General features: G+C 42.8%; 11 protein-coding genes, 2 non-coding genes and 1 pseudogene across 19 annotated transcripts in view; 9 read left to right on the forward strand and 5 right to left on the reverse strand.

Moving 5' to 3' along the window:
- Positions 1-1,301: 1,301 nt before the first annotated feature.
- Positions 1,302-13,635, forward strand: LOC114800806 (von Willebrand factor A domain-containing protein 1-like). Of its 2 annotated transcripts, XR_003751436.1 has the most exons (7): positions 1,302-1,415; positions 5,179-5,733; positions 6,766-7,041; positions 7,875-8,150; positions 9,919-10,176; positions 11,487-12,017; positions 13,371-13,635. XR_003751436.1 is itself a non-coding variant. In XM_028998614.1 (6 exons), the coding sequence occupies exons 1-6, from the start codon at positions 1,355-1,357 to the stop codon at positions 11,498-11,500; spliced, it is 1,440 nt and encodes a 479-aa protein (XP_028854447.1). In that variant the 5' UTR covers positions 1,302-1,354; the 3' UTR covers positions 11,501-12,058. The 2 variants fall into 2 exon arrangements, 1 of the variants encoding a protein (XP_028854447.1); XM_028998614.1 differs by lacking the exon at positions 13,371-13,635 and having other exon boundaries at positions 11,487-12,058.
- Positions 13,636-22,185: 8,550 nt separating this feature from the next.
- Positions 22,186-26,320, reverse strand: LOC114801204 (proline-rich transmembrane protein 3). The gene is made up of 4 exons (XM_028999226.1): positions 26,011-26,320; positions 24,660-25,400; positions 24,144-24,188; positions 22,186-24,043 (listed from the first exon to the last, which is right to left on the reverse strand). The coding sequence occupies exons 2-4, from the start codon at positions 25,369-25,371 to the stop codon at positions 22,440-22,442; spliced, it is 2,361 nt and encodes a 786-aa protein (XP_028855059.1). The 5' UTR covers positions 25,372-25,400; positions 26,011-26,320; the 3' UTR covers positions 22,186-22,439.
- A 1,361-nt stretch (positions 26,321-27,681) lies between these two features.
- Positions 27,682-35,879, forward strand: qrich1 (glutamine-rich 1). Of its 2 annotated transcripts, none has more exons than XM_028999377.1 (12): positions 27,682-28,106; positions 29,068-29,344; positions 29,579-29,659; positions 29,847-29,987; positions 30,780-31,520; positions 31,665-31,824; positions 31,967-32,121; positions 32,248-32,362; positions 32,753-32,861; positions 34,746-34,897; positions 34,995-35,085; positions 35,555-35,879. In XM_028999377.1, exons 2-12 carry the CDS (start codon positions 29,096-29,098, stop codon positions 35,742-35,744), a joined length of 2,184 nt encoding a protein of 727 aa, XP_028855210.1. In that variant the 5' UTR covers positions 27,682-28,106; positions 29,068-29,095; the 3' UTR covers positions 35,745-35,879. The 2 variants fall into 2 exon arrangements, with proteins under 2 accessions (XP_028855210.1, XP_028855211.1); XM_028999378.1 differs by having other exon boundaries at positions 29,579-29,653.
- Positions 35,880-37,026: 1,147 nt separating this feature from the next.
- rpusd4 (RNA pseudouridine synthase D4) lies at positions 37,027-39,812 on the reverse strand. 3 transcript variants are annotated; one of them, XM_028999381.1, is made up of 8 exons: positions 39,545-39,812; positions 38,915-39,111; positions 38,638-38,803; positions 38,355-38,559; positions 38,175-38,268; positions 37,780-37,930; positions 37,592-37,689; positions 37,027-37,508 (listed from the first exon to the last, which is right to left on the reverse strand). In XM_028999381.1, the coding sequence occupies exons 2-8, from the start codon at positions 39,002-39,004 to the stop codon at positions 37,302-37,304; spliced, it is 1,011 nt and encodes a 336-aa protein (XP_028855214.1). In that variant the 5' UTR covers positions 39,005-39,111; positions 39,545-39,812; the 3' UTR covers positions 37,027-37,301. The 3 variants fall into 3 exon arrangements, with proteins under 3 accessions (XP_028855214.1, XP_028855212.1, XP_028855213.1); XM_028999379.1 differs by lacking the exon at positions 38,915-39,111; XM_028999380.1 differs by having other exon boundaries at positions 38,915-39,812.
- A 1,156-nt stretch (positions 39,813-40,968) lies between these two features.
- On the forward strand, positions 40,969-47,257 carry twf2b (twinfilin actin-binding protein 2b). Its single transcript, XM_028999346.1, has 11 exons — positions 40,969-41,144; positions 42,055-42,135; positions 42,505-42,683; positions 43,377-43,472; positions 43,860-43,964; positions 44,071-44,085; positions 44,202-44,243; positions 44,467-44,586; positions 45,156-45,306; positions 46,721-46,842; positions 46,925-47,257. The coding sequence occupies exons 1-11, from the start codon at positions 41,120-41,122 to the stop codon at positions 47,090-47,092; spliced, it is 1,104 nt and encodes a 367-aa protein (XP_028855179.1). The 5' UTR covers positions 40,969-41,119; the 3' UTR covers positions 47,093-47,257.
- Positions 47,258-47,742: 485 nt separating this feature from the next.
- LOC114801266 (cytokine-inducible SH2-containing protein-like) lies at positions 47,743-51,750 on the forward strand. The gene is made up of 3 exons (XM_028999347.1): positions 47,743-48,477; positions 49,282-49,481; positions 51,036-51,750. The coding sequence occupies exons 1-3, from the start codon at positions 48,458-48,460 to the stop codon at positions 51,509-51,511; spliced, it is 696 nt and encodes a 231-aa protein (XP_028855180.1). The 5' UTR covers positions 47,743-48,457; the 3' UTR covers positions 51,512-51,750.
- Positions 51,751-55,751: 4,001 nt separating this feature from the next.
- LOC114801267 (rho-related GTP-binding protein RhoA-B-like) lies at positions 55,752-58,839 on the forward strand. 2 transcript variants are annotated; one of them, XM_028999349.1, is made up of 5 exons: positions 55,752-55,993; positions 56,675-56,832; positions 57,459-57,579; positions 57,687-57,817; positions 58,002-58,839. In XM_028999349.1, the coding sequence occupies exons 2-5, from the start codon at positions 56,677-56,679 to the stop codon at positions 58,173-58,175; spliced, it is 582 nt and encodes a 193-aa protein (XP_028855182.1). In that variant the 5' UTR covers positions 55,752-55,993; positions 56,675-56,676; the 3' UTR covers positions 58,176-58,839. The 2 variants fall into 2 exon arrangements, with proteins under 2 accessions (XP_028855182.1, XP_028855181.1); XM_028999348.1 differs by lacking the exon at positions 55,752-55,993 and adding an exon at positions 56,060-56,188.
- Positions 58,840-59,421: 582 nt separating this feature from the next.
- Positions 59,422-63,110, reverse strand: LOC114801083 (transmembrane protein 43-like). Its single transcript, XM_028999043.1, has 12 exons — positions 62,919-63,110; positions 62,674-62,823; positions 62,345-62,479; positions 62,130-62,224; positions 61,964-62,013; positions 61,354-61,423; positions 61,198-61,268; positions 60,991-61,112; positions 60,695-60,769; positions 60,508-60,609; positions 60,018-60,135; positions 59,422-59,854 (listed from the first exon to the last, which is right to left on the reverse strand). Exons 1-12 carry the CDS (start codon positions 62,922-62,924, stop codon positions 59,652-59,654), a joined length of 1,197 nt encoding a protein of 398 aa, XP_028854876.1. The 5' UTR covers positions 62,925-63,110; the 3' UTR covers positions 59,422-59,651.
- Positions 63,111-63,844: 734 nt separating this feature from the next.
- On the forward strand, positions 63,845-67,986 carry LOC114800284 (zinc finger protein 664-like). Of its 2 annotated transcripts, XM_028997451.1 has the most exons (3): positions 63,845-64,304; positions 66,467-66,535; positions 66,656-67,986. In XM_028997451.1, exons 1-3 carry the CDS (start codon positions 64,151-64,153, stop codon positions 67,747-67,749), a joined length of 1,317 nt encoding a protein of 438 aa, XP_028853284.1. In that variant the 5' UTR covers positions 63,845-64,150; the 3' UTR covers positions 67,750-67,986. The 2 variants fall into 2 exon arrangements, with proteins under 2 accessions (XP_028853284.1, XP_028853285.1); XM_028997452.1 differs by lacking the exon at positions 66,467-66,535.
- A 2,168-nt stretch (positions 67,987-70,154) lies between these two features.
- Positions 70,155-70,261, forward strand: LOC114801523 (U6 spliceosomal RNA). Its single transcript, XR_003751560.1, has one exon. It is a non-coding gene; the product is annotated as a U6 spliceosomal RNA (small nuclear RNA).
- Positions 70,262-72,886: 2,625 nt separating this feature from the next.
- Positions 72,887-72,993, reverse strand: LOC114801524 (U6 spliceosomal RNA). Its single transcript, XR_003751561.1, has one exon. It is a non-coding gene; the product is annotated as a U6 spliceosomal RNA (small nuclear RNA).
- A 12,242-nt stretch (positions 72,994-85,235) lies between these two features.
- On the forward strand, positions 85,236-90,684 carry LOC114800288 (uncharacterized). Its single transcript, XM_028997457.1, has 4 exons — positions 85,236-85,661; positions 86,748-86,858; positions 87,323-87,557; positions 89,675-90,684. Exons 2-4 carry the CDS (start codon positions 86,763-86,765, stop codon positions 90,328-90,330), a joined length of 987 nt encoding a protein of 328 aa, XP_028853290.1. The 5' UTR covers positions 85,236-85,661; positions 86,748-86,762; the 3' UTR covers positions 90,331-90,684.
- A 10,665-nt stretch (positions 90,685-101,349) lies between these two features.
- Positions 101,350-124,777, forward strand: LOC114800294 (sodium-coupled neutral amino acid transporter 3-like; annotated as a pseudogene).
- Positions 124,778-132,586: 7,809 nt separating this feature from the next.
- Positions 132,587-133,129, reverse strand: part of LOC114800948 (cadherin EGF LAG seven-pass G-type receptor 2-like) — a 1,305-nt gene continuing 762 nt past the window's right edge. Inside the window, exon 2 of the mRNA XM_028998878.1 lies at positions 132,587-132,706. Within this exon, the coding sequence (XP_028854711.1) occupies positions 132,587-132,706 (120 nt within the window). The remainder of the gene's footprint in view (positions 132,707-133,129) is intronic.

The following is a 133,129-nucleotide window of genomic DNA, read 5'->3' on the forward strand; positions in this document are numbered from 1 at the left end:
CTGATGAACAAGTGAACCACACCCCTTGACACATCATTTCTACCTTATTAGGTTAAATTCAGTGAAATTTGGCTTTGTGCCTTATTCACTTTTCAAAAGAAAGATTACACCAGTTTACACTTTTGCATTTGGTGGAAAGACACACAAGAACACTTGTGAAAATCATTGCCCAATATGTGCAGGCAGCCACCTGAGCTGAACCCAGCCTGAACCCAGTCATGCCATCATGTCCACCTCTCCATACCTCCAGTCCCATTATCGCCACAAAGCGTGGAAAAATGTCACTATTAAAATTCCATTTTGCTGTGGGGAGTACTGGTCATACAGTCAGATGGCTAAATTTCATAAACTGGATCCCTCGTTCACATGCCGCACTAACCAGGTTAATCTGGGTCAGCAGCTAGCAGACTAAAGGATACGGATTTATACTAATCTTATACAGGTTTAAGGTGACTGTATTTGTTATTGACTGTAGGTAGCCGGCGTCTGACATGCATGTCTGAATGAAATATGGTTTTTCTGAGTTCACCACTCTCATGTGCACTTTGAAAGGCCCACCACATCAAAGACAACATAGATGAAAGCTGCAAAGAGGTTTAAGTGTCCATTTCCGTTCATAATTCCCATTTTCTTATATTAGGAAAAGTCATGTGAGTCTTCTGAACAAAACAGAAAATATCATATAATGTAATATATTTCGAATCCAAGTACTCACAGGTGCACACAGAGACACACACACACACACACACACACACACACACACACACTCACACACACCTTCAAAAGCTGAGTGTATTCGGAAGTTATGACCAGCAGGGATATGTACAAAAAAAATACAAATATATATACACACACACACACTTTCAGTGACTATTAAGTCCCTAATGTGACATAAGCTGACACTGCTGCCTCTGGCTGCTTATGCTGTCCTGTATAACATTTTGCAATCAATAAACCTGATAATTAGAAATCAATGACTATAAATCGATGATTATAAAAATACACACATGTATCGGTTTTAACATGATTTCACCAAGAAATGTAACCATGTACAATGCCTGTATTTTAAAGGATCAGATATTTTCAGAGAAATACACCCAAACCTGAACAAGTTCCAGCATTTTTATAACATTTAGCAATCATTCTACATTCAGTCCCAACGCTATCACTGTGCTGACTTGGTTGATTTGTCGTAGGGGTGAAAAATAAAACAGGCCCAGCCCCAGACGTGGTGACGCATGAATTGCCTGCTTGCCTGGGGTGGGTGGAGGCAGGCAGGCAGGCAGGCAGGCAGAGGGAGAATCAGGTCTGGGAGGGGAGCGGCGTTCCACAGCGTGGCGGGCGGCGTGTTAGGATGCGGGGGACCGGCGTCACCTTGACCTTCACCTGCCTGCTGCTCGGCACTTGCGGTGCAGGTGAGTCACCTTGTCCGGGGAAGATATGACCCTAAACCTGCAGGGAAGCATTAATAACTAGTTTTGGAATTTGCAGAAGAATCTTGTGGGTTGGAAATAAGAATTTTGCTGTTTTGCGTCTCACTGTCTACATTCAGTAAATGTACTGATTCATACATAACGAACTAAACCATGAGTAAAAATAACAGTTAATGTTAAAAGTACTCTCAACGGCTCCATATATCTAGTAGATATTAATGAAGTATATCCCATACATATAATGATTTACTGATAAATGCTAATATTTTCAGTAGTAATTTTTAATGATTAAAAGACCTTACGGTGTGTGTGTGTGTGTGTGTGTGTGTGTGTGTGTGTAAGGACTAGTTATAGTAATGGGGGTGCTCAAATGGAGTCTTTCTGTATTGGATGTGGCCTAATTGGTCTACGCCACCAAAGTCACCTTATTTAGACCTTCCTTTCATAAAAAATGGATTCAGCTTTGCATGGTCTTGCATGCCTAAAAAAAATAGTGTGTCGTCATCCTCGTCCTTTGGCTGCTCGCGTCAGGGGTCACCACAGTGGACCAGCCGGTCTGGTTGTGCGCATAATCGATTTAGAAGAAGTTTTGCGCCGGATGCCCTTCCTGACCCAACCTCCATTTACCTGGACTCCGGACTGACACCTAGAAATACACGGTCACATGCGTCCCCAGTGGCTGCGTTAAGAAGTTATCGTGTGTATCTTCCTTATTTACAGATAAATATATAATTTTTGTGTTTTTGGACAGGCTTGAAATTAAATGTTTTCATCTAAAAGATTTATTTGCTTATCCGTTTTGTTCTCCTTCTGGAATTTTGTGGCTGGAGGTATTTGTCAGCTAATATAATCTTTGTTCTTTTTTTCTTACTGAAGCCAGATAAGATGACAGAGTGGATCTGCACATGGTACATGATGGTACACGTTTTTTTTTTTTAACAAAGTGGTGGAGGTGATCAAGGCTTTAATTTAGTTTTCGTAATAAGAGAAAAGCCAATGTAAAACTTTCCAAACTTTCCAACTGTGGAATGCCTTGAAGGGACGGAATCACACCTTTCCTGCGATTGCAGTGCTGCCAACGATCCACCCTCCCCTTTCATGCTTTGTCACGTGTTATTATTGCATTCGTGCCTTTTATTTTATTCATTTTATGTCTGTTTAGGGGCACTGACTGATGTTGCACTCTCCCTCCTTCCCACTTTCCTCTGTCTACCTCTTACTCATTTTCAATACATCCAGAAACCACCTCAGGCTGTTCTTTAAATGGGAATCGAGAGTGTGTGTATGTGTGCTTGTGTGTGTGTCTGTGTATGTGTATGTGTGTGAGACAGAGATAGAGTGAGAGGCGGGTGGGGTAATGACAATAGCAAAGACACTACAGAGTAAGAGAAAGAAAGGAAGTAGAAAGGAACATAAGCAGCTTGTTTGCTGGTATAGAGCATTTGTGTGTACTGTGGTGTACTGTGTGTAGTTTTACATGAGGGGCCGTTTAGGAAATATTTCAGACTTTTGTTACACAAACACATGTGAAACACACACATTCACATATGAAACTGATAAGCATGCATTTATACTACTGAAAACTCGCACACACACATATGAAACACTCACACAGATACATGTGAAATGGACACAGACACACACACACACACACACACACACATATGTATATATATATATATATATATATGTATATGTGTGTGTGTGTGTGTGTGTGTGTGTGTGTGTATATATATATATGTATATATATGTTTACATGAAACACTCAGACAGAAACAGATGAAATAGACCATTATGTAACAAACAAATGGCTTCAGCATTAAACTTAAATGGTGTGTTAAATGCCAATATAGCATTAGTGACGCTTTTCACATGTTCGTGTGAAATGCATACACATTTAACAAACAAATACAAAATGTATAAATACATTATAATTTTTCTTAGTCTAGCACCCAACACTCTCCGAGCATGTTCTTCAATGACAAGTCTAAGCCTTATCAGGGCTCTTAGTTTGTATACTTGATATTCTATAGAAATCGAACGAGAATTGCTGGTGTCTTCCCATTGTAAGTCGCTTTGGATAAAAGCGTCTGCCAAATAAAGTAAAGTAAAGTAAAGTAAAGTAACATGTGAAAAGCTTTACTAATGCTAAATGGGTGTTTAAAATACCGTTTAAGTTTAATTTTAATTTTTGTTCATTACATAAGAGTCTATTTCACGTGGATCTGTGTGACCGTTTCATATATGTGTGTGTGAGTTTTCAATAGTATAAATTCATGCTTATCAGTTTCATATGTGAATGTGTGTGTGTTTGAAATATTTCAAAAGTCTGAAATATTTCCTAAACAGCCCCTCATAGTTTTACTCCTTTTACCTGATCAGAAAGTGGGAAGGAAAGTGCTGGCTAATTAGCCACTGTTCTGCAATGTTCTTTTTTTAGTGGGTTATTATTAAGTCCAAGAATATGCACTTTACCAGTTATCAGTGAACCTGTCCACATTTTGTTTAGCTCAGTGAAATTATGAAAATACCCGCTGCTTTTTTGTGTCTTTATGCAGTTAGTGTGATAACTCATTAAAATGCAATTATGTGCAGAGCTATATGAACAAGGGTGTCATTTTGGGTGGAATTATATCCATTTATACCGCTGCATCTTAACAAAACACCCAAGAATCTGTTTGTTTTAAAAGTAGATGCACTGGTAAGGATCAGACTGACATTCTGAGCACGGCTATGAAGCCATTCTAATACTGACACCCTGCTGTACGTGTACCTGGGAGGGGACAATCACCTCCCTGTACACTTGGCCTTGATCCAGGATACCAAACCTTCAACTTGAGCATGACATTAAAGACTCAGGCTCATTACATCAATCAGGATTTGGTTCTGAAAAGTAGTGCCGGCTGAATACTGACTTATCTGCATAATTGATTTGGCAAAAGTTTTACATCGTATACTTTTCCTGATACCGGATACTCAGGCCTGGGACCAGGACAATGTCACATGTATCCCCTTTGGCTGAGGTAATGACAGAATACTGAGTAAATTGCCACAAATATATTCAGTAATGTATTCTGCTACAATACATAAAATGCCATGCTTTCAGAATACTTTTAAGAATACACATACAATAGTGTTTTAATTTAATATTTTAATTTAATATTGCTGTATCATTATATGCTCATTATTCCTTTGCAGTACTGAGCAATATATATTGATATGAATGTTACATATTATGTAACAAGTCATATTTGAGTGCATGAAATATATGTGTTTACTAATTTAAAAAATACTGCTTATTTAGTATGCTGCTTTGTAAAATGTAACAAGGACAGAAGACATGGACTGAAAACGTTCTCATTATTCAGGGTCATATGCAGTTTACCAGCTTTACAGCCCCAGCAATTAACTCTGCCCACCTCCATCAGTGGAAAGTGGATTTTAATGGCAACCTCTCAATTTTCACCCATAACACAATAAATTGAGATGCTTGTTGTAAAACAGAATAATGTTCAGCAGCAGTAATAGACACCAGTGTTAGATCATGTTGACGGTGGGTGAAATCCTGCTTTCTGGGGTTCCCTTCTCTTTTGATCGTAGCCCCTGTCTGGTCTGAGCCTTTCATGACATTCTCATAGAGGGGATTGCGGAGTGAAAGTGCTCCCTGTAATTTCACCACTTGATATATGATGCACAGGTAGTTTTTTTTTTATGTTGTTCCGTGCCTCCTTCCCATCTGTTGCAGGGCTGGACTGCTGTGAGGGGGACATTCTCCTTCTGTTGGACTCCTCTGGCAGCGTCTTGGCCTATGAGTTCTCCCGCATGCTGGACTTCTTGTCTCAATTGCTCCGACCATTCCAGTTAGGACGGGGCCAGGTGCGAGTGGGGCTGGTGCAGGTGGGAACTGAACCAAAGCTTGAATTTGGGCTGGATGACCACACCTCCCAAACAAGCCTTCAAAGAGCACTGCATAATATCCAGCAACTCCAAGGCGACACCAACACAGAAAGGGCCCTGGCCCTGGCCCAGAGCCTGCTGGGAATGCCTCCTGGGGAATACGGCGTGGCGCAACGGCCCAGGGTGCTGCTGTGGCTGACGGACGCCCTGGAACCAGGAGAGGTAGAAGGACCAATGGAAGAACTGCGTCACGCAGGCATCTTTGTGCTCGCCGTCTCTACACGGCCCAGTAACTATCTTGTCCTGCGGAGGGCAGTGAGCCCACCTATCGAGGCCCATCTGCACTTTGTGGATGTGGATGACATAGACATCATCACCGAGGACTTGAGGGCTGCCATCATTGGTGAGGGCCAAACTGAGAATTGTTAAGAGTCAGAGAGACAAATGGAGCCATGACTAAAACATAATTATTTTTGTACAAAGAAAAGAACAGTAGGGTGAAGAGAAAAGACTGGCTGGCATGCTGAGATCATTTAATGAAAAAAAATATTTGGAGTTATGGAGAGAATTAATTTCCTGTTTCTCTGCACTTCTGTTCAGCGCCCTATAAAAACTCTACAGAAGAGCTCGCACTCGCACAGAGAAAAGACATAGCAACCGTTGCTACTGCTGTGTTAGGCAAGCATGCAGTTTTGCAATCATGAACCAGATGAAGTCAGTAAATTTAGGATTTATGCCTTCATGCACAGATTTAAAAATTTCCCTGGCGACTGTCACCACATTAAAATGTAAGATAATAAATTGTGCTTTCTGTTCCGGTGGCTTAGTTGTATTCAGTGCATCTGCCTGATCAACACTGACTGGCCTATCCAGTCTACAAATGTGCAGACATCCTCCCAAGCACAGACACACAGACATCGAATTCACCAAATGATGCATTCCAGATTGAGGCAAACACTACAGATTAGGTACTGATAAGCATTCATCTGTTAATCAGTTGTTATATCTGCTGTAGTTATAGGTATTTGTTAATTTGAATAGAATTTGTCATATAATTATAATATAAATTATTAGTTAGAGTTTTTGTTAGAGTTTTTTCATCTGGAATAACAGCATGTTTATGAAAAAAGAATTTCCTCTGGGATTAAAAAAAAAAAAAAAACTTATTATCTTATCTTAATACTAATGCCTGAATATGCTTTTTTTATTTGGCAAAATAAAATACTATTACAGTACAGTAAGCAGAAGGCCAACTGAATCAAATGCATGGAGCACATTTTCACTGTCTAAATGCAAGATGTAAATGTAAGATACTGTAATACAATAATGCCTCCCGAACAACGTTTTATGATATCTGATGAAGCAGTTTTAAAATGTGATATGAAAAAAGCCATTTAAACTTCTCAGAATGTTCCTTATTTCTTTCTTGTTGAAGATCTGATCCGAGCAGAGAGGCTGCAGGTTCGAGAGGTGACTTCCAACAGCGCAGAGCTACAATGGCGGCCAGTGCTGAGCAGTGGGACAATAATTTATGACCTGCGCTACGGTCCCACAGGGAGCAACCAGATCTTCAGACAGACCTTGCAAGGAGACTCTAGCTGGGTGAAGCTAACAACACTACAGCCCCAAACCCACTACCATGTCACGCTCACACCTGAGAGCAACCTGGAGCCCCTGAAGCCTCTCATAGTCAGTTTCACTACACTATCTGGTGAGCCTCTCGGGAGGGTGAATGACGTAGGGTGAGCGGACAGAATTCACAGGGCACAAATCAACTGAACAAGGTTAAGAATCAATTTGTTGACTTTAAACGTTTTTTTTTGCCGTGAAACTATACAGGGTTTAGTCATGCTGACTGCTAGTGGTGGCCTAGCAGTTAAGGCCCCGTAATCAGAAGGTTGTAGGTTCGAATCCCAATCTGCAAAGGTGCCACTGAGCACAGCACCGTCCCCACACACTTCTCCCCAGGCACCTGTCACGGCTGCCCACTGCTCACTAAAGGTGATGGTTAGAAGCAGAGGACACATTTTGTTGTGTCACCGTGTGCTGTGCTGCAGTGTTTCACAATGACAATCACATCACTGTTATGTTAACCCAGGCCTTGACCAATAAGGTTGTATGGTATGGTTGTATGCTTGACTGCGGATATGATATGTAATTTATCCATCACTCTTGGTGAGCAGTGGGCAGCCATGACAGGCGCCTGGGCAGCAGTGTGTGGGGACGGTGCTTTACTCAGTGGTACTTCAGTGGCACCTTGTATTTAAACCAGCAGCCTTCTGATTTCGGGTCCGTTTCCTTATCCAGGGTTAATCAGCCATTTTTTCTCAATACCATTTTTTTCAGCTATAGGACTTACTTAGTACTAATTATATATTTTTCTGAAGAACTAATTAAGTTCCTGGGTAGGAAACCATTACATATTTTGACAGTTCCCCCAAAATCTTGGTATGATTGCTGTAAGCCAAATAGCAGGAACTATTATATAGATTTTTATAGATTTTTAGATTTTTTTGTCCTCACCCACTTGTCCTCTCCTATTAGAGGTTCTGAGTCCAGCTGTTGTCACAGTGTCTGAGTCGGGGACAGACAGTGTTCGTGTGAGCTGGGGTCCACAGCAGCCTGGCCAGGTACAGCAGTATACCGTGGAATACAGTGCCATTCCCATGGGTCAGGTCCAGACTGTCACTCTAAATGGGAACTGGGATTCCACAGTGTTGAGACACCTTCAAGTGAACACACAGTACTTGGTGACAGTCAGTGCGCTGCACTCTTCTGGTCAGAAGAAGGCAATATCTGTTAAAGCCTGTCCTCAGAACAGTGAGTAAGAGTCATTTTTTGTGTTTCTAATGCAATGTCTTCCAACCATGTTCTGTATTCCATAGTTCCGCCAGAATTCTGTTTCAACTGCAAATCCGTCATCAATCCAGTCCCAGCAGTGATATCCACTGACTATCAACAATTGATAACATGTTGTCTTATCATAAGACTGTGAGAATGGGCAAAACAGTACAACAGAAGGGTCTTCACTCTGGTGAAAAACCATATATATACCCATACAATTTGGGATGTTCCTTAAATGTGAATAAAATCTACACTTCAAGACTTTCAAATTACATAAACCAATATTTAATTCAAAATTCGAACACATTTATAAGAAGAGATGTTGTCGTCGTTGATATATTTTTTGTTTAATGATGTGTCAAATGTTCTCTATAGGTGAAAGTCTGGATCTGCAGGCAGGCATTTCAGGCCAATAGCCTGAATAGTCCAGAGAAAATCACATGAATATCAACAAGATTGTCACTTTCCCACTTTGAAATGGTCCATTTCAAATGATTCTGGACTATGTTCAAATGTGGCTTACTTTTTGTGTCCACAATATTTTCTTAAAATACCTGAATGAGCTGCTTGTTTATAGTAGATCCAATCCATGATCCTGTAGAAGAATGATCCATGTTTACCTAATTCGTCACAGGAATGTCAGGGAGTGGTTTGTTTCGACAGTTCTTCTCTTCTTAGGAATTTGTCTCCTCGCTGAAATGATTAAGTCATGCAATAGGCACAACAGATCCAAATTCAGCATTTACTGCTGCCTGGAGGTTAATTTTGTGAGCCCTTTTACTGCCAAGGAAAATCTTTCCATCTGAGTCAAAGCCACAGGTGAGGCGGAAAGGTATCCTCAGTAAGTATTAACTTTAACAAAGTAAATACTGCGTACAGTACACACGTGAAATCACAGTAGCGTTTAGCAGTTGAATTTGAAGTCAGTGAGAAGTAAGGCAGAGTTTCACAGCCCCGCTACAGAAGTAACCCCGGCCTCAATACATAATGAGTTTGAATGTCAACCATGACATTCCCACTGGGCTTACCCGGACTGTGTTAGCTTTCTTGGACTGGATCCTATGCAGAAAACACTGTATGCATTACATCAGGATTACATCCTCGAGTACCAGCCGCCATAAAGCTTTCAGTTTAGTACGTCCTTCTCCCTCACTCACTTTTCATTATACTTCATCACGATCCTGACTTTTTGGGACACTCCGGTTCCCTGGTATGGGCAGGAGTGCCATGTTCACTTTGCGTGTCCCTAGTTTCCTGAGTGTGTACACTAAGTATATGTTTAGTATCATTTTTCTGTCCTGTCCCCAGTCATTTTGTATTTTACCGTGACCATGTGACTTTGGTCACTGCTGCTGCTGATTCCTGACACCGCTTCTTCCTTCCCGGGACATCCTGGGACAGTCATGGTTGCACCGGCCGTCATTCACACACCACTCACTCACAAACCCGTAACTATGGACAATGTAGTGTTGCCAGTTCACTTGCATGACTTGGGAGGGCAGAAAAGAACCGGAGAACCTAGAGGAAACCTGTGCCAACATGCAAATGCCGCAGTCAGGCATGTGACCATACTATGTGCCACATCCCACACTATTCTTAATGGCCTAAAAATGAATGAGTATAGTTGAAACTATATAGTTTAAGCTGTTATATTAATAGATATTAATAACAATTATATGGGCAGATTTGACATCTGACATTTGACATCTGACTGTCAGTTGTGTTTTATTTTCATTCCCCTCAGTTCTCCCTGCCTTGGAAGACCTCCAGTTGATCCCAGTGCACTGGGACTCCGTAAAAGTCCAGTGGAGGGGAAATGGTGAGGGTCTGCAGGGATACTGGGTTAACTGGAAACCCGAAAAGGAATCCTATTCTTCTTCCAAATACCTGCCTCTGGGCTCTGAATCCACGGTCCTCTCTCACCTTTCGGGCTCCACCAGGGTTTGTGTGTCACCTGTGTACAACGCAACCCGTGGCCACGGTCTCTGCTGCACACACACAGGTCAGACACACGCAATATGTGTCACCATGGCAATATGGCAATCAGAAACCGATCAGTCACAACATTAAAAAACTAGTGGCCGATATTCTGTAGGACTCGTGCCAGCAATTACAGCTCTTCAGCTACACAGCACTTAATGCAGAAACCTGTGATGCAGGTTTAACAGACCCGATGGACAAGCATTGTATGGAATCAGATTTGGTCCAACATTATTCAACAACATTGCAACATGTTGCACCCTCCAAGAGACAACTTCGTCCTCCTTTGTTTTCTTTCTGCCGTTGGGCGTTGGAGTTGACATGCATTATGCAGCAGTATTAACATGCACATTCGCACTACACAGATTTCGGATTGACTCTCAACTCGAGCTCATTCAACTTCATCGTGTGAACTCTGGTAACGTCACATGCGTGTCGAGTATAACTGCTTAGCAGTAACACTTCTGGGCAATCTATCAACTGCACATACAATCTTACATAACAAAAAGGACACTATGGAACTGAAATACACCCCATGCAGACATTTTATATATTAAACTGTGAAATCTGGATCGCAACAATTACACAGAAATAAAACGCTGGAAAAAAAATATATATATATATTACTGATGGAGAAAAAACATGAGGCAAAAGTCCATACCCAAAATGCATTGATGCATTTAGTCCTATAGACTGCCATAGACATTTAAGCGACATCTAGTGTTTATATCTATGGTTTGCGATGCCTGGTTGATCCATAAATTACGTTGCATTATGTTGCTAGCGTATTCTAGCATATCACATCAGTGTCAACAAATTTGCTAAATACTTTTTTAATCGTGCAATGGATGGACAAGGAAAACTTCTTATTGTCTTTATCCCCAAAATTCTCGCTTCTGGAGATGTCACTCAAATATTTGCCACGCAATGATGGAAATCCCTGCCCACAAGAGGTTTGTGTCGAAACTCAACCTGTCAGTAATTTGGCACAAATCTGTTTCCATAGCCTTGACTCTCCATGAGTATCTGTGTACCTTGGGGGTCATTTTAATGATCAATGGTCCTACCTTGGACTAGTTGTCTGGCTTTCTACCATCCCACTTCTTTGTCATTGAAATAATCAATGTGGTTTTAATGTTGTGACTGATCTGATTATTTAACATCTTAAAGGTGTAAATGTTACAATTTTGTTGACTTTCTTAATATCTTATTTAACATGGTTTTCCTTAGTTTTCATCACTGGCATTGACGTATTGTAAATCTGTATAGTTTATGTTATCGTAATGTTCTCTCTCTCACTTCCTTTCTTTCTCTATCCTGTTCCATCTGCAGCCTGGAGGCAGTAGTGGTGAAGCACATCCTGTGAAATCGTTTTGGTGTGCGGCATGTCATAAACATTAAAAAGTCACGAAACAGCACTCACTGCTTTACAGTCATTCACCGTGGTCTGAAATGGAGAGTTAATGAGAGCAGCTGAAAAGAAAACATCGTGCCCGACAACACTAGTCAGCCTCTGTGAAAAACACCATGGAAACAAAGAACGGGAAGTGGCTGTAACAGTTTACTCTGGTCTCCTTGCATCTACAGTGGAACCCTTACAGATGGTCTACAGTGTGGTGGCCTGTCTGTTATCAAATCAGTCAAAAAGGGGACATATCACCCCAGTGTCCATAGGCCTCCACTGGCTGCTAGTGTTGTATTTCATCAACGAAGATGAGACAAGACACAACGTTGGTCATGTGACAATAACTGTAACAAAATACTTGTAGTGATTTAGCAGATGTCTGGGAGAAAATGACAAAGTGACTCTTTGGATCCACCTCCATGTCTGGAATGGATGTCGAGTATTATTGAGTCTATAAGGTAACAATATAATAATAAGATAACTTTGTTTTAATTGAAATGGGTTTGACTAAAATATAGTTTTTTGTCTTTTCTACTAGTTACTTGAACTATATTGACTGGGTTAAATAGAATTGTATTACAAAAAATATAGAAACTAAAATATGATTTTCATTGACTAAAACTAGAGTGAAATAGTTATGGATAATTCTGATTAAAATAAAACTGAAAGGCTCAGACTTTTAGTCTACTGAAAATTGAATAGACTAAAATTAGTCTGAATTTAACTCTTAGTCTGGAGTATTGAAACCACACCTTTTCCACCTTTTATTCTAAGACAGTGACAGTAGCATGGCAGATCCACTCCGGATTCTGTTCAAAAAAAGATTCAGGTAGTCAGCTGACCTCAATCTTTGGGGACAGAATGTCACTGAACCTCGACCTGAACCAACTGCAGCAACCCTAGATCATAGCACAGTAGGAACTTGGCATGATGGCAGCATCACATCATGTGTCTCTCTTCTTACCCTAATGTCCCCGTCACTCTGGCACAGACTCAATTTGGACTCGTCAGACCACATGAACCTCTTCCACTTGCTCCAAGGCCCATGGTTATGCTACCTAGCAAATGTTTTTTTTCGAATAAGCCTCACTCTTAAAGCTACACAGCTGTTTAGTCCAAATCCCATGAGTTCCCTTCACACTGTGTATGTGGATATGCATAGCCGTGAGTCCAGCTTTAGATTTTTTACGATTTTGATTTCACCAAAAATATCAGTGCTCGCTGATCATGATCATTCAAGATTTTTTCCCAACCACTTCAACCAAGAAAATCTTTGATTAACTATGATTAATTGATTAAATCTTTTGAATAATTATTAACATCTTTTCTACTAACACAGGATCTGTGTCTAGTTTTTAAGGAAATGAGAAGCAGTTAACTTGTTACCATCTGAAAGATAATCATCCATGCAGTAATTATCCAATGGGAGACTCCTGCCTATTTTTGGACATGTAGTGTATTATAGTGGTGTGTGTTTTTGTTCTTGCTTGCATAGTGTGCCACCCAGTGGTCATTAGATCACACTAGCTTCAGATGTTTCATGATGATTCCCTTTCTCAACATTAATAAAAAGTGTGAAAACATTGAAATTTAAACCAACAATTACTATCAAGCTACATTTGAGTGTAAGAGGCTTACATGGTTCATTATTATTTCATTGTGTGTAAAATTAAAGATTTTTTTTTTCTCTAGTCACTGTGGAGTAATGCATATTCAGATCCAAACGTCTTTAGATCATCTCAGCTGGTTATTTGCACTTTGCAAACAAATGTATTCAGTTATTTGATCTATATATATTAATGTTATTGCAGTAACAGACAACTGAAGACATCCAAAGTACGCCGGATGCCCTACTTGACACAACCCTCCCCCTTTACCCAAGCTTGGGACCAGCACCAAGACGTACGCTGTGATGTACATCCCCAGTGGACACCACAGAGAACACCCTCTATGTTCAATTCAATAATCTATTAATATCAGGCCCTGTGTACGTTAATCATCTTCTCTACCCATTCCGAAAAGTGTATGTCAGAAGCCTATTCCATCCATCAAATAATGGAATTAGTCCAAATCAAATACTGGAATTAGTCCAATGATCATGCAAAGATAATCCACAAGGATAGATGAGGCATGAGGTTGACTCTTGGGCCTCCTTGACTCACCAAGGCCGGATCGACGTCACCCAGTAGAAGGGAGCAAGCACAACACTGGCCTGGCCTGTCCATGCCAGAACCTTCAAACAACATGCCTGTCTCTGCCCCTTTCCTTGGGCTGGGTGTCAGAGGTCTGTGCTGCAGAGTCTGATGACATCAGCACATCAAATATCAGATCATATTTGACCTCAGATCATATTTGACCAACCGATATCAGTTTGTGGACATCAATGGTGTTTCGTCTTCACATAGTAAAGTAGAGTTTGGTGTTCCACAAGGTTCTGTCCTAGGTCCGTTACTTTTTTCTCTATACATGTTACCTTTAGGCAACGTCATCCGCAAACACGGTATTAGCTTTCATTGCTACGCTGACGACACACAGCTGTATCTGTCAGCAATGCCAGATCAGAGGCAGCAGCTGAACAAAATAGAGAATTGTCTGAAGGACATTAGACAGTGGATGCTCACCAACTTTCTCCTGCTAAACCCTGACAAGACAGAAGCGCTCGTAATCGGGCCTCAAGCAGCCAGGCATAAACTGGCTGACTACACAATAACCCTGGATAGCCTTTCTATCTCACCGAGTATTGAAGTGAAGGATCTAGGTGTCATCATTGATGCAGGTCTCTCATTCAGTTCGCACGTAGATAATGTCACTAGAATAGCATTCTTTCACCTTAGAAATATTGCGAAAATAAGAAATATCATTTCAATGCATGATGCAGAAAAGTTGGTCCATGCATTTATTACATCAAGGTTAGATTACTGCAATGCATTATTGTCTGGATGCTCTAGTAGGTGCATGAGTAAACTCCAGCTAGTACAGAATGCTGCAGCCAGAGTTCTAACCAGAACCAGGAAATTTGACCACATCACCCCAGTCTTACAATCACTGCACTGGTTACCCATCAAATTTAGGATTGACTACAAAATCCTACTTTTAACCTATAAAGCTCTACATGGTCTCGCCCCACAGTACCTGAGTGAACTTTTGGTTCCTTACGAACCGCCACGCCCCCTTCGATCAATGGGTGTGGGGTCACTACTGGTACCAAAGGTGCAGAAGGTCACAGCTGGGAGCAGATCCTTCTCCTATAGAGCTCCGCAGTTGTGGAACAGCTTGCCTGTCAGTGTCCGGGATTCAGACACAGTCCTCAGTGTTTAAATCCAATCTCAAAACCTATCTGTTTTCTCTGGCTTTTTGCTAAAGTCCTAGACCCTCATTTCACTTGATTTTGACGCAGTGTCAATTATAAAGTCCAGTTTATCACAGAGTCCCCCTGTTAGACACAGACAAAGTTAAATTCACCAGTTAGGCTGTCCTAGTTAGGGTACCGGGCCACTGTAGCACCAATATACCACTATTACCACATATTTCAGTATCGGTCGTACAGTGCAACCGTCTGCCGCTGCTTCTGTTTGTTTTTCTCCGAGACACGGAATCAAGCGCCCAGACTACTGGCAGACCCCAGTGATCAGACCAGCAAATAAATCCTGGTTCCTGACAAGTGCTAAACAAGGACATACCATGAAACAAACCAGAGGGTCACCACAGCCACCACCACCATTACAACTACAGCTTCAGGGATCTTCAAATGGACCAGTAACATCATTACGGACACGTAATCTAGACCATGACACTGAATACATCCTGGACTTCTCCAACCCTACAACTGTAGGACTCATTATATCATATCCAACCCTGCACTGACACCAACTGCAGGTTCACTCTACCCTGGAAGGGGGTCCCTCTCTATCAGTCCTTCCCAACGTCTCTTCCTTTCTTTTTTACTCTCTCCTAGACTTTTTTTGTGTGGAGTTTTTCCTGTGTGCAGAAGGGTCAAGTGTGGGGGTGTCCACTGCAGGGCCTGTCAAAGCCCATTGAGACGCACAGTGTGTGATCATGGGCTATATAAGAAATAAATGTTGTTGTTGTTATCTTCAGGGTACTGCCGCCTGTCTTCAATCACACACAGTCATATGTCGGGGGTCTGCTCCTGAGTCCATTCCATGGGGACGTGGAAATCTTCTTTTTGAGGCTGTCACGATCCGGTCCGAAATGGGGGTTACTCCGGCCCGGGATCCGGTTGTTGTCCTGTGTAATGTTCCCTAATCGTTTTCACCTGTGTTAATTGTATAAAGCTGCCCTGTTCGTTTCTGTTCGCTGTCAGGTCTTTAAAGTTATGTTCCGTGTTCACCAGTGTCTACGTCTTGGATGTCTCCCCTGTCCTGTGATTCACCGTTAACCCCCTGTTTCGTGATGTCAGGTGAACGCGTCCTTCATTCCTCGTCATTCCTCGTCACTCTTCGTCCTCCTCTCCGTTCACCCGCCGCGTCATGCCCACATGGACGTGACAGAGGCATGATGTGTTTCACGGGTCTTGCAGGCCAGGCCAGGAGCAGTCAGCTTCCACCCTTTCAGCTGCTTCTACGAGTTCCTGGAGCGTCCTGGGCACCACGTGTCCCACTACGATCTGAACTGCATTTGGTAGGGCCCATGATGGACAAAGCCAGTGACTGGTCAGCTGAAAGAATTGGGCTGCTTGGGCGTGGTGAGGTTCAGCTGGGGTGTGTTCCCAGCTGCAGTGCTCCTGGGTGGCCTGTCCTCAGGTCAGCCCAGGTCAGCTGGTATGAGGTTAGGAAGGAAACAAGGATGTCAGCCCACTTGGATGTGTGGAGGTAGGAGGAAATGTTGGGCTGAACAAGTCTCCACATTGTCCTCAGCCATCAGATTTGTGGAGGCACCATATGATCTTACAAAAGGCTCAACTGGTGGCCAGTTCGCACATACAGAAGAAATTGTAGCATGTGAAGGTTAAAGGAACATATCCAGTTCCTCTCAATCTTTTACTGCTGTTATGCACTGCAGATGATGAGATTTGCAAAGCCTTTGTAATTTGACATTGAGGAACACACTCGTCCACACATTGGAGAGCTTCAGCTCATCTTCACTTCATATGCTATACATGTGTTATAAATATTTGGGGTGTGAGTGTATCGTTGTATTTTGTGTTATGTGTTATTGTGAAAAAGTATATAACAGCCCTTTCGGGAACTTTTACAAATCTTTATACTCACCACAGATTAACCCATCTAAAGATGAAATTGATCAGTTTTGATCGAAGGGAGGCACTCATTAACATAAATTTGGTTTTCGACACCCTTTCATTAACTGGTTATAAATATTAAATAGTTCCCAAACATCATGTGTCAGGACATGTGACCAAACATCTTCCAGCTTCAGTCTCAAGAGGGGCACCGGGCAGGGACGTCCACTCTCCCCCTCACTGTTTGCAATTTTTATTAATCTGCTAGCAGCAGCAATTTGACAGACTTTAGCAATTAAAGACATTAAATGCAGGAATATGGAATATACAGTTGGCCTTTATAGGGGTGATGTGTTACCTTTTCTCCAGCAGTCACAAACTAGTCTCACTGAGGTAATAACATTAAAAAGCTCTTTCTCAAGAATATCAAACTATTCGATAAACTACAGTTTCACCGGATCCGGAGTTCGGACCGGAGTTTCATGTTCGTGCTGTGTAATGTTCCCTGATCGTGTTCACCTGTTGTCTATTTATATAATTGTATAAAACTATCCTGTTCGTGTCTGTTCGTCGTCAGGTCACTGCGTGTTCATGTTCCCTTGTCTCGTGTGTAGTCTGTATTAAACCCCTGTCCTGTGAAGTCGTGCGAATGCGTTTTCCTTCATCGCCATGTCCAGCCCATCGTGACAGAATGACCCGACCATGTGGACGCAGCTGATCGACGCCCCGCTGAGATCCAGGGAGCCGTGTTTGGTCGGGAGGACGTCTGCTCCACAGTTCCATGTCTAAGGTTCCATGTATGGACGTCCCCCGACGCCACCGTCTCGTCCGGATTCCAGCGATGCACCTCCGGTAAACGGCAGTTCCCTGCCATGATCCAGGTCATGTTTAATCGGTTCCCCAAGCGTGACAGACTCTCGGCGGCCTATGAAAGCTACCGTGGGGTCGAGAGGATCTGTCACGCGGTCCATGTACCCCCTGGCGATTCCGGAGGCGGGGAGTATCGACGAATTCGTCGATGGCCACGAAACCTACCGTGGGGTCGAGGAGAGCGGTCGCGCAGTTCAGGTGCTCCCGGCGTTAACCGAGACGAGGAGGCCAGCGGATTTTCCAGCGGGGCATGCCAGAGACTGACCGGAGTGACTGGTGCCTGTAGACAGGATGCCGGACCCCCACGGACAAGCCGTGCTGCAGGACAGCCGCCACTCGTCCTTATGGACCCCCCCCTTTCATGGACCGTTTTGTGGGGCAGCTCCGGAGGTTGTGCCTTTGAGGGGGGGTACTGTCATGATCCGGACCGGCAGGGTTTACTCTGGATCCGGAGTTCGAACCAGAGTTTCATGTTAGTCTCGTTTAATGTTCCCTGATCGTGTTCAACTGGTGTATATTTATATAATTGTATAAAACTATCCTGTTCGTGTCTGTTCGCCGTTGGGTCATTGTGCGTGTTCATGTTCCCTTGTCTCGTGCAGTCTGTATTAAACCCCTGTCGTGCGAAGTTGTGCGTATGCGTCCTCCTTCATCGCCATGTCCAGCCCAACGTGACAACTGCTCACACAGTCAAGATGACACACCAGATGGGGGTCTTGGTTTTGTCCTGCTTGGGGCATCTGGGGTTCACTGTGGTCCAGGCTGGGATGGGGCTCTTGAAGGGGGGGTTGCACCAGTGGTTGCATGCTGCGCTGCTGCCATAACTCCACATGTGGCCTTTACTGTATATGGAATGAGATTTGTGCACATGATTAACTGCATGATTAACCAATTGTAAACATTGATTAGATACGGATTATGATGTGATCCATATGAGATGGATAATAGCTGATGCTGCTCTGTGTGTTCTTGAAGCCCACGTATCTCACATAGAGTTCCGAAGAACGTAGCTGTCACTCAAATGCCTGCTGGCCAATGGGGCGATGCCCCGCCCACACAAGAGAATTGTGCCAAAGGTATAACCGTATTCTAGCAATTGAAACCGCATTTTAGCAACTGAAACACCAGCAGTGAAACTGTAACAACAACCAACTTAACTGAAAGTCTCAGAAGCGAAAATGAAAAAAACAGAGATGTAAGCAAAATACCTGTCCACACAGGCGTACGTATATTGAGGCATTGATAATTGTAATCGAATTGTGAGACCAGTGAAGGTTCACACCTCTAACGCATATGAAAAATATCAGTGATATATTTAATGAAGGACAGGTTTAAAGTGTAATGGCTGCCAGTACCGGAGCCGTTGGAAAAGAAGACTGATTGTAACTACAGATTTTAAGTCGCTCTGGATAAGGGCGTCTGATAAATGGCATAAATGTAAAGAGGAGGTGCGGCTGGGGACTTGTTTATTATATCAGCAGCTTTGCATATCAGCAAATTTTTTTTGTTCTGTCAAAAAAAACTCTCATCTTCATGAGATAAAGGTTACGTCCAACATATTTTAATTAATTGCCTATATTGTTATCTAGACACTGGGTTTAAATCTGTACGATACAGACTCTCTGCAACACTTTCCTCCATAGACATATTCTCCATTTTCACTTCCTGCCCTCCATTAGAAACCAGACCTATTACATACAAATCCTACAAAAAATTACCATAAACTCCAGACTGTACAGTGCACCCATATATAATCTGCTCCTACTCATTTTTTAAAGAAAAAAGAAATTGTACATACATAAGCTGCATTTACAAGCTGCAGGTGGTCAATAACATGAGCTATTAACAGAGCAAGATGTTACAAAGGTTTTTTTATGGTACTAAAACAGTACTAAAGTACTCTTTGCAATAGCTTCGTTCCACAGGCCATCAGACACCTGAACACTCAGAAACCTTCCCCTCTGGTCTGACACACACACACTACCTCTGTTATATTGAATAATATTATATGTCTGCAATAATGTCTATTAATGCATCGTACGACTTTGCACACCAATACGATAGTTGTTTTCAGCCGGTGAGACATGAGGCGTGTGCTGGGCTGCTATCCATGTTCTCAGTTGGGGTGTTCCTCCAGTGCAGAATAGCTTTCCAGGGATAACCACCATCATGCGCAGCTTTGCACAGAAGCATCTTTACATTTTTAACTGCTGACTCCACCTTGCCTTTGGCCTCAGGGTGCCGTGGAGAGTAGGTCATGTGCTCGAACCCCCAATCGGAAGCGCAACGTGTGAACTGCATGGTAAACTGTGGACCAAACTGTGGAGCAACGCTTGATGACCGTCTCACTCATTAGGTCGGGGAGGAGCTCATTCTCCCAGAAGTCTGAGTAATGGTCCTCTATGAGTAAATAGTCCTTCTGCCTGTGGCTGAACAGATCCATGCTCAGAATTTGCCATGGCCTGGTGGGCAGGTCGTGTGAAAGCTTGGTCTCTTTTTTCTGTTTGTGAGCATATTCATTGCATGTACCTGCCTGCACGTTGGGCCAGTAAAGTGTCTCTCGCACTGGATTTCAGTGATTGCAGACATTCATCTTGGTCAGTGTGTTGCTTTAGTTGTTCCAGGCGCTTGTCGCTCACATTCAGGTAGGCCGCCTGATTGACATACCTGCTCCTGTTGCAGCGAGCAAATAGCATGTCTCCCAAACGTCGTTCAACCACCTGTGCATTCGGCGAAGGTGATGCCCAGACACTCCTTCTCAATCTGTGCATCGTTTTTTTTGCTGTTGTAAGAGCTCTTGAAGCAAATGCGACTGGCTGGCCCTCCTGCATAAGGCAGCATCCGAGGCCAGTCTGACTGGCATCGTTTTGGACTGTAATTGGCTTAGTCACATCATAATACCTCAGGATGGGCATATTTGTCACCAAATATCAGCTCGTGAACCGCCGCCTCATGTTTGGGTGGCCGGTGCCAGGGAGTGTCCTTGTCCAGCAGACTGCAAAATGGCTCACAGACACTTGACAGATGTGGCATGAATTTGGCTAGATAGTTTGCAAATCCGACACCTTTGGCATCTGTTGGGTTGGGCATGTCCATGATGGCCCTCACCTTCTCTGGGTCGGGCTTCAGCCCAGCAGCAGAGAGGATATGACAATGAAATTGGACCTCACTGACTATAAACTGCAGCTTCTTCAGGCCCAGCCATAACTTGACCTCACTGCAGCGCTCCATCAGTGCCAAGAGCTTGGCATCATGGTCTCGCTCAGCCTCTTTGTCTGTATCTCCACAGCCTACTACCGGGGTGTCATCGGCAATAGGCTCAATGCCATTCATTCCTGCAAGGCGTTTGTGTTGCTTTCTCTGATACACCTCGGGTGCTACTGACACACCGAATGGCACCACCGAGTGGCACCTTGAGCCACCGTTTCCTCCAGAGTGGGCACAATGTAGTGAGAGTGTTTCAGAATTTAGGATCAATGCATGTTCAAGAATTTAGGATCAATGCATATCCTCATCTTTCCAGAAATTTTAACTATCACCATGTTACTTATCTAATCTGTGACCGGGGCTATGTGCCCGTCAGCCTCGTGCTTGTCCAGCTGAGCCTTGACAGCCACTTTCATGGCAACAGGAACATTGCATGGGGCACACTGGACTGGAGTAATGGTGGGGTCCAGGTCAAAGTGGACATCTCCTGGTACGCATTCCACCGGTGAGTTGAGCTGATTCTTGGTTAGAGGCAGCTGGAACCTGACAGCAGAGGAAGCTGGCTTGTCTTCATTATCTCAAAGGAGATCTTATACCTTAGGCCTCTTACAGTGTATTCTGTCTCAAAAGTGCCCATGGAGCCCAGCACTTCCTCAGAGTACAGCTTCAGTCTAGTATTACTGGGAAAGAGCCATGCATTCGGGTCCAACCTATTCTTGTCATGAAGGCCCATCACATTGCATGTGGCTCCGGTGTCTGACTGGCATTTCTGTGGCTTTTTGGGGAATTTCAGAGTTACAAACCATTTAGTTCCTTTTGCATTTACTGTACAAATTGTTTCATGCACGTAAATATCTACATCATTGGTCTGCTCAGAGTGTTGTGTTGCATTTTCTAAACAGTTTACTTTCCAGTCTTGGTTTGCGGGGAGGTGGCCGTCTCCATTGCCCTTATCCATATGTCCATCATTTTCGCAGAGCGGCACACTTCAATTGCAGTGGCTAGGAATACCTTAGTGAGCAGTAGGCAGCCCGGGGAGCAGTGTGTGGGGACGGTGCTTTTCCTTAGTGGCACCTCAGTGGTACCTTGGCAGATTGGGATTCAAACTGGCAACCTTCTGATTACAGGGCTGCTTCCTTAACCGCTAGACCACCTTTGCCCCATTAAGTTATTTTTTTGGGGGGTTGGAAGTTGACTCAATGCCAACTACTGGACTTTTGCGTATTATTTTCTCATGCCGAAATATGATAAATCACGAAAGAGGTGAAACATTTGACAAATTAGACAAATTATTTATATATTCATTTATTCTGTACATAACAGCACCACCAGTTACCATCTATAATCTATTTCTCGTGATCTGGATCATTTTAATTACTTTTATTTGGGAACTGGGAACATTTCAGTATAAATAAAGCACACACACGTACACAAAATTACACTTTGAAATATTTTTAAATTAAAGTGTCCTATGGGTAATGGTGAAGCACCCAGATGGTTATGGGATATTACAACCTCGTGATGAATCAAGCAACTTCAGTTCAGGCAATATAACTTGCTTCACTTTTAATATTCTGTGAACCTCTGAAGATTAATTTTAAAACTAGAAGTTGGTGATGTCATCAGTACTTACCAAACTGCTCCAGTCATCATCAGCATTGATGACTGTTTCCTTGACAGTCTCTGGGTTTCTGTTGGCTTCCTCCAACTGAGGTTTCAAGTTTGGTCCAGGCAGACTGGAGTGGGTATCAAGCACCAGAGGCTTTGAGTGTTGCACTCTGTCCTCCAAGCAGTAATGGGGTACACTGCTTGCATCTAGAGCCCATCTGTATGCAATGTGTGGAGGGGTGTTTGTGTTGGTAACATTTATTCTCTGTGGTGCGGTTGAGCTTTCATTCTGTGCAGCAGGTGGAGGTGTGAAGATGCTGCCCACCCCCAGTATGTCATCATGATGAAGGGCTTTGTCAATGCTGCCACTGAGGTCAATGGGTGAAGGTGGAGAAAGGTCAAACTCAATAAGGGAGATGATGCACTCTTGCTCACACCAGTCAGGACCACGTGACCACAATGGGATCTCTTCCAGTTCACAGATGGTGCTACTTACAGATTTGCCAGCAAGGTTGTCTGTGCCTCTGTCTTTGAGAACCTGTGTTGTAGATTCATCAGGGTTATGGATCATGGCCCTAGGGATGTCATCTCTGGCACATTGGTTCCAGGCCCAGTGGTTGGTCATGAACTCTGCCCAGTTTCTGCTCTCTGCTGTCTTCCAAGGACCCACTGGTAATCTCTGCAGCACCCTCTCCCACCAAGATGTTAACTTCCAAATTCTTTCCCTTCCTAATTGATGTCCTCTGGGACTCCAGAACACTCTGGATGCCAGCACCAGCATGGAGAAGCTCCATGCTAGTTCCAGCAGCCGTGCCCAGAACTGGCCCAGCCACCAGCCCCATGCAAAGCGCCTCCAGTCCCCCAGCAACCCGTAGAGCCAGAGCAGTGCATGCATCTGTAGGGCACAGCACAGCACACCAAAGATGGAGCACAAAGTAAACACGCGTCTTGCTTGGTTCTCTGTGCAATGCGTTGCACCCCACTGAGGAACGATTGTCCCAAATGAATGGAGGGGGCTGAGCAACTGGAAAAGAAGTCCCAGACAGAGAGGCAGGCCCCAGCACACTGAGACGGTTTGCAGCATTAGTGGTAGAGCTGGGGACGACACCTGGGCAACCATGTCAGAAACAAAAAGGAGGCTGCAGTGTATCATTGCCAGTCCTCCAGCCACATGGGGGTGCTGCAATACGGGGGGCAGAAAGTTGAGCCTATGTCCACGCAAAACCACTATTGATAAAATAGCCTGAGTCCACAGCAGAAGAGGAAGTGGCAAGTTGTAGATGGCAGTGAGGGCAGGGCGTGGTAATATGTGTCGTGTCCCATAAGGGTCAATCAGAAAGTGTGTGCATCTCAGCAGACCTGCCAGCAGCAGGAAACCATTGGCCTGTGGGAGAACCTCTTTGTAAGGACGGAGCAGACTCGTCCCCCATACCATCCCCCAAAAGGCTCCTCCAACTAACACCAGAAAGAGGACAGCAGAGCTGTAGACATGCAGCTCCCAAGTGAATGCCAGCGTGCGACTCAGATCCTCCCACTGCAGCTTGGTACCACTCAAACCCTTTGGGAGCAAACAAGGGCCCAAACCCAAAAGACACTGGCCTGAAGAGAGACATTGAGGGAAGAAAACAGGGAGCATATCAGTGGTAATAAGTCTGCAATGCTGTCACCATTGTCATTACTTTTTATTATTTGCCATTACTTCTTGTAGCCTCCGATGGTGCAGTCACGTTAGTAGACTCTTCTCCTGAAGGAAAAAAGAAAATATTTTTAAGAGATGGTAAGTGATGGTGAAGGGTGGAAGCAACGAATAACAACAACTCCAGTTGTTTTTAAGCATTTAAGAGTGTATTTTAAGTCTGAAATTAAAGGAAGTAATCTACTTCACAACTTTTCAAACTACATTTGGTTACTGAGTACAGATGGAATCAATAATCAGACCAATAAAATAAATAAAACTGATTTAGTGGTTTGTATACATGGTTTTGCTAGTTTGGTCCATTCATATATTTGATATAAGTGGAAACGTAATTTGTTTTTCTAGATCTACCATTTGATTAAACAGTTATTGAATTATAAATAAGTTTTATTGGGTAACTAGTGACTAGTATCAGTTACTTTTAGTTTTTAACACCAGTACTTATGCTGGCAATGTAACAATACTTGTATTTTAGTACAACTATCCAGTACTATTTCTGATAACCAACATTTGTTTTACCTGGCTTGACCGTGATTTGCTGAGTAACCATCTGCAGCATGCTGCTGTTCTGGGAGTCATGTGACCTTGAGGGAAATCTTGGATTAGCTGTCGGAGTCATATGTTCTTTCTCATAAGCAACAGTCCTCAGTGAACCATCAGCAATAGCAAGTTTTTTGAAAACCTCTTCTGTTCTAGAGTACTGATCAGCATCCTCAGCCACGCCATCATGGACGTCTGTTGATTCTGTGGATTTATTTCCTTCAGTGTCAGTGTCAAGTGCTGATGTTAGGCCAGAGGTGGCTTGAGTGACATCTGTGAAATGCAACCCGTCTGATTGGGATTCATTGAGAGGGCTGTCACCATCCCAGAGCTGTGTCAGTCTGTGTGGCAGTAGGGGCGGAGGTGGAACCAGAGACCACGCCTCTTTTCGGTGTCTCCTCTCCTCGGCCTCTTGCATTAACAACTTCTCCTCAAGTAGGCTAACAGAGAGCATGCGTCCTTGATCTTCATGCTCTAGAAGTCCACTCGCATCACCAGATGCTTCTGAAGCATCCAAATGTTGGTAGGATAGGAGCAGAGGTGAGATTAAGGGACCCGACCTGTTCTGCTCTGCAAAACTTGTCATGCTCAACTCAGTCTTCAGTTTTGGAGATGCTGAATTAGTTATTGCTGTGCAGGGTGAGTAATAAAGCATGGAAAGTGCACATAGTATCAAGAGCAACGGTGCCATAGTTCCTTCTCCTCGTCTTCCTTCAATTACTGCAATATGACAAAAGATTAATGAAGTACCTCGGTTAAAACAATACTATTCAGAAATTAATATTTCATCTGGAGTATTCCTAACACACATGTGAGGTGTTTAAGCAAATGTAGAAATTACCACCTTAGATTTGATCCTTCTTTTTTCATCCTTTTTAAAAAAAGATTATTATGGATTTAACTATAGTGTATTTTAGGTGATGGTGCAAAATATCAAAGGTTATCCAGTCAGATAATAAGGAATAAAAATAACTGTAGCTGATAAAAATGTATGCAGCTGGCTTAGCATTCGGATATGGCTAATGGTGTTTAGCAGAACTCCAGCACCAGTCCTTATCATGTCAGAAAGTTATCTAATTTAACTTCTCACAACAAAAACAAATGAACCTAATAGCGACCTATTTGATCAAACTGACATATTGAAAGCACTTTTGTTATAGGAGCTATTTGAATTTGAACAAGAGTAAGACAAGGTTGCTTGCAAGGCTTGCAATGATCGAGTGATGGCCAGAAGGGTTGAATAGCCCAACTAGGTCTGTTTAGGGTATTTTTGTATTACCATAATACAATCATTTCTAACAAATTTGAGAAAGCACTATTTAGCACTCACCTTAGACAGTTTAACCCAATGCTCACTTCTTTTCATCCAGCAAATCAATTCATGTGGGACACGATCCTCACTCACCCAGTTCCTCCGTCTGAGTCACTTAATCATTTTGGTGATGCTAAGAGACCTTTTCCTCAGCTGACGTCAGTCAGCCGGCTGTTTTGCTGGCAGCATTTCAAGTTTCTCATTCCTGATGGAGACGGCTTCATCTGTCAGCTGCAGCATGTGAGACTCCGCGGTTATTCTTATTTTTTACCGTCATGAACGCCACTTGGAGAAATCATCATCTGGCATAGAGAACAGCGTTCAAAGAGAATGCTGAACTCTTTTATTTCTGACCAGAAGGAGGTCTCGGGGTTACATGCAGTCTCTGCACAGCTGTGTGCTGGTAATCTTATCAGTCTAAAGGATTTGTCTAAGTTGATTAGGCAGCAAAAAGTCAGCAGTGCACAGGAGGAGAGAACACACACACACACACACACACAAGTACGACCCATATTTTTTTTACGCGGTGGTCTATTCAGTCAACAGCCCTCCTATATCCCCCAGCATCTATTGCCAATAATATGATTTATAGTGACAAACAAACTAGTGACATATTGTCCCAGTTGCCTCCCTCAAACTGTTAACTTCACGTCTTAGCAGATGCATAATGGCTGCTAACTCGACAGATATTTTTTATATTAACAAGGCTGCTGCTATGAAAACAAACATGAGTGATGAATGAATAATGCAAGTGACAATGCAATAGAAACGCGTTGCCTGCTCTTGTCAGTGTTTGGACATTGTGTGTCGACCGCGAACAACGCTTTGCGACACGTGCCGTGCTCAATCCCTTTAAGTTTTAGACTATAACAATATTTTGCACGGGAACGTGGAAATTGCGATTTTTCCTCACCCGTATTTCCGAACGGGTCAGCGGAGGGTTAAGGGAGACGGCGTGGGAATTAACTGCTTGCCTGCCGTCCTTTGCGACACTGGCACGGCACGATTGGGATTTCAGCGGGTCCACCTTAAGAGTGCAGCGAGGCCGCATGCTACAGGACGCACGGGGGGGAGGCCCGCACAAGCACATGCCTCGCTCTTTAAGGCGGACTGAAACAAATAAAGTCTCGTTAAAGGTGTACGCACCCTGCGTCCAACTAGCGCTGAAATGCAACGTCGTTAACTTAGTTGTCTCACTCTATATTACGGCTTAACCAAAGAACGTTCACGTGTAAAGATGTTAGGATTTTGATTTTTTTTTTTCTTCTCGTAAACGTTTTCCAGACTTGTTTCTACGCATAACGCTAATGATCAACCGTTTAGTGAAACACTGCGTGTGACGCAGGCACGCACGTTTGTTCTGAGCGGCGCAGGCTGGATACGCGTAACATATTGATCGTGTTTGGGTGTGTGTCGAAAGCTTCGACATGCATTAGTTTGTGCAAATATGATAAATTACTTTATTTACTTTTTTACGTAAGGCTGCGATGCTCCTAGCTGAGTGCATCGGGAGTATCGGGTCGTGTTGCCAAGATTGCCTATTTCTATCGATTTATATATTTTCGTTTCATAAAGTCTTTTTTTTTATATTGTCAGTCGTAATCCTCTGTAGTTTATTAGGCTTATATAACAATTATTGTTTATTCCTGAAAACTAAAAAATATTTAGACTAAAAAGTGAGAATGTCAAGCCAGAGGAGTTGTTTTGTTGAACCTCGATCGGTCGGCAATTACGTTATTTTATTATATAAGGTTTTATTCGAGTCGACAGGAAATCCTCCACACATTTAGGATTTGACGTCTGTCTCTTCAGACATGTCCCTCTCATTGTTGCTTGTGAGCGACCTGGCAACTGAGCGATCTGCTCTGGAAACGGCTGCGCGGCGAAGCTCGACCTGAAGGGGGCGCTGCATTCGCTGCTCTCCGCTCTCACACGGCCTTCGCCAACCAGGACAGTCCGAGGACGTGTGCTGTCACACCGGGCCTCGTTCGCCAGCATTAAAGTGTTTATTTTATTTGCTTTTTTTTCTTTTATTATCATTTCTATGTGCTAAACACAAACCCGCTGCGCACTGGGCCAGCGAGCAACTGGACGCTTTCACATTAAGCACTACGGTAGGGTCACTTCTTATGCGCGCCTTGCAAGCAAAGTGCTCTAACCGCGGGGAAATAAACCCACGTCACTCCGTTTGTTTGTTTGGTGGGGAAAATGGCACAAAAAATCGAATTGGTTTGCCCGCTGGTGCGCGGTCCCGGGTAACCGGTGCCGATGACATGTGGACGGCGGGCAATAAGCAGGACTTTGGTGGGGGTTTTATTTTTGAACGCGGTGTTTTGGCGGAACTGCGCTCCGGGTTTTATTTAAGGTAGCATTGGGAGGATACCGCGTTAGCCGCTACGCTAGCCCTGCTAGCTATGAAAAAAGCGCTTTCGTTCCAGAAAACATGATTAGACCAGCAGGATACACAACAGTGGCCATATTTTAAAGGACAATTCACAATAACCATATATACGCACGAGTTTGTGTGCAGTTTTATCAATATACATTTATATCTATTCGTAATGGCTTTTGTGTACTGCAGCATGCTAGCTTGCTAACCAGTGTTAAAGCGGCAGTTAGCATTAGCCAGCCCATTTTTGGTTATTTTTCATAGTGCCTGGTTAGCGCTCGAGTTGCCAAGCAATCGTTGAGCGATTGCTAGAAGGGTTGAATAGCTTAATGCATTCTGTGATTATTATTTCTCGAGTCCCATTTGTAGCATGCGTTCTTGTGCCAATGTATGTCTATAGTCACAGTTTCTTTAGTCCTACAGGTCGGGTCCCCTGGTGCGCTTTTCTTTCCTGGCAGGCTGCTTGATCTACAGACGTGCCATTCATTTCATGCATAGCGTCTGGTGCTAATTTACAGAAATTGCATTATTGTTCATGTGGAGATAACTAATTCTTAAGGCCCTTTCAATATAAAACTGCCCTGTATATAATTACATATAATATGTCTTTTGTGAAGGGTCGTCAATTTAAGTAATTGCTATTAAATAATGTACTTCAAGCAAATGTTGTGCTTTCTCATTTGCAGGCTCCATCGGAGGGCGGCCTGAGGTGTCATGAACGAGCCAATTGAGGGCACCGCAGTCTCATTTGATGAGTTTGTGCGGCAGAAGGCGCGCACCGTGCCCCAGCACCAAATGAAGGAGTTTCTGGAGTCTCTGGCTAATAAAGGCCACGAGGTTCTACAAGAATTCAGCCAGCAGGGTGGTGGCACCACAGCCACAATGGTCTACCAGCAGGGCACCAACTGCATCTACACTGACAGCACCGAGGTGGCGGGGTCACTGCTGGAGCTAGCTTGTCCGGTAAAGTTCTTTTGCGATCATTGTACATGCAGATATGCTTGGGGTTCTCTGATTACTGAGACACAGCACAGCACACAGTGACACATCAAAATGTGTCCTCTGCTTTTAACCATCACCCTTAGCGAGGAGTGGGCAGCCATGACAGGTGCCCGGGGAGCAGAGTGTGTTTTTCAGTAATGCAGTAGCAGTAATGTTTTTCAAAAATGAACTGTTTTCCTTTCTTTCAATGACTAGGTGCAGGTGACATCCGCGCAAATTTCACCACAACAGCTGGCAGCAGCTGTACACCAGACTGATCAGCCAATACAGGTGCAGGTGAGTCATTCCAGTGAAGAAGTGCATTTTACCAATTTCTTTGGACACATTTTAATGGCTTTGACATTGGCAGGTCTTTTGCAGTACTGTTATCTTTTTACAGCTATGTTTCACTACTTCAGCACTAGTAAATAATGGGAATAATTAACACATTGACCCCTCCCTCTCTCCATTGCTTGCTGTGAAGGTGCAGATACAGGGGGAACAAGGTCAGACAGTGGGTCAGGTGCTTCAGGTGTCACCGTCCCAGCAGCAGCAGCTGCAGGGTGTCACCACGACAGCACAGCTGGTGCAACAGGGTGAACTCACTGAAGAGCAGCATCAACAGGTCATTACCCCTGCTACAAAATGACAACACATTTAAGATATTTTAACAGGCTACGTTATAGGTCTGTGTGTTGCAGATGGTTTAGTTCAGATTATTAATTATAGTGACCCAACACAACTGTAGAAGTTACTTTTTTGTTTTTTCTGGTATACTGACTTTACAATCAATAAAGTGATTGTACAAAACTAGTTGGTTGTCAGTCAGTGTTACAGATGCATTCAGGTAGACATGTTATTCATAGCTTGAAGTACAACTTAGCACCACCCTAATTACATGAACGTGCATGCAAATGTTAACTTGACACATTCTACTGGTACGTCTGCAGCATACAGACACAATAACATCAACAAAAGAATCATGCAAGAAGTTCTTTTGTAGCACATCATTACTATGCACAGTGTGGAATTATGTTGCTGTGCAGAGGGTGGCAGACCTGCTTTTTGTTTGTTTGTTTGTTTTGTTTTTGGTGGTTTACAAATATATAAATATTACAAATTTTGTATGGGAATCAAAACTATTTTAATGATTATGGAAGCACTTCCATGATGGAAGTAAATTTACATGGGTTGGCTGTTGCCCATGCAAATTTATATTGTATTACGTGCATTTACTACTTTAGGCAACACACAGGAGGTGGCGTGCATTAACCATACGTAACTGTGAAAACGACATTGAAATTTACCCATAATTCACTGTTCTCGAAGTTGAGTTTGATTGAAGTGCAGAAAAGCCTGTAGGTGTGAGCGCGGCCTTACACACGTTCACTTTCTTACTCTGTCCTGTGTCTATCAGATTCAGGCCCAGTTGGTAGCAGCAGTGGCCAGTGGGCAGTCGATTCAGATCCAGACAGTAGAGGCCCTGTCCCCAGGCCAGCAGGTGGAGCAGGGCTCTCCACGAGAGGATGGGGAGAGGAGGCAGGGAGGCAGTACTCCTGCCGTGTTGCAGCCAGCAAAGAAGCGGAAGGTGGACGTTCCAATCGCCGTGTCCTACTCCCTGCCCCAGGGCCAACAGCTGGCCACGGTGCTGGCCATCCCCCAGGGTCAGGGTCAGCAGAGCTATCTGTCCCTGAGGCCAGAGCTGCTGACTGTGGACAGCACTCATCTTTACAGCACCACGGGTACCATCACTGGTCCAGGGGGAGAGACCTGGACCATCCCAGTGTACCAGGCACCCCAACAGCAGGGCGTGGCCCACATCGCCATCCCACAGGAGGCCTACAGCGCTGCCGTGCAAGTACAGGCTGCTCCCACCCAAGGCGATAAGGATAAGGACAAGATGGCTGCTGATGTCGCAGCATCGGGGGGAACGTCAACAATGGTAGCCGCGGCTGCTGCTGCTACGGGCGTCACTACACAGGCAGAGGTGGTGCAGACGCTGTTCCCTGCACAGTTCATGAATGGGAATATCCACATCCCAGTGGCTGTGCAGACGGTGGATGGGACTTATCAGGGGACGACACAGGCGCTGCACATCTGGGACCCACAGCAGCATGGGCAGGGTTCTGAAGTACAGGGGCAGCAACTTCATCTTCAGGTCAGTGTGGAAAGGGCCGTTAGATTCAGAATGTTGGGAAGCGGGAGGGCTAGCGTTACGCTCCCCAAATGTAATCGTTCAGTCGCAGGCAATAAAGTAGATATTATAGAGAAATTAATTTCTGTCTGTGGTGTGTGTGTGTAGGCTCAGGTGGAGACTGAGCCCCAGGTTGAGCCCCCTACTGAAATTCTTCTACCCACCACGCTGAAGCCAGAGGAGGGCCTGGAAGTCTGGCGTGTCTGGGTCCTCCGTAAAAATGCAGAGATGGATAAAGATGAGCAGAACAAACTGGCACCTATTGGACGTAAGTTGTATTTTGTCAGGACAATTGAGATGTTTCAGTTTCTGATGTGAACGTTTTGGCTTATTTAGATTTTGAGATGATCAGGTTTTTTATGCAGCTTTAGGTACAGGATTTGTGTTACTCAGTCTGTAATATCGTGCAGGTCGCCAGCCATTGCGCTTCCAGGAGGACCTGGTGTCAAGTGCCGTTGCAGAGCTGAACCTGGCTCTGTCCCTGATGACACAGGAGGCCCGCGGCCTGCAGGGGGAGACGATTGAAGCTGACGCACTGTACTACGTCTTCCTTTGTTTACAGAAGGTGAGTAGAGTTGAACCTCTCAAAAACAGCGTTTTACATATAATCCAACTTAAAAGCTTATGCTGACCATGGCAACCTTCAGTTGTCTCGCGTGTTCATTTTCCCTTTTTTCCTGCTCTCTGTCAGTATCTGTGTGAGAACGGACGAGTGGATGATATTTTCTCCGATCCTTATTACGCCCGCTTCTCTCAGAGTCTACACAAAGTGTTGGAAGAGTGGAGGCCAAACATACACCCACTGGGTAATAGTTTACACTTTTTTTTTTTTTTTTTAAACAAGCACATTATGTAAAGCAGCCAAAATACAGGTCAGCAATGGTGCAAAAGCCCTATTTGATCATTTTTTAGGTGATTCAGGGTCTTGGCTATGTTTTAATGATTGGTTCTTATTTTATGGTGTGATGAATGGTTGATAAAGATTGATTGGTGTTTATCTAGGGTGGTAGTAACCTAGTTGTTAACACACTCGCCTATGAACCAGAAGACCCAGGTTCAAATCCCACTTGTGTCCCTGAGCAAGACACTTAACCCTAAGTTGATCCAGGGGGACTATCCCTGTAACTACTGATTGTAAGTCACTCTGGATAAGGGCGTCTGATAAATGCTTTAAATGTAAAATGTATCTCTCCTAGGTTATATCATCCCCAGTCATGTGACAGAAGAGATGCTGTGGGAATGCAAGCAGCTGGGTGCCCACTCACCTTCCACACTCCTCTTTACTTTGATGTTTTTTAACACCAAGTGAGTTTCTTTCTTACGCACGCCACTCAAAGTGTCCAGTGATCATTTGTATTCCATTATATATCCTGATGGACATCTTAGGAATTTGGGCTTGAACAAAAACTGTTTTGCTGGGTCCTTTCCTTCCCTTCATCACTTTTCATATGTAGAAACAGTGTTGCGTATGTCAGTATTAGAATAAATCTTTCATAAACTCTACATTGTGAAGAAGCTCTGCTCCTACTCTGCTGTTTTTGCCAGCTTTGAGGCTGTAGCTTTATCCTCTTTACAGGAGAGTGGGAAAACTTGCAGGACACAAGTGATTAACAAAGATGCTGTCCATCCACGACTGTTATAAGAGGTTTTTCACACTCTGGGGCCTTGTGTTAAAAAAAAAAACCCTCTTTTGACGGACAGTTGTGACTCATTACAGGCCTATCTCTAAATTGCCTTATCTCTAAAGTAGTTTGAAAAAATAGTTTATAATGAGCTGATTGCCTTTCTCTAACAGAGAAATATTTTAGAAATTTGTCAATCTGGTTTTAGGTCTTTTACACAGCTCTGAATCAGCGCTTTTAAAAGTTAACAATTTATTTTTAGCCACTCTTTCTGGAGACTGATATTTTTGTACTATTAGATTTGAATGTGGCTTTGATACAGTGGATCATGCTATTTTAATTTTGTGTTTGGAGCAGTGGGTGGGCATCAGGGCTATAGCCCTAGAGTGGTTAAAGTCTTATTCAAAGGATCAAACTTTTAGTGTCAACCTGGGTGACCATGTGTCTTCCTCTGCTGTCCTTCTGTATGGTGTCCCCCAGGGCTCAGTTTTAATTCCGTTACTTATTCTGTTATTTTTTTTGTTTTCTACTCCCGCTTGTCTATACTTAGGAAGCATGGTATAGCGTTCCACTGCTGTGTGGGTGACTGCCAGATCTATGTCCCTTTAAAACCAAAAATTCTGTCTTGAAGGGTCTGCAGCTGTCCTATAACTTCTTAAAATGTAATGATGATAAAACAGAAGTAATGGTCTTTGGGTATTCCACTGAGACCTGCAACCTACAGTTAGGCTCTTAAGCTCAATATATTAGGCCTACAGTCACAGTGGATACTGACCAGTTGAGTAAACCCAAGCCAATTATTTCTAAAAAGCACTTTGAGACTGTAATCCATGCTTTTATTACTACCCATATCAATTTCTGCAATGCACTTTACATTGGGGTTGGTGCATCCTATATCACCCAGCTTCAAGGGGAGCAAAATGCTGCTGCGCGTCTTTTAATTGGCACACAAAAAAACATGACCATATCTTACCAGATTTATCCACGCTTCATTGGTTACCTGTTCATTTTAGGATTCATTTAAAAATGGAATGGTCTTGCCCTTTAGTGTGCCAAATCCTGAGCATAAAAAAACCATAGAGGGGACCACGACAATGCAATGCAGCTCCAAGACTGTGGAATGACATGCTTCCTCACACTCATCCCATCTCTTCTCTTTTACTTTAGACTAACTCTAAGATGTTGACTTTAAATTATTTTTATGTGATATGTATTTTTCTCTCTTTTTCAGTGTTCTGTACAGCACTTTGTGTCCTAGGACTGAATGTGCTTTATAAGATAGATTTGGTTGGTTGGAAGCACTAATGCATAGAAGACTAGCTGGTCATCTGCCATGTGATAAAAGGAAAAAACATGTTTTAATGTACTGCATGTAGTGACCCACGCATTTCAAACCAACTGCCAATGCCCAGTGCTACATTATAATGTGGGGTCAAGTATCTGCCTATATAGTCATTAGTAGGCATATGTATGCAAGTAGGAATGGTCTAAAATGAATCGCCAATTTCATAATAATGTCAGATCAGAAGAATTGCATAGTTCTAATGTGCCATTGCAATTCTCATAGGTATTTCCATCTAACGACAGTGGAGCAGCACATGAAGGTAGCTTTTTCTAAAGTGCTAAGGCACACCAAGAAAAACCCTTCCAACCCTAAGGACAAAAGCACCAGCATACGCTACCTGAAGGGTGCTGGGCCACACCATATTGGACAGAAGGGTAAGAAAACAGAGTTGTATTAGCTATAACAGCTGAAGCTGCTGTAAAGTTTGAATGCTATAAGTTGAATGTGGCTTATTCTGCCTTGGTGCTATAGTGACAGATGACATGTATGTGGAGCAGTCAGAAGACCCAGAGAACCCGCTGCGCTGTCCCATCAAACTGTATGACTTTTACCTCTTCAAATGGTAAGTGTCTCTGGGTGAAAACACTTGGTTAATCATCACAATTAGAATAAAGCAAGTGCTTTAAACAGTATCTTTATAATTTAAATAAATGACAGAGATTGTATTTGTCATTTGTTATACACAACAAGCACAGCACAGGGTGACACAACAAAATGTGTCCTCTCCCCATTTATACCTAATGTAAGTGATTATGGGCTATATAAGAAATAAATCATGATGATAATTTAACATTCACCCTTGGTGAGCAGCAGGCAGCCAGGAAAGGTGCCCGGGGAGCAGTGTGTGGGTACTGTACCCTGACCAATGGTATACCAGTGGCACCTTGGCGGTTTGGGATTTGAACCAGTAAACCTTCGGTTACGTGTCCGCTTCCTTACCCACTAAGCCACCACTGATTAATCTATACTTGGAATAGAGTAATTTGTGATGAAGCGTTTTTCTTCCTCTGCCCTTCCACTTCTTCTCTTAGTCCACAGTGTGCAAAAGGCCGCAACGACACCTACTACCTGACTCCTGAACCGGTGGTAGCTCCCAACAGCCCCATATGGTACTCGACACACCCAATCCCAAGTGAGCAGCTAGAACGGATGCTCACACGCATCATCATGGTGCGAGAGATCCAGGAGGCTGTTGCCTTGGCATCCGCCAATGTACACTGAAGAAGTGAGAGAGACAGTGAGCGTGTGGTTCTGTTCACCCTGTTCATTTCAGAGGAAACAAAGCCTCTGATTCACTGGCACCGTGTCTGGGGCTCATGGCATTTCCCATAGCAGGACTGAACATGCTGGCCTTTTTTTTTTTTTTTTTTTTTTTTTAATAAAAAAAAAAAAAAAATGTATCTATAATATACATACACAGATATGTTTCTCTGTTAAATTACCTGAGGAAATTTGCAGCATTGTGCACCAAAACTGTTTGTGAGGGACTTGCTACTGCTTGTTGTATATTGTACCTAGCCTGCAGTTACACCAACCTTGCTAACTTTTATTCAAGGCCAAATTTTGTTTCTCTCGTGAAATGGCAAATCTGACAGTTATGTGAATACATTATGATTTCTTCTCCTTCAAATCCCTTTCTACATCAAACTGCTAATGGAAGTGTGACCTTAACAGACGAACACATATACCAGGCTAATCAACCCAGATCTTAGACACCTTCAGAACAAATCAGTTTACTGTTGCAAGACTGCTGGTAAATGGGCCTTCTGGAGTATAGTATGATTTTTTTTTTATTTTTTATATGGGCCACTGTAATCTCATGTATGAATGGTCGTGTTGGAGGTCATGTGTGTAAAGACCATGTTTTGAAAGAAGAAGAAAAAAAAACATGCCTTTTGTACAGTCACCTGTGTATAATGCTGTGTAGTGTGCCTTCATTTGCTGAAAACTATTTTGTGTACTGTAAGGGTGCTTCTCTACAAATATGTCAGCACACCAGTGCAGTTGGGTTTTGTACAAACTTCACTGTGTTCTGAATATTTAGGCCATGCTGAACACCGCCTCGTGGCCATTTCTGAATTTAGTATAGTAAAAGCCGTCTCCCGTTTATGCACACGCAAGTTTTAACAATACCTAGCTTCTAGACTGCTTCTTAGATTGCCATTCAGACAGACTTGGCATTGGTTATTGATATAAACCAGCTTTTTTTTTATTCTTTTTTTAGTATTACATATGTAATAGTACATAGTGTATTATAAGGTAGTATCAGTAGATTTGGCGGCCTGATCGCAAACATTCCAACTGTCACGCGATCAAGGCGGTTTCATATATAAAGCATAGAGCTTTTCACATCAATCTCTTGTGGCCTGTTAAAGGTAAAAGGTCCAGACTAAATATAAAGTCACACATCTTGGGCACCTTATTTAAATGCTCTTACTCTTGTAGAAAATCGAATAAATATAATATGAAGGGTGACTTTTCAGAGTCATCCTATGGACTACAGTTTTATATTCACTCCACAATATTGAACTTTATTTTTTCTGCTCCGCTGTTACATTTATACCAGTTTCTATGCCAGCAACCACATAACCACGTCAAATTACATCTACATTCTCCAAAGCTGAGCCAGCCTCATACCTCATATACATTAATGAAGTCACACAACTCAGAAAAGCTGGTTATTCCTTAACCACTGGCCAATTGTCAGTCAATGGTGAAGAGCATGTTGGTCTGTTCTTCAGACCCACCATCCCCACCAGCTGCCATTACGGTGTCTCCTCAGAGTTCTTGGGGTTTCTCTGGAAAGGTAATCTGTAGCCTCTTAACAGTGCTTGTGAAGAACTTTGGCAAAAAGCAAGACACTGTGATGTCACCATGACCTTTGAACTGTGGCAGGGTCAGCTGACGAGCGTGTAGGTGGAGAGGGAGGTGCCGTACTTTGTTCTGTTCCAATCCCAGCTTCTTCAGGATGCCCTCTGGTAATTTCTGGGGCCAGAAATTTTTTTAATGACATTTAAATGGAAGAAACTGTGCAGTATGTTATGTTTTATAAAGGTAGTAACATGTACCTGGGGTGCAAGCTTGTTCCAGTGGGCATACTTATGGTCCCCAAGAATCGGGCAAGACAGACCATATGCCATGTGGACTCTTAACTGGTGCTTCACAACTAATAACAAAAATGAAGATTTTAACGTTGCTTTACCAGGGCAAGATATTCACCCAAACCCAAGTGTAAACCATTTCCAAAGGCGAATACCTGTAACTGGCTGGAGCTCCACCAGGCTGCAGCCTTGACCGTTGTCCAGCACCCTGTACCGTGTCACTGCCCTGGCGGCTTGCCGCTGACCTCGCACTCGTGTCAAGCCCTCTCCAGAGTCGCTCACCCTGAACACGGGGCTCAGTGACATCTGTTGGGGAAGAAAAGGAGCCACGTGTGTGTGCCCTGGAACTCAGCAAGGCAGTTTTAACAAGCAATAGTGGCTAAACACCATGAAGTAACAGCAATACGTTATGCATACATAATCGGAACAGCAGCTTGGAGATAAATTCAAATACAGAATTCTTTAGGTGAAGTAGAATAAAATCCGGCAAATAAGTCAGCATAAATTTAGCTGATTGACCCTACTTTTCTAAATATAAGACTTTATTCACCTTAAAATGGGGCTGTGGCCCAGCAACATGTCTCTCTACGACGGGGATATCAACAACACCCTCAGCAGGCACGGGAGCACCAACAGTAACCGCCCTGTTGAGGACCGGACGAATGCGACGGATCACTGTGCGGCACGTTTTAAACGTTGAACGAGCGACTCAAAAAGAGCTTCGACATACCAGAACTTCCTCTCCACTTGGTGTGTCTGAAACAACGTGCGAATATGTTCCGCTGTCTCCTCATTCCGGGCCAGCAGCAGAACCCCCGTGGTCTCCTTGTCCAATCCATGGCAGAGGTGCAGCTGAGAACCGGCGGTCAAGCCATCCATCATTTTGGCAAGGACTGGCAGCACGCTTTTGATGCTGTTTGTGGTTCCTGGTCCATCTAACAAGGACAGTTCAATGTTTAATGCCAGTAAAATAATAAGTGTTCTACGGAAAAAAAATAATAGGGGAAACCCACCTTCCACGGGCACCCCAAATGGTTTGTTAATTGCGATAAAGTCCTGGTTTTGGAACAGCAGACCTCTGTGCAAAGACTTGGCCAGGACGTTCGGATGCACCTTTTGTAGCAGCTGGCTGAACTGCTTGAGCTCGGCCACCCTCCGCTGCAGTCGTGTGACAGGTGGCTTCCGAAGAACCGAGGAGAGGAGGGACACAAACCTCAGTCAAGTCAGCAGTCACCTCTCTACATTTAAATGTACAGCATTTATCAGACGTCCTTATCCAGACTGACTTACAATCAGTAGTGACGGGGACAGTCCCCCCTGGAGCAACTTAGGGTTAAGTGTCTTGCTCAGGGGGGTTTGAACCTGGGTCTTCTGGTTCATAGGTGAGTGTGTTAGCCACTAGGTTACTACCACCACCTCTCTATTCGACACATCTTCGCTGGATTTTCTCCCACCAAGAGATGTCTGCCTTCATGCATGTCTGTGTACTTACACACACAAACACACACACACGTTGGCTTTTCGATTGCTGAAGCCGATAAATTGTGAAAAATGTAAAATAACAGTTGTAATGCGACGTCTCAAAATAAAAGTTCCAAGTGGAAAGACAGGGAATGATTTAAATGACATTAATACAGCGGGCTCCATTTACACGTGTAAATTCACAGACATCATGCACTTCCACACTTGTAAAAAGTATTATTTCGCATTTTCACCATTTATCGGCTGCAGCAATTCAAAAACCAACACACACACACACACACACACACACACACACGACTTTGTGACACTTCTAGGTTTGTGTTTAACGAGTAAGAGAAAGTGTGGCGACGTTCTATGAATTCAGAGCTCCCTGCTGACACAAGCCCAGTCTTCAGAGCCCGTACTCAGAAGCCACGTCGCTATTTACTGCGGACCGACCTGGTCTTCAGCGCGCTTCGCCTTTTCGCGGTGCAGCCTGCGGGCGAGGTCGGCCGCCCTCAAGCCTGTTCTGTGTCCCGGAGCTGAAGCGCCGCTGTCCGTGTCGGGGACCTGGGGACGCGCGCCGGTTGACATCCGGACGAGCGGCAGGGATTTGGTCCAACGCGACATGCAGACGCAGCTCCGGGCGGTGCTTAAACACCCCCAGGATATAATTTCCCTCATTTTTCAGTGGTCGTGGGACAAAAAAAATGCCCGGAACATTACGGCGCCCATACGTCTCATGCACTTCCGGATCACAGAAGTTTATAAAATATATTAAAATAAGAGTTGATGGCTTCATGAATTTCGCCATACATTCCTGGCGCATATCAAAAGAGGGGAAAAAAAACTAATCTACAATTAAATTCTGTAAAACCGAGCGATGTTTTTCACCACGATTAGGCGACTTTTATTCTATTGTACTTCCGGCTGCTGATGCATGTGACAGCGTCTCCAATCTTGGTTTGGAGAGCAGCTGCTGGTCACCTGTTCATCTAACAAAACGTATTATAGTATTCAACTAATGTATCTGACAAATGCCAAGCCTAGTCTTCTTTTAGGTCTGAAAATTAAATCCCAATTAACTTTTTTCCTAATTTGTCATTTCAAGGAGAGTTAAAAATTGCAGAGTTGACTCTTTATAGTAACAACATTTTTTGTGTTATGTCGTGCATCACTCATAGCAGCGACCAGCGAACTGTCCCCTCATTTGCCCACTCTGCATGTCGGGGACTGTCCCATCTAAGCCGTTCACTGTTTGCAAGAAGCACAGAACCGAGGACACTTGATCTGCACCGACCGCCACGTTAATGTCTGACATGAGCTCGCATATATCAAACACATCTGTAGATTTAAACTGTAGATTTAAGTGTCCGGAGTTTACTAGGACGCTCGTAGAGCAGGCAGGTGGGGGTTGTGCTGATTAATAATGGAAGGCCTGGAGGTTTGTGGACTCACAGGGGAGTGAATTATGAATGAACCCTTTGCCAGCATTCTCATCAAAGCGAGAGCATGCGCCACCATACACATATACACTTATGGAGGCAAAATTTCTATTTCTCGTTGTTTAGAATTTTCTCCTGTTTAATGTAAGCAAATTTTGTAAGCGAATGCATGCAGCCTTGTCCATAAAAAGTGCAACGACTCAGTAGGCCAGGGCCACAGCCAGAACCGCGCCTTTGCCATTAATGGTTGTATTGTGCTGTCGGGACATTTTCATTCGAGTTGAGTGGTCTTGTTGGAGCCAGTCGGTGTCACGAAACGACGTTTCACGACGATCGCATGTCGCTCGATGACCAACGCCATTAAAAAAAAAAAGTTTTCGTCAGGAGCCCGACACGGGTCGGCTCGCCGCCAGGTTATGGCCATCGATATGCGAAGAATTTCAGATCGGCGGCGACGCCGCGTATCCGCTGACGGGCGCAATATTACACATCTTCCTCAGTTCCGCAGATCGGGTTTCGGCCGTCAGGAATCCCCCACGTTCGGCCCGCGGCCGGTGTCACAGGTGCGGAGGACAGAGCTGCGGTCACCATGTCTCACCAAACCGGCATCCACTGTAAGCGTTTTTTTTTTATTATTATTATATATTATATCTTGTTTATATTAAATAATGTCGTTTCTTTCGTCTTGTGATACGCAGGAAAGCTGCGTTGCACCGCGTAACGTAGAACTGTCAGATGCCACATGTGACTGCTTTACATAATAATTTATATTCAGAGATGCATGATGCGCAATATTGCCATTGGAGTCTTAATAAAACGCCTCAAATGTCAGCATACAGGGCGACCTGGGGTCTGAGGTCATTTTAGTTGGATATTATTCAGCTTGGATATTATTATCGTTACTTTATTGTTAAAGTGTGTGTTGTGAATTAAATAATTCGTATTCGGTTTAATAATGGGCTGCTGAATTCCACCAGAAGAGTTTGTAACAGGAGATAAGGGCGGAAGCAGTTCCTCACCTGCCGCTCCTGCACCTGCATTATTTATGGGTTCAGAATGTTTGGTTGGCCAAGTTAAGGCAGAAGTCTCTTCATTCGGCCACATAAACGATGGAACCCATGGTGTTCTGCGGCCCTGGAGGCGAGCATGACTTTTTTTTTCAGAGGTTAAAGGCTCAGGCCTAGCTAGAGTACATATATATTCTGTCATGCCTGCTACAGGCAAATTTGAAAAGTACGAAGTGACATTGGATATTCTTCACACGAAGAATCATCTTGTCATAAAACCAGGGCAGGGGGTTCAGTCCTGACCCAAGTTCATTCACTAGAAAAAGTGGCTGAGTGACGGAACCTGAAACAGTTATATACCCCTATCTCTGTCACCACAGCCATGTGGATATCAGATTCTCTCGCTGAGGAGTCTTATGTCCACGTCAGTGTTCTCCATATCTCCCCCTCTTTCTCGTCTTGATTTCTTCAGTGTCTCTGAGATGATCCTGACCTGTCATTTGTCTTGATTATGTAGCATCAGCCGACCTAAGGGCATTCCTTGTCAAAGCCAGAGGAGGGCCAACAGTTAGACTCATTAAAATTGTTATTAAGAACGGTGAGTAAGTAAATGTTTCAAATCAGTAATTTATATGAGATGTGGGGTACATTTTTTACTCATTTTCACAGTGTTTTACATGTTTTACATAACTTAAAGTTTATTACATTGAGTATGATACTCAAAGTATGGATGTATGTATGGAACCCAATATATAGCGGTAAAATGATGGTATCATTTATTATGTGTGTGTTGTGAGATTTAAATATAGATGTTTGATTCATTATAATATATTATATTTGGTAATATATTAATATTAATATATGGGTAAATTGTGTTAATATGAGTGTAATTTCTGTAAAATTCAATTTTCTTTAGGGTATATGTTGTATAATGGGTGTGTGACATGTCATGTGCTATGTTATTCAGAACAGCTGGTGCTGGGGGCGTACAGAGAGCCGTCTCAGAGTTGGGACCGCGACTATGACCACTTTCTGCTGCCACTGCTGGACGCCCTGGAGCCCTGCTACATCCTGTATCGTCTGGATTCCCAGAATGCACATGGCTATGAGTGGATCTTCATTTCATGGTCACCTGACCAGTCGCCTGTAAGCACAGCCAAAGCAATCTCTGTGTCCTTCTATCTCTGTCTTACACATACACACACGAACACTGTTCCAACTTTAGGCACATTGTACCCATGTACAACGTAAAATGTGCTTGCTGTATAAATAATATATTGCATATATAAATAATATGTATATGATCATTTTATTGTTTAATCCAGTCAATTTTAGACCTGAAGGACCATACATTGATCAAACCGAGGCTCAGTTCCCTTGCTTTCAATTTGAGGAATATTAATTTGTGCATACTATAGTTGGTTTGACACTGCCTGATCTCTTTCTTTAAAAGATTACCAGATTTATTTGACTTCTTATGTGGTAAAATATACATTAAATAAACAAAATCGATATTCCTGAAAACAAGCCTTGTATTGCGTGACCTGAGATGGTGTTAAATTAGTTCCACTGCCTCAAGGAAATAATTGGATGATTTTCCCTGTAAATATTTTGCACAGCATGCAGCAGTTTATGGACGGTCCCTTAATCATTACCAAGACCCACATTCTGATGTCGGAAACACCAAATCACAATCTTTTCTGTTGTAAAGTTTATAACGTTTGGTTTGCTGCAGATGGATGTTCAAATCATCTGTCCAGCTGGAAGGTGCCTTAACCGCTGATGTTAGTCCAACACTGAAAGTCATAGCTTCTGAAAGCCCCTTGTCTACCTCTCCAGGTGAGGATGAAGATGGTGTATGCTGCCACACGGGCTACACTTAAGAAGGAGTTTGGTGGAGCTCATCTGAAGGATGAAATCTTTGGAACTGTGGAGGTGGGTCAGACCACTTCGGCCAAAGATCCTTGAGTTGACATACCTAAAATCTGCATTTTCAGACTTGTTGCATGATTGCCCTGATGCTCGAGCCCTTATGAAATTAGCGCAATATAATTTAACAGTGGTTTCTTCAATCAAATTAAGACCACAGGTAGAAATTAGGAATGAGTGTGAGTTTATGTCTCACAGAAATATTGGACATTTTGTATGACTGGCATGTGTTATTATATGACATCTACACACATCTCCTCCTATTCTGAGCAGTAATACTATAAATTAATGGCAGATATTCTTAGGACGTTGTGTTTGGCTATTGGAGCCATATGTGTCATCACAGGCAACTCATGTATGTATGATGGCTTCAATGGGCTCTGTTGCCTGCAGGAGGACCTGTGCTTCCAGGGCTACCTGAGGCACATGTCATCATGCTCCTCTCCAGCCCCACTGACTGCAGCCGAGCAGGAGCTTCACCAGATCAAGCTTACGGAGGTGAGCCGGGCACGCTTAAACGCAACACTGAACTGCACCCATAACCTAGAAATCAAGTCACACTGATGTATGGCCTGTGCATTTGTTCCTATTGCACTTCACACAGGACAAGGTAGCAAGGGTAAGTGATGGAACATGTTGATGAGTTCGATTTCTTCGTAATTAAGCAACTGTATAGGAATATGATTGGATTGGACTGTGCTAAATGCATGCATCTGTGATTTCACATTAACACAGGATGAACGTAGACGAGTAGCCACTCCTACAGGGCGACCAAAGGTAAATGTCTCAGCATCGTCACCTGGACTCCAGGATGTGGAAACATTCCAACACTATAACATAACCCTTTTACTGCTTTGCCCTTTCTCTGATCTAATTTCGGGTAGAATAATATACAGGTGGCCAGGTGACTGTTATATGCTTTATATTTCATGTCATATGGTCCGACTGTACAGTTGTATGACAACGTGTATATATGTCAGGTGTGTGCTGCCTCCTGCAGGTGAAGACAGAGATCAGCGTGGGGAACCGGGCACTGCAGGGACTGGCCTTCCCACTGCAGGACGAGGCCAAGAGGGCGCTGCAGCAGCTCAAACAGAAGCGTGTCAACTACGTCCAACTTGTGAGTCAGACCCCTGGCTAGACACTGGACACTCGTATCTGTCTGAGTTTGCAAAAAACATTTTATTGCAGAAATTATATGCACAGGTATTCTGTATCAAGCAAGATGTTACAGAAATACACTCTTTTAAATTTTGTATTTCATTATGACTGTTTAGAAGATATCCTTCTTCTTAAGGCAGTATATCATACATCATAATAGGTCATGTATAGGCAATGAGCAAACAAATTTTACATGGAAAGGGATTTACCTCGATGTTTTATATACATCATTTACTCAAAATGCAATTTCTTGGTGATCTTCTTTCTTTGAGTGCTCCCATTAGGAGTCGCAACCAGATTGGTTGTCTGCAAGACTGAAATTGCAAAGGCTTTGTGATCAATGCACTAATGTGTCTCCAATATGCATTAAATCAAGATTAACCAAATAAACAATTCAGTAATCTAGCTCAAACTCTAATTCATTGCACCAGAGTCAATAGAAAATGACAGAGTTGTACTAATCAATCTTTTTGTTTTGTCATGCTTGCCTATAAACTGAGGACAGGTTGGGTTTTTTTCTTCTTCCAGAAAGTGAATGTTGAGAAAGAAACTATCGAATTGGTGCACACCAATCCCACCGAGACGCGTGAACTGCCCTGCCGTATTCCCACAGACAGCCCACGTTACCACTTCTTCCTTTACAAATACTCCCACCAGGGACAGCCGGTGGAGGCTGTGGGTCAGTAGTGCTGCACCACGTACACCTTCTCTCTGCATTTCCTCGACTGTCCACTAGGTGTCAGTGTGAATTCAGCGGTCTGGGAAACAGCACAGGCTTGCAGGTCTAGGGAATCATATTTGTCCCAAAGTTATTGAGCGAAACATTTCCAACATTCCGCAAAAACTGAACCCTGAAAGAAAAAATTCTTATGCAATTTTACTGTGAAAAGTAACATTTCATTTATGTAATCATGTAAACATTTGTTTTAATCTTTTTAACCAAATAAGATTTTTTGCTTACAACTCTTTTACTCTCTTCTACTCTCTTACGGTGATCCCTTTCTCCAGTTTTGGTGCTTCCTGTCATTTGCCAGCAATGTTTGAGTGACAGTAATTTTTTGCTTTCAGTGATGCAGGTCAAAACTAATCTAATTTACAACAGGCAATAAATTAATTAGCTAATCACACATGATAAATGAGAAATTGTTGGATGGGGACCAAGAACCAGACTAAGTATAAACTTATTATCATGTTATTATTAATTATGACAAAGAAGTGAGCATCATGTAGGCTATTGAGCATATAATACAGCATACTGAACAAAACAATCATTGACTGTTAGAAAGAGCCAATAAAACTATTCCTCAGATTAATGATTCAGCAGTGACATAATGCAAAAACAAGATGCAGTTTGATTAAGTTTTATTAGCCGTCCTGTGTTTGGATTGAAATGATCATGATGTAGATCATATATCTCCAAACAGCAAATTACATTTTAGTTGGGCAGTGGTGGCACCCCATTAAATGTAATTTCCGATTACCATACCCGTACTCAGAAGGTTACCTGTTCGAATCCCCTCTGAGCAAAGAACTATCCCCACACATTGCTCCCCGGGTGCTGCGCTGCATGTTTTCACAATTACAATCACTTTCACTCATTAAGACTGATTCCGTAATTATGATTGTTATGTAATGTGCGTTGCTGCCCCCACCCTAACTATGCTATTTATTATAAATGTATATTATACATTTATATAATATACATTTTGAGCTCAGGAATAAACAGAAATAAACATAATAAAATGTAACATGACTGCAGCTTGGTATTCAGACAAATCCGCATTTCTATAGCAGCAGACAGCCAACAGCAGTACTTTCAATCTAGCTGAGTCATCTTGCACAAAAGTGCATGCATCAGCCATGAGAAGCAGTTTTCCAGGAAATGGACACAATTCATGCAGAAAAGCCTACAGTTGAAGAGATTTTACTAGAGGTGGAAGTCAATGACTAGACATGGCCCTTTGCAACAAAAAACTGCATGCTATTCATTGAAATTATCTTTAACATTTATCTAAATGTCTTGTATTATTATAAAAAAAAAAATTGGGGGGTGGATGGCACTGATTTAACTCTCCTCATGCTTTCTTCTTCAGTGTTCATATATTCCATGCCAGGGCACAGTTGTAGCATTAAGGAGCGGATGTTGTACTCCAGCTGTCGAAACAGACTCTTGGACGAAGTGGAAAGAGACTACCATCTGGAGATTGCCAAGAAGGTGAAGCTCAGAAGAAATGATAGATAACTGTCAGGAAGATGTTCAGGGATGTATTTAATGAAGTGTGTGTGTTTGTATACAGATGGAGATTGACAGCGGGGAAGGTCTGACGGAGGAGTTTCTTTACGAGGAGGTCCACCCCAAGCAGTCATCCCTGAAGCAGGCTTTTGCCAAGCCTCGCGGCCCGGCCGGAAAGAGGGGCAACAAGCGCCTCATCAAGGGGGCAGGAGAGAATGGGGAGGATAACTAAATGGGTCCATCGACACGCCCCACCCACTGAATTTCTTGCTGCTTTCCCTACCAACATGTTCATCCTCTTCTCTCTGTTATCTCTAAAGCTTTTCTATTTGCTGGAACCCTAGTACATTTTCAGTACAGTTTATTCAGTTACACATTTTTTCAAGGAACAAATAATTATCACAAAATAAAATATTTTCTGTACATTTAAACAATACTTGGTGTGCAGCCTCTGCATTATATTTGATGCATGATTTAACATCGATTCAACAACATTTAATAGCACATAATAGACACAGTGTCAATCAAACAGGACAGCAGGTCAAATGGTGCAAATTACATCATTCTATCTTTTTTTTTAATAATATGTCAATTTTTCCTGCCACTGGCAGCGTACCACAAGTCTATGTGTTATTAATTATGAATCAAAAACGTCCACTTTAAAGCGTTACACTGCTAGCTGGATTGGTACAAGGTCAGACGTGTCTAAAAAATGTTCCATTCCTAGTACAGTATTGGTAGATTCCTAGCTAGTTTGTTTTGCTGGAACGTTCTCTCGCGAGATCTGGCAACCCCGGCGGGGCGGCTTTATGAGGTGCTGCGCACACGGGTCAGTCTGAGACGCCGCTGCGGCTTTCCTGGAAAGAGTCGTACTAGGAAAGCCATCCACTCCGCATTACTGGCAAAACCCGCCGGGCCGCATCACACCACGTCACACGGCAAAGGCGCAGCAAGCACGGCCTGGCTGGCTGGTGGTGTTGCCAGGTTCGCTCAAAATAAGGCAAGTGGGGAGAGTAATATGAAGAATGGAAGGAACAAACCAAAAAATAGATAGGGAAAGTTGTGGAGTGTCACTGTAAGTCCATCGATAGAAGGTAAGTGGAAGACGGGGAATATGTGTGGACCACATTCCCACGATAAGCAGCGTGACGCCGACCCGTTCCGGCCGGTGAAACGTCCCGCACTTATTTCGGGCCGCTTTTCCGCGCCGCACCTGGCAACACCGGCCCCACCAATCACGAGGCGAGCGGCGGCGTGAGCCGGCTCGGTTCTGCGAAGCGCTGCGCGCAGATGCGGCTTCTGGTGGCTCAGCGCGCCGCAACACAAAGCCGTTCCGGGAAGGCGATTCCTAGAAGCCCAGCGGCGCCTCGCCTCGCCTTTTTCACGCCGCTGTCACCACTGCAGTCCGACCAGCCAACGGATCCCCTCGGGTCTCTTTTTTTTATTTTTTGTTCTTTATTCTTGGAAGCGTTTCTCAGTAATAAGCCAGCTTTATTGCGCCCTCCCGACCTGTTATATTCCCAGTTGCGGTGACCAGATCTTACGGGCCGAATTTAGTGAAAGTAAAAGTGCTCCTGCTGGTTTCGGACTCTACGTGATGATTTTGTGCATACGAAGGTAGGCTCGCCCAACAGCGACGCGTTTATTACAGAACATAATAATTAAAGAAAATATCTGTTGTCTGCATTTCGGTGTCCATGAAAGGCTTTGTTCGCGATGCACGACTTCTCTCGACCAACTCCGGTCTTTTACAGCCTACTGACACGACGCCAACTTTCTGCCGTTTTTATTCGCTCTTACAATGGCTGCACCTTAATCTGAACCAAATGGAACTTTAGTTGTTCTCTGTCTTGGCTTAAGGTTTTATTTCAGAAAGCCCCTACTAGTGTGGCTGAAGTACATCTTAGTTTTAACCATTTGCACGAGGATACGTGCATAAAACTGGAATAGTCCCTTCATCAAATAAATTGATGGTTCTTTCAATATTTTAGGGTGTGTGTGTGTATATATAATATATAAATAATATTTTAAAAATAATATAAATATAATATAGAATCTATTAAAAAATACAAGATGTGAATCTGGACTAAGTGAATAATCCAGGACAATATTACAGAAAACATAGAAAAAGCCTTCACACAGATAAAAGGATAAAATGGCGACATTGCAGCAGACATCGTATGTGGTTTATTTTTAACAAGCAGCTGAGCTAAGATAGGCTGTTTCCCAATTTGATGGCTATTTATACCAGATAATATGAATATAGATATAATCAAACAATTTTAAGAACTACATTTCAATATTTTGGCTTCTGCCATTATATTATTTATAGTGTAAATTGCACTATAAATAATATGCTCATGCCAGGTCAGTTTTTTAATTTTTTTAGATAGGATTAACGAACACCCTCTCTTTTATTAGGGTTGTGTTGCCATCTTCAGCGATGGTTGCCAGGGAAATGAATTTGCCGAGTGATGGGGATGGCAGGGAACCGATGGAGTCAGATCCGGGCCACCTTCGCCCCAGCTTTCCATGCAGCTCCCATGACTACCCAATGCTGTGGGACCCCACAAAGGACCTTTGCTGCCTCAGAAGCACTTTCCACCACCTACATACCTCAGGTAAACCATATTTCTTCCCACATCAAGACAACCGTACCAGCCCTTCAGATCCAGTCTGGTATTACGCAGAGTGACTGCAAGAGACCAAAAATTTCCCTGTTAAAATGTAACTGTTAATTCTTCTGTAATAATCTAGTTAATCTAGTTATAGAGCAAAACAGCACCACTGTTGTTTTATAGCCACTTCTAAAATAGATATTCTGATGTCATGAAGCTCAGATACATTGAAGAAAAGCTCCTGCTAAAATACTATAATGCATATTATATAATGTTATATAATAATGCATATTAATAATACTCTTTTAAGATTGCAAAATGTTGGAGCCAGGAAAAGCATATTTGATTATGAATATGTACGGTTTATTCAATATTACTATTAAGATCATTGCATATATGGGTGGTAGTAGCCTAGTGGGTAACACACTCGCCTATGAACCAGAAGATCCAGGTTCAAATCCCACTTACTACCATTGTGTCCCTGAGCAAGACACTTAACCCTAAGTTGCTCCAGGGGGACTGTCCCTGTAACTACTGATTGTAAGTCGCTCTGGATAAGGGCGTCCGATAAATGCTGTAAATGTAAATATATTTATTTATTTTGTCGATTACATTAATTTTCTTGGTGGTATGGAGTTGTGAGTCTGGATTTGACTCTGCTGACTGCAGCACCTGACTTGCTGGGTTTAACTTTAGCGCAGACTCATTTCCAGGAAGTAAGGCATGCAGACTTGCAGTTTTTGACCGTGACAGGAGCTACTTAGGAAAGTTCAACTCAGGAAACAAGGAAACTGGTGGAAAACGCACTAGGCATTCTATATCATAAGGTAGGAACAGCTCCTTACTGCATTCAAGGACTCCTCCAAATAAATCTATTCCACTGGCTTTTTATTAAGGACAAGAGCGCCTGAGTGCATCAGCCAAGGACGTCCTAAAGGACGCAATTACAACAAAATACACTTTGACATAAATGACCAGGAATTGATCACAAGAATAGGGGGTTGGGGTTTATGAGTGGGATACAGTTACTGTTAGATTTACATCATGTGCATATTGTATAATCTATTTGCAAATGTTGCACTTAATTACTTCAATTTCTCTCAGGCTAATTAATCCCTAATGTATTGTTCCTTTAAAATATAGTACCGAACGTAGTGATGACCTTGGCTGACATTAAAACAACTTCTTGTTGGTTTTAACTCCAAACTGAGATGTGATTAATAGAAACACACCATGTCATAAAAAAACACGTGTTTATCTGTGCTGTAGAAGAACCATTTGAGGAGTGGGCTATGGTCAGTGATCAACCTTGGCTAATAATGGCTCTTTTTTTTTTACTTTGTGAACATATATATGGCTGTGATATAGCAGCTAAACCTTGAGGTCGTATATGAGTGAGATAAGAGATAAGAAGCTCTTTACTGACCTTCTTCTGCCTGCACTTCCGTCCCTGGAAATGGTTTGAGATAACAGACATATCATTCGAGAAGTGTACATCGCTGCTCTTTAATCAGCAAAGTAAACTGCATAATAAAATAGTGATTCGTGCTGTTGCAGGTTGGTACTGGGGGGGCATTTCAGCAGCCGAAGCCAAGGACCTTCTCATACATGCATCAGAGGGCACGTTTCTGGTGCGGGACAGCAGCCACCCGCTCTTCATGCTCACCCTCTCCGTGAAGACGCAGCGCGGCCCCACCAACGTGCGCATCGAATACAGCCGGGGCCAGTTCCGCCTGGACTCCAGCTCCCCAGAGCTGCCACGCCTGATGTCCTTCCCAGACATACCCAGCCTGGTGCACCACTATGTCAGCTCCAGTCAGGCAGGGGAGGAGGCGAAACCAGGGACGGCGGTGCCGCCCAAGGACAACGTGGTGCTGCTGAAGCTCAGACGGCCGTTCCGCCAGCCCGAGGCTTTTCCTTCACTCCAACACCTCACTCGCCTCACCATCAACAGGCATGCGGTCAGCCTGGACCAGCTGCCTCTTCCTGGCCCGCTGCGGCGCTTCCTCCAGGAATACCCCTTCCAGGTCTAATGAGCTCTTGTTCTTGACCTGACCTGACCTGACCAGGCGAGGCATGGGCCACCGAGACTCATGTGTCGGGCAAGTTCAGGTAAAGATGTGACTCAGTTCTCCTCAGGCTTGTGCCATGGACATAAATGCTCTCGTCGTATTTTTTTAATAAAGATTATTTTTATATAAAAATATGCACATCAAAAAAATTAACATTAATACGAGTTCCCCGAGCCTGTCCGTGGTCCTGCAGTGGCGATGGTGTAAAGAGTGCTTTGGTCATTCTGCTTCACCGTTCAGAGAGGAGGGGACTCGTCATAAGGGGAAAGGTTACCTCCCGAGAATTTCCCGCCCCTCCCCTAAAAAAGGAACTCCACCAACCATCATGGCTTCCAAACGTGTGAAGCATTGCAGTTGCTCTGTGATTGGATGTAAAAATGAGCATAAATGTATTTTTTTAGTTCCGTCACGCGAGACTCCAGAACCAGTGAATTCATTACATTTTTTTCTGGAAAAACGCCGACACGACCTCCTGTCATGTCAAACATGTTGAATGGTGTTGATGACATAATTTCCGCGAAAGCCCCCCCGAACTTCTACAGGCCGCTCTCCTCCTCATTAGCATTTAAAGGTACAGACACTGATACGGTGGGTCCTGGGAAATCTCATTCTGGGACTGGATCAAAGGCTGAACTTCAGAAAGAGACTTCAGATACAGTATTAGGGGACCAACAAGACCGATATAAAAGCAAAAAAAGGGGACCTTGATGTGTCATGTTGTGACTGCTCGATATTTTTATAATGATAACCCATTTAAAAATGTTATCTAGCTGGTAATTTGCTTCCTGGGAGCGTCCACTGATCTGTTTTTTTCTTAATATTAAAAAGTACAAGTCACTGGTTCGTTAATCTGTCGAGATCCATTGTAGCTGGTTGGGAGCTGCCACGGATCAGTTTTTCTGGGCAAATTTGATCCACAATACTGAGCCATGATGACTATTTCAGGGAAACCCAACTGCCGGACTAATCCTCTCTCTGAGAAATGGTGCTCTGGACATAATGCTGAAGCGGACTTCCGTGAAGACGTGAGCAAGCTCCCAGGAAAGCCTCTTATCGTGATTAGACCCTCGCTATTTATACACAAGCAGAGGACGAGGTATACGCTGTAAAACACACATGCGACCAAGCTTGCCTTCTATTTTCGGTCAGAGAGTCATAGCTGTGAGTGTTTGCTCACCATCAAATACTTGAATTAAGTATATGATGGTCTTAATTTCATTAACATGTTGTATTAAAGCCTGATCAGCTCTTGTGGGGTTTTGTCAAACATTTTCATAAATAAAAAATAGGAACCTCATATTGGCATTTTTACATAATGGCATTTAGGCGACATCTTACTCAACAAATAGTACACGTGAAATTCATAAAATGCCATGGCATACACAGCTTTAAACATTTGACCATTTCAAAAACAGCTTAAATCAAATTTAAGTGTCACACTTTTTTTCCCAACTCAATGTAATATTTTAAGTCCTATAAAATCCTTCAGCACTTGAAAGCCTGTGTGCTGTAAAATTCTGTATTACAGAAAATCAGATGGAGATTTTGAACAATTGCATAATACACTTCTCAAATGTGCACAATGTACACTTCTCAAAATGTTAATTTGCTCAGATGCTGTGGGGTGACTGGCTCATTCTGCACAGAAGACCTGTAAAAAGCCACGGCTATTTTGGGGGCAAGAGCTTGTGCGGCTACACCCAAGAAGAAGATAAAATGAACAGCTGATTAGGCAGAAAATAGTCACAACGAACCTTAACGAAAAGCCACATTAACTCTAGGTGCTACGTGAGGGAGTGGAATGGTTATTGGGATTCATACCGCTGATCTTATTAATCCATTTAAACTATGCTTCCAATAATATTATTGTTGAAACTACACTGCCCCCTTGTGTGTTGAAATAGGAATGAGAAAAGCGGAATACCAGTAGAGACTATTTCAATGTGAATCTGTGTCTATATTTGGTGAAATATAAAAGCTTAGATCCACATTCAGTCTGGGAGAATTTCGCCCACGATCTTGTAGAAATGATGGGATTGTTCTTCTCTGGCACATCCCAAAGATTCTCTGTGCAGTTTGGGTCTGGACTCTGTGGGGAAATGATGCCTTGTGGTCCCCGAACCCCTCTTTCACAATTTGAGTCCAGCATTGCCATCTTGGAATGTGCCTGTGTAGCAGTTCTTCTTCTGCGTTGTGTATTTTTATTTTGCTCCTCGAACAGCAAATTATGAGATGACACCAAGAGATTGCTTAACCGTGTGTATTTCTCTGCAAAAAAGCAAAGTCGCATCAGAATATCGCGTCACAGCATTGCGTCTCTCTCTACAATATACAGTATTATAAGAACATGCACACACAGAATATTCCTAATATGTACATCATTTATAATTAAAATAACATTCTGCGCACCAACCCCACGTACCTCTTACAGAATGGAGAATGGAACCTGGTCCCCGACTAGGTCCCACTAACCCAAGGGAACGGCCGCTACCATACAAATCGCATAACTTTTCACAGTAACCATGAATTAAACAAACAGAAAACACTAACACCCTTAGATATTCCACAATTAATGAAACACCCAGGTAGTCACTAGAATTTCCTTACCCTCACCAAAATACAGGTAACCAAAATAAAAGTCTTTAGAAAATATAGAAATAAAAGCACACATTAAAAGAAATACACTTATAAATCTAGTGTAACCACATCACTTCACCACCCCTATACCATCAGGGAAGAAGAAATTCCTGGTCTTTTAGTAGATCCATGTAGTCAGCTGACCTAATTCTTGTGGGACACACAGTGCATTGAGAATTACCCCAGTACAATCACAGAATTCTAGAATTGTTTGCAAATTTATTAAAAAAGAAAAACTGATATATCACATGGACACAAGCATCATGATGTGGGGTGTTTTCCAGCTGCAGGCACTGGGTGACCGGTCGTAAGATAAATGAGTGGTCAGGATCTCTGACTGGGCTTCCAACACAACAACGACCCTAATAGCACAGCCAAAACAACACAGGAGTGGCTTAGGAACAACTGACTTAAACCCAACTGAACATCTCTGGAGAGAACTAAAAATGGCTGTACACCCACGTTCCCCATCAAACCTGACAGGGCTGGGGAGGACAGTAGAGTGGCACAAAATCATGAAGACTCATGGCTGTTTTTATTTTGGACATATAGCAGATTTATGAGGAATGATTTATGAATGAACAATTTTAGCATAAACTTACAACATGACAAATGGTTGCAAAATTAAAGGAGTCTGAATGCACTGCAACGTTGCTAAACCTCGACCTGGCCAACTGCAGCGACCTCAGATCATAGCACCGCCCCCAAAAGCTTGAATGGTAGGAACACCCTGATGCCCCCAAATCTGGACACATCAGACAACATGACCTTCTTTCATTGGTCCAGAGACCAATCTTAATGCTCCCTAGCAAGCTGAAGCCTTTATTTTAATTAGCCTCAACGATCAATTCTCTGTCTTGGAGACTAGGTGGTGGAATGAACTTCCACTAGATGCTTTAAACAGCTGAGTCACTAAAGATCTTCATCAGGAAATAATTAGATTAAAAAGGCCTCTTATGAATATTTCATAAAGGGGTCTGAGTTATTAAACTAATGCATTGCATGTGTGGAAATGAAGTTGAAGTTTATTGTCATTTCAGCAACATACATGTGAGCATAGTGAGATGAAACGTTTCTCTGGAGGCCGTTGCTGCGTGTAACATTTTACCCTTGTGCCCTCTTTGAGAATGTTTTTACTCTCATCCATACCTGGGTATGCAGTTTGGCCAAAAATGTACATACATCAAAGTTTTTTCAGATTTTTTCAAAAAACATCAAACATTCAGTCATTTTCAGGATTTAACCCTTTAAATGTCAGTTTAATCCTTTGGTGATTCACATTATATAAAAAAAGAATATTTTTTTCATCTAATAAATAATTGGGAGCTGAGGCAATGGTTATGAGTTGAGTCTTGGTCATGACAAAGATCAGCAACAAAACAGGATTTTATGCGTGTACATTTCTGAGTACCTGAGTATAGTCCTGAGGAACAGGGCACAGGGGATAAACTATTAAACAGTTTGCTAGATAAAATGCCAAATGCTCGTACTGTCACTGTTTTTTTTTGCACGAAACACTTCAGTGATCGTTCATTAAAACCCAACTAAAAGCCCTGATATAGCAAGTCGGGCCATTTCTCCTGCCTGGAAACGGCCCTGGACCCGCTGGAATAACTCGGAGACGTCGGCGCGATCGGTCCGTTTCGTCCGCATAAAGCGTGTCGGGAGCGGGCGCAGCAGAAGCCCCAGCCCCCATCACCCCTCCTTCACGCCAGGGCGCCGCGTCTCCTGCCGCAGACAGCCGAGTGCCCGCCAGCCAGCCGACCGACCGACCGACCACCGACCCGACCCGGCCGCCGACTGCTGGTAAGCGTGCTCGCTTCGTCGGGCGCTTCGGTGGGCGCCTGTTAATCGGAACCGGGCGTGAGAAGCGACGGTTCGGGGCTGCGCCTTCTTTTTCACCACTTCCGCCTTGCGCGATGCTAGCCGGCTATGGAACTAGCAAGCTAACGCAGCGAATAGGCGCTACTTTTCAACCGAGTTCTGTTGCATCTCGCCGAGGTTCGTTTTCGCCCCCTGAGCTCGTTAAGGTGAAGAAAACGACGACGCCACCGTTTTGTTGTAAAATATCTGGTCGCTGTCGGCGTGTTGGCCCGCGTTCTCGGTATTCACCCCGCTAGCCCGTTCGCGCACAGGCTAACAGCTGAATTTTGAACCGGAGGCCGAGGTGGCCGAACACAGATTTTTTTTTACAAGAAATTCCACTGCGGAATTTTTATATTCCCGAGCAGCTAATTCGGCCCGGTCACGGCATGTTAAAGATTGTACAACGAATCCCTGCAAGTATCACCTTGCAAAACGAAACGGGGTGGAACGTTTCTGAAATGTGTGTGTATATATATAATTTTTTTTTTTTTAAATCCGCCCGTAAATTTAGACGACACCGGTACTCGGTCCACCGTAACAACAGAACACTTCGGTGGCCGCATGCGTCCGCGTCCCACTCCCCCCTCCTTCATCGCCGCTTTGCTTGTTTCGCATGTGCAGACATGGCGGCTATTCGCAAGAAGCTCGTAATAGTCGGGGACGGGGCGTGCGGGAAGACGTGTCTGCTCATCGTGTTCAGCAAGGACCAGTTCCCCGAGGTCTACGTCCCCACCGTCTTCGAGAACTACGTCGCCGACATCGAAGTTGACAATAAACAGGTGAGCGACCGCCCGCGGTCCTGCGTTTCGACCCATTGTTCTTGAGCCGGCCTGTTACTGTACAACTTATCTAGTATCTGGGTAACGTAGAACAACCTATATGTTGCTGTAGCCATTTACTGTTTGTAAAAAATAAATAAATAATATAATGCTGACAGTTTAATTGCATCTCTATATCAGTCTGTAAAACCTCAAATGTTCTACATATTTAATACTGTTCTGAATAAACAAGTTATAATGTCACAACTACACATTAAGAATGCGTTCATGGCGCATGAGATGTGCAATGTGCGTTTTTCTGTCTACACTTGAAATCACCTGCCCTCATATCAGAATATGAATATTGGCCAAGTAAGTGCAAGCACATACAAGGAATTTGATTCCGGTAGATGGTGTCTCTCAAGTAGAGTAGAAGAAAACAACAATGTGTAGGAATGTGTGTGAGTGTTATTTGTACAAGAAGTAGAATGTCTATTCTGTTTATACATATATATACTGAATATAGCACTTAAATGTCAGCGTGAGCGACAAATAAATGTTGAGAATCCGTCCCGCTGCATGTAAGTAGAGGAGGATGTTAAAGTGTGAACGTATTTAACCATCCGAGCTTGTAACTGCCGTGGCAGGTGGAGTTGGCTTTGTGGGACACAGCTGGCCAGGAGGATTACGATCGGCTCCGACCCCTCTCTTACCCCGACACCGACGTTATCCTCATGTGCTTTTCTATTGATAGCCCCGACAGTCTGGGTGAGGACTGGCTCGCTGACACACAAAAATCAGTGTAAATCTGCAGCAGCGGTGTTGTTAAATTGACACCCCCACCCCTTTTTTTTTTTTTTTTTCACGCGGTCCAGAAAACATCCCGGAGAAGTGGACACCTGAGGTTAAACACTTCTGCCCCAATGTTCCCATAATTCTTGTGGGCAACAAGAAGGACCTTCGAAATGACGAGCATACACGGCGTGAGCTCGCTAAGATGAAACAGGTTTGTACACGTAAACGCCAGTTCTCTTTCCTTGCTGGCGTATCCTTCCTCAAGTTGTCATTAAGCAAGTAATTGAATTAAAAAGTGCTACAAGTGCTAAATTAACATTGCAATATGTACAAGAAATAAACGGTCAGCCCTAGATATTTATTTTATAGATTTCTTTCTGCTTTCCCAAATGCAGGAGCCTGTAAAGCCAGAGGAGGGTCGGGACATGGCCAATCGCATTTGTGCTTTCGGCTACATGGAGTGCTCCGCCAAGACCAAGGATGGCGTGCGGGAGGTTTTTGAGATGGCCACCAGGGCAGCGCTGCAGGCGAGAAGGAGCAAGAAGAGCAATAAATGCCTCCTGCTTTAAACAGTGGACTCATTCCTGGCAAATCACATCAGTGCGGCGATACGCCCCCCCTGCCTGGAAAGACTGTGCTCACCATTTTTTAAAATTTATTATTATTAATGGTGTAGACGCTTGTTATTTAGTCTGTATTTTTAAAGGAAACATTTAGGCCAACGACTAGTTCTGTAAGGGTTGTCAGTATTTAATGAGGGGAATGGTTGGGCCAACACTTTTAGTCCTGGCAGGCCAGTCTCCTGCAGAGAGTTGGAGTTCTTCCAGTTCCACCTAATCTGATTGGCTGTAGCCAGGGGGGCGCCAAACTCTGCATGTGTCTGGCACGCCAGGGCTGGACGTGTGTCCACCTGTTTATTTGCTTCTTTTTTTTTTTTTTTTTTTTTGTATTCTTGTCTAGCCAGTCACCATGGTGTTCCTTCAGGCCATGGAAGGCATACTATACGAGCTTCAGTCCGCATTAAGGCTCAGGCTAAGCGGTCCGTACACTGTGACACAACCCCAAACCTTACCGTTCTTGTGGATGTCAGAATATGCAATTTACAGCTGGAAAATAATCAGGACCAACATGCTTTACAAGTGCACACACAGGGACAAGACTTGAAGATTTGTTTTGCTTTAAAACAGATAGAAGCATTTTTGGTACCTTTGTGTATTAAAAACTTTCTAAGAAGCTGTTCTTGCCTTTTTTTTTTTTTTTACAACAAACCAACCCGAATCAATTAAGTCAATAAATTCCTTAAAGTACTTAAAAATATGTATTTCAGGAAAGGTCAACAAATGAGTGACATGTTGGCTAATGCGGAGACACCAGGGGAACCTTAAACCAAGTTTAAGCTGCATATGTGGATGGTGGGACTAGGTATTATATCAGTCTGACAATTCACACATGAACAGCCTACGAAGAGGGTGACCATGTGGGGGAGGGCACTTCAAGCTACTTGCACTACCAATGAGGTGAATACCAACATCTTGCACTACCTCTCAAAAATGTAGTCTACTCTTTTTTTTTTTTTTTTTTAGCTTATACTTACATAGAGACGCGTTAAGATGCTTCACACGAACATGAGTGAAATGCATAATTAGCAGAATATGCAGCAATACCCCCCCCCGATGTGGATGTGGTGGCCACCCACAACAAGAGGTTCAATATTTGTATTTTTACTTAATTAACCTGGACTTTCCTCATCCATGAGGACATGGATCAGGTTTTGGCATGATACAAAGCACTTTCACAAACATTATTATGTAACAGTTCGTTATGAAAATAAATATATTTGGCATTCTTTTTGGCAGTACAATTCAAACCATGACTGAGGTTTGTCTTCATTCAAATGCAGATGGCTTGCGTGCTTTTGGAGACACTAGATGTTTTTGGAGCAGGATTTAGACGACAAAAGCAGCACACCTCATTCCATAATTGATCGATTCCTGCATGTGATAGAACCTGGAACCGACACTCCCACAAGTCTGTGAAGGCGGTAGTCATTGGTGTTTCTTGGTTGGGGCTCTGGAGCGTGCAACAACAATTGGGACGAGCGCCAGTGCAGACAGAAAAACGGCCATCAGGGGGCGATAGTACAGCCACCCCGCACTGATTGTCAACAAGGACAGGGAGCAGGAGACACTGAGAGAAAAGATCTTCAGCCCCAAAGAGACGAGCTCCCTCAGCACTGGAACCCAGTCCACTAAAAGCAAAATAATGTAATGTTAATTTTTTTTTCCCCACAGTTTTGTTGAGCAGGTTTGTGCTTACTACACATAGGCAATGTCCAAATATTTTGTCTGACTATGATTAGGATTATTTCCCTGTGCCTAGTGACATGAGCTGATGACGGAGGTGTGTAATACCCAGCGTGTAGAGAATCTGTGTAGTCAGGCTGATACCCAGGAACATGAGAGCCCAGCCTCCAGCCCTCAGAGCCCACGTCCTCATGTTGTTGTACTCGTGTTCATGTGCAAACACTTCCTGCAGGAACAGCACAGGGCCAAATGAGGGCCTGCCCATCAACAATTTAATTATGGGGTTCAGATCTCAGCAATCTCACAATTTTCTTTTTTTTTTGTCACATACAGTCATATGTATGATATGCAGTGAAATGCTTTAGCGACTGCTACAGACCACAGTATTGCAAATATTGCAAGTATACATAACCAAATATTACACAATATTACATATATTATGTATTTAACATAAAACATAAAATATGTGTAACAGGGTGGAGGTGTGCAAATGAATGAAGTCAAAGTATAAAGTAAAAAAGTAAAAACAATTGAGTTCAGAGTGACTGAAAGTGAAAAATCTCTCTCTCTCTCTCATGCACACACACGCTAAACTGACCTCAGCACTGAGCTCCTCTGTATAGAGAATCTCCAGGGTGTCTCCAGACTTGGTTTTGAAAGCCCTTAGCTGGTCTCCTCTCTGCATGGCAACCACACTGGCCTAAAAATGTTCCACGTCCAATGAAAACAACAAAACTCACATAAATACTCAAAAAATCTCAGACCAGTGTCCTCAGTACACTCACAGCCTGGGCACGTCCCGGCCAACTGCCTTCGCCACTGAGCCCAGCATAGGTGAACCGTACACGCACATCTCCCACCTGCACGTTCAGAGAGAGTCACAGTTAGCGCAACATTACTATATCTCTTAAACCATCACAATGTGAACTGAATGTAGTCTAATCCAAAAGGGTTAGTAACTATAATTCCTATATTGTTTTGTTGTGATGGTAGACCTATAATTCTACAGATGAATAAGGTCTGTTTCACGTGGCTTTATAATATTTATTCAGGTGGCTTTTGTGTTTGAGAAGTTGCTCACCTGAGGGCTTCGTGGGTTTGGCGTGTGGTAGAAGTAATCCTCATCCACAGTGAGGAACGGGTCGGTCCAAGGCAGGCCCTTTAGGCTCAGAGTCTGAAAATTATTTATCTGATCCACCAGTCCTGAAAAGTAGCAGAACGTTCACAACAGGCCCCATGATCTGGTCCACAGCAAACATTTTCTCCATAGCAATGCATTTTCTCTTACCTTTGGACAACACAAATGGCCCAATATAGACTTCCGGCGCCACCACAGTCACAGCCTCAACCGCCATTGCACTACAATGCCAAACATATTCAAGTTATGAGTACAGAAACCATTAGTGAGCTTAACTGATGTGTCTTGATGTTGTAAATGGAATACCTAGGATTCATGTGGCCAATTTCTTTGTCAAAGTGTCTGCTGTTTATGACCTCTGACCTCCATTCTGTATCTGTAAGGGGGGGAAAAGCCGGACTTAAAGTCTAGAATCTTGACTAAAGTGAATAACATGCATAGTTTAAATAAAACATAACCTGTAACTGAAAGTGAAGTGATTGTCATTGTGAAACAAATGCAGGACAGCACAAGGTGACAGTGCTTTTAACCATCATTCTTGATGAGCAGTGGGCAGCCACGAGCAGGACGGTGTTATAATCAAGGGGACCTCATTGGCAGCAAACTGATTATGGGGCCGCTCACCAGATGAATAAGGTTAAATGGTTAAATACAGAGGACACGTTTAACTACATTTACATTTACAGCATTTATCAGACGCCCTTATCCAGAGCGACTTACAGTAGTTACAGGGACAGTCTCCCTGGAGCAATTTATGGTTAAGTGTCTTGCTCAGGGACACAATGGTAGTAAGTGGGATTCGAACCCGGGTCTTCTGGTTCATAGGCGAGTGTGTTACCCACTAGGCTACTACCACCCACATGCGATGTGTGCTGTGGTGTGTCACATGTGACAATCAGGAAAAGAAGGCACTTACTATAGGTGTAAGTGGTCTCAGATTTCTTCTCGCCATTCTCTTCATAATCCCTACAGGGTTAAAACACGGTATAATGATGGTGAACTTCAAAGGGTGCATAATTCACAAGCTGTTTTCAATCATGAAAGCAGTATTCCTGCCTCAACACACCTCAAATTTGACAAACCTGCTCTCCTGAGACTCCACCCACTGATACATCTCCACTTCCCTCTTCAGCTTCACCGTGTGCACGGCCACTTTGTAATTGGGGTCGTACAGAGGCTGGATAGGGAAGGACATGAGGGCATGCTGACTGACAGGAATAAAATAAAACTTGCATCCAAACACTACCCTGAGAGTGTTTAAGAGAAAAGCACGCTGGTGGTGGTGCAGTTGCTTCACCTGAGCAGTGTGCAGTGGTGCAGACAGGTGGACCAGGCGATGGTCGTTTTGGAGCTCCGGGCCGGAGAAGCTGTTCAGGGAAACCACCTGAGCAAGACCCTCGTCCAGGGAAGCAGCGGTACGTAAAGCTCGGCCCTAGGTAACGGGAATCCAGAGTTTACTCCTCATTAGAAAAGGTTACCACGTAGCTGGACAAGACACTGTAGCCCAGTGGTGCTGGTCATGGCTCGTCGTATTCGGAAGATGGACCAAGGCTTCATCGAACATTTAGTCAGAGATGGTCAGAAACTAACAAATGGAGGACTTGTCTGGCCGCGTTTTACATTCACCTCGTTGGTGAAGAGCACGTAGAAGGAAAGCGCGAACAGGCCCAGGCCGACTACCATGCCGCCGGTGGTCTCGCTCAGGCGCTCCAGAAAGCCGGGCTTCTCCCGGCTGCTCACCCGAGAGTGCCGGTGACCGGAGTCCGCGTTGGAGAACTGCAAAACGATACAACAGACGCTCGTGACTTAACGTGAACACGGTGCTTTTAACGCTAAAACGAGTTTTGTCCTCTACATCCGGAGTATCCTACCGACATGCTTCAGCCCCGCGCCCGGAAGTAAAGAGCTAGCCGAAACCGAACGCCGAACAGGCGGCTGCTTTATCCCTCCTGCTCTGCGGCCTCTTGCCGTCACGAAAACCGTGGGCGCCACGGCATTATTTTCAGTGGTGGACGCGTATCACGTGAACCCACACCCTATTACGGCGTGGTTCGGCGGGGGGGTCAGACGCACGCGCATGCGCGAATCAAACCCGCGCGATGAGGTCATGTGACAATGCAACGTTTACTTGGCGTGTTGGTAATGTAATGTAGCTACGACGCTGTAAGCTTGTTAGGTTCCTGACGTTTGCGGAATGTGGTCTCCATGCTAATTAAGAATCTTTGTGACATTACACCGCAAACTTTAAAATATTACATGAATGCATTAAGAACTGTATATGGTCTACTTCCTCATGGTTCACATCCAGCGGGTCTGAAGTTGAAGTGATTGTCGTTGTGAAACACTGCAGCACAGCACACGGTGCACACAACGAAATGTGTTAACACATTAGCCTGGGTGAGCAGTGGGCAGCAATGATATGGTGTATATATTTTAAAGTAAAGTGTAGTGATTGTCACATGTGATACACAGCAGCACAGCATACGGTGAACACAGTGAAATTTGTCCTCTGCATTTAACCCACCACCCTGAGTGAGCAGTGGTCACCATGCCCAGGTGGTCACCATGCCTGAATATTGTTGTGTTGTGAAACTGTGTTGGCCCAGTTTCACGTCTCATGGTGTGTAAGGTCAATGGTGAAGAATTCAGAACACCATTATATTCCTGTGGATGGACTGTAGATTACAATCCCTGAAACTGTTTTATTGACGTCCAGTAGATGGCGGTATGCGCTTTGGCGACATCGCTATACCCCTGAAAAGGAAGGTGAAGATAAATAGAAGAAGAAGGCAGTGAAGTCACTTCCCCTGTAGGGGTGATTATGTGCTCCATCTCTGGTTTTCTGTTGCTGTCTGTCCTTATTTCGTGATGAGATTTTTTATGGATGACGCATCGTTTAAACCAACAGAAGGACATAAAAGTAGTAAGACGGAACCCAGTTGCAGGGATTTGATTAGAACTCGAGTCTCTGATGCGTCACTCCCCATAAAACGGAGTGAACCTGTTCAGATCCTCCACAATCAACACACACTAAATCCTGCGAGGCTGTTACCCGAGCGCCCTGGCCAATGAAGCGGCCTTGTGTCGTTTTGTTACTCTTAAGATGGATCCCTGCCTGTCACCGTTACCTGCTGACGTGAGGAATGCTGAACTGGATATTTCATCAGACACCGGCTCACCTCTGGATTGTGCTGGGAAAACGCTGGAAGCAACAGGAGAAGATGAGAAGACTGATTTCGATACATTTCTGTCTTCGGGTGAGTAGTGAGTGAAATGCTGTAACAACGAGTTAAAGTAGGGCCGCGCGGTATAAACGGTGGCCCATGGCAGAGATATCCAGTGACTAAGTCGCGTCACCTGCGCGAAACCACGCCCACTCACAACACGAACCACGCCCACTTACAATATGAGCCCCGCCTGCTTTCAGTACGAACCACACCCACCTGCAGTATGAATTTAAAGGTTTCTATATATACTGCATACCCAATAAATAAAATAAAGCAAGTCAGCTCCGTGTTTACGAACCAGGAAATGACCAGGGACTGTCCTAGCCCGTTTTGTTCCCTGTTCCCTTTTGTTCATTGTGATTTTAAAAATCACCAATATTAGAGGGACTGCAAGATAAAATAAGAAGCATAGTGTTATTTAAATATTTTCTGACAATATATTTTATGTAAACTATACAGTTGAATACAGAAAGTCCAAAAATTTGAAATTGCTTGCATTTTACAAATACCTGGTATTTCACTGTCTTGGGTGTGACAGTATACTTTCAGAATTGCCCAGATATAGTTTTATCTGGTATATGGTTATGCTATATGTTAATGGATCTGTAAAATTGGAAACAACGTTTCTCTGGAACCAGGTTCTACATTTAAACACATTTACATACTGACATGAATTGCACATGTATGACATTGACAAACTGGGGTACATAAAATGCAAACATGGGACAGGCAGAGCAAGAATAACATTTAGGGCAAAAAAGCATGTGGCGCTTAACTAGAGAAACAAATAATGAAGGTGCACAGTAGAAATAATGCAAAAATGTAATAGTGGGGCAGTGATGAACTAGCAGTTAAGGAAGCGGCCCCGTAATCAGAAGGTTGCGGGTTCAAATCCCAAGGTGCCACTGAGCAAAGCACCATCCCCACACACTGCTCCCCGGGTGCCTGTCATGGCTGCTCACTGCTCACAAAGGGTGATGGTTAAATACAGAGGACACATTTTGTTGTGTCACCGTGTGCTGTGCTGCAGGGTTTCACAATGTCAATCACTTCACTTTCGCTTTCAATAGATAATATTTTCTAAACATATGAGGTAGAGTTTGTGTCTCAGTCCAGAGAGGAAAGTCCCTGAGTGTTCAGGTGTCTGAATGCCTGTGGGATGGCAGTGAGGGCCCGAATGCTTCATTACCTTTTCCCAGATGGTAGGAGTTTGAAGAGTGCATGTGAAGGACGTGTAGAGTCCTTCACAATGCTGGTGGCTTTGTTTTGTCTGTTATGGAGGGAAGAGAGACTCCGATGATCTTCTCATATGTCCTCACTATCCACTGTAGGGTCGGATGGGTGGGGGGAGATGGGCATTCCTCTGCAGGAAGTAGAGACGCTGATCTTGGCTGATGAGCTGGTGTTGAGAGTCCAGGAGAGGTTCTCCTCTAGATGAACACAGAGTATCTATCTCCACACAAGATTTGTGGATGTTCAGTGGACAGTGGTCCCTCCATTGTCTTCTGAAGTCAACAATCATCTTCTTCATTTTGTCCACGTTCAGAAATAGATTGATGACCTTATATCAGTCTGTCAGTCGTTGCACCTCCTCCCTGTACACTGACTCATCTTTCTTGCTGATGAGACCCATCATGGTCGTGTCATGGGTAAAGTTGATGATGTGGTTGGAGGTGTGCTTTGCTGCACAGTCGTGGGTCAACAGGGTTAACAGCACTGGACTGAGCACACTGCCCTGAGGAACTCCAGTGCTCAGTGTGGTGGTGCTGGAGATGATGTTCCCGATCCGGACAGACTGAGGTCTCTCAGTCAGGAAATCCAAGATCCAGTTGCAGAGGGAGGTTCTCAGGCCCAGCAGGCTCAGCTTCTCGACCAGGTGCTGAGGAAGGATGGTGTTGAATGCTGAACTGAAGTCTGTGAACAGCATTCGTGTGTATGAGTCTTTAACACATTTCAATTACAAATTCAAAGAAGTTGTAGAAAGGTAGAAAAGGTACTATAAGTCTCAATTATTATCTATATTTTTTTTGATTCAGGGTGTTTATGTCAATGAAGTTGTATAGTAGAGCCATCAAGCTGAGTTTTATTTCCATACAAACAAACCTGGATTTTTGATGTTGCCATTGAGATAAATGGGTAACTGGAAGTGGCTGTCTTTGCCCTTTCTTTCTTTCTTTCAATTTTTTTTACAGAATCAGACAAATTCTCTCTTCAAAGACTGTGTTGCCGGCCAAACATTCTACTTAGTATTGGGCATAAATGTATGTAATACATTATTATTTGGTAATTATTTGGTAACCAATGTTGTATACAACTCTGGATATGTGATTTTAATCTGACGTGTTAACATGTGAACTTTGTTATGTGTCTCTTCTTTACAGCGCTTGATCAAAACGTTCTCAAAGTAAGAACAAAAAAGCGAACCGAAGAGGAACTGAACCCAAGGAAACCCAAGCCTCACCGCTGTTCTCAGTGCAGTATGACCTTTTTATATGCATCAAAACTTAAAAGACACCAGAGGATACATAGTGGAGAGAAGCCCCACCAGTGCGTTCAGTGTGGGAGGAAGTTTTCAACTGGATCCATCCTTAAAATACACCTGAGGACACACACAGGAGAGAAGCCGTACCGGTGTGCTCAGTGCGGGATGAGCTTTTTATATACATCACAGCTTAATAAACACCAGCGGATGCATACTGGAGAGACGCCCCACCAGTGTCTCCAGTGTGGGAGGACATTTTCAACTGGATCCAGCCTTAAAATCCACCTGAGGACACACACAGGAGAGAAGCCGTACCGGTGTGCTCAGTGCGGTTTGAGCTTTTTATACACGTCACAGCTTAAAAGACACCAGCGGATGCATACTGGAGAGATGCCCCACCAGTGTGTCCAGTGTGGGAGGAGGTTCTCGACTGGATATAACCTTAAAATCCACCTGAGGACACACACAGGAGAGAAGCCGTACCGGTGCGCTCAGTGCGGGATGGACCTGTCGACCGGATCCGGCCTTAAAAAACACCTGAGGACGCACACCGGAGAGAAGCCCTACCAGTGCCTACAGTGTGGGATGAGCTTTTCACACGCATCAAACCTTCAAATACACCGGAGGATACACAGCGGCGAGAAACCCTACAAGTGTGAAGAGTGCGGCCTCAGCTTTTCGCACGGATCACATCTAAAAACACACCGCAGTATACACACTGGGGAGAAACCACACCAATGTGCAAGCTGCGGGAGACGTTTTTTACGAGCGTCAGCTCTTAAAGTACACCAGAGGATCCATACGGGAGAGAAGCCCTATCAATGTTTACATTGTTCAAAAACCTTTTCACACGCTTCATACTTCAAAAAACACCAGATAAGACATGCTGGAGAGAAGCCATACGTTTGCAGTCTTTGCTCTAAAAGTTTTGCAACACTTAATGAACACAACAGACATCAAACTGTACACGCTGAAGTAAATCCTGGGGAGTAGCTTGGTGTAACGGCGTTATGTAATTGAACTACAAATAAAATTGTCATGATCTGGTTGTGGGTGGGCAGCTCCACGCTTTGGATTGGAGTTTCATGTTGTCGATGTTTCCTGATTTCCTAACTCCTGTTTTTGAATATAAATGTACAGTACATCATAGTATATCATCATCATAGTTTTGATGTAAATGTACATCAAAACTATGAATGAACACATGTGGAGTTATATACTTAACAAAAAGTGGAGACCTGACCTCCACAGTCACCGGACCTGAACCCAATCCAGATGGTTTGGGGTGAGCTGGACCCCAACAAGTGCTAAACACCTCTGGGAACTCCTTCAAGACTGTTGGAAAAGCATTTCAGGTGACGACCTCTTGAAGATCATCAAGAGAATGGCAAGAGTGTACAAAGCAGTAATCAGAGCAAAGAAACTGGAATATAAAACATGTTTTCAGTTATTTCACCTTTTTTTGTTAAGTACATAACTCCACAACGTAAATGGTCATAAAAATAAAGAAAACACACTGAATGAGAAGGTGTGTCCAAACTTTTGGCCTGTACTATATGCCCGCTGTCATGTCCTCTTTGGGTCATTGGTCGTTTTCCCTGTTTCTGTACCTGCCTTGTGTTGTATTAAATCCCCTTTTTGTCAGTCGCACATCACACATTGTGAGTTCCGTGCCACTGCAACAAAAACTTTATTTTAATGTGTTACGTTACTGTAGGAAACGCTTTAATTAAATTACAGTTATTGAAAGATTAATGATCACCATTTTAGTTCAATTTTAATTTTGTATTAAAAACCTTGTCAAAATGTGGGTGGTAGTAGCCTAGTGGGTAACACACTCGCCTATGAACCAGAAGACCCGGGTTCGAATCCCACTTGCTACTGTCCCTGAGCAAGACACTTAACCCTAAGTTGCTCCAGGGGGGGACTGTCCCTGTAACTACTGATTGTAAGTCATTAGGGCTGCAACTATCAAATATTTTTGGAATAGAGTATTCTGTCTTTTTTTTCATCGATTAATCAAATAATCGGATAAAATCATACTTTTGCGTTTTTAAACAACTATCAGTAGTGTGTTATGCAACAAAAAATCCTCTTAAAATGAGCAAGCAATTGGCTGTTACTCCTCACAAATTTCTCCAACAGTAAGACTCGCATCAAACCGGTTTTTAGCCTGCTCATCTCTCAGCTGGATTCTCAGAGACAGCCTGAACTCGGCCACTGCGTCCTCACAGACTTCGTAGCCATAAGAGGCGGTGTGGAGCAGCTCGAGACAAGACCTACAGACCAGGTCACAATTGTTTAAGAATTTGTTGTGAATGTAGTATATGATGCTTCAGGTTTGTTTTGTCATTCACCTTTAACCATAACTTCGTCTGTGTATTACAGGTTCGTTGGACCCCAGAGGTGCTGGGAGAGTTCTGCGCTGGACGTTCCCGAGGAGCAGCCTGTGACAGGGTTGAGAAGACTTCCAACCCAACCTTCCTCTGCCCCTGTTACTTTAGTCCTCTGTTCCATCCCAGCAGCAGCACTCCAAGGCAGCAACCATCCCTCTGATTCTGCGGCTTAGCTGCCTTGTCTTCCTGGACAACAGCACATTCCCAGGACATCATGCTGGTCACACCTTCAGGGTTCACTGCTGATTATTGTTTTTATTTAGTTGATCAAATCTTACATTTTTGTATTTGCCACAAGGGGCGCCAATCTTCATGTTACAGCTGCCCAAACATTTTCCATATTATCGCTTAACTTGAATAAATACACATGTGCTTTCTTTCTACGAGTTATCTGGCGATCCCTACGTCATGATCTGCATGAACCAAGTATAAAACGGAAGGGATAGAATTTCTATCATGTTTTCACACTGATGTGAAATGACTACTGAACCCCATAAACCATTAGCATATTAGCATTCTTTTGCTAAAGCACAGAGTTTTAAGCCTGTAATATTTTCCAAGATATAGACTAAGAGCAGCTAGTAACGCATCATCATCATCATCATCATCTCCGTCGTCTTCTCTCTTTTAGTGAGTTTTGTCTCATCTGGACACTAAGAGCCAGCTTTTTGCTGGAAAAAGCTTTACAGGAAGTGGAATGTGGGGGACGAGGGGGGTCTACAAGGCTGCCCAATCAGAGTGTTTAAAGCATTTCCCATGGTGCCCTGCTCAGCGCACACGTCTGTACAGCAGTGAGTGTTAATGTTAATATTGCGCGTATATACAGCTCATTACAGCCCTGTAATAAAATATATATTTAAAATGTTTATGTAACAGGTTACAAGACCTTTAAAACGTATGATAGAAGAAACAGCATTGAAAACGAACGCACAGTCCCAACCGTCCTTGTGACAGATTACCCAGCAGCCTCGGTTAAATACCGCTGCGTTTCTGAGTGTAGACGTGCTTGCTTCGGCAGCACATATACTAAAATTGGAACGATACAGAGAAGATTAGCATGGCCCCTGCGCAAGGATGACACGCAAATTCGTGAAGCGTTCCATATTTTCTTTGCTCACGAGGGACACTAAAATGTCACAATTCTTTCTTAAAAAACACCTTTAGATACAGTTATTTAGAAACAGCACAAACTAATTCCACAGCTTGTACAATAACATTTACACACATCCATGCACATTGTTGTTTTGTTTTTTTTGTTGTTTTTCTACTCTACTTGAGAGACACCATTTACCGGAATCAAATTCCTTGTATGTGCTTGCTCTGACTTGGCCAATAAATACGATTCTGATTCTGAATCTGATTCTAGTGGAGTAAAAAAAGTGCTTGTCGCAGAGCGATCGTACGTGCTGTTACCTTTTAAGAAACAGCGCCATCCAGTGGTGACATAAAAAATTGGCAGGTATTTGGAGCGGTGTTGGAGTTTTAAACGTTAAACTTCTTGTCTAGCTGCTCAAATTTAGCTCCTGAATACTTTCAAAGAGGACCATATAAACGTTTGACGCGTGAAATGCACATGGCGTAAAATGTTGCTGAAATGGATTTGGATATTTATTCAGCTTGGCTAAAATTTTGTTCAGGTAGGTGAAACAAGAATCCTGTAGGAAACTTCCAAAATCACCACGTTTGTAGCCGGTACTTGAAATATTGCCTGCAGGACACTGTTCAAAAATGCTGGCCAGTTATAAAATCAAGATTCAAGATTCAACATTGGTTTATTGTCAGTACAACAATATACACAGTATGCCATGTATTGAAATAATGTTTCACACAGACCCCCCATAGTGCAATCATAAAAGATGGATATTATACAAGACAAGACAAACATTCAAAATGTGTAAGAATGTGAAAAAACCAGGAGCATAAGGCTGGAAGTATAATGTTGTTGAGTTTATCAGTGTTCTGGTGATGGCGGTGCATTGAGAGCTCTGACTGTTTGGGGTGAAGACGTTCTAGCAGTGTCTGGCAGTTACAGTTCTGATGCTGCAGAACCATCTGCCAGACAGTAGGAGGGAGAAGCGGGCATGTGAGGGGTGGTGAGAGTCCTTCATTATGTTCCGAGCTGGACAGATGAGGTGTTTCTCGTAGAGCTGGGAGATGGTGGAAGTGGAACCCCGATGATGTGCTCTGCTGTCTTCACTATCCGCTGCTCAGCGACAGTGCAGTTCCCGTCCCAGTCAGTGATGTAGCAGCAGAGAACATCTCAATGGTCCCTTGGGAGAATGATGTGAGGATGGGAGGAGGGAGGTTTGCCTTCTTCAGCTTCGTGAGGAAGTGCAGACTTTTCTGGGCTTTCTTGGTGGTGGAGGTGGTGTTGAGGTTCCAGGAGAAATTGGCATATTTTATGTTTACATTACTTTTAAATGCCAGACATTTCTGGAATTTCTGAAAGTTCATGCATATTGATAGCGACTGCTAGATGCCTGCAAAGTGAATAAAATATTCTGGAAACTAGAGCAAGCAGACACAAGCATGCACATTGGGACATTAGCATGTACATCCGGAGAGAACGTGTGTACGTGTGGATCACTGCGTGCTTACGTCACAAAATAAGCCAGATTTCATTACGGCCAGGGTTTTATTTAATTTCTCAAGCGCCGAAGTTATGATAACTTTGAAAACTGATAACTGTGTTATCGCTTAACTGCATCATGGCAGAGGGAGAGTGGCCCAAAAGATCTAAAATGCATTTCATTTACATTTACAGCATTTACCAGACGCCCTTATCCAGAGCGTCTTACAATCAGTAGTTACAGGGACAGTCCCCCCCTGGAGCAACTTAGGGTTAAGTGTCTTGCTCAGGGACACAATGGTAGTAAGTGGGATTTGAACCCGGGTCTTCTGGTTCATAGGTGAGTGTGTTACCCACTAGGCTACTATCACCCTTTTTTCACAAAATCATTCAGTTTTTATCAAATTGTTCGAGCTGGGAAAAAATATATTTATGTAAAATATATGTTGAATTGTTTTTCTATATGACCCAGCCCTAACTTTAGGTCAATCTGATACAGTCTTGGAGGTTAACATTAAAAACTGCAAACTCAGTTTTGTCTCTTACCACATGGTGGCGCCACACATCATCATCATCATCATCATCTTCATCATCCATACAGACTATCTGGATAAAAACCGTTTTAAATGATTGCACCGTGCTTCTTTTTGGCCCACACTCCTGCCGCTTGACCCCTGGCGATACCAAGCAGAGTAAATTAGCATAAACTCATGTACAGGACACAGAATTAGCAAACACAGACATGTTCTAAATCTAACTCAAGACTGTGACGTACACTTAACGGGCCTCATTTATTAATCCCCGCAAATAATCGGGTGTGATTCATGAAACGGGGGAACCTGCGCCGACCTGTGCGTACAGCCGCAGCCCATGAGGCACCTGAAGGTGGCAAAGATGCTCCGAAGAGAAGATTTCTTCTAATATTACTATTGCGCTGAAAACACAAAAATAACAAAGGTGTTAATTTATTCAGGTGCAGATGAATAAAATGGTGCTGCTGAGCGAAATAAAACAGGCTGATAAATTATGTTCATGGAAGCAGATATGAACAACATATTGTGTCCAAAAAGGCCTTTAACACAACGCAACTTTTAGGTGCAACGTGAGACAAATAAGGTGTTTTTTAAGAGAGAATTGTGACATTTTAGTGTCCCTCGTGAGCAAAGAAAATATGGAACGCTTCACGAATTTGCGTGTCATCCTTGCGCAGGGGCCATGCTAATCTTCTCTGTATCGTTCCAATTTTAGTATATGTGCTGCCGAAGCAAGCACGTCTACACTCAGAAACGCAGCGGTATTTAACCGAGGCTGCTGGGTAATCTGTCACAAGGACGGTTGGGACTGTGCGTTCGTTTTCAATGCTGTTTCTTCTATCATACGTTTTAAAGGTCTTGTAACCTGTTACATAAACATTTTAAATATATATTTTATTACAGGGCTGTAATGAGCTGTATATACGCGCAATATTAACATTAACACTCACTGCTGTACAGACGTGTGCGCTGAGCAGGGCACCATGGGAAATGCTTTAAACACTCTGATTGGGCAGCCTTGTAGACCCCCCTCGTCCCCCACATTCCACTTCCTGTAAAGCTTTTTCCAGCAAAAAGCTGGCTCTTAGTGTCCAGATGAGACAAAACTCACTAAAAGAGAGAAGACGACGGAGATGATGATGATGATGATGATGCGTTACTAGCTGCTCTTAGTCTATATCTTGGAAAATATTACAGGCTTAAAACTCTGTGCTTTAGCAAAAGAATGCTAATATGCTAATGGTTTATGGGGTTCAGTAGTCATTTCACATCAGTGTGAAAACATGATAGAAATTCTATCCCTTCCGTTTTATACTTGGTTCATGCAGATCATGACGTAGGGATCGCCAGATAACTCGTAGAAAGAAAGCACATGTGTATTTATTCAAGTTAAGCGATAATATGGAAAATGTTTGGGCAGCTGTAACATGAAGATTGGCGCCCCTTGTGGCAAATACAAAAATGTAAGATTTGATCAACTAAATAAAAACAATAATCAGCAGTGAACCCTGAAGGTGTGACCAGCATGATGTCCTGGGAATGTGCTGTTGTCCAGGAAGACAAGGCAGCTAAGCCGCAGAATCAGAGGGATGGTTGCTGCCTTGGAGTGCTGCTGCTGGGATGGAACAGAGGACTAAAGTAACAGGGGCAGAGGAAGGTTGGGTTGGAAGTCTTCTCAACCCTGGCACAGGCTGCTCCTCGGGAACGTCCAGCGCAGAACTCTCCCAGCACCTCTGGGGTCCAACGAACCTGTAATACACAGACGTAATAGTCAGTCCAGGTCTGACCTGTAATAGTCAGACCTGATGTGTCAGCTGGATCACCTGACCAGGGCGTCCAGCCTGGTGGGGTCTTCCACATCGTCCACGATATTGTACTCATCCACCTTCTCGAATTGATGCTGGCAGCGTAACCCAGAGACCTGTATGCTCGAACAGGTACTCCACCGCGATGAGCTCTTCTCTGACACATAAAAAACAGAAAGCTGTGCATTAGCAGTAGAATTAAAGCACTTTTAATGTCAGTACAGCAGCCTCGGTTCAATACCTGAAACATGGCAGCTGTTTATTGCTGTCTTGGTTCCAGTAGTCCCTGGACTGGTCCTCAGAGACGGTGAGGACACCGATGAGGACCTGCTCATGTTCGTACTCGTGTACTGACATTGGTGGCCGTGACCAAAATACCTGGACAAAATTAGGTTTTTATTGTTTGTGTGTGAATTTACTTCACGGGAGGAGCATAACCTATTCACCTGCCTTTTTAAATTTCGTTTTTTTCTGTTCCCAAAATCACCTTCGAGCGGGATCCATAGATGCTGGTCTTGTACTCTTACAGCCGCTTCAGGATAGGTGCCAGACAGATGATGGAATGGGCCGCAGGTGAAGGTGGGACCTGCTTCCACATGACCAGGTACTGTATTGCTCTCTATGTCCAGGCATCTGAGTGCTGCTCCCACAGGGTGTTGTGCATCTATAGCAGGGGTGGGCAAACTTTTTAGCTCAGGCGCCACATTGACTGTGCCAAGTTTGACAGACGGGCCAGGCCAGCATCAGATGCATACATATCAGACATAAACAGAAAAGGCATTACAGTGTTTGATATTTACATTCAGTTCCAGTGAAATGTAAATGTTGCTGATCACCCTTCACTTTGGAGAAAGGCTTGCTAGACTAAGAAGGAAAGGAAAGCAGCTCATGTTCTCTGTTCTTCAGCCAACAAGAATCCATCAGCGTAGCAAGGCCTATTAAATAATTATGTTTAAAAACTTTCTTATGAGGTGCACCCCTCCTACCCCCGCTACTACTACTACCCCATGGCCAATAATTTCAGGTTCACAAGGTGTTTCTAGAGGTTGGGGAATGGGTCCTGACTGTTGTTTGCACTTATGCACCAAAAAACAGCTCAGAGTACCCAGCCTTTTTGGAGTCCCTGGGACAAGTGCTAGATAGTGCTCCGACTGGGGACTCCATTGTCCTGCTGGGGGACTTCAACACTCACGTGGGCAATGACAGCATGACCTGGAGGGGCGTGATTGGGAGGAACGGCCTGCCAGATCTGAACTCGAGTGGTGTTTCGTTATTGGACTTCTGTGCAAGCCGCAGTTTGGCAATAATGAACATCATGTTCGAACATAAGGATGCCCATCGGTACACTTGGTACCTAGGCAGACTACATCACAGGTCAATGATTGACTTTGTAGTCGTATCATCTGACCTGTGACCATATGTTTTGGACACTCGGGTGAAGAGAGGAGTGGAGCTGTCAACTGATCACCACCTGGTCGTGAGTTGGATCAGATGGCAGGGGAAGATGCCACGTAGACCTGGCAGACCCAAACGTATAGTGAGGGTCTGCTGGGAACATCTGGCAGGAGAACCTGTCAAGATGGTCTTCAATTCCCACCTCTGGCAGAGCTTTAACCACATCCCAAGAGCAGTGGGGGACATTGAGTCCGAATGGACCTTTTTTTCAATTGTTGAGGCGGCTGTTGCTAGCTGTGGTCGCAAGGTGGCCGGTGCCAGTTGTGGCGGTAACCCCTGTACCTGCTGGTGGATACCAGAGGTAAGGGGAGCCATCAGGCTGAAGAAGGAGGCCTACATGGTATGGCTGGTCTGTAGGTCTCCAGACAGGCAGCAGACAGGTACCGGACAGCCAAGCGGGATGCAGCAGTGGCAGTTGCATGGGAGGAGGTTGGTGAGGGCATGGAGAAAGACTATCGATCGGCTCCAAAGAGGTTCTGGCAAACCATCCAATGCCTCAGGAGAGGAAGGCAGCAACTCACTCACACTGTTTACAGTGGGGATGGGTATCTGCTGATGGGCGACGGAAGGAATACTTTGAGGAGCTCCTCAATCCCACCAACGCACATTCCAAGGAGGAATCAGAGCTGTGAAGTGAAGTGATTGAGCACACAGTGAAATTTGTCCTCTGCATTTAACCCATCACCCTGAGTGAGCAGTGGGCAGCCATGACAGGCACCTGGGGAGCAGTGTGTGGGGGACGGTGCTTTGATCCACCACTGCCAGGCCACCACTGCCAGCTGGAATATGGACTGTAAAATCTCATGGGCAGAAGTTGCTGAGGTAGTCATCCAGCTACAAAGCAGTGGAGCCCCGGGGGTGTATGAGATCCGTCCTGGGTAGGGGTGTTGAAATGAATCGTATAATCGATGCATCACGGTACACACATTGCATCGATGCAGTGCAGAACATAATCGATCCCATCATAATGACGTTGCTTTGGGATTTTCTGACGGCGGCATAAATGTTCTCGTTAAAAAAGTAGTGCCGGTAGTGACTGTGGCGGCCTGATCTACAGATTCTCGCATGACAAACAGAACCCCAGCGGCCGCGTTTTCTTTCTGCCACTTCGACACACACACACACACACACACACACACATGAAGCGGGAACGGAGGAGAAATGGACCCTCCTCTGAGTGTCCAGAGATCTACGACACGACATTTAGGAAAACACGCAGATTGTGTACTGTGTACTGTGTGGGACTGTGTACACACAGTACCAAAGTCGTAAATAATAGTCGTGTGAAATGGGATGTTTAGTTTAATTCAGTTGAATTTGAAAAAAAGGAATTCTGTACAGGGAGTGCAGAATTATTAGGCAAGTTGTATTTTTGAGGAATAATTTTATTATTGAACAACAACCATGTTCTCAATGAACCCAAAAAACTAATTAATATCAAAGCTGAATGTTTTTGCAAGTAGTTTTTAGTTTGTTTTTATTTTTAGCTATTTTAGGGGGATATCTGTGTGTGTAGGTGACTATTACTGTGCCTAATTATTAACAAATATATGCCCATTTCAATTATTTATTTTTACCAGTGAAACCAATATAATATCTCCACATTAACAAATATACATTTCTGACATTCAAAAACAAAACAAAAACAAATCAGCGACCAATATAGCCACTGTTCTTTACAAGGACACTCAAAAGCCTGCCATCCATGGATTCTGTCAGTGTTTTGATCTGTTCACCATCAACATTGCGTGCAGCAGCAACCACAGCCTCCCAGACACTGTTCAGAGAGGTGTCCTGTTTTCCCTCCTTGTAAATCTCACATTTGATGATGGACCACAGGTTCTCAATGGGGTTCAGATCAGGTGAACAAGGAGGCCATGTCATTAGTTTTTCTTCTTTTATACCCTTTCTTGCCAGCCACGCTGTGGAGTACTTGGACGCGTGTGATGGAGCATTGTCCTGCATGAAAATCATGTTTTTCTTGAAGGATGCAGACTTCTTTCTTTTCCACTGCTTGAAGAAGGTGTCTTCCAGAAACTGGCAGTAGGACTGGGAGTTGAGCTTGACTCCATCCTCAACCCGAAAAGGTACCATGTTTGATGATACCAGCCCAAACCAGTACTCCACCTCCACCTTACTGGCGTCTGAGTTGGACTGGATCTCTCTGCCCTTTACCAATCCAGCCACGGGCCCATCAAGACTCACTCTCATTTCATCAGTCTTGAGATGTTTCTTGGCCCAGTCTTGACGTTTCAGCTTGTGTGTCTTGTTCAGTGGTGGTAGTCTTTCAGCCTTTCTTACCTTGGCCATGTCTCTGAGTATTGCACACCTTGTGCTTTTGGGCACTCCAGTGGTGTTGCAGCTCTGAAATATGGCCAACCTGGTGGCAAGTGGCATCTTGGCAGCTGCACGCTTGACTTTTCTCAGTTCATGGGCAGTTATTTTGCGCCTAGGTTTTTCCACACGCTTCTTGCGACCCTGTTGACTATTTTGGATGAAACGCTTGATTGTTCAATGATCACGCTTCAGAAGCTGCATCCCTCTGCAAGATATCTCACTATTTTTGACTTTTCTGAGCCTGTCAAGTCCTTCTTTTGACCCATTTTGCCAAAGGAAAGGAAGTTGCCTAATAATTATGCACACCTGATATAGGGTGTTGATGTCATTAGACAACACCCCTTCTCATTACAGAGATGCACATCACCTAATATGCTTAATTGGTAGTAGGCTTTCGAGCCTATACAGCTTGGAGTAAGACAACATGCATGAAGAGGATGATGTGGACAAAATACTCATTTGCCTAATAATTCTGCACTCCCTGTAAAGAATACGGTTTAAAATATCTCCCTCTGAGGGACTCACTAAACTGCTCCAGGCGATTCATATTCACCTGCATGTTTTTGGCGGTGGAGGAATTAACCGTCCGATTCACTGACTCGGGTTTGGAGCGTTAGTTTGAATGGGTGGTAGCGGGTAACACACTCGCATATGAACCAGAAGCCGTCGTACCGGGAGAGGACACTGGATACGTTTGGTCGGTGAGGGAGAGACTGGCGGGGAATAAGGACAGGGAGGAAGCAGTGGATGTGCTGCTGCGCAGCGGGGAGTGAGTTCGGGATCTGTGGGAAGTACCGGGGCAGAGGAGAACCGGAAGACAGCGGGTTTCAGGATGATCCGGGAGCGTGGACTGGACGGGAGGACGTATTGGTCTGCAGGACTCACGTCTTAACCGAAGGATCAGGCAGGCTCAAGGTCAGGGGCAGGCAGAGGTCGTGGCCAGGAAGTTCCAGGGGTTCTTTCGTGGTTTCAAGGGGGTCAGGCAATTCTCGAAGTCGGGGGCAGGTGACTTTCGTATTTCATGGATGCATCGCGATGCATCGATATTGAGGCACTGATAATCGTAATCAAATCGAATCGTGAGACCAGTGAAGGTTCACGCCTCTAATCCTGGCTATCTCATGGCTATGGATGTTGTAGGGCTGTCATGGTTGATACATCTCTGCAACATTGTGTGGGCAGATTGTGGTTTTCATCCTGGCCGTGGATCTGTGGACCAGCTCTTTACCCTTGCTGGGGTAATGGAGGTGACATGGGAGTTTACCCAACCAATCCACATGTGTTTTGTGGATTTGGAGAAGGCTTATGACCATGTCCCCAGGGGCACCCTATGGGAGACGCTCCAGGAGTATGGGGTGGATGGCCTTTTGTTAAGGGCCATTCATTCCCTGTACCAGAGGAGCGTGAGCTTGGTCTGCATAGCCGGTAGTAAGTCGGACCTGTTCCCGATGAGAGTTGGACTCCACCAGAGCTGGCCTCCATCATCAGTTCTATTCATAACCTATAAGGACAGAAATTGTAGGCGCAGCCGTGGTGTGGAGGGTGTCGAGTTTGGTGGCAGGAGAATCTCGTCTCTAATTTTTGCAGATGATGTGGTCCTCCTAGCTTCATCAGGCTCTGACCTTCAGCTCTTGCTGGATAGGTTCACAGCCAAGTGTGAAGCGGCTGGGATGATGATCAGCACCTCCAAATCTGAGACCATGGTTCTTGACCGGAAAATGGTGTCTTGCCTTGGGTCTTGGGTCGGGAGAGAGGTCCTGCCTCAATTGGAGGAGTTTAAGTATCTCAGGGTCTTGTTTATGAGTGAGGGAAGAAGGGAGCAGGAAATCAACGGATTGGGGCAGCGTCTGCAGTGATGAGGACGCTAAACCAATCTGTCGTGGTGTAGAGGGAGCTGAGCCAGAAAGCAAGGCTCTCGGTTTACCTCAACAATAACCGAAAGAACGAGATTGCGGATACAAGTGGCCAAAATGAGTTTCCTCCGTAGGATGGCCAGCCACAGCTTTAGAGATAGGGTGAGGAGCTCGGACATTCGGGAGGGACTCCCGAGTAGAACCGCTGCTCCTCCACATCGAGAGGAACCAGTTGAGGTGGTTCGGGCATCTGGTTAGGATGCCTCCTGGATGCCTCCCTGTTTCAGGCATGTCCTACCTGCAGAAGGCCCCTGGGTCGACCCAGGACACGCTGGAGAAATTATATCTCCAGTCTGGTCTGGGAATGCCATGGGGTCCTGCCGGAGGAGCTGGTGGAGGTGGCTGGGGAGAGGGCTGTCTGGGATTCCCTACTTGGGATGCTGCCCTCGTGACCAGGACCTGGATAAGCAGAGGAAGACAAGACCAGACCAGACCAATTAACGTTACACAAGCCGGTCAGAATCAACTAAAGGGCCGTACAAAGACCAGGTCTGCTCTATCTAGATAAACATGCTCTGCATGGTACTTCACTGTCGCAAACCAGGTATTTCACCTGCTACGGGCCAGAAAGTTGCCAGTTCAAATCCCGATCCGCTGAGGTGCCACTGAGCAAAGAACCATCCCCATACACTGCTCATCGTTGCCACATTGGAGGTATCAGCTCTGCTCTGATTGAGTGGAAAGGACAGCTCTGCAAAGTATATGAAGCGCCTGGCTAAGAAGAACACCAGCTCTTCACTGAACACAAGTGAGGAGATGCTCCAAGAGACTCAGAACCTGTGGCAGCATCAAGGTTACGTTCACTACCCTGCCACCAGCAGAAATTAACCCTCCCACCAGGAGTCCCCCAGTGCCAGAATCATCTCTGACAAAAGACGATGTAGAGAGGATGGTGAAGGAAATTGTGGAGAAGCAGAAGGCACTAAAACAACAAAAAAAGTCCACAAGGAATTGTCTTGCATGTTGCCAGCCGAACTCCCGCTTCCTTGGCTCCAACATTCGTTTTTTAATCAGTCAGCGGAAGTTTATCAGTAGCGTTTTTGTCCCTGGAACCTCCACATGCTCGCATGTGCGCTTAACCCAGACTGTTCATTATCATTGTTATATTTAAAGATAAAAAATTCTTATCAAAAAAGTGTTTGTATTACTTTTACAAATAGTCAACTACATTTTTCAAACAAATCTAAATGGACATATTTCAAATAATGTTTTGCTGAGAACTCCACTTAGCTGGGTTTGTGTGAACGTTCTTGCACTTTTTGTGTTCTGCAGATCTCAGCAGAGTCTACAAGTTGTCGGATAGGGTCTTTTTTTTTAGAACTAAAGTTTTGATTTATTAACTGAGATGTGTTCCTGGTCATGTAACATAGAAGACACAGTGGTGGCAGTGGTGGCCTTGCAGTCAAGGAAGCGGCCCGTCACCAGAAGGTTGCCGGTTCGAGTCCTGATCTGCCACTGAGTAAAGTACTGTCCCCACACTCTGCTCCCCAGGCGCCTGTCATGGTGCCCACTACTCACCAAGAGTGATGGTTAAAAGCAGAGGACACATTATGGTGTGTCACCATGTGCTGTGCTGTGGTGCACAATTACAATCATTTCACAAAACAAACCCAATGTTATAACGTTCTATGAATAGGAGTGAGAAACATTGTTTCATTCCTCATTATGCACACACCAGGCTTGCTAGTTAGAGGTTAGATATATCATAAAGTAGTCCTGCTTTCCCAAGGACTCTGAGTTTTTAATCCAGCATAACCTCACAGGACACAGTCTCCCTCATTAAAGTTCTCCAATCCTGTAATGCTGGACCCATAGGTGATTTCCAGTGCCTCAATATAATTCTTGCAGCTGAGCATCAAGACTGAATATTTATCTTTTGGCAGTTTCGGTATTTCTGACAGAAACGTGGAGACACTGGCTGGGTCTCCCCCACCCATGTATTGCTATTAATCAATCCAATCTTGAAAAACCTACATGGGGTCCAAGAGTATCGATGCACAATTCTATGTTGAATAAATTAACTTTTGACTTCCTTCATATATTTGCCATTATCCCTCACGATCTTTACCCAAGTGTCTTTATCGAATTCCCAATTTAGGTCTCTTTGCCAGACTATTCTCATGTTGTCACATGTGCTGCTGACTAGTGCTGCTGACTACTTTGAGTTATTGTAAAATATTCATGCCTTATGATTAGATGCGTTTTGAAAGTAATCAACAACTAAATAACCTTGTTGAGTTAATTGAAATGTTATAGTTATAAAGTGTCTGATCTGTAAATATTTCCAAATGTCTCAATTTTCTTTCAAATTGTAACTCTAACTTGGTGAATGATTTAAAAATGGCACCTTTATAAAGATCGCTTTTGGAATGAAATCCATTCATCGTTTTGGATTCTACATGTTCGTCAGATGGGACAACGTTGTGGACGAGGAAGCTGGAATTCTTGTGCATGATGAGTTGACAGTACCCTGTGAAGTATGTTCTGTCTGCATAAGCACACTGAACACATCTCATTGTGAACATTAGACTGACAGACATGTCAGTAACGGTGTCTCTAATTAGACGTTGACAGTGTTACTGTCCACCACCTCCATTGAGTGTGTGTGGATGTTGTAGCTGAGCGAAGTGTGGTAACCGCTGTGTTGGCTTGTTGACATCCTTGTGTTACTAGCAGATGACACACTCACATGCGCAGAAGCTGAACCAGTGACTGGTGGTCAGGTAATCTAACGTGGATCCTTCTCTTTCTCTCCTTCTACAGCTCGCTGTCCAGTCTTCAGGGCCATGTTCATGTACGTCATGAAGGAACATAAGTCTCTGTCCTAGACCTGTAGTCCCAAGTATGTTGCACGTAACAGCAGAGAAGACAACATGTCTGGAAGGTTTCACACAGGGAGGTTGCAGACAGGGAGCTTGCAGCCAAACCCCAAACCTGTCTTGTGGCCTAGCGGTTAAGGAAGCACACCCGTAATCAGAAGGTACAAAGTACCGTCCCCACACACTGCTCCCCGGCACCTGTCATGGCTGCCCACTGCTCACCAAGGGTGATGGTTAAATACAGAGGACACATTTGGTTGTGTCACCGTGTGCTGTGCTGCAGTGTTTCACAATGACAATTACTTCACTTTCACTTCACTTTAAACATGCAGACATAAACATACACACACAGAATTGTAAGCAAACTGATTGTCTGTCTCTCTTTCCAAGAATTTGCTGGATTGTTAAATAAACGCATCTGAGGATCCTGGTTTTGGAGCAAAATGCAATATTTATTATTTAATTTTGAGAATTAGGTTACGTTTCATTTATTTGTTGTTCCCTAACAATTGTCATTGTCAACCTGTTTGTTTATTTATTAGTTACATAGCTGATTGTCTAAAATCTACAATTGTCTACAATTGTACTTTTGTTTTTACCGATCAGCCTGCGGACAGCCTGCGGGAAGAAGCTCCTCCTCATTCTCTCTGTGTTGGACTTCAGGAACCGAAAGCGCTTCCCTGATCGCAGCAGAGAGAAGAGTCCATTGTTGGGGTGGCTGAGGTCCTTCACTATCTTCCTGGGCCTGGTCCAGCACCGCTTGCTGTAGGTTGATTGAAGGTCAGGGAGTTTGGTACAGATGATTCGTTCAGATGATCGAACCACCCTCTATAGGGCTCGCCTCTCCTGCATGGTGCTGTTCCCGAACCAGGTTGAGATGTTTCCCGTCAGGATGCTCTCTATGGTGTAAGAGTAGAAGTTCCTGAGCACCTTGGAGGGCAGTGTCACGTTCCTAAGTCTAGGGGTCTCAGAAACGCAACAAGGGTGTGGAGAGGAGGAGGTCCCTGTTACACATGCAACCAAACAAACGATACAAACAGTGCTTTTATTTACAGTGTGCTAACAGGTTTAATAAGACAGAGGACTCAGGACAGCTAACCAACATCAAAACAGCTTAAAGGAAGGGATGGGATAACAGCAGGGATAACTAAAACACGTACAAGTTACCAAAAACGGCACATGACAAGCTAACAGCTAACAGGCTAACAACAAAGGGTCTATCACACAAAGAAACAAGAAACACGAATGAGATCCCCAACGGAGCTCTATGCAGATCTCCGTGGACCCTGGGGACCTCCCAAAAGCATAAGGGCCTAGCAGACCCTGGGGACCTCCCGAAGACCATCTGAAGTCTCTTTAAATAGGTGGAGGTGACCAATGATAGATGGAGCTGGTAGGCCTCAACTCCTCCCACGAAGTCAACCTAAAAGGGACAGAACGCAAAAAAACACAGCCAGACACACAGAACACGTGGGAGCATACGTCCAGGGACGTAACAGGCAGTCTAAAGTCTCTCAGGCGTCTGAGGTGGTAGAGACGCTGCCGGGCCTTTTTCACCATGGTGTTGATGTGACAGGACCATGACAGGTCCTGCGTGATGTTAACACCGAGGTAACGGAAGCTGTCCATTCTCTCCACTGGGCTCCTGCTGATGACAGGGGTCTGGTTGGTCCTCTCCTGCTTTGTACTGAAGTCCACTCTTATTGCAGTTTATAAAATGTTTTGTGAATGTAAACATGAATCAGTTTCTTCTTCAGTCATTATGCATGGGAAAAATAGTAAGTAGCTAAAGTAAGTTTATTACAGCTCTGTGTCGTGAATGAATTCGGACCAGAAGAGGTTTCTTCCTCTCAGGGAGATTCTCCTTCCCATTGTTGCTTTGGGCTTACTCACTGGGGGCTTTGGGCGCTTCAGTTAGCGTTTCAAACGCAGATATATTTAAAAGTAGTTTATTGATTGTGCTAATGAAAAATATAGAAAGCCTAGTGGGTAACACACTCGCCTATGAAACAGAAGACCCAGGTTCAAATCCCACTTACTACCATTGTGTCCCTGAGCAAGACACTTAACCCTAAGTTGCTCCAGGGGGGGACTGTCCCTGTAACTACTGATTGTAAGTCGCTCTGGATAAGGGCGTCTCATAAATGCTGTAAATGTAAATGTATATTACATACAATAAACAAGCAAACAAATTGAACATTTGCATCTCTCCGTAACAGGGAGCTGTTGTGATGGCAGCATTTCACACAAATTTTAATTTCACAATTAAAATTTTATTTGTCACATACACAGTCATACACGGTATGATATGCAGTGAAATGCTTTAGCGACTGCTATAGACCAAATGGGAACAAGTCTAAATCTGACATGATTACGGAGAATTCTAGTCTCAAATCTGGTCTAAAACATGCATATACTCTTGTAAACATTTATACTTTCATGTGTAACGTACGAGTTTGCATGAAGAAGAATGAAGTAGCCTTGCTGCAGGAGGTCCCTCCTGCAGTATTTGCATACAACCTGAGCATGATTAGAATCATGCCACTACACAATCATGCATCAAAGGTAGGTGCCTCATGACTGAACATTTTATCACAGTAAGTGGCTGATATGGGTGCCAGCCCATCACCTTACAGTCATCTTCGCCCGCTGATGAAACGATCCACACCCGTTCCAGCCTGGTACGACACAACTGGGCCTGATACTGTGAAGAACAAAGCTTCATTGTTCGCGCCGTGGAATCCCGCAGCATGTTCCAGTAAACAGCCCATTCACCATATCCCCGAGCTTTCAGATGCCGGAGATCTGTGTGATCCGTGGCTCATATGGACACTAGGTTTTAAGAAATGGCAGCTGCACAACACATCCCCTGACATGGTTACGTCGTTCCGGCTCTAAAGCTGCAGTGTTCGGTTGCTGTGGCTACGCGTCATAAAATTGCTTGACAAAGAGGCTGTGTAAGAAGTACTGAGGTAGCTGGAACTACAGCATGCACATCACAGTTTTCATCAACTATCGACAGATTGGCTCTTAGTGACATGAAATGAGAAGCTGGCTGAGGGACCTTTGGTGAAAAAGGTAAGTATGTCTCTTTGACAGTCCTAATAATTCATTTCTAATCCAAATAATTGTAAAAACTGTGAAATTGTATTGAATGTGAAACATCTAGTAAATAGCAACCGTGGTGATATTATTAATTTTAACTTCAGCTCTATGACCATTACTGTGCCATAGCCTCTAATATGAAAGATAATATCCATAAGCAATATACCAAAAATTGATTGGTTTAAGATGCAGTTCAAGAAAACGTTGTGCCAACGGTTTCATGTATTACAAACACATGGAATTCAACCACTGGTTTGTAGGTATATAATAAATGGACAAGGCATGCTCAGACATTTCTGGTTCTGGAGGCTCTGTATGATGCCGTTACTCCACCTACACATACGAATCATTCATGTCTTGTTTGAGAGGGAAAACCCACTCATTCCTTTTATGTTGGTCCATGAATGAATTAAATACATGTGATGATGATGTAATATTATGGCAAGGACAATGTCACATGTCGAGACTGATGCTATACTCAAGTGCACATGCCAACACTCTTGAGTTTTCTACAGAAGATCAGACTTGTCGCCATGTAGTTACTTTTAGACTGACTTTAATCTTATTGCAGTGCAAAATAAAGCTGCCAATCTGTCAGGTACTGCAGAGTCCATGTTATGGACTGTTATTGTACAGAGCCAGAAGAAGAGAGACGTAACTGAGGTTGCTTCTGGAATTCAGTGGGCGGATGGTATGAAGGCTGAACTTCTCCTGTTTGGACAGCGCCCCGTGACGAGGGAATGTGTGTAGGGACATGAAGCATTTTATTGACCTTCTGGTTGCAAATAATGAACAAAGGTCGTAGTGGGTGTGAATGATACAAGCAAATTGTGGAGAACATGAATATGCTTTTTGTTATGATGAAAGTTATGATGAAGTTGGCACTGACATGGTGGCCATGCACACTACCAGCCAGACTTTCTGACGCACCTACTTGTGGGTCTTTCATTTTCAAACTGTTTATACTGTACAACAAAACTGAAATAGAGAGATGTGAGATTAACTTTTGCTATTCAAACTGGTTTTGTTCTTACGACTTTAAACCAACTGTCCTTACAGAACTGACAGGGTGACATGGGGGCCAGCTGGACTCAGAGCTGGAGAGATGAATTTAAGTGTCAGAAAGTCTCCCTGACCTCAGCCACACCAGAGGTGCTGCTTCAGCCACGGGTGAGACAACCCTTAACCCATAACTCTCAGTCCCTGGAATAAGACTTTAGACTTGTTGGTCACTTAACTAATTAAAAAGATTTGGGGAGTGCAAATATGCAGATCGGGTCCTAAATGAGGGATTACAATGATAGACAGCCAAATGTAGCAAATGTGAATGTATGTATGGAAAAGTATAGAATTTAGTCTTGTACAGTTTCTTTTTTCCTTTGTCACATTCGACTAAAAAATGGATGTTTGTGAAAAGTTTAGTGACACGGCTAGTGCCAAAAAATGCACACATAATATATTGTATACCTAGTATAACCTATCTCTAAGGGGTACATTTCTTTTAGGTTTTAGTATGAAAAATTGCCCAAAACATTTATGGAAGTGTAAAAAAAGAAAATCAAACATTAATTCCACATTCTGCTTGTTATCCACTGTCCCTCTCTCCTGTCCTGTTCTCTCTTCCTGGCGTTCAGTGGCACATTCCTCCCAGCATCTGGCTCTTCTATCGCTTCTCAACATTTGCCTGGACCCTGGCCTGGTGCGTGCACTCCGGTCTACTCTTCGGCTCACCCAAATGCCTCTTTTTACTCAGCTACCTGACCTACTGTCTGTTGGCTTTGTACTCCTTCATTGCCCTGATTAACCTGATCTCAGCCTACATTATCATTAAAGGCTTCTTCAAGAAGGTGGTCAAAGAAATTCGTCCGGGTAAGATGACACGTCATGTTGTCACAAAGTTCATTGTTGATTGTTCTTTGCAGCATGTCTGTCATACAACAGGAATGATTACGAAACACTAGGAATGCACAGATCACAAATCTGATTTCTTCACATTGAAATTGTAAAGATCTATGGACCTTTACAAACACCAGCAACTAACAAACAAACTTAAGCTAAGCCTCATGTTTTGGTTTCCTAAGATAAAAAACTGGAACACTGTGACTTTGTTCATCAAACCACTATGTCACCAGTCTCGATGTGTGTACTGGTGTGTCCCCTGATATATGGCACCAGCTTCAGGGTACATGCTTGCCAATGGAAATTGTTACTTTGGGCCTATGGAATTATGTAGTACAGTAGCCCAATCCACCACTCTTCCACTCTCTTGGAGGGAAACAGTTGAATTGAAGAGTGTGTTTCTTTCATCATTCTTTATGGGTTCATGTTTTTGGATACAGTAAAGGTTTAGTGCAGCAGACAAAGCTACACAAAAGCGTGTAAAACAGCAGATTTTTCACCCGTTTTATTTGCCCTAAAATTTAAAATTAATTATTTGCTGAGTTGCAGATGGTCTGGAGTTCAGTTGTCATATAATAAATTATGTAAATGTTGAATGAATGTATTTTCATATCGTGCTGAGACTGCATTAATTTTATTAGCTAAATATTTATTATATTTAAATATGTATTTATTGCTTTATGTTTTTATCACCCCGTAAGGAAATATATTTTTCCATTAATAAAGTAACTTGGTTTTGAATTAAAAAATCTTTATATACAGTGGGTACGGAAAGCATTCCGACCCCCTTCAATTGTTCAAATTTTTTTTTATATTGCAGTCATTGGCTAAAATCATTTAAGTACATTTTTCCTTCATTAGTGTACACACAGCACCCCATGTTGACAGACAAACAAAGAATTGTAGACATTTTTGCAGATTTATTAACAAAGAAAACTGAAATATCACATGAAAGCGTGCATGGAGTTTGCTAAAATAAGATTCTCAGGTCTGATGTGACCAAGATAGAACTAAGATGTTTGTGTGGAGAAAACCAGGCACTGCTCTTCACCTGTCCTATACAGTCCCAACAGTGAAACACGGTGGTGGCAGCATCATGCCGTGGGGGAGGTTTGCAGCTGCAGGGACATGACGACAGGTAGTAATTGAGATAAAGATGAATGTAGTAAAGGGAAGTACATGGATTTCCTGGAATAAAATATGCTGGACTAGTATGCAGGACCTCAGACAGTGAGCACACAGCTAATAATATCGAAGGTATCAAAGCATCTCTTGAGAGACTTAAAAATGTCTGTCCACCAACATTTACCATCCAACCTGCCAGAACTAGAGAGGATCTGCAAGGAGGAATGGCAGAGGATCCCCAAATCCAGGTGTGAAAAACTTTCCCAAAAAGGATGTATTAGATCAAAATGGATCTTCTACTAAATACTGAGCAAAGGGTCTGAATACTTAGGACCATGTGATATTTCAGATTTTTTTTTGTCTTTGTCTGTCAATATGGGTTGATGTGTGCACATTAATGAGGGGAAAACTATTTTAGTAAATGTCAGCAATATAACAAAGACTGAAAACACAGAACACAAGAGAACAGCAAGATCTACCCAGAGAACAGAAACACCAGGGTCTATGTGAAACCGAGCTAATGAGACACACTATGGTTGGGTGAGAACAATCTTCGGGCCAACACAATCAACACAAGCCGTGACATGGTAAGGGTGTCACCTGATGAGCCAGTGGCCCCTTGGCCTGACATATATGTATTCTGGAGACCAGATGATTGCACAGTGTGTATGAGATTAATGTTAAATATAAAGACTGAGTCTGAACAGCATCTGAAATAAGTCTTTAGTAATGGCATTGTTTAAATGGCATTTTGGATGTAACAGTGTCCTTAAATGAGGTGCAGTCATAGTTCATAAAACGCAGTGCTTGTGCTTGTCATATATGGACAGCATGTAATATTTAACTTGTTCTAAAGTATCACGAATAAGCTGCTGATAAATGTTGTCCCACTTTTTCTGTACTCTAAGAGAATCATAAAGCCAAATGCCTTTGTTTCTTATAACGATTCTTGTGTCCACCAGGAGGCAGTCGTGAGAATTGGGCATCTCTTCCGTTCCCCGATTCCCTGGCCAAATCACTGCGTGCTCAGTGGCTCTTCCAGGTGGTCAGCGCAGCCTTCTCCCTCATCGTCTCGTTCCTCTACTGGACCATCCACTTCCCACTCGCCCGGTACCCCCTCAGAGCCTTCAACATGAACCTGGACTACATCAACTCCTGCTTAGTAGCGCTGGACATCCTCCTGTCATCCACTCCTGTTCATCTCTGCCACTATGTCTACCTGATGGCAGCTTGGAGCCTCTATGTGATTTTCGCTCTGATTATCTGGCTCTCCAGCATCACCACCCTGAGCGGCCAGCCCTATATCTACAGGGAGCTGGACTTTATAGGTCGTCCCTTCACGACTGCTTTTTTCGTCCTCTGCTTCTATGTGCTCTTCATCCCTGCGTCCCAGTTTATCCTTTGGAATGTGCAGCTCCTGAGAGAGAGGATCCTCGGCGGCCCTTTTGGCAGGTGGTTTGGCCTGAGGAGGGAAGCCTGGTGGTGGAGCTCCGTGGGAGGTTTGCCCCTTCGCCTGGCTCCTGCTGTGGAGTCCAGCTCCTCTGTGTTTGGAAGCAGGCGAGGGGAGATGTCAAGGATCCATTCAAACATTCAGACCACGGCCACCCATTCTGTTTAATTGCCGTTTTGACGCCCGACTGAGCCTGAAACAACCTGATATACATTAAGAATTTGATCAAATTAGCTTTATGTTTTAATAATTAAGCATATTGTGTTATACATATACATGGGTTTTAATGTTTCTAGCAATAACCTTAACAACTGTACAAAAACGCTGCATTATGTGACAGTCAGTTCTGACCACGAATGATGATTGGCTGACTTTTACAATATTCTCCTATAATTATTTACATCTCTGCCGGTTTGGAAAACAGAAAATGATGAGCAAAACACATTTGATTGCAAGCTTAACTTTTATGTATTTAAATATCCACATATTTTTTATGCACTAAAAAGTTTATTTTGATTCTAATTGTGTATCTGATATTTGTGTGAAACCTGACACTAGACACTTTACTTTTAAAGAGAACCCATAAATCATATTCATACAGTGATTTTACTGTTAACACACCTTCAGTGTTTTGTTGTATTGCCTATCTTACGTTTGAGATGTCACAATGCTTAGTGTAGCCAACAGGGGGAAGCAAAACGTTTCATAAGAAGAACTTATGCCAGTGAATGTCACTTACAGACGTATCATATGCAACGAATAATGTACATAAATGCCTTACGAAATAATACATACATCCAAATTGTTAAAACAACCATCATACATGTCATATATAAGTAACTAATCAAGTGAAAGCTTCCTTTCACATATGGGACCCTTAGTGTGAAATTTTACCTGTCTGTTTGGACAGACAGAATGGACCAGACTCTGACCTGCCTTCTAGAAAAATTCCTCTGTGCTTTGAACTTTCCTGGCGTGTGACACCCTCTGCACTGAAGGCCAGTGCCACTCTTTTATACTGAGTCATTGTTGTCTTTGGCTCATATCCTCACTTCCATTTGGGGACTATTTTAACTTTCTTCCTCACACAACTTGAATTTCTTCAGAGGAATCACCAGAGGACATAACAAGGCACAAATTGTTCTGATTTATAGTATGCAATAATATTCTAGTAAAAGATACTAGATACCGCCTTTATCCTCATCATACATATAGGGGTAATGGTGGACAACCAGGAAGCTGACCTGTAATCGGTAGGTTGTGGGTTTCAAACCTGAACCGGTGCCCCTGAGGTGCCTTTCCCAGTGTGCCTTTCCTCAATAAGGGTGATGGGTTAAAAGTAGGGGACACATTTCATTGTGTTACCATGTGCTGTGGTGTAGTGTTTCACAATGACAATCACTTCACTAATTTATATGGAACTGCTTTTGTCTTTGTTCAACCTATGATGCAAAGAATTACATTTTAGAAACATTAATCAGATTTTTGTCCATATTGACACTCACAGTTGCTGCAGTTTTGTTGTCTGCACATTCATAATGCAATTTCCACCACATCCCAAAAAGTGCTCTGTTGCACTATTGCAATCACTTTCATAAGTGAAAGTGATTGTCATTGTAAAACACTGCAGCACAGCACACAGTACACACAACGAAATGTATCCTCAGCTTTTAACCCAGTGGGCACGTACATTGCTCAAGGGAACCTAAGTGGCACCTTGGTGGTTTGGGATTTGATCCTGCAACCTTCTGATTATGGACCTACTCACATGGCCAACAATGGCCCTGGTTCTGATGGGCGCAAAGTGTGCAAAGTATACCCCCTTCACCATTACACCACTACCAGCATGTTGAAGGCCGGATGGATGGTTTCATGTTGTTCGCGCCATGTTCTGACCCTACCATCTGAATGTTGCATCTTAAATTAACACTCTTCAGATCAAGCAACCTTTCCCCAGTCTTCTGTGTAGCCTCACTTTCCTGTTCTTAGCTGACAATAGTGGCACTGGGTGTGGTCTTCTGCTGCTGTAGCCCATCTGCTTCAAGGTTCAATGTGTTGTGTGTTCAGAGGCTGTTGCATCTCAAACCAGTCTATCCATTCTCCTCTGACTTCTGACATCAATCAGGCTCTTTCTTTCACACTACTACCACTCACTGGATATTTCCTTTTTTTCAACCATTCTCTGTAAACCCTACTGCTGGTTGTGCATGAAAATCCCAGCAGATTAGATTCAGAAAAACTGCCTTTCCTTGCCCATTCTGATGCTCGGTTTGAAATTCGTAAATGCATTGAGCTGCTGCCACGTGATTAGCTGATATGATATAGTGGGTTGCCCCCTTGAACTTTTCCACATTTTGTCACATTACAGCCACAAACATGAATCTATTTCATTGGAATTCCACGTGAGAGACCAATACAAAGTTGTGTACACTTGAGACGTGGAACAAAAATCATAAATGATTCCAAACATTTTTTACAAATAAATAACTGAAAAGTGGGGTGTGCGTATTTATTCAGCCCCATGAATCAATATTTTGTATAACCACCTTTTGCTGCAATTACAGCTGCCAGTCTTTTAGGGTATGTCTCTACCAGCTTTGCACATCTAGAGACTTGAATTCTTGCCCATTCTTCTTTGCAAAAAAGCTCCAGCTCAGTCAGATTAGATGGACAATGTTTGTGAACAGCAGTTTTCAGATCCTGCCACAGATTCTCGATTGGATTTAGATCTGGACTTTGACTGGGCCGTTCTAACACATGGATATATTTTGTTTTAAACCATTCCATTGTTGCCCTGGCTTTATGTTTAGGGTCATTGTCCTGCTGGAAGGTGAACCTCTGCCCCAGTCTCAAGTCTTTTGCAGACTCCAAGAGGTTTTCTTCCAAGATGTATTTGGCTCCATCTGTCTTCCCATCAACTCTGACCATCTTCTCTGTCCCTGCTGAAAAGAAGCACCCCCAGAGCATGATGCTGCCACCACATTTGACAGCGGGGATGGTGTGTTCAGAGTGATGTGCAGTTGTTAGTTATCCACCACACATAGCATTTTGCATTTGGGTCTCATCTGACCAGAGCACCTTCTTCTACATGTTTGCTGTGTCCCCCACATGGCTTGTGTCAAACTGCAAATGGGACTTCTTATGGTTTTCTTTTAACAATGGCTTTCTTCTTGCCACTCTTCCATAAAGGCCAACTTTGTTCAGTGCACAACTAATATGGACAGATTCCCCCACCTGAGCTGTAGATCTCTGCAGCTCGTTCAGAGTTACCATGGCCTCTTGGCTGCATTTCTAATCAGTACTGTCCTTGTTCGGCTTGTGAGTTTAGGTGGACGGCCTTGTCTTGGTAGCTTTACAGTTGTGTCATACTCCTTCCATTTCTGAATGATCGCTTGAACAGTGCTCTGTGGGATGTTCAAGGCTTGGGAAATCTTTTTGTAGCCTAACCCTTCTTTAAATTTCCCAATAACTTTATCCCTGACCTGTCTGGTGTGTTCTTTGGACATTGTGTTGTTGCTCCCAATATTCTCTTAAACAACCTCTGAGGCCATCACAGAGCAGCTGTATTTGTACTGACATTAGATTACATTAGCTCTCATCAGGCAATATCTATGGGCAACTGACTGCACTCAAACCAAAGGGGGCTGAATAAATACGCACACTCCACTTTTCAGTTATTTATTTGTAAAAATGTTTGGAAACATGTATGATTTTCGTTCCACTTCTCAAGAGTACACCACTTCGTATTGGTCTCTCACCTGGAATTCCAATAAAATAGATTCATGTTTGTGGCTGTAATGTGACAAAATGAGGAAAAGTTCAAGGGGGCCTAATACTTTTGCAACCCACTGTATTTGCATTAACAACAAACTGAACAGGACACTCTAAATGGCTCTCCATATTTGGTCTGTCCTCTGTAACTGGTGACATTCCTCTGCAACTTGTAATACAAAATAAAATTTAAAAAATCAATTTAAATGTAATTTCTAAGGTAGAACATAAGGAGGTTTTACCTATTTTTATCTAGAACATTGTTTCCTGTTTTATTTCAGGCATTAATAATTTAGAATTATAATTAAATTTGTATCTTCTGTGTCCAGGTTCCACAGTCACAATGTCCTTCAGTAAAATAATGAGAATGTTAAAGGCCTGATTAATGTTTATTTACTCTTAATAACTTTTTCGTCCTTATTCCATCTGAGTCTGTGAAAAATCTGTTTAACACATGATCTTTCAAAACAGCTTGCATCATGCACCCACAATGGACTCTGCAAAAAAAGGTACATTCAGTACAAACTGAACACAGAACACAACATGTTTTGAAATATGTTTCTGTGGAAAGGGGGCATTCAGAATACTACTTAAGAATTGAGTGAGACAGACATACTGTTTCCTCTGTTAAAGCACAGTTAGCTTTCTGAGCAAACCAAGGGTCACCCACGCTGGTCCTGGAGCGCTCTCATCTTGCATGTTTTTGGGTTTACCCGCATTTAACTCACCTGATTCAACCTCTCTCTTTGCTACTGAGTTGAATGAGATGTGGTAGATCATGGAAGGTAGGTCTGGTTTGTTGTGTATTCTGTGTTCATGTGTCAAGCCCTAATTCAATCTAATGATATTAAAATGCAGCATTGAGTTGGACCCAATGACTTGGAGAATACCCCTCTCACACATTTCACTTTAAGATTCATATTAATATTCAAGCAGGTAAATTTTTCACTTAAAGGAAGCTATCAAGGCACTTTAGTGGTATGTAATGATACAATACAGTTTACAGGTGTAATGTATTTATATGTATTAGACTGCTTCACAGCACAGACCAATTATAAAAGCAGAATGAAAAAAATACTGGAGCAAAGTGCAGTGAAACGCTGGCAGCAGAAAAACTGCTAAAAAAGGCAAACGGTATATTTTTTACATGAACCCAAGTTAGTATTTTAATCAGTTATTAAAACATTTAAATGTCAAATTATTCTTTATCAATAACAAAACATACCACATTTACTGCATTTATATCTGTAGCTTTACCCTATTGTAGCATTCAGTTTAAATTTTGAGAGTTTTTTTCTGCATACTGGCCTAGCAACCCCTAGCAGCACAAGAAGAAGACATTTCATATGAACACCTCCACAAATTCTAGAAATCTATCTCTGGTGACCTTGTACAGTTTCCCACATCTCTGGTTGTTATTAAATTAAACAGACAGAAAGTGATATAGGCTGGATCAGGTCCAGCATTAACACACCTTTTGGGTTTGACTACATGTCCCACACATGTGGACCATGTTAGCTCACAGCAAGTATGTGGAACCATGGTGGGTTCCAACAAAGGGTCGGCCTATTGGTTGTGTTAGTTTGTACCTGAGCCTCGTCTTCCCTTCTAACCTGGCCCAGGAAGCCTGTTTATCTAAAGCTCAGACATTTTAAGACATAGTTTCTATGCTCCTGTTATTATTGCAGCACATTTATTATTGATTTATAACTTTTATTATGATTTATAACTAACTTTTGTTTTGTAAAATGTTCTGACAGCATGTCAAGTCAAGTCAGACAGCAGCAAGAGTTGACTCTTGCAGTTTCACTGGTGAGAAGTTTTTATTAATAAACAAAATTCCTGTACATCCGAATTATTTATTTGCTTAGCAACTGACTGATTCTAACCCCAACAGGCTACTACCACTTTTAGTTCCACAGTGTGACTGGCACACAGTAATGTATGTAATTAACCTGTTTAGGCAAATTAATTATTCTAAAAAATTTAAATGTTTTGAAGAAGTTATTATGCAGATGGAGACAAGTCCAATTTCTTCAATCTAATTAATAATCAGTTAGAATAATATAACTACTCCTACAGTGTAGAAGAAATGAGCCTATGGCTGTGTGGCAGGTGAAGGACGTGGAAGAACATTATGGATTTGAACAATGTATGATCATTAACACATTATGTTTAGGTTACAGATGGTTTTTGTGAAACAGTTTATCTTCAGCAATGCAATGCAATTAAAGTGTCACCTGCTGAGTGGTCACATTATCATCATCCCATGAGTTCGCTTTTAAAGTAGTGGGACAAAGAGGGGATGCCGAGCTTGGTTAGTGTCACTTTGCTAAATGGAGGGATTTAATGAGGAAATAAATACTTTATGATGGAACATGGCGTAGTGCTGCTGTTCACTGTTTTTCAGTCTTGGGGGTTTATTAAGTCCTAGCACTCATGGAATGAGAGATCTTGAACCATTTAAAATGCATTCATTACAGCAATTACAACTTGATTAAATGACTGAAAAGTAACTGCACTGCCTTCAAAACTTCAAAAAGAAGTTTCCACATATGAAACTTTCTTTTCTATGTTAACAGGGTCACCCATTGGTTGGTTTACTTGGTCGGGAAGGTAACAGAACAAAAACACTTCCACATTCAGTCATTCTGTTCACTGACAAAGGACTGATATTCTAACTGACATTCTGATATTTTTGGAGACTAGGAAGAACTATGTCACAAATTACCACCAAACTTTGGGGGCTTGACTGACAGCAATTTAACATAAGGGTTGAGGCCAGTGACTCATGGCAACAGGTAAATGGATGTAGAATATTAACTTGTGGAATGGACTTAGATGAGAGAATTGTAACAAAGTAAATGTTTACAGTCATGTTTGGGTTTTGTCTTAAAATTCCTGGCATTGATCATTCTGATCATTGATCATTTAAATTAGATAAAGCCATTTTATACAACCTAGTGAAAGTGATTGTCATTGTGAAACACTGCAATAAAATGTGTCCTCTGCTTTTAACCATCACCCTGAGTGAGCAGTGGGCAGCCATGACAGGCGCCCGGGGAGCAGTGTGTGGGGACAGTGCTTTGCTCAGTGGCACCTTAGTGGCACCTTGGTTGTTCGGGTTTTGAACCGGCAACTTTCAAATTACGGCACTATTTCCTCATCTGCTAGGCCACGGTTAAGGAAGCGGCCCTGTAATCAGAAGGTTGCCGGTTCAAATCCTGATCCGCCAAGGTGCCACTGAGGTGCCACTGAGCAAAGCACCGTCCCCACACACTGCTCCCCGGGCGCCTGTCATGGCTGCCCACTGCTCAATCAGTGTGATGGGTTAAATGCAGAGGACAAATTTCACTGTGTGCATCGTGTGCTCTGCTGCTGTGTATCACGTGTGACAATCAGTTCACTTTACTTTAACTTAGAGAAATACTTAACAGTTCAAGTGAAATTAATGCCCACAGTGGCACAATATCTTTGGAGCTGGTAATCGGTTTCTTATTGGGAACAACCATGACTGAAGTCATAAATCATGGCAAGAACCCCTCTGATCCAGATATAAACAATTTCATTCTGGTTATGGTTTTTCAAGCCCCGGCCATCATATTTATGTTTGCTTGCCCTGCCTTACGCATTAAATCCAATCCAGTAGTGAAATCTGCTTTAGGCAACAGTGTCAGTGCAATGTGCTCCGGTGTGTTGTTTTTTTCTTCATGAAAGGTCAGATATAACTCTGTGAAAGTCAGACTGACACAGGTGGAACGGTGAGCCGCTTTTATTGCCAGCTCCTAAATCAGACCTTGAAAAGCATGTCTCTGTGATGACATGTGACTGCTTAGGGGTGTTGGCCTTAGAGTAGAACCATAAACCACAAAATAAAAAAAAATACAAAAACATAAATTGACAAAGTTTCCAAGCAAATGACAGATCAACGTTTGCACCTGACAAAATGTGTAGGGCTATTTAGAAATATCCTCATATCCTTCTCAATAGTTTGGTGCATTTCAAAATTGAAATATAATTCGAGTAAATTATACTTAATTATATGAGTCATTGAACTAAATCTAAAATAATTGGGTAAATCATACTCACACTACCCAAATTGTTAAGTGTAAGAGCAGTAAAAAGTGGGGCGTTTGTTAATTTGCATGTGCACGCCTACTGTTGGTGATGTTTGTGAGGACAGTACCATTCATTACTGCACTGTTAGCATTGGAGAAAGGGAAGGGAGGACCCGAACACGGAGGTTACTGGGGGAGGTTACACACCGTTTGATTGCTAGTTTGGCTGAAGGGTTGATGACTGATGATTGCAGGGATTGTTACTTTATGATTTTAAGGACTCTGTCCAAACTATTTTATGGCTTTGGTTGAATATACCTGTCTTAATTGTGCAATGTACTTTCATTTTATTGATTAAAGATTTTAACATTATCGCCTGTTTGACAGTTTTTGGGGGGTAAATCTAAAACTACCTGAATTAGGTGGCTAATAAATTAAACAGATTAGTTATTAGTAAATGTTGCTAAGAAGGTTTAACTAAATAATGTCTACTCAAGTTCTATGAATAGTTACTTTCAAAATGTACTGATAAGTGTTAGTTAGATGTGTTTAGGTATTTCTTAACTTTGTAAATAAGGTACTCTTTACTAATAATATTCAGATTACATAATGTATTACATTATGTATAATGTAACTAATACATTAGTAACATTTTACCCTAATTGGTTGAGTATGTAAGATACTATTTACTTAAAACTGTTGAATATTAATTAGCTAAACAAAACGTACCTAAAGTTCAGCACTTGTATCCAGCTCATTGGTTCATATCTGGAAGTCATCGTTCTCCTCCGGTTCTAACTGTAGGGGTTTATTTGGTCAGCAACATTGTTTAGGTTAGTGTTACATGTCAAAGTAACATTCACATGAAGGATGTAAGGTTTCCCAGCAGAATATTGCACAAAGTTATGCAACGTACACACACACGACCATCAGCAGTGAGAAAAAAAGATGATTCATCAGAGCAGGCCACCTTCTTCTAATGCTCCGATCTTCACATGCCCATTGTAGAACTAACCTCAATAATTATAGACACCATTAATTAAGTTTCCATGACAAAGTCTCTTAAACAGAATTACTCCAGGAGACTATATGAATGAATTATACTCTAATCTCAATATTTGGCAGCATACTTCTCACAAATAACTTGTTGCTGCTGAGACCCTGGTTCCTTTGTAACAATCCCAATGCTTCTCCTGCTCTTTTCCTATCGAGAAGGCTTGAGCAGTGATGCATCTGTTCACCTCCTCAAGTTCAGTGGTGTAATTACTGAGCACTTGTTGCAAGGCCCAGAGACAAACATGGCTAACATTACATTACTTTGATAAATACAGGTTTAGAATACTAAATAATAGTAGTAATACATTGAAAGGATGATGTTTATACATTTAAGATATAATCAAACACTACAGTGAGATGCAAAAGATTTGGCCACCATTATTTCAAGTCAAAAGATGAGACAATTCTAAAATATATTAATCCAGATGACAGTTTTAAAAACTTTTTTTCGGTTCTTACCATCTGTGTTTGCAGAAGCCTTCAAATTTTGCAAGATTCTTCAGCCATGCTGGATGCATGCTCTTTTCGAGCTCTAGCCACCTGTTTTCAATGATGTAAGGTATTCCATTGTAGGATTTGTGGTGTGTTTTGCATCATTATCTTGTTGTAGAATCTATTCCCATTACAAATACATTATTTATTTATTTTTACAGATGGCTGGTATTTATTCAAATTCTTCCCCCTCTCCAAATGAAATGTTCCCTGGATCACCTGGCCCATCCAAAGATGATGCATAATAAACCAGCAAGCTCAGCTGCTTTTTGCATTTGATTTGCATCTTTAGTTTTATGCCTTTTGGCTAGTAGTTCATCTTCTGTTCAGGCCATTCACAGTAACAGACATGTCAAGGGTGCCCAGACTTTTGAATGCAGCTATATTTTAATATGCATAATGCAGAGTAGTGGTAGGGTGGTAAAGGGGTAACGTTCACACTCAGGCTGGGTTCTGTCTTCACCTTACTTGTACAGTGCTTCCCGCTGATCGCAGGCAGCATTCCTTGGCACAAATAGCAGGAGGCATGATGAACAGCTGCAGGAGGGAGCAGCTTCTACGTAGATCTGTCATCCCTCCTCTGCCCCTCTCCACAGCTTGAACTGTCCCACCTCCTGCTAAAATTAAACCTGGGAAGAGGCACTGGAGACGGGACACGGAATCAGGACCCTGCAGGCCCCAGCGCGGTCTTCAGCCCCGCATTGAATTCTGACTTCCTGATAATTAATTCCTGTTTCGCCTACAACCGTTGCTACTGTGCCAGGACCGTGCTGTTTACATTGAAATGACACACAGAGTTTAAAAGAATCACACGTCTGCCGAATGAATAAATATTGACACCTCGACGTCACTGTGATGTCACTGAAACTGCTCCGTGCCACCCGGTTCATTCAGCTGAGATTTTACAGCTAGTAGCACTTGTCTAGCAAGGTTCATTTGACTATATAATAACTGGACAGTTTGGGGTGAGCAGTTCTTCACCCAGTGTTCCCTTTGTAAGTTAATAAAATATATTAATAATAGAATGAATCACTGTGCCCGTAAAGTGACTGTAAAGTGAAATTTATTGGCTTCACACCTTGTGAGTCTGAATCCCGGCCTGGAGCTGGCATGCTCTGCTCGTGTTGGTGTGGGTTCACTGTGGCCAGAGTCCTGGAATGAGACCTGCATCCACATGAATGCAGGTAAGGAAGCGGACTCGTAATCATAAGGTTGCCGGTTCGAATCCCACTAAGGTCCCCTTGAACAAAGTACCGTGTCCACACACTGCTCCCAAGGGTGCCCCCTGCTCACCAAGGGTGATGGTTAAATGCAAACGATTGCGTTTATCACTGTGTGCTATGCTTGCTTTGCTTAACAATTTCACTAAAAAGTATATAAAAATCTACATTTTATAAAAGAAAACATGGTTGATCAGACCAGGACAGAAATGGACTCGTGTGCCGCTGGTACGTCACACCTGGCCACTTTTTTCCCGCTTAAAGCGCGTCAACACGAAGGACAAAATGTTCACTTGTTACACAATACGTCCCACAAACAGGCGGACACCACCGTGACAAGCTCATTCACCGGCACCCGTACCTTGTGTCGCAACTCGTTGAGGTACAAACGCCGCTTATTCGCGCGTAGAGCGCGGGAGCGCGCCCGCTGGGGGGGGGGTCTGGCCGCGGGAGCGCGCCCGGCGGCGCGCGTGCGTGCGCGCGCGCGCACAGCTGAGAGCGGGGCGGGAACGGAACGACCCCCACAGGCCGGTTATAGACCTCCCCCATACCCGGCGCCCCGAGAGTAACAACAGACGAGCCTTCGAGGGCAACGAGTAAGGACCGAAAAAAAAAACAGCACATAAAATATATTATTGTATTAAAAAAAAAAAAGGTGCAACACAAAATATCAGCAGTTCAGGAGGAATTTATTTACAGCCAGAGTGGCACAGCAGTGCTCCCCTGTACGGTAAGACTCTTATCTTTACCATAGTAAAGTACATTTCATACATATAATAGGACTTCGTGCCATGGACTGTAGTCGTGAGTAATTAAGTTCATCATTTTAGATGAAAAGGAAATCAATTGCACGTGAAACTACACGTTTCCTTCATTTTTTAAAAACCAATTGTGAATTGTTGTCGTCATCATTGTTTCTTTTATTATTACACGGTCCATGCGTGCGTGTTTCGTCTTTTAACGGGACTTCTGTAGCGGAACTGGTCCCAGTTTGCTTTATCCTCATGTCCACTTTGTTTGCTGGAGCCGCAACGTTTCCGTGAACGCGCTTTGTTTACCGACAGAGACTTTTTTTGTGTGACTAGACAGTGATTTTATTCGTAGTTTTCAGGTTTAAACCCTTGACCTGTTTATTTGGCCTACGCACCGGGGATCAGAATTATCACAGTTTTAATAATAAGTTGTGAAAATGTGTTGTTTTAAGGACCACCATCCAATTAAACGTAAAATGCGTTTTGAATAGATAGGACACGATCGTGGTAGTGGACGTGATCCACGTCACGGATCAACTAGTGTCTCAGTAATTACCTGCCTATAGCCCAGGTCCCGCTGCTCCTGTTTTAGGGCTTCATTGTTGAATCGGGACCACGTGGAAATTTCCCACCGTCTCGCGTGCGTTCATTAAATTGCGTCACGTCCCGACGCTCCATCGTATGCCGGCTTTTTTTTGTCTCCACTATTATGGACACGTTTATACCAGTCATACGAATAACGTCGTCCGTCCCGGTGCATATGGGCAAAAATTTTCTAATCGTTGTTTTATTGTCAGGGGCATTAAAGGCACAAGAGGTGCGAAGTCAGCTATTAAAGTGACCCTCTTTTATTATGGTAAATGGAGACGTGTGTGAAACTCTGACCTGCCTGTGGCCCGTGAAATCAACAGAAAAAAAGAGACAGGGCTACAGGAATCCCACCTAGACTCCGTGACGTCAAATGCAGGATTTTGTGCAACATTCGGGAACTGTTTGGCAAATTGTTGCAACACAATATGAACCTGAACTTCACACCGTCTTGTCATGGGCTGACGGACCCAGTCTCTTTGCAACGCACCTCCTCGCATCTCAGCTGGCACAGAAAGACAGTGAAGTGCTTGTCATTGTGAAACACTGCAGCACAGCACATGGTGACACAAAGAAATGTGTCCTCTGTATTTAACCATCACCCTTGGTGAGCAGTGGGCAGCCATGACAGGCGCCCGGGGAGCAGTGTGTGGGGACGGTGCTTTGCTCAGTGGCACCATGGGGCAGTGGTGGCCTAGCGGTTAAGGACCCGAAGTCAGAAGGTCGCTCCCGATCCGCCAAGGTGCCACTGAGCAAAGCACCGTCCCCACACACTGCTCCCCGGGCGCCTGTCACGGCTGCCCACTGCTCACTCAGGGTGATGGGTTAAATGCAGAGGACAAATTTCACTGTGTGCACCATGTGCTGTGCTGCTGTGTGTCAATCACTTCACTTTCACCATGGCGGCACGGGAGTCGAACCGGCAACCTTAACCTCTTGGGCACCACTGCCCCTAAGACAGATGCCATTCACACATGCTTAGCTGGGTCGAACCTGACACTCAAAACTGAGAGGGCAATTCTTCCAGACGCTGAGTATTTCAGAATTAAAACCCTTCTGCTTCATACTGGTCCCGGCATTTGAGTTCCTGCTTCGGCGATTGGATTAGAGCCACCGTGGGCCATGAGTGGTTTAAATAAGTAGTGTGAGTAATTCATGTTTGTGGTAGATGATTTGAGATGAACAAGCTTCACCATGCCCCTCTGAAGCAGGAACTCAAATGCCGGGACCAGTATGAAGTAGAAGGGTTTTAATTCTGAAATACTCAGCGTCTGGAAGAATTGCCCTCAAATCATCTATAAGGACAGTAGGACAATCAGGCCAAAATACATCTGATCATTTGGAATCTACAGGTTTTGGGATGTAACAAACATCCCAAACAGTTGAAATACAGTTACTCCTTTCTTCTTTAAAATACTTTTAGAATGCATTTGATGCAATATGTTGGTGCTGGTATGTGACTGGCCAATAGTGTATTAGATGGGACGTCCTGTATTATTCACTACTGTCACATTTAATGAGTAATTTAGCACAACCCTGATCGTGCACAGTTGTTGTTTTGGCATTTTCTATCAGATCCTTTATTTAGTAATAAAGGCTAAATATAAACTTGCCCGTGTATTAATGTAATGGCCGCTGTCATTTAACACTCATACGCCATGAGGTTAGTGGAAGGCTGTGGCGCTCCATGCAGTGGCTAGAAAGTTTAGGAATCTATCTGCGTGGAAGGCGGTGTTTTCTGTCTCTGTAAAATTAACTGCACCTCGGAGGGGTAGAGTAAGGGCTCAGAAGGGCCTTCAGCCCGACTTTACCTTAAACGACCCCAGTCCCAATCGTCACTGTCATTTCATATGTGTAGAAGAAAAATGTTCGTTTTTTTTTTTTTTTTTTTGTCTGGCCTGAGCTGCTTGACCCTACGGGTGTGACAGCATTACAGGGTTTGTGTGAGAAGTGGGTAGAGCCTCAAACTCTGTTTTGCTTGAAAGTAAGGTCAGTGTGGAGATTGCAGCCTGACTGCTTACACAAGGAGGTGCTGACATTTCAGTAGGTGCGGCAGCATCAACAGAATTCACAATTTAACCCGCAAAAATAAACATGAAACACGATTGTTACACCTATTAACTCATTTGTCAGAACTCAAATGCCTCAGCAAACAGTAGGATCTGTGCACAACCCCAGTATATAGAGCTAGAAAAAATACTTTTTTGGACCTCTTCTAGAGTCCAGAGTTTGGTTCTGTTATAATGAAAACACAAAATTGCTTGAGCTTTGTCTTCAGCCTTCGGACTAGTTACAGTGTTACCTAGGCATTGTTATTAAAGTACTGTTCCAGCAAATAAATATATACACAAAGAGGCAGCAATATGTCAAAAAGTCAACTGTTTTAATACAAATATTGTTTAATTAGCCTTGGTCTGACTGCGTTAGGCCTGTGTTGACCAGCTGCCGTCATTGTCACCTCCCAAGCTGGATGTCCTCCACAGCTATGACCTGTCCATGGTGTCTGAGACTCACTTAATGGCTCCTGATTTACAGCCGAGTGCCGTGCAGTGTAGTTTAGTAACTGGTTTGGTGCCCCTTTGAGTGTCGGTCATAAGGAGTGAATGTGCGAGAAATTTGTGTAGATGTTTGTAACATGTCTGTTTATTGTGAAGAAATTGTTAGTTTTAGTGAAGTGATCGTCACTGTGAAACTCTGCAGCACAGCACACAGTGACACAACGAAATGTGTCCTCTGCTTTTAACCATCACCCTTGGTGAGCAGTGGGCGGCCACGACGGCCACCCGGGGAGCAGCGTGTGGGGACGGTGCTTTACTCAGTGGCACCTCAGGATTTGAACCGGCAAGGGTTTAGGGTTATAATAATAGACATCAAGCACCCTCTGTGGAAGGAAAGCCAACTTTGCTGTGAATGGAGTTTAAGCAACAAAACCCGCTGATTGCTATAATTTACTCTGTGCTCTGACAGTGGTCATGCCTTTGTGTGTCTATTTTAAATCCAATTTCCAGACCGTCCACATTGTTTAAATGATTACATCTGATCTGTGTGGCTAGACACAAACCAAAAATTAATGAATACATCGAAATCAAATCATAATCACATGACACTGATACACAGGTACAGTGCATATGAGTGAAATTCTTGTGTGCAAAACTTCTCACGCTGCAGGGATAACATATATGTAAATAAATAAATTGTATGTGCATTTGTTGAAACAATAAACCTATATACAGAAATATATACTATTTTACACTATTTTAATTTAACTAAATTAACGTTTGGTGGTTATGAGTCAGTATGGTGCTAGCTTGTGTTCAACAGTCAACAGGTTAAAAAGAGAAAAATGGGCAGACATAAAAAAAAAAACTCCCATTGTCTTAAGACATTTCTATAAACATTCAGTGGGTTGTGGAGCCCTCAGGATCTCAGGGATCGATTTCCACAGGCGTGGGACACATCACAGAAAACCCTGTCTCCCATAGTCCTCAGGTTGGTCCTGGGTATCTGGAGGAGGTCTTCTTTAGAGGTGTGAACTTTCACTCGTCTTATGATTCGATCATCATGATCATCAATGCCTTGATTACCGATTCATCCCATCAATTTTGAAATCGTCTTAAATCGTCCTTAGATTTTCTCCAATGAGCAGAAAAACAGTCTGCAAATCAAAGCATCCACATTTATGTGGATGTGATTGTCATTGTGGGATGCATTGCAGGAGGCATTTATGGGATGCATCACGATGCATTGTAATCGAATCATGGGACCAGTGTAGGTTCACACCTCTAGTGAAGAGTGACAGCTCGTGTGGCTCACAGTGCACAACGGGTTGATGGGCTCAGTGTAGTTCACTCGCTGACGTACGGCCCAGGGACCCCCTGCGGACCCCCTACACACGAAGGCGACACACACTCACGGCTCAGACCGCTCCAGTGTTTGGGGAGTATAAGGGGGAACACCTCGGAATTTGTGTTGGAGAACAGCTCTGTCCTTCACCGCTGCAGTATGGTATTTGATGAGTCCTGATCACCTCCAGCTGGCGCTGACCTGCCCGCTGATCTCATCAGGACTCGTTCATCTGCTGCATCTGCACCTGCTGTGAGCATCACAGTCTTGTGAGAGTTGCTTTTACAATGGACATGTGCATGACACCTGTTCTGAATGCAGAATTAATTGTGCTCTGAATACTATTATGTATTAATTTCATTGTATATTTGATATGGGTAAACAAAGGTGTGATAGTTGTTGGTATGAAGTCCATTCATACAGTGCACCCAATCTTGTACTAAAATATCTGTTCTGAAGAATGTGAAGGTAAACACTAAACAGCATTATGCAGAATTTGGTGTTCTCATAAGAAAGAAGAGAAAAACTTTCTGGATTATTTTGCTTTAGTAGCTGTTATTTGATCCTTTAAGTTAAATACCAACCAGGCCCTTTTTTCATCTTTTCCAGACTCTCAAATCAGTTATTGCATCTTGCATTCTCTGTATGAACCTGACACTAACAATAAAACAAACCATAATACCTCATATTGTGTTTATTGCAAAGTAGTCAACATCATCCCAATTAGAATAATTTCATCCCATATTTCTGTCTTACATGCTTCCCTTTTTGTTGCATTGGAAACTTAATGAGAGTAGGATACACATTTAAAGGTGAAATGAAATGCATTATCAAATGCATTATAACCCTGAAATGGCCACACACCATTCTTAAAGCCTTAAAGCGACCCAAAGATTATTCACTTCACTTTATACCTAAAACATCCAGAGGTCAATGCCTGGACATGATCTGACAAAGACCAACCTCTAGTATGTGCACATAATGGCCATGACAAAGTAATTTGTCAGTATTCATTGTTCCATGGAAGCATAGGACGCCATGAGCAAACACACGTCAGGATGTACCGGTTTTCAAAGTTTTGGGGAATTTAGTTGAAATTCTCTCTGTCTCTGCTACAGACTCAGAACCGGTGGTGCACAGAATATTGGCCTTTCTTCCTTAGAGCATGGAGCCTGCTCAGTCAGAGATGAGCATCCTTCCCAACGGGAAAGGTCATGATCTTGCAGAAGATATGTGTGTACCTATGAAGACCTTGTTTCAGGAGGAACAGTAAGCACTGACTACTTTCTTCTACTATTGTCTATTCAAGTTGTCATGTTGAATCCTGGCTATGGACTTACAGGCCGTGTAGCAGGTAAGGAACTGAGAATAATTGTATTAATGGTAACACACAAATGAAGATCTGTGTGTCACATTTACAACGTGCCATCCTCAGCGGCCACCATTATTATATTGTCTTGCACATTTGTTTGTGGATGCTATCAATTCTGGACAAGAGCGTCTGATAAATGCCATAAATGTAGATGTCTTAACACAGACAAACCTTTAGTAGATCAGGCCCTCGGTGTGCACTTTAGCAGGGTTACCATTGAACACGTGGTAAGAAGCACCAGATCGATGGCCCAGTGTATAAGCGCATTTGATAAATTTACTCAGTGGTTCTGACCACGCTATGTCAAGCCAGCTTGCATGGAAAATCAAGTCCCTGACTGTGTATGACATCTCCTGCATGTTTCCATAAATACAGATGGACACATGCCAAGCACACTGACCTGTAACTTACCGCATCACAAGGGTGATCTGTCCAAACTAGCACTGGTCTGTTTTTGTGTACTGCATATGACTGTGATATTGCATGCAAAGTAACGAAAGGTTCATACGCGGTGGAATGCTGTTTTGACTTTGCGTGTGTTTGTTAAGTGTGTTTGTTTCAGTGCATGTTCTCTCTTTCTTTCTGGGCGATGGCCTGTCTTCTCTGCTTTTGTGTTCAGAAATGGTACTCACAAGAGCAGGTATGTGAACGGCATGAACAGCGTGGACGTATTAGGCTGGTAGTGTGGGGTTGCTGTTTAATCCATTTTAATTTGCTCTGCAGATTTGATGATCCTGAAGGCCCAATGGCAGAAAGTGATGAGTTCCTTCCCACCGGAGAGGGGAAGAAGCCCATACGTTTCACCGATGTAAGTAGTGTGTGTGTGTGTGTGTGGTGTGTGTGTGTGTGTGTGTGTATCCTGTGTTGACTTTTTAGGTTTAACTTTACAAATTTCCTTTTTCTCAATTCAGTTTGAGGGGAAGACCTCTTTTGGCATGTCTGTGTTCAATCTGGGCAATGCCATCATGGGCAGTGGAATCCTGGGGCTGGCATATGCCATGGCAAACACTGGAATCATGTTCTTTTTGTGAGTGATATTTATTTACAATCTTACACTGTGACTATTTTGTGAAACCTGATGTGCTTTTTATTATAAATGACCCCCCCCCCCCCCCCCAAGTTATTATTACTTATATAACACTGATTGCTACTCTTCACCTTTTGAATTTTGAATCTTGCCAAATAAATGTAGACTGTAGCCAGAGGATTCTGACACAAGGTTCCCTCATGTTCTCTTGCTCTATTAATACCAGAGTTGCTATAGGAGTGATGGACAGTTTACCCAAGCAACCTAATGAGGTTAGAGAGAATCAAGTTTCTTAAAGTGAAGTGATTGTCACATGTGACAGCAGCACAGCACACAGTGCACACAGTGAAATTTGACCTCTGCATTTATCCCATCACCCTGAGTGAGCAGTGAGCAGCCATGACCGACGCCTGGGGAGCAGTGTGTGAGGGTGGTGCTTTGCTCAGTGGCACCTCAGGGGCACCTTGGTGGATCGGGATTCGAACCGGCAACCTTCTGATTATGGGGCTGCTTCCTTAACCACTAGGCCACCACTGCCACCTTAGAGGACTTAGATGACCCAAGCCAGGGATGTCAAAAAAAAAGAAAAGATGTACAACATCTTCCACTGAACTACACTAAAGGTGGCTACTTAAACCTGCCAATAAATGCTGTATAGCTGGATGATATACTGGAATATACACACTGTGGTATAGAAGAAATATCAACTACTAACATGTTTCCTCTCTTAATGAAATTCTCTGAACACATGAACATGTGTCTCATTTGACTGCATTAGAGGTTTAATTTAAACCTTGAAAGGTGAGCAACTGACAACATATAAAGTAAACTGGTTGGATCAATTAGGATTTCCTAACCTAATGTACCATCAGATGAAGTGAGATAGGATTCTTAAATTATTTTTAGAATTTTCTTGGATGATACCAAAGCTCTTATCAGGTACTATTCAGAAGAAATGATAAACAGCAAAGTCACATTAGATTTTATTTTCACTTGTTTACATTTCATGGACAATGTCAATATTTGTTGTATATCAGTGTTCAGAATGATAAAGACAGTGATCCTACTGTATTTATGTTACCTCTGTTACCTCTGATTTTCAAGCTGTGCCCTATAAAATGTCATGCCAAAAAGGGCAGACACCTAGTGCCAGTCCAGGCCCACCCATCTCACCAATCACTATGCTCCATCAATCAAAAACCCACCCTCCTGGCCAAATGCAGACTCCTGCTTATTTAAGCCCAGCCTTCTGTCTCGCTTTGTTTAGCTGGGTGTTATGTGGGGATATTTTCATGCAGTTTTTGCAGGTTGAGAGAGGGAACAGGGCCTCATATCGCAGACAAGGCCAGTAAAAATAGTAGCTGCCGCAGCCATGCCTCCTCGCTGATACATGAGGAGATTCCTCCTCTACTGGTGCACCAGTGAGTGAGCAATTTATGTAAAGGACCATGATATACAATTGTGGTCAGAGGTTTAATGAGCATGAAATTCAAGGCATTCATTCATTCATTTTTGTTCCATCATCAATTCCACCCTGTGCACCAACGTCTTGTTTTTCACTTCTGACCGCACTTGTAGGATTTATCTGACCATTCGTTCCTTAAACTAAGTATAATGTTGCCTCTTTACAACCGGAGAATTGTGCTCAGACTAAATCTGACTAGAACCAACCAGTCTAGTATTCCTTCTCATTTTATGAGAGGGCAGTGAGTTGTGGGCTTTGACCCAGTCTTGTTTAACTTGGAGCTCAATTATTTGTCTCGTGGGGCAATTCGGCGTAAACCAGTGTTGGGAATTTTGTAAAACAGACTCACTTTTTCATGCCTCACATGTTCGTCTGCTACCTCTGGCTGATAGCAGCCTAGTTGAATTGCATTTCCAATATTTCCAGATGTCTGTCACAGTCAAAATGAAATCAGAATAACCAGCCCATACCCCTGGGTTAGGTTATAACTCCCATTAAAGCTGACGTAATTTTATTATACACAGGAAGTGAGAGAAAGAGCGGGGTGATATATTACAGGGTTTAACTTTGTTAATGTGTTGGCCTCCTATTGACATCACAGCTACTGTCCCTGATTATTAAAGGTAAAGAAAATTTAAATTTATATATATATATATATATATATATATGTGTGTGTGTGTTGTGTGTGTGTGTGTGTGTGTGTGTTAAATCAACCTTTATATCTTTAGGAATTTTGATGGATGTTTGAATCCAAAGTAATACCCCTTGTGCTAAGATGTGTTTGTGCTGCTCTTTAAAAATGGGAGGAGCCTATGCAAACCATGTTTTAGTGGGGCAGTGGTGGCCTAGCGGGTAAGGAAGCGGACCCGTAACCAGAAGGTTGCTGGTTCAAATCCCGAACTGCCAAGGTGCCACTGAGCAAGGTACCGTCCCCACACACTACCCCCCTCCCCCTTTCAAGGGTGTTGATTAAATACAGAGGACACATTTTGTTGCGTGCAATGTGTGCTGTGCTTCAGTGTTTCACAATCACTTTCACTTCAGGCACCTGGTTCTAGCACAACATCATCCAAAAATGCACAGTTTATGACAAGTAATTTTCCCACCAAATACCAAATACAAAACTAGCAATCTGGCAACACCAAGTGCAAGATCCAGTCTCTGACCTCCTCTGTTTTAGTGCCAATTTGTGCTCATATCAAAACTTGTTCACAGAGCCTCACATCACAAACATGATCTCAGTTTAATTTTTTTTTTAGATTAGATTCAACTTTATTGTCATTACACATGTACAAGTACAGGGCACCGAAATGCAGCGAACGGGCAACAAAATGCAGGGCAACGAAATGCATAATCAGAATTCTGATTGGTGAACTAGCGAATCTGACATTTCTGAACACATTCGGCAATATACCCACTAGTGTGCCTAGATTTTTAGCTATTCCTGGTGCAAGACCTAGTCTAATAATGAACCTTTCATCTTTAGTAACAGTAACAGTCAAATATTTCCATGGTTGCTCATTTGTGGGTTTTGTGTCTGTTCTAAATCAGAACCCGTCAACATACTGGTGTAACAGGCTGAATTTCAAGTTCGGTTTCTCACAGGGTTCCTATATGATGTCATGACTGCCAGCAAAGACCCTGAGAACTGATACCAGTAATACCTTTAACCCGCAGATGTTGTCTGTGGAGAAGATTATGAATAGAGGCCTTCATCAGAAGGTTTTGCCATTCTAGAACACAAACAGAACATGCAGATGCATAATACCAAAGCTCACCTCTAGTGCCCCAGCCACCGCGAAGGTCACACACTCATGTGAGTGCCCAGGGGAATTTGGAAGTCCAGAGTTTGTTTTCACTAACAAACATCAGCATCCCTCAGGCAGAAGTCTTCAGCTGGCAAGCATGGGCCAAACTCTGGTGCCAGACTCCACCAGAAGTGTTGAACACCCTGGCTGGATCATCTAGGGGAATGAACGTTAACGTTCGCTGAGTTTTTTTTGGCACTTGGGTGCTAGGAACAAAGGACTTTGGGAAATCGCTGATTCTTTATTTTGGAACAGAGCTCAGGATTGAAGGTTATGATGAACTGGGACATTACTACTGGGCACTCTACTCATTTTCACCAATGTGATAGCCCATTGGGCCTCTGTGATGTCTAGCATCACATGCTCATAATATCAGATGCCAAAAAATGCAGTACAATGTTGTTATAGTTCAGTCCTTTCATCTGTATTGATGACTGTCTGTTTTATATGTATGTGTGTGTTTTTTCCCAGGTTCCTCCTGACAGCAGTGGCAGTTTTGTCATGTTACTCAATCCACCTGCTCCTCAAAGCCTCTGGGGTTGTAGGTAAGCTTTAGTCTAAAGTACTCAACAAGCAGCGGTGCTGGAATTAGATTCTGACTTTTCATTGGCTTAGCACGGTGCTCATACCGGGCTTTAATGATATTAAAAGATTAAACCCCAACACTTTCAGGCTGATGATCTTAAATCTGGTAAAATATTCTGATGATGTCACATTTAATTAAATGCCAATTTCTAATCAAATTTCCTGGTGGAATTTGACAAGTCTGTAATATATATAGTGCATGGGTCATGTCATATCAAGTATGCTATGTGACATACGAAGGAACAACTGCACTACAGATTTTTGGAATTGAGATGGCCTTTATGTCTACAGGGATTAGGGCCTATGAGCAGCTGGGCTACAGGGCCTTTGGAATGACAGGCAAGCTGGCGGCCGGAATTGCAATCACACTGCAAAACATCGGAGGTGAGGAACCCTTGTCTTGAGCAAAGTGGTATAACATGTGATGGTATAATATGAATATAGTATTACATTTTTTTTTTCATATGTATTATGTGCTGGTTTTATCCGTCACCAATTTACGCTGGGTTCACTTTCGTATGTCCACAGCCATGTCCAGCTACATGTTTATTGTCAAATCAGAGTTCCCACTGGTCATCCAGGCCTTTCTAAGGGCAGATCCCTCATCCACGTAAGTATTCCTGCTGGTCCAGAGCAACATTAGGATGAGATGATAAAAACCAGAACAAACCAACAGTTTACATCAGCCGGGGAAAACAGTGTCCTTGAACAATACAGTGTTGAACGTGACCTGGCACAGAAGGTTGGCATAAGGGTCTGGCACAGGAGCAGGTGTGTGAAGCAGACACGTGAGGAGGTGGGAGTGTGGAGAACACTGATTGGAAGAGAAGAGCGGGTGTGTGGAGGGTGCGGATTGTCAACATGGACTGTACCACCGCTCACAATTATTCAAATGCTCTAACGTTATTGCCAGGCTGTTTGAAACAATGCTGTTGTTACTGTGATGGTTAAGTGTGTATGTGTGTGTGTCTGTGGATCCTGCTGGCATGGTGAAGTGGAATCCTGGTTCTGGTTGCCTTCTGTCTCTCTCTCCCTCCCTCCGGTGTCCCGTGTCTAAAAACAAATCGTGAGCTGAACAGCGAGTTCTGCCATGTGGCTCCACTATCACCTCCTAACAGCAGCAGCCCTTATCCCAGATGACTGCCAGTGTCCGTGTGTAGCTCTGTGTGGAAATTTACAACATGGACACCGAGCCCAAGTCACAGCAGGTTAAGGCGGCATCGGGTGACCTGGGAGTTTTGAAGGGGGTAGAGGTGTTGGATATTAGCTTTCAGAGCGCCCGCTCTGGGTTTAACCTCAGAGATGGGAGATGGCTGTGTTTATCTACAAACCAAAAATAGCGCGTCCACGTGTGAGAGAAAGGGAGTTTAGTAACTTTCCGTTCTTCCATAGACTTTAATGAGATGAAGCCAGATGAGGTTGTGGCCCACTTTGTTGATTTTTCCACATAAACTGCTAGTTCTTCTGTTTAGGACCTGATTATGTGTATTTCTCTCACATGAATGTAGATTTGCCTTCTTTCATTCATCTTTCCTTATATTATAATAGCAACATGTCAATACACAAAAGGTAATGAATTAATATTGTTGAGATTCAGTGGCCAGTGTCAAACTTGTAATAGTTCATACTTAAAACTAAGTTCATGCTTCCTAAATTCAACATTTTTAATAAATGTTCTGCATGGCCAATACATTCTCATTCAGATTTTTTGAGGGTGCAGATTTGATTGGTTCGTGTATAACTTGATTCCGTTCATCATTTGAAAAAATGATGGGTTCAGACTCCCAGACTCCAAATGATGTTCTTCATTTGCATAAGTCATAGTTAGCACTACTTCTGTGTACTTTTGAATTGACACACAAATGTTACATTTGTTACACACACAACCTCGCCTAAGACTGATGCCAGGTCGCGGTGCCCAGAGTTAAAATGGCGTTGGGTTTGCAGCTAGCATGTTCTTCTTTGTGTTGTGGCTACTGCGAACTGGTTGACCTGGCTTACCTGCGCTACATAAGCACAGATGTGCTGTCTGTTTATGGCCTGCTGCTACTACACAGCTCAATAGGCACTTAGGGCAGCCAAAATGGTCTCCTGTTTCCCATTCCCTTTCAACTTTCAGGGCAGACGTGAAGCCTATAAATCATCATAAAGTAATATATGATGAAATATAAGTAGTTTTGAGTACAGTTTCAGTCTTGTGTATGTATTGTTAAAAAATTGTGTTTTTCTGGAATGGTAGTTTCTGTGTGACTTTCCACATATTGATTAGACAGAGAAGGGGTGGTGCCTAACCTGCTGCTGGCGTCTGGGGGGAGGAATGAAGCTGGGAATAGACATGCACACTGCCTTTGGCACCGTGGTTAAGGTGCTGGGGGCCAAAGGGGTGAACATCTACAAATCATCGAGAGCATGGCTAAATATGAATGACTATTGCACTCACACACACACACAGCAAGCACAGCATACGGTGACAAAACAAAATGTGTCCCATGTATTCAGCAACACCCTTGGTGAGCAGTGGGCAGCCGTGACAGGAGCCCGGGGAGCAGTGTGTGGGGACAGTGCTTTGCTCAGTGGCACCCTCTGATTAGCCCCAGTGGTTGTCCTTGTTTCTTATGATCGGGGTGGACACACCAGGTTTCTGGGGAAATACTGCCCTCTGTTTTTGGAATATAAATGTGCCTGGTTCCTAAATCCTACCATTGGACCTTTAAATGTCTTACATTCTCCCCCTAATAAATCAGGCTAAATAGAACTATATTAGACACTGAATGAAAAGCGTCACTGATGTCAGGAGAATCTCTCTGTCTTCCTGTAGGGAATGGTATCTGAATGGTAATTATCTGGTGGTGCTGGTCTCTATGGGTATAATCCTGCCTCTCGCTCTGATGAAGCAACTTGGTATGTATCCACACTCTTGTCCTCATCTCATTGAAATAAATAGGTCCTATATAATAGAATTCCATTCTGATTTGCTTGCATCTTTCAGGATTCTTGGCTACACCAGCGGCTTCTCTCTCAGCTGCATGGTCTTCTTCCTTAGTGCGGTACGTCCTCACTGTCACCTCACATCATACCGTAAAGATGTTACTTAACTTTACCAGCTAATCTGTTAAGGCCTTTAAAAATGCTCGCGTGTTTTCTCCCACACTTTGGCAAGTCTGGTGGGATACAGGCGTGTAGGATGTCTTGGCACAACTTGATGTGTAGTGACATAATGGATTTTAAGATTGGCTCTGACATCAAGGCATTCTTGATAATCCTGTGTGAAACGGATTTGTGCATTATACATGGCAGCCACCCTGCGTCTGCAGAGGTGGTAATTTTTTATTGCCTTTACATTTTTATTCATCTTTATTTCATCAGCTTTTTGCTGTGGTCAGCAGGATCTGTCTTCATGCCCTCATATCTTAAAATTGAAATCCACAGGTCATCTTCAAGAGTTCCAGATCCCCTGCCCATTTGGAGGAGTTTGCTGTGAATGCCACAGCACGCTCTTCATTCTAATTTCTCATTGGTCGATCACAGTCATGCCTACCACAATGGACATGTGGAGGATGATGCTCACTGCAGTCCTGGCTTCATTACTATAAACTCACAGGTAAAATATTTACTTGACTCTGTAATAATAAGAATCTTATTAGGGCTGAATAATTTATTGAATTTTAACCAAACTCGGGATTATTAATAAAAAAAAACGATTTTATAAATCGCAACAACCGCATTATTTTTGCAGACTTCAGACTCTGCTCTATAGGATAGATGCACAGCACGCATGCTGGGCTGCCTGGGCCGTTGGGAGGCAGGAGCGGTGGTGACAGCGCTGAACGTGCGCGGCGGGGGCAGCCAATAAGCAGAGGCGTGGGCAGACTGCGCCACTCTGGTGTACGCTGGGAAGTGGGGGCATGCAGCAGAGTAAACAAGGTTCGGGCGGGTAAAACAAACTTCTGTCCTCTTCGCGGCAGAAGGCGGAAACATGAACAGTTTGTAATGGGGTCCCCCCCGAAGATCCCCTGTGCAGAAAGCTGAGCGGTGATGGTGGCAGGGTAGACGACACCATGGTGGATGCTGTTCGGAGGCGGACTGCAGTTTATTAAATTATATTCTAAAAACCCTCAATGAATACAGTTTTAAAAATATAAATAATAAAACGTCAGTCAACCGCTCTAAAATCGGCAACCACCTCTCATCTCTTCTGCTTCCACGGGCTTGTTAGGACAAACCACTTGTCTAACAAGCTATAAATCAATCATCATACCATTCACATAATACTCTCGTCATTAAAACAGTTCATATACATTTTAAAATATTTCACTTACAGCATTTCACTTGAAAGTGAAAGTGAAGTGATTGCAGCACAGCACATGGGGACACAACGAAATGTTCTCCTGCTTTTAAACCCGACCGGGGGAGCAGTGTGTGGGGACAGTGCTCAGTGGCACCTCAGTGGCACCTTGGCGGTTCGGGATATTTGTGCATAACTATAGAGAACGTTGTCAAAATAACAGAGCAGAGTCCAGCAGTATTTTACTGACTGCTCTGTAAAAGTCTGTGCTACCCATGTATTACAGAAAGGTGGTGGGTCCTGTGCTCTACTGATTTTTGTTGGAATAATAAATTCACAATTGGTTGTGTCTCCAGACTGCCTACACCATCCCCATCCTGGCTTTTGCCTTTGTCTGCCACCCTGAAGTCCTGCCCATCTACACAGAGCTGCGCGAGTGAGTGTCTCTTAAGCAATAGCCCAGTGGCTCATGCTGGTGTTTTTGTGAAGAGGAGATTTCTTAATATTCGATTAATGAGCCCTGGTGATGTAAACCTGAACCAATCTCTGACCTCAGTGCAACCCAGAGGAGGATGCAGCACGTCTCCAACCTCTCCATTCTCATCATGTATGTCATGTACTTCATGGCAGCTCTCTTCGGCTACCTGACCTTCTACGGTGAGAATTCTGCATGACCGTTAATCTCCTCTTTTTTCATTTGAACACTTATAGATGGCCTTTTACTGCAACTACAGCAGATGATTAGTAGGTTTTAATACTGACATCATGTTAAATGCATTGCTTCAATTGAATGTGAAAAAATTACAAAAAGTACGGCACCTCAATTATTTTTTCACAGCAGAAGGAGTTTTTCATGAGTCTGCAGATGACTGGAGGATCTGTGGATTTTACACAGTTTTTATGATTCAAGTAAATGGCCTATAACTGGTTTACAATTCCTCATATAACCTTTTCAGGCAAAGTGGAGCCAGAGCTTCTGCATACGTACAGCCGCATTGACCCATACGATATACTGATCCTGTGTGTCCCGAGTATAGCTGTCCTTACTGCTGTCACTCTGACTGTGCCAATCGTGCTGTTCCCGGTGAGTTCTCTATACCCATGTTGCAGTCATGCAGTTTGATAAAAGGTACTGGTGAAGTTGTTCTTGAGTGGTAGGTTGTGCAACTTAGGGGACTATTTTCAAGTGCAACGCTACAGTCTAAGCGTGGGGCTTATTCACTAGAGAAAGGTCAAAGGCATAAATCCGCGCGTAATTATTTATATCCGTGTAATTATTTCTGTCACCAAGAACATAATCTTTAATCATTTTATATTAAAAGAGTTTAAAGTGGGAGGAGCTTGAGGACTGACAGCTCTCACAGAAGCCTCATTCTGTGCTATTTAAACCCATCCTTATTGCGCATTGGTTTGGAGTGTACTGTGTGATATCATCGAATTCTCAGAAGTGCTCATTAATTAGACCACCACTCCTGTCACGTGATTTGAGTGTTAAACAGTGAAAGAATGTGGAACAGGATCTGGTGTGAATCATAAACATGCGGACATGTGATGTGGTGAGGTGAACATTTTGACTGCATGCTCTAGACATGTTGCCAAATACAGGTTTGGAAAATGAGTTATGAGCTTAGTGCTGAATTTTTGACAGGATGTTAATGTGCATGTTACAAGACTTGCATAGTTGCTTTCCATAGTACTGACAGTCTAACTTTTAGGGTTTAGTTGCAGCAAATAAATGTATAATATAGCTCATGCAGGCAGACACTCCTGTGTCAGGCCAGCATTATTATGCATTGTGTCTATGATAGTAGAGATTATGTTCTTAAATTATTTTATCACATCTGGTTGTCTAGTTGCATAGAAATGCCTCTATAAAGAAACCTTAACAGTTTAATTATTCTCTTGTATTAACAAATATTTAACTAAACATTTTTACTTTAGCCAAAATATGTAGTTTGGGGCTGGTGGGGTCAGCATACTGAAATAATGGAGCAATATAGCCAGATGATGCTGAAAGTTTTTAGAATTTTGATATCCTTTATTGCTCTGTTATTGATCTGGTCTCTTCAATTAAATGACCTTCTTTTTAAACTACATTACTTAAGGGTGTCTGTCTTTGTTATTTGTATTTTCCAGGTTCGCAGGGCCATCCAACAGATGCTCTTCCCCAATAAGACATTCAGGTTCCGTCACATTGGCATTGCTGTCACCCTCTCACCCTCATCGACATGCTTGTCATTTTTGCTCCCAACATCCTCGGCATATTTGGTGTTATTGGTAAGTGAGATTGCCTTGGAAAAGAGAGTCAACTTCAATTCTTCCTATTAATGCTGCAGGCTGTCTTACTGTAACGATATATTGAAAACCATAATATATACGTTAAAATACTGCAAATAGTAGTATCAATTATTATTGCTGTAATCATGGCATATGATTGAACAGCAGAAGGAGGGAGCAATAAAGTAATGAACACTGACTGTCATCATATTATCTATGAAAGAAAGATTAGGGAATAGTGAAAGATGGAGGTTCATGTCAAAATTTGAGTCCATACCCAAAACCTGCAGGCATTTGAGGACAGAATAATTTAAAACAAATCGCGATAAAGAAAGCCACCAAGTGCCAGGGAAAAAGTGGAAACTGATGACCAAGCAAAGATTTAAGAGCAACTGGCCCTTTCTGGCAAGCATGATGTCTACCCATGGGTGTTTGCACACAGATTAATGCGACTGCAGTGGCTGCACTATACTGACCACACTGGCTATAACAACAACAATATTTATTTCTTATATAGCCCATAATCACATACGGTATGTCTCAATGGGCTTTGACAGGCCCTAGAGTTGACACCCCCCACATTTCACCCTCCTACACAGAAGGAAAAAACTCCAGAAAAAAAAATCTATGAGAGAGAAAAAGAAAGGAAGAAACTTTGGGAAATGGTGAAACAGAGAGAGACACTTTTATCATTATTGGCAAGTGAGCCTACAATTGGTGTCAGTGCAGGGTTGGTGATGATTTGTCCAGGGAAAAAAATCTCCAACAAGTGTAGTGGTGGAAAAGTCTTAAGTGTAGTCTACATCATCTGTCCATGTCTGGAGTACTGGACGGCACAGAGTAGGTTATAGCAAACAATAAAAAGTGTAGTTTTATAAAACCAACCAAACTTTGATTCAAATAAATAATTTAATAATTAATCGTTTAATAATTAATAAATGTAATAGCTTTAGTACTCTATATTATTTATCGTGTTAAATATGATACCCTGTTCCTGTTATTGTGATATTGTCATACAGTGAGTTTTTGGTATTGTTACCAAAGATAAGTTCTCTAGTTCTCTAATTAGCACTGACTTGATTAAAACAGATTTCAGATAGGCCCGGTTAAAGATTAAAGTTTCTGGAAATGTTTTTGTCCTCTAATGATCTCATATGTTTTCCTGTCTTGTGGTTCATTGACATCAGTGTTTGTGTTTATGATGAATTTTCCTTCTTTGGCCTTGAAAAAACATGTTCTGAACATGTTGACGCAGATAAAGGGATGAGTCAATATTTTTGCTGGTCTGCACTACCCTGAAAGGGGCTAATGGGTCAGGTATAAAAAATCACAGTTCTAGAATTTAAACTCCTCGAACTGCTGTGTATAACAGTGTCACAGACAAGGCTACAAGTCACGAGTCCCCTCATACATGGGTGGTAGAAGTATGTAACTCACCTATAAACCAAAATCAATGGTTCAAACCCCACTTACTACTATTGTGTCCCTGAGCAAGACACTTGCAGGGGGACTGTCCCTGTCACTACTGATTGTATGTTGCTCTGGATAAGGGCGTCTGATAAATGCGGTAAATGTAATAGAAATTGGAGGTGTCATTGTGTTAAATAACAGGGTTAATGTTAACAGCATTATACTGTTACTAAAGACCCAAAATACTGGATAAGAACAATTATTTTCCATGCCCACTCAAGAATGAGTTTGACCACAGAACTGTCACAACTGGATGCCACAGCAGGAACAGAGAGTGGAGCTGAACTCTGAATAGTTCCCCAGTAATTCAAACAATGGCCACAGGTCATTTTTACTGTAGGTCCTTCTAATTTAAATTTCCAGTCTTTGTGCCTCTGTAAAATATAACATATTATGTATAATCTGTAATGAACTACTGATTACCTCTGAATCAAGATTCTAATTGTCAATTAAAAATTCTACTAGCTGAAATTGGTCAAATGTAAAGATGAATCAGTAATGCTTTACTTTACTTTATTTAGCAGACGCTTTTATCCAAAGCGACTTACAAGAGGAAGACACCAGCAATTCTTGTTCAATTTCTATAGAATATTGAGTTTGCAAACTAAGAGCCCTGATAAGGCTCAACTTGTCAGCGAAGAGCATGCTCAGAGATTGTTAAATGCTAGACGAAGAAAAAATTATAATGTATATATACATTTTTGTATTGTTTTGTGCAATGTGTACGCATGTGCGTGTGTAAGTGTTAGATTTGTCTGTAATACTTTTTGAACAAGAGGGTTTTCACCTGCTTCTTAAAAGTGGTGATAGTCTCGGCTAGTCGTGTGGAGGAGGGCAGGTTGTTCCACCAGCCAGGGACAACAACGGAGAACAGAGATGATTGGAATCGGAGACCCCGTGAAGAAGGAATTTTTAGTCTCCTTTCATTTGCTGATCTGAGAGAGCGTGCAGGAGTGTAGCTAGGTAGTATTGTATTGATGTAGGAGGGTGCAGTTCCATTTACAGCCCTGTAGGCAGCAACAAGGATTTGAACTCAATGCGAGCAGCTACCGGGAGCCAGTGGAGGGAGGTAAGAAGAGGTGTAACATGGGTGTATTTTGGCTGATTGAAAATGAGACGGGCTGCCATATTTTGGATCATCTGGAGTGGTTTTATGGTGACTGCAGAGGCTCCAGCCAGGAGAGAGTTACAATAGTCGAGTTTGGAGATGACCATTGCCTGGACGAGGAGCTGCGTAGCCTGTTGCGAGAGAAAAGGCCTAATCTTGCGAATGTTGTAGAGAGTGAACCTGCAGGATCTGGAGATCGCAGCAACGTGATGGTTCAAACTCAGTTTGTCATCTATCCAAACTCCAAGGCTTTTTGCAGATGCCGTGGGTGTTAACAGTAGTGAGCCAATTTGAATTGAGAGGATTTGCTGAGGGGAATTGTTGCCCGGAAAGATCAGAATCTCGGTTTTGGATAGGTTGAGTTGGAGGTGTCGCTCAGACATATCCATGCCGATATGTCTGAGAGACAGGCCGAAATTTTTGTTGCTATAGTAGCATCTTCTGGTGGGAATGACAAATAGAGCTGAGTGTCATCAGCATAAGAGTGATAGGAGAAGCCATGTGATTGGATGATGTGACCAAGTGAGCGAGTGTATATTGAGAATAGAAGGGGGCCAAGGACAGAGCCTTGTGGAACCTCTGTGGTTACCCTAGAGAGGACAGATGTCTCACCTCCCCAGTAATGCTGAACAACTATGCACTATTAAATAATACAATAATCATAATTTAAGTTTAAAGTCAACAGCAAAAAGTAAGTCCACTTTCATTGTTTTGTGAGGTTTGGTTAACATGATGGTCTTATGTTGAACAACTTGTGTCAGACCATGGAATGGCTGTCATAGAAATAGAGTGGTATTTGTTTAGAAGAGGACATTTATTTCCAGAGCTGTACATGGGTGAAAATTGGGAGGAAAAACAGTGATCAAAAAATAAAAACATTTCTTTACTGGGACTGGATAACTCATGTTGTACACTTAATGGTTCATGAGTAAAAAATTGCTATAAATGCTACAAAACATGTAAACCTATCAGAATGCCTGTGTGACAAGGTCCTTTATCTTAGACAAGCTTTCCTCATTAAAATACCAAATGATGTTCCATTCCTTCAGAAGAGTGACGGTTTGATACACATTATGTGTTGATTATATGCTTGTCTTTGCTCCTGCAGGTGCTACATCTGCTCCATGCCTGATCTTTATCTTCCCTGCTGTCTTCTATATTCGCATTGTACCCAAGGATGAAGAACCTATGTCTTCGACCCCCAAAATCCTGGTGGGTAACAGTCAAACACCTTATTGACTCATATGATGTCATATGATATCATTGTATGGAAGAGGCTGTAGCCTATTACTATAGTCCATGGTTAGTTTCATGTTGGTTTATGTCTTTTATGTTTGCAGGCGGCCTGTTTCGCTGGGCTGGGATTCATATTCATGATCATGAGCTTGAGCTTTATTATCATTGACTGGACAACCGGAAGCAGCAACTCACTAGGTGGCCACTAGGCCTGGGGACTGCTCTTGATTGTTTGTGTATGTGTGTGTGTGTGTGGTGTGTGTGTGTGTAAATGCACATGAGTGTGTTAGACCTGGTGGAACAGTCAGTAGGGTAGAGCATGAAGAATAATCCTCAATAAATCATTAATCATGTAGAAGATGCAGTGTCCTCAGAGCTGATCCGGTGGAAATCATTTGTGCAGTCTTATGTTGCTGAAGCAGTTGGAAAGTGGACATATTCATATTCAGTGGCATCTTTTTCCATCCTCACTGGTCTGCACTGCTTTGGTTTGTTTCCCACCAGATCCTCCTTTGAGCCTTGATCCCACAAACTTGGGTTTGAATGCGTAATTTAAAAGTAATAGTGCTGACACCCTGGTAGACTTTTATATACAGAGGAGGGAGCACACAGATATGAATGAAATGCTGTGATAAGGTATTTTTACGTTTATGTGCACAAAGGCTTTAGTGTGAGCATTATTTTATTACTGTAAGGCATTGCTGTAATAAGGTGTAGTGAGATGTTAGCTGAGCTGCGTATGAATGGACAGGAAGGGCTCGGTCGGGGGTTGTAAATGTCGCTTCTTCTTGGACAGCGCTGTAGTTGCTACTACCTAATCCAATACTATAACCTTACAGTGTCTCAACCTGCACCCACTTAGGCCAGGATGGAATGCCTTAATGGCTGGTTCACACGTGTTGGGGAGAACCTAAACATTTAAAACGGAGTATGTATTTATTTAAATATGTATTAAAATGTTTTTAAATTCAAGTTATATGCAGAGAGTGGTATTTAAAATATGTTCTGGTTTGAACCTTTTTTTCACTGACTGCCAATATTATGATTATTATATACGTTAGGAAAGAATGTGCCTGTGAAATATTCCATAAAGGTTACAAAGCTGCCTTTTATTTTCTATGTGGATTTTTTTGTCAGTGTTTTGTTATCCCATTGTGCATCCTGATGTTTTGCCAGATTATTTGCATAAAACATTAACCATGCATTTAATGGCACCAAGAGCTACAGAGAAAGTATTTCAAGATGATGAATTATTACTGATGTAATTTGCAGTGGTAATGTAATATGTAATGAAATGGTCATCAAAACCTTAAGCACCAGTGCATTGTTACCCTGTATAATTATTTATCAGCGAACATTTTATGCAGGACAGATTAACCTATTATACAGAACAAATCGGTTTATATTAGTGACAACATTTGAGGTCTTTTATAAACAGTAGGAATTGTACACCAGTCTGTGTTAGACGGCAACAGAAACCAAGAATGAAACATAGGTTGTCTTAATTATACAGTCATTATAAATTTCTTTATAATTATACACACTAACGTTCAAAAGTTTAGGGTAATTTAGAAATGACTGTTAATGAAGAGAAAATCAGCGGACATTTTGAGTAGAACATTATCATGACTTTTAAGGTCTGTTACTTTAAACACTTCATTGAAAACTCGTTTCAATGATCTTAATGTAGCTGGAAACAGCTGCACTGATTAAAGAAGCAATAAAACTGGCCAAATTCACACTAGCACAGAATCTAGTGCATCTGCTGAAGCGTTGCATTATTTCAAACTTTGGCAATGACTATTTATTATTCTTTTGTTGTTTTTTGTCAAACCAAACAAGGAAATAAGTAAATGACTCTACATTTTTAATGAGAGTGTATGTAAAAAAATATGATAGAAGTAAAAACAAATCTACATATGTTGGCTTGTTATTATGTTTGGTTATTTATAACCGCAGTGTGGTTCATGATGGGAGTTTTCTATTGGTCCTCACTATGGAATTCTGCTGCAGCCTTTAAGTGCCAAATTTTGGAAAAATCTGAATTTCCTTATGCTTTTCGGCAAATAATTATATTGTTTTGTGATTATGGGGATTATGTACATAAATGTTTAGTGTTACCCTCTTGTACGTGTCATGCTATGTAGATTATATCAGGGTCAGAGTACTTAGACAATAAAAAATTTACATATTGTTTTTAAACCTGTGGCATTGTGATTTTGTGACAGTCCATTGCAGTTATTTTATTCATTTACATCTTAATACATTGTATATGCTAAATAATAATTTGGAATTTTAATAAGCTGGCTCAATTAATAATGACCCAAAAAAATTATGTAAATGCCGTTGACAAACCTGGACAACGATAGCCTGGTGGGGTCGCTTCCTCACCCGCTAGGCCACCACTTCCCCAGGGGCCTCATGTCTAGGATGCACACAGTCCAACAACAAGGGTGGTAGTAGTGGGTACCATGCATAACTATTAATCATAATTCCATTGTGTCCCTGTATCTACTGATTGAATTGTGTTTGTAAGACACAATCAATAAAACCGACATTTTAATGTTGTTTTTTCATCTACCGTTTAGCTGTCTCATATTTTTACTATGGGAGACCGTAATCACCAAAACTAGTGAAGCAAACATTAGATCAATGTCCAGAGACTGAATGAGGTTTGCGTGGGTCGCACGGGGGCGCCACAGACACATTGTCCACGTAGCTTCAATTAGACTATTAGACTGGTAATAATTACAGACTTTCAGGGAAAGAAATCATCTCACCTCAGTCTACATTTCTATGGGACTATTCTTGATCTGGTATGTGTTTGTGGGCAACTGATTTTTAGGTAAAACTAAAACAGGCTAAATAAAAAATTTGCTTAAAGAAATGTACATTTTTAAGGGGATCTGAATTCTTTCTGCACCCACGGTACAATTACATTTACAGCATTAATCAGACGCCCTTATCCAGAGCGACTTACAAATCGTAGTTACAGGGACTGTCCCCCTCGGAGACACTTGCTCAGGGACACAATGGTAGTAAGTGGGATTTGAACCTGGGTCTTCTGGTTCACAGGCGAGTGTGTTACCCACTAGGCTACTACTAAATGACTTGTCTCCCTCTGAGCAAGAGTTAAACTGCTAGTCGACCCTCACAGGTTAAAAAAAAAAACTCAATTTCCCATAATTCCCCAGCATCGGAGGTAATCGACGCGCGCTTGTGCATTTTCCGCCGTTCATTCCGCCCAACTTCTGCACCGCGGAACGAGGGAGAGAGGGGCGTGTCCGCAGCTGCAGACAGACAGAGAGACAGACAGAGAGACAGACAGAGAGACAGCGAGAGAGACAGACAGACCCGCCGAGACCCGCAGCCAGGCAGACCCGCCGAGACCCACACGCCTCCGCATCTGCCCGAACGCGCTGACGATGCGCGCCTCGTTTTAATCTCGGGAACGCGATCAGACCGCGCGCGAGCGGGATCGATGTGCGGATTTTGATCGGCCGACCGACGCGGGACGGCGCGAGCGTGAAGTGACATTTTTTTGTATTTAACCGCCGCCTTCGCCCCGTGGTGACAGCTGACTGATGGATCAGTGAAGTCCGCGGCGACCCGACGGGATTGCAGGGATTTCCCCGCTGGGATTTTTGCTCCGGTACCTTCAACTTGAGGAAGAAAAGAAGCAGAAGTCGCACCGGCCTCCACAGCGGACGCTGTCAGCTACGCGCTGTTTTTCTAATAAATTGCGCAAATCGCAGGTGCGCGTTTTTGTAAACCATGGGCTGTACGGTGAGCGCCGAGGATAAAGCGGCCGCCGAGCGGTCCAAAATTATCGACAAAAACCTCCGAGAGGACGGAGAGAAGGCAGCGCGGGAGGTCAAGCTGCTCCTGCTGGGTAAGGCGGGTATTTTAATACAGCTGTCCTGCTGTCACACACATACACACACACACACACACACACACAACACACACACACACACACACAACACACACACAACAACACCACACAACACACACACACACACTCACACATACACACACACACACAACACACAGACACAACACACACACACACAACACCACACAGACACACAACACATACACAACACACCACACACACCAACACAACACACACACACTACAAAAACACCACAAACAACAACACTAAAACAATACAACAACACACTCACACAACACACATACACAACACACACTCACACAACACACATACAAAACACACACTCACACAACACACATACACACTCACACAACACACATACACAACACACACTCACACAACACACATACACACTCACACAACACATACACAACACACACACACTCACACATACACAACACACACACACTCACACATACACAACACACACTCACACAACACACATACACAACACACACTCACACAACACATATACACACTTACGCATACAGCTCACACACACTCACACATACACAACACACTCACACAACACATACACTTCATACACTCACACAACACACATACACACACACACTTACACACACTCACATATACATAGAATACCCACTCACCACACACGCACTCACACACACATTTTTATGACAAATACCTTTCTGATACACTGTTGGTGCTTCATTTGTCATTATTTTGTTAATATTTTATTAGTCATCGCAGGACACTGGCCTATAACACTCTTGTCACACACAGTATACAATCCAGGGGAATTGCTTTGATTTGGGGACACGTTTTCATATTCGCTGGGGGATAGAGTCAGGTGGCAGGTTTCAAATTCTTCGCCTCAGTGAAAGTAACAGCCTGCACGGTAGTGTTTGAATTCCAGGATTGCGGCACACGTGCCTCAACATGACAGTTAGTGTGACAGTTAGATCCCCAGGAATCCTGCACATGTAATACTGCAGATTCGTGTATAGCAGGGATGATGATTAAGGGTTTCATGAACTTATTTAATTAACTGAGTAAATGAACATGGTTTTTAGCATGCTGAGTAGTTTAGGCAGCTTTATATACCACACACACACACAGACACACACACACCTACACAATGGGATAATTAATATCCACGCTAATTCTGTGCCCAGGTTGTAGATTATTTCCACCCTTTGGCTTCACCTCATTGAAGTTCTGCATAAGTCCTCCTATGAATGATAAATGTCAAACTGCATTTTAATTTGTAATGGTTGAATTACAAATTCATTTGAAAGTGGGAATGTTGGCTATACAGGACATTCACATTCACAAATATAACTAAGGCTCTATCCTAGACAGAATGCACCTCATGTTCGACTGAAAACAAACTTTGTGTGACAGTGTAGTCGAACCGCTGCCTATTGACAGAAGTATGTCAGAATCCACTACATAGGTGGCAATATGGAACCTTACAGCTTCTTAGTATTGCACTTTTTCAAGAGATCAATTGGAGCCACGTCGAGTGGTGAATTGAACAGCTTTACAGAGTTGTGTGCTTTACTTTTTTTCCAAATGTGCAACCATCTCTGTTACTCATGGTCTGGAGAAGGAATTGTGTGACAAGTTTAGTTTAGAATGACATCAGTTAATTCCTCTTATTTAAAAAATCGAAATAATTAGATATTTCGAATGTGGTGTAAATGTACTGAGTGACTCACTATGGCCCAAAATGGTACTGCAGTGTGTGTGTAAAATATATATATATTTGTGCAAGCTTCTAATGCAAATGGTGTGTGTGTGTGTGTGTGGTTTATATATATAAACACACACACACACACCATTTGCATTAGAAGCTTGCACAAATGCTGTTCAACGTTTAGAGCTGTGTGAATTATTCTCCCCATTTTTGTGGCCTGAGAACATTCCCTAGATCCTGTCTACATTCTTGTGGCTGCTGTGGCAATGAATTTACATTTATTTTTACATTTACAAGAATCTGAACACAAAAAGTATGAGGTTTGTGCTCTGATTGTTGATACACTGGTTTATTGTTGTTATTAAATCATGAGTAGAATTGCATTTGAAGCAGAAGGTTGAAGGACAGATAAAAAATAAATCATATTTTAGTGAGCTATATAATATTTGAATATATTTTCTTTCTGAAAACATATGAGAGATAAAAATGTTCAGTTGAGTGGACGTGTATCGTATGTTGCTGCCAAGACCCATAATATAAAAAAATGGTTGTTATGTAATTTCATGGGAAACATCTCCTGTGTACAAATGTGTGGTCATGATGCACTCAAACTCATGCTTTTAGCGCAAGGCCTAATGTGAGCATGAAAGTGGAAGTTCACTCTTTGTCCAGCCGCTCCATTTTCACGTTCATGTGGCACTGGACTGCATGCTTGAATGGACATTTTCACTGAAGGCTACAATTTGTAAAGAACATGGCTTTCCACACCCTCACTTCCAATCAAATGCGTCCATATTCTGATTTGACCAAATGATGATCATGCTGATTTTGATAAAAGGACTACATGATTAAACATGATTTGTATGATCAGTAAACAAAACAATGCATCATGTTGTATATTACTGTGCCACATATTTAGATTTATGAGTTCCATAATCATCATTTATCACCATTCATCATTTGTTGTTGACAGAGAGGAGGCAAAGTTTAACCAAGGACACCAAATACGAAGAACCATAAAGAAATGATTGATCTGAACCATGTGCACAAAGAGATATTTCCTCAAAATATCTCTCTAAATCATCTTGCTTGAGGCAAATTCCACAACAAAACTTCATTTGAGAATTGTATATGCCTATGAATATGCCTATGAAGACCATTACTCTCTTGATTATATATATAAATGCTTATATTTGTGTGGGATGTTCTATAGCCATTGCCCTATTCTCTGATGATGCATTTTGATAACACAAGTTACTTTATACCCATAACTAGCGTTGCATCACGTCCTGTGCATCACACCATCTTGGTCTAAAAGCTACATGAGTGCTGTTAAGTTTAACATATGATAGCCAGTACTAAGAGTTAAAATATGGTACATTGTATGAATATTGTAATTAAGCCTGGGAAGTGGTGGCCTAGTGGTTAAGAAAGCGGTTAAGTAATCAGAAGGTTGCCAGTTTGAATTCAGAACTGTCAAGGTGCCACTGAGGTACCATCCCCATACACTGCTCCCCGGGTGCCTGTCCTGGCTGCCCACTGCTCACTAAGGGTGATGGTTAAAAGCAGAGGACACATTTCGTTGTGTCACCATGTGCTGTGCTGCAGTGTATCACAATGACAATCACTTCACTTTTACTTAAGCCTGATGCACATTCAATATAACAAATATAAAGTGAACTTTGAATGTCTGGGTTATGATAATAATTTGCTTTGAATTTCATTGAAATTTTACATTGCAAGAGGTAACCATGTTTAAATGTTTTTAAATGCATTGAAATTAAATGATATTCCACATTACCCATCTTAAAAACTAATTACAGATTTTTTTTTGCATTTTGGTTCAACCCATTATAGGCAATGAATTGCTATAAAAAAATTCACAGTGAAAAGTAAAGATGTGATCAACATGCAGCGCACATCCAGCTACACACGCAATACCTTTAGCGCATTTACGGTTATGGTTAGGATTTTATTCTAATTGAATTTAACAAATGTATTTTTTATTATTTTAAATGTATTTTTGTTATAAAATGCGATTTTTTGTTGCCATAAGATGTTTTTCTGCCCAGAAATGTTATTCTGCCCAGTTTATGAACATTTTCATTCATAATTTGTCTGCAGTATTGTGAACTTAAATCAGGAAATATATCAAACTGTTGAGTGTAACACACAAATATTACAAAGTTTCTCTCTAAAACACAAAAAAGACATATTTGTAATAGTGCCATGGCGAGAGAGAAAAACAAATACCTTAAGAATCATAGGAACTAGGGCTGCATGATTTGGGGAAAAAGGAAATATTGCGATTATTGAGATCAATATTGCGATATGATAAACATACAAACTACTTATAACCTGAAATGCCCAGTGCTTTCAAAATACAATATTCTACAAAATAAAATAAATCACAAAAAACTCTTTTACATTACTGTCGAACGACAAACCCTGTCGAACGACAAACCCTGGTGAGGCTAAACAACTGTTTTGATTATATTTGGCCATTATAAAATCCCATATTATAGTTCTTACGTTTAACCAAAATGTTGTTTGGAGGCTGACTTGAACTCAGGGATGCATAGCTTTGCTAGCTTAGCTAAGGTTAAGATTTGTAAACAGAGGTGAATTTCTTTAGGAAACCTTCAAAGTTTGAGAAAAGTTAACTAAACAGCTAAGAACAGTCTAAATAGTTAATGCCTACGTTTAGCCAAAACGTTGTTTGGAGGCTGACTTGAACACAGGAATGCATAGCTTCGCTAGCTTAGCCTATCTTAGCTAAGGTTAAGACTTATAAAACGGGGATTTTATAATGGCCAAATATATTAAAAACAATTGTCCAGCCTTACCTATGAAATGTAATCCCTGGTTTGGAGCATACAGCGGTTTGTACAGCCCCAAGCAGCACAAGAGTGAGGCATTTTTATGCACTTCTCTCCATAGACTTGTATATGCTTCACGCCACAGCAGAGCCTATCGCAATATGGCGGCGACGTTGGCGTACGATGCAGCGCGTCATGCGGCGTCTAACCATATGTCTCCGAATCGAAAGTCATGTGACCAATTACGTCACATCCGACTGAAGTGAGACTCGCAAACTTGGAGAGAATGAGAGAATGGATCGGATATGTTGCCGATCCAATCCATGTACTAATCATTTAAATCGCATCTTTTTGCGTTCATGTAATCGCACAGACTGACATCGCGATTACGATTGCGATTAGATTAATCGTGCAGCACTAATAGGAACATAGTTTTGATTGGAAGAATAATTTTGTTGAATAATTTTGTACTGCACATTGCACTGAAACAATGGTAATTTTAAATTGTACTTCTTAGGATCATAAGCAGTTATGATCAAATAATGTAAATCTTTCCGAATAGTGCTGAAGTGTTAATGACTTTCCTGTAGATGCTGTATAATTGTGTAAGATTGTCTTAAATGGGTCTTCAAGAGCAATCTCTTATCGTGCAAAAACCCAACAGTACTCTTGACAGAAGAGCTCTTCCTCTGTAAACCAGCTAAAACAATAGGACCAGCACAGTAGTTACAAGCATGAAAATGTTCCACAATCAGACCTTTTGTATGGGTGAAAAGACATACATGTGAATGACATATATTTTCAGGATTGTTTTATCGACTTTGTAATTACAAATAATATATGAGTATTCAAAGCTGAACTTGTCCAATGGCTGTCAGATTGTCACATTTAAAAAGTTGTGGATTTTAATGTAAATGCACTAAAGGTATTGCATGTGTAGCTGGATGTGCGCTGCATGTTGATCACATCTTTACTTTTCACTGTGAATTTTTTTATAGCAATTCATTGGCTATAATGAATATTGCATTCTGATGCACTCTGGATTATTAGGCCAGAATCACATGATACAATATTATAGTATATTGTAGATACTGTTCAATATGTTTAACCACGGTAACAAAGTGACTGTTCTGAAAAGTCAAATGGTGTCATTGTGATGGTGGAGGAAGCAATCCAGCCAGCCCCAAAATTTTATCACCAACACTTCCGTCACTCAAAGACTTCTCCATGAAAAACTGAAATGTGTTGGTAAGAAACACGTTTTTAATAGTTTTAAATTAATTAAATTAAATCCTTGGGATTTATTGGGTAATGAACAACATCTAGAGTTTATTATATGATACATTGTGCCTTTCTGGACTTTTAATTACACATGCAAACCTTCTGTGGCACCACTGTGAGGGATGCCGATACCACAGAACTGCAGCAGCTTTTTTCGTCACCCCGTCAGCCACATGCCCACTGTAGCTGTCCAGTAAGTGTTTCTTCGCTGCCAGCTCAGTGTGTGGGAAGACTAAACAAAATGCTCTCAGTGCGGGAAAAAAAAAAACCTCCTGCACACGTGGCCATCATGTTCATACTTGACAGTGAAGCTCTCTGGACTTCTGGATCTGTGGACTCTGTGTCCTGAATCCAGTGGACTGAGGGACTGGTGTGATGAATCGTGTGCAGCTCAGGCTTCTAACAGACATAGGCTGAAGATTTTACCACAGTGGTTTTACTGGAATTGGAATAGGACGGAGGGATGAATCACTTGATTGCACTGTTTACATTAAACATTAAAACATCATCATCTACACAAAGTTGTAGATGATGAAAGATATGACATCATGGTCTGTCATCCAGACATGTGCTTATAACAGAATACTAAGTTTAAGCACAACCAAAATGATATTCGGTTCCCCGATGGACAGTCAACCTTATGCGTTAATGAACATGTGATGTGTGGGAGTAGGGTGGTAGTAGCCTAGTGGGTAACCACTCGCCTATGAACCAGAAGACCCGGGTTCGAATCCCACTTACTACCATTGTGTCCCTGAGCAAGACACTTAACCCTAAATTGCTCCAGGGAGACTGTCCCTGTAACTACTGATTGTAGTCGCTCTGGATAAGGGCGT

This window comes from Denticeps clupeoides, chromosome 12 (genome assembly GCF_900700375.1).
Source record: "Denticeps clupeoides chromosome 12, fDenClu1.1, whole genome shotgun sequence".
In the NCBI taxonomy this organism is placed as follows: Eukaryota; Metazoa; Chordata; class Actinopteri; order Clupeiformes; family Denticipitidae; genus Denticeps; species Denticeps clupeoides.

Excerpts from the sequence above, each read along its gene's own strand:
- LOC114801204 (XM_028999226.1), bottom strand. The coding sequence starts at position 25,371 with ATGGCACCGTTGCTCTTGATACTATGTGCACTTTCCATGCTTTATTAC. Across the intron at positions 24,189-24,659 it reads GCAAATCACGGTCAAGCCAG|GAGAAGAGTCTACTAACGTG; the intron begins GTAAAACAAATG and ends TTTTTCCTTCAG. Across the intron at positions 24,044-24,143 it reads ACCATCGGAGGCTACAAGAA|GCCAGTGTCTTTTGGGTTTG; the intron begins GTAATGGCAAAT and ends GTCTCTCTTCAG.
- LOC114801083 (XM_028999043.1), bottom strand. Across the intron at positions 61,269-61,353 it reads ATTGGCCACATGAATCCTAG|TGCAATGGCGGTTGAGGCTG; the intron begins GTATTCCATTTA and ends TTGGCATTGTAG. Across the intron at positions 61,113-61,197 it reads GCCATTTGTGTTGTCCAAAG|GACTGGTGGATCAGATAAAT; the intron begins GTAAGAGAAAAT and ends GCTACTTTTCAG.
- LOC114800806 (XM_028998614.1), top strand. The coding sequence starts at position 1,355 with ATGCGGGGGACCGGCGTCACCTTGACCTTCACCTGCCTGCTGCTCGGC. Across the intron at positions 1,416-5,178 it reads GCTCGGCACTTGCGGTGCAG|GGCTGGACTGCTGTGAGGGG; the intron begins GTGAGTCACCTT and ends CATCTGTTGCAG. Across the intron at positions 8,151-9,918 it reads TAAAGCCTGTCCTCAGAACA|TTCTCCCTGCCTTGGAAGAC; the intron begins GTGAGTAAGAGT and ends CATTCCCCTCAG.
- LOC114800288 (XM_028997457.1), top strand. The coding sequence starts at position 86,763 with ATGGGGGCCAGCTGGACTCAGAGCTGGAGAGATGAATTTAAGTGTCAG. Across the intron at positions 86,859-87,322 it reads AGGTGCTGCTTCAGCCACGG|TGGCACATTCCTCCCAGCAT; the intron begins GTGAGACAACCC and ends CCTGGCGTTCAG. Across the intron at positions 87,558-89,674 it reads GGTCAAAGAAATTCGTCCGG|GAGGCAGTCGTGAGAATTGG; the intron begins GTAAGATGACAC and ends TGTGTCCACCAG.
- twf2b (XM_028999346.1), top strand. The coding sequence starts at position 41,120 with ATGTCTCACCAAACCGGCATCCACT. Across the intron at positions 42,136-42,504 it reads TAAAATTGTTATTAAGAACG|AACAGCTGGTGCTGGGGGCG; the intron begins GTGAGTAAGTAA and ends TATGTTATTCAG. Across the intron at positions 42,684-43,376 it reads GGTCACCTGACCAGTCGCCT|GTGAGGATGAAGATGGTGTA; the intron begins GTAAGCACAGCC and ends CTACCTCTCCAG.
- rpusd4 (XM_028999379.1), bottom strand. The coding sequence starts at position 39,769 with ATGAGGGAAATTATATCCTGGGGGTGTTTAAGCACCGCCCGGAGCTGC. Across the intron at positions 38,804-39,544 it reads CGAAGCGCGCTGAAGACCAG|CCACCTGTCACACGACTGCA; the intron begins GTCGGTCCGCAG and ends GTTCTTCGGAAG. Across the intron at positions 38,269-38,354 it reads CAAGTGGAGAGGAAGTTCTG|GGCGGTTACTGTTGGTGCTC; the intron begins GTATGTCGAAGC and ends GGTCCTCAACAG.
- LOC114800284 (XM_028997451.1), top strand. The coding sequence starts at position 64,151 with ATGGATCCCTGCCTGTCACCGTTACCTGCTGACGTGAGGAATGCTGAA. Across the intron at positions 64,305-66,466 it reads CGATACATTTCTGTCTTCGG|AATCAGACAAATTCTCTCTT; the intron begins GTGAGTAGTGAG and ends TTTTTTTTACAG. Across the intron at positions 66,536-66,655 it reads ACTTAGTATTGGGCATAAAT|CGCTTGATCAAAACGTTCTC; the intron begins GTATGTAATACA and ends TCTTCTTTACAG.
- LOC114801266 (XM_028999347.1), top strand. The coding sequence starts at position 48,458 with ATGATTTTGTGCATACGAAG. Across the intron at positions 48,478-49,281 it reads ATGATTTTGTGCATACGAAG|GGTTGTGTTGCCATCTTCAG; the intron begins GTAGGCTCGCCC and ends CTCTTTTATTAG. Across the intron at positions 49,482-51,035 it reads CCACCACCTACATACCTCAG|GTTGGTACTGGGGGGGCATT; the intron begins GTAAACCATATT and ends GTGCTGTTGCAG.
- qrich1 (XM_028999377.1), top strand. The coding sequence starts at position 29,096 with ATGAACGAGCCAATTGAGGGCACCGCAGTCTCATTTGATGAGTTTGTG. Across the intron at positions 32,862-34,745 it reads TTGATGTTTTTTAACACCAA|GTATTTCCATCTAACGACAG; the intron begins GTGAGTTTCTTT and ends CAATTCTCATAG. Across the intron at positions 35,086-35,554 it reads GACTTTTACCTCTTCAAATG|TCCACAGTGTGCAAAAGGCC; the intron begins GTAAGTGTCTCT and ends TTCTTCTCTTAG.
- LOC114801267 (XM_028999348.1), top strand. The coding sequence starts at position 56,107 with ATGCTAGCCGGCTATGGAACTAGCAAGCTAACGCAGCGAATAGGCGCT. Across the intron at positions 56,189-56,674 it reads TTCTGTTGCATCTCGCCGAG|ACATGGCGGCTATTCGCAAG; the intron begins GTTCGTTTTCGC and ends TCGCATGTGCAG. Across the intron at positions 57,580-57,686 it reads TGATAGCCCCGACAGTCTGG|AAAACATCCCGGAGAAGTGG; the intron begins GTGAGGACTGGC and ends CACGCGGTCCAG.